At 38.9% G+C, this 131,413-nt stretch overlaps 3 protein-coding genes across 12 annotated transcripts; all 3 read right to left on the bottom strand.

Moving 5' to 3' along the window:
* Window positions 1–12,915: 12,915 nt before the first annotated feature.
* Window positions 12,916–70,409, bottom strand: TMEM267 (transmembrane protein 267). 5 transcript variants are annotated; one of them, XM_073014773.1, is made up of 6 exons: window positions 70,308–70,409; window positions 67,367–67,407; window positions 63,286–64,519; window positions 30,507–30,892; window positions 22,588–22,924; window positions 12,916–13,306 (listed from the first exon to the last, which is right to left on the bottom strand). In XM_073014773.1, exons 4-5 carry the CDS (start codon window positions 30,816–30,818, stop codon window positions 22,589–22,591), a joined length of 648 nt encoding a protein of 215 aa, XP_072870874.1. In that variant the 5' UTR covers window positions 30,819–30,892; window positions 63,286–64,519; window positions 67,367–67,407; window positions 70,308–70,409; the 3' UTR covers window positions 12,916–13,306; window position 22,588. The 5 variants fall into 5 exon arrangements, with proteins under 5 accessions (XP_072870874.1, XP_007959709.1, XP_037846728.1 ...); XM_007961518.3 differs by lacking the exon at window positions 12,916–13,306 and adding an exon at window positions 20,567–21,536 and having other exon boundaries at window positions 70,308–70,408; XM_037990800.2 differs by lacking the exon at window positions 12,916–13,306 and adding an exon at window positions 49,629–49,799 and having other exon boundaries at window positions 20,567–22,924; window positions 70,308–70,405.
* C4H5orf34 (chromosome 4 C5orf34 homolog) lies at window positions 66,109–91,547 on the bottom strand. Of its 3 annotated transcripts, none has more exons than XM_007961510.3 (13): window positions 91,196–91,547; window positions 86,879–87,110; window positions 86,315–86,404; window positions 83,777–84,423; window positions 81,674–81,769; window positions 80,373–80,496; window positions 74,316–74,407; window positions 73,354–73,423; window positions 72,537–72,707; window positions 72,040–72,134; window positions 70,446–70,544; window positions 67,367–67,407; window positions 66,109–66,574 (listed from the first exon to the last, which is right to left on the bottom strand). In XM_007961510.3, exons 2-13 carry the CDS (start codon window positions 87,071–87,073, stop codon window positions 66,381–66,383), a joined length of 1,914 nt encoding a protein of 637 aa, XP_007959701.3. In that variant the 5' UTR covers window positions 87,074–87,110; window positions 91,196–91,547; the 3' UTR covers window positions 66,109–66,380. The 3 variants fall into 3 exon arrangements, with proteins under 3 accessions (XP_007959701.3, XP_072870871.1, XP_007959702.3); XM_073014770.1 differs by having other exon boundaries at window positions 86,879–87,075; XM_007961511.3 differs by lacking the exon at window positions 91,196–91,547 and adding an exon at window positions 91,059–91,189.
* An 8,330-nt stretch (window positions 91,548–99,877) lies between these two features.
* Window positions 99,878–130,433, bottom strand: PAIP1 (poly(A) binding protein interacting protein 1). Of its 4 annotated transcripts, none has more exons than XM_007961522.3 (11): window positions 130,236–130,433; window positions 128,718–128,887; window positions 120,314–120,499; window positions 115,899–116,011; window positions 111,533–111,644; window positions 109,440–109,565; window positions 108,159–108,265; window positions 107,482–107,599; window positions 106,566–106,620; window positions 102,587–102,680; window positions 99,878–100,238 (listed from the first exon to the last, which is right to left on the bottom strand). In XM_007961522.3, the coding sequence occupies exons 2-11, from the start codon at window positions 128,814–128,816 to the stop codon at window positions 100,145–100,147; spliced, it is 1,104 nt and encodes a 367-aa protein (XP_007959713.1). In that variant the 5' UTR covers window positions 128,817–128,887; window positions 130,236–130,433; the 3' UTR covers window positions 99,878–100,144. The 4 variants fall into 4 exon arrangements, with proteins under 4 accessions (XP_007959713.1, XP_007959712.1, XP_007959711.1 ...); XM_007961521.3 differs by lacking the exon at window positions 130,236–130,433 and adding an exon at window positions 129,704–130,027; XM_007961520.3 differs by lacking the exon at window positions 130,236–130,433 and adding an exon at window positions 129,464–129,981.
* Window positions 130,434–131,413: the final 980 nt, after the last annotated feature.

The following is a 131,413-nucleotide window of genomic DNA, read 5'->3' as shown; positions in this document are numbered from 1 at the left end:
ACCGGGAGGCGGAGGTTGCAGTGAGCCAAGATGGCGACATTGCATTACAGCTTGGGCAACAGGAGTGAAACTCTGTCTCAAAAAAAAAAAAAAAAAAAAATAGATCTCTGGTCTTTAAGTGAAGAAAACAAGGTGCAAAACAGTGGAAAATATCTATCTATCTCTTTGCTATGTGTGTACATATAGGAAATTCATATGGACAACACATAGATGGATATAAATGCTTACACATGCATTTGTGGAATGATAGAACACACGTTCTTTTTTTTAGATGGAGTCTCACTGTATCTTCCAGGCTGGAGTGCAGTGGTGCAATCTTGGCTCACTGCAACCTCCACCTCCCAGGTTCAAGTGATTCTTGTGCCTCAGCCTCTTGAGTAGCTGGGATTACAGGTGTGCACCACCATGCCCAGCTAATTTTTGTATTTTTAATAGAGACGGGGTTTCATCATGTTAGCCAGGCTGACCTTGGGTGATCCGCCCACCCTGGCCTCCCAAACTGCTGGGATTACAGGCGTGAGCCACTGTGCCTGGCCAAAAGCACAAGTTCTTATTAGTAGTTGTTTCTGAGGAGGGTGAAGGTCTGGAATGGTAGAAAAATATCTCCTTTTCATTGTATATACTTTATTATGGTTTGAATTTTTACTACTTGCATTAGTTGCGTATTGTTGCATAACCAATTAGCAGAAACTCAGTGGCTTAAAACAACATCCATTTATTATATCATAGTTTGCATGGACCAGGAGTCAGGTATGGCACAATGGGTCCTCTGCCCAGGGTCTCATGAGGCTACAATTAAAGTGTTGGCCTGGACTGCAGTTTCATCTGAGGTTTGGGATCCCTTCCAAGCTCATGTGGTAGTTGGCCTCGCTCACTTCTTCATAGATGTTGAGCTTACAGCAGCTTGCTTCTTCAGCACCAGCAGGTCAGAGTCTCTGATCTCTAGATCCTCTTTTAAAGAGCTCACTTCATTAGGTTAGCTCCACTCAGAATAACATCCTTTTGAGTTCACTTAAAATCAACTTTAGGGACTTTATATCTGCAAAATGCCCTCACTTTTGCCATATTCTATCAACTAGAAGCAAGTCGCTGCTTCCGTCTGGATTCAAAGCGAGGGAATAATACAATGGCGTGGACACCAGGGAGCAGGAGTCACAAGGGCCTTCTTAGAATTCTGCCTACCACATTAATATTACCCATAATAACCATCACCCAAACCACCACAACATATGGAATACTTACATAGAGTTTATTTTGTAATGGGCACTGTTTCAAACATTTTGCATGTATTAAGTCACTTAATGATCAGAACAATCCTATGAAGTAGGTATTCTTATTACCTTCACTCCAGGGATGAGTTTAACTTGCCCAGGGTCATAGAGCTTATAAGTGCTGAAGCTAGCACTAGAACCCAGGCAGTTTATGTCCAGAGTTCTGTGTTCCTCATTATATTATGTATACATTTTTCAAATACAATGGTTTAAAAAAAATTTCTTTCTAGCCTGGGCAACAAAGTGAGACCCGGTCTTTACAAAAAAAATCGAAAAAATTAGCAGGGTGTGGTGATACACACCTGTAGTCCCAGCTACATGGGAGGCTGAGGTGGGAAGATCACTTGATCCCAGGAGGTTGAGGCTGCAGTGAGCCTTGTTTGTGCCACTACACTCCAACCTGGGTGACAGAGCCACACTCTGTCTCAAAAAAAATTTTTTTTTAAGTTTTTCAGTTACTAAACTTTTTTTTTTTTTTTTTTTTTGAGACGGAGTCTCGCTCTGTCACCCAGACTGGAGTGCAGTGACTGGATCTCAGCTCATTGCAAGCTCCACCTTCCGGGTTTACGCCATTCTCCTTCCTCAGCCTCCCGAGTAGCTGGGACTACAGGCGCCTGCCACCTCGCCCGGCTAGTTTTTTGTATTTTTAGGAGAGACGGGGTTTCACCGTGTTAGCCAGGATGATCTCGATCTCCTGACCTCGTGATCTGCCCATCTCGGCCTCCCAAAGTGCTGGGATTACAGGCTTGAGCCACCGCGCCCGGCCCAGTTACTAAACTTCTATAACAAATATGTCAAACTTGTGGCTTAAACAACCACAGCATTTATTTTGCTCATGAATCTGTTATTTAAACAGGGTAAGGCTTGGCAGGGATGACTCATGTCTGCCCCAGTCAGCATCAGTTTGGGGATTTGAAGGCTGGGAGCTGGAATCATCTGGAGGACTCACCTCATTCCCATGTCTGGCAGTTGATGCTGGCTGTCGACCGGGAACCTTAATTCCTGTCCACATGTGGCTAGTTTGACTCCCTCACAGCATGGTGACTGGGTTCCAAAGGTAAGTATCCCATGAGTGAGAGAGTGAGCCAGATGGAAGCCACGTTGCCTTTTATATCCTGTCTTGGAAATTAAGTTCACTTCTGTTGCAGTTGATTAGTCAGAGCAGTCACAGAATCCTATCCAAGTTTAAGGAGAGGGAAAATAGACTTCACCTCTTGACGTAGAGTGTCAAGGTTTTGTAAGAGCATGAGGGCCTGAAATATTGCTATCAACCTTCCACAAAAAGGTTGATTGATTTATTCCCCTCTCTCACAGCTAGCCTGTAACCAAACCATCCCTGTAATTTATCTATCCTTTTCTTTAAAAGCATCAAGAAAAAGATGCCACAACCTGAAGTAATAAAACAGGAAAGTATTGTCCGTTTTTCTTTTTCCTGTTTTAGTATTCCTAAAGCACTTTTCTCCTTCTGCTTCCTTTAGGGCAGTGGTCCTCAACCTTTTTGGCACTGAGGACTGGCTTCGTGGAAGACAATTTTTTCCATGGATGGGGGAGGGGAAGGGGAATGGTTCTGGGATGAAACTGTTCCACCTCAGATCATCAGGCATTAGATTCTCATAAGGAGGGTGCAGCCCAGATCCCTAGAATGTGCAGTTCACAATAGAGTTCAAGATCCTGTGAGAATCTAATGCTGCTGCTGATCTGACAGGAGGCAGAGCTCAGGCTATAATACTTGCTTGTCTGCCACTCACCTCCTGCTGTGCAACCAGGTTCCTAACAGGCCATGGAAATGGTACGGGTCCATGGCCTTGGAGCTGGGGACTCCTGCTTTAGAGTGAAGGACAAATGAAATATTAAGCTCAGGTATTGGTCACTGACTTTGATGATTGTTTTCCTTCTTTGGGCTGACACTCTAAGGTTCTTCAGGGAAGAATTCTGAGTTAGAAATGTCTAGGACACCTCAGCTCGTCTTCTTGAAAAAAAAAAAAAAAAAAAAAAACGGGAGGAAGAGTGAAATAGATACAGCCATTCAGTCATTCATTCATTTAACAAAAATGTGTTGAGTCCCCACCTTGTGCTGAGCACAACCCTAGGGAATGCGTCCATCCTGGAGATGGAGACAATGTCTGTATCCTAGAGATGGAGACAATGTTTCTGCTCTCAAGGTGATTTTCTTTCATGGGGAAAGTCAAACACAACCACTCTTATAGGCCTTCAGCTGGGTCTTCGTCTTGTCTAGGATTGACTAGACAAGCCTTGTAATTAGAACACGTGTGGACATGCACCACTTATTATCAGTTAGTGTAATATGCTTAGTCAAGGCAAACACCATCTTAGTATAGTCGCCCCAGGATATTAGTTAATACAAAACCAGTTCAAAGATATGTTAGTGAAAGGGACTAACTAGTCCATCTCAGCAGTCCAGTTGACTGCTGGAGTTCTCAAAACTAATGTAAGCATTCAATATTAATTATTACAATTAATAATGCGGTTCTTAAACTATGTGCTGAGGCAACTCAGGATGCTAAAACAAACTCAGTGGTGCTGCGAGATATTTTAAAATTTTCAGAGAAACCGAGACATCTGTTGGACACGGCACAACTAATACCATTAGGTTGTTCAAATCTAACTAAATAACAGAAACTGGCCAGGCACGGTGACTCAAACCTGTAATCCCAGCACTGTGGGAGGCCGAGGCGGGCAGATCACCTGAGGTTAGGAGTTCGAGACCAGCCTGACCAACATGGCGAAACCCCGTCTCTACTAAAAATACAAAAATTAGCCAAGCATAGCGGCAGGCACCTGTAATCCCAGCTACTCGGGAGGCTGAGGCAGAAGAATCACTTGAATCCGGGAGGCGGAAGTTGCAGTGAGCCGAGATTGTGCCATTGCATTCCAGCCTGGTGACGAGCGAGCCTCTGTCTCGAAAAACAAACAAACAAAAACAGAAACTGGTATTTCTTTTGAACTAGTGGTGCAGTTAAAAAAAATTACTGAGACATTAAGGACATCAACTGTAAGCCAAGAAAGTGTGGGAACCTCTAGTATGCCTCATCCACCAATTTTCCTGATATTTCCTTGTTTTGTTTTTTTTTTTCCTAAGTGAACACATACTGTTTGAATCATTCTTTCTTTAAGAGAATGCCTTCACCTGCCAGGGCCTGCTGCCTGGGTCATCAGAGGGCCTGTTCATGTGGACATCATTTCCAGTCTCTCCCCACTGCTACTCCCTCCCTGCAGCCTCCTCCCCATAGCTGACCTGGCTTCAGTGTTCCTTCACCCCAGGCTCTGGCACCCCTCTGTGGAAGTAATCAAGTGTTAATCCTTGTCAGTGCCATCTGGGGACCTGTAGAATTTGCATCCTGGTCCCCTCCTCTTCTGCCAAGTTATTGCTACTCAGCAAAAGGTAAGGGTGAGGGAAATACTGTGAAGTTCTTCCCTTCTGGGCTATGGTTGGTTCAGCATCCCCAGATTAATTTTATTTTGAACCCCCAGTGAGGTGAGAAAGTCCTATCCCTTTCACGAACATATCTTTGAACTGATTTCTTATTAACTAATATCCTGGGGCTACTATACTAAGATGGCGTTTGCCTTGACTGAGCATACTACACTAACTGATAATAAGTGGTGCATGTCCACACATGTTCTAATTACAAGGCTTCTTTCCTGGCCTTTGTGGGGTGGTGTGGGGCGGGGGTCGGGGGATGAAGTAGCTGAATAAGAAAAGGACAGGAAAAGTGTTTAGCTCTTGCCACCACATTAGTGTGATAACCACACAACAGAAGGATGCAGAAGAATGTACTCAAGTGGGAATAGTAGCTCCATCTTGGAGTCAGATTGAGAAGGTCTAAGATATTTTACAGAACAGGACACACTTGAGGAACTCTCTCTTAAGTAATGGCTACCCAGATATTTAAGTGGTGGAGGAAAAGCTTCTCGAAGAACAGCATGCGCATAGGCCAAAGGGGAGCCAGACCATGTTCAGTTCTAGGCACTGTAAACAGTCCAGCACTCCACACAGAAGCTGGACTTGATCCCAAAAGGCTGCAATCCAGGGGACAGGGAATGTGTCCCTGGTTTGCTTAAGGAAGGGTGACTTTTGTTTAGATATTATTTTTAGTGGGTTTTTGTTGTTGTTGTTGTTGCTGTTTTTTGTTTGTTTGTTTGTTTGAGACAGAGTCTCTCTCTGTCACCCAGGCTGGAGTGCAGTGGCCCGATCTTGGCTCACTGCAACCTCTGCCTTCCAGGTTCAGGCGATTTTCCTTCCTCAGCTTCCCTAGTAGCTGGGACTACAGGGGCCCACCACCTGTATTTTTGTATTTTTATTCCCACTCTAATTTTTGTATTCTTAGTAGAGATGGGGTTTTACCACATTGGCCAGGCTGGTCTTGAACTTCTGACCTCAAGTGATCAGCCCACCTTGGCCTTCCAAAGTGCTGGGATTACAGGCGTGAACCACTGCACCCAGCCTTTAGTGCTTTATTTTTAGATCGTAAATAGCCCATATTAAAGGCAGCCCACGTTATACTGAGTCTGTATAGAGGCTTCTTAGCTGCTATGCCTCTAACCTCTGAAGTTCTTGATGGGAAGTGTACATAGCTACAAGTCACCAATTAAAATCTGGGAGCTTTTGGATTCAGCTCCCAATTATCACCTCTAGAAAGAAAGGCAAACCTGATCATGCCATCCTTGGGCTTAAACCTTTCATTGTTTCTGCATTGCCTCAAGATAAGTTCCTAAGTCCTCAAAAGGTATACAGGGTTCTCCAGGACCCAGTTCTGGTTAGCTTACTGACTTCAACTATTGTTACTCTCCCAAATCAAACACTCTGCTCCTGTGTTTCCTACAACCCCACTGACCAGCTGCCACTCAAGGCTTTTGTAAATGCTGTTCCCTCTGCCTTCAGGGAGCTTCTGGGCAGTTCTCCATCAGCTTATTCACTTTCACCTGAAGACCTCTTGCTCAGCTGCTGGTTCTCAGGGAGCTTCCCTGTCTGCCCTAGGGGGACCTCCAAGCCCCTGTGCTTGACCTGACTGCAGCACCTACCACCCTATACTGAAATGTCCTGTCTCTCTGTCCATCTCCCAACTAGCCTAGGAGATCTTTTAAGATGGGGCCTGGTTTTTTCCACCATTAGAATATTAGTTTTTAATACAAGGCCTGCTACATAATAGGAACACATTAAACATTTGGTCAATGACTAACTGAACCAGTATTCTGTGAGAGCAAATATTATATTCATTTTCATCAAAAGGGCTATGAACATTTAACTGATAAGACTTTTTTTTTTTTTTTTTTTTTTTTTTGGTGACGGAGTCTCACTGTCACCCAGGCTGGAGTACAGGTTCAAGTGATTCTCCTGCCTCAGCCTCCTGAGTAGCTGGGATTAGAGGCATGTGCCACCACACAGGCTAATTTTTTTATTTTTAGTAAAGATGGAGTTTCACTATATTGGCCAGTCTGGTCTTGAGCTCCTGACCTAAGGTAATCCGCCCACCTCGGTCTCTCAAAGTGCTGGGATTATAGGTGTGAGCCACCACGTCTGGCCCTGATAAGACTTATGAATTTAAACATTTTTTTCATGGAGCATAGAGAAAGCGTTTTTCTAAAGATGCAGTAGTTCTATATGGAGAAAATAAAGGAAAAATACAACCAAAAGTGTTGATATCGAGGGAGAAAAAACACATCCCAAGAATGAACTTAACTGACAAGGCAAATTGCAGGCCATTTCCCCAGAATTTGAGGAGCCCCAGCATTACTTGGACAAAGAGCTGGAGACTATAAAAAAAAAAAAATAGAGTACGAAGGAATCTTGGGAAGCATCTGGCCTATCCCTCGTTGGCTCAGAATGGATGAGTGACTTCTCCAAAGACATCAGGAACACACCGATGTCCAGGGCATAGTGACTTTAGAAAGTGGTTTCAGTAGTATGGGAGGTGGCCCACCAGCTTGTATTAAACAAACAAAACCATGAATGAACTACAACTGAAAATACTGAAGCAATCATAGCAGGTAGAATATAGTAATGGCCTCCAAAGATTCATCCCAGTCCCTGGAACCTGGCAAGAGAGGCTTTGTAGACATAATTAGAACCTTCAGCTGAGGAGATTATCATGGATTATCCAGGTGGGCCCAGTCTAATCACATGGGTTCTTAAATCAGAGAACCTTTCCTGGCTGTGGTCAGAGGAGGGTGGTGACTATGGAAGGAGGATCAGGGAGACTTGATATGAAAAGGGATTGACCTGCCATTGCTGGCTTTGAAGACAGAATAAAGGGCCACAAGCCAAGGCCTGCAGGTTGTCTTAGTCAGTTTGGGCTGCCATAACAAAGTACCATAGACTAGCCAGGCGCAGTGGCTCACGCCTGTAATCTTAACACTTTGGGAGGCTGAGGCGGGTGGATAACCTGAAGTCAGGAGTTCGAGACCAGCCTTACCCACATGGTGAAACTCTGTCTCTACTAAATACAAAAAATTAGTCGGGCATGGCGGTGTATGCCTGTAATTCCAGCTACTTGGGAGGCTGAGGCAGGAGAATCACTTGAACCCAGGAGGCGGAGGTTGCAGTGAGCCGAGATTGCACCATTGCACTCCAGCCTGGGCAACAAGAGCGAAACTCCGTCTCAAACAAACAAACAAACAAACAAAAAAACCAAAACCATAGACTAAGTGACTTATAAACAACAAATTCTTAGAGTTCTCAAGGTCGAGTTTCTGGTGAATGTGCTTTTCTGAGTTGCACATACTGAATTCTCACTATACCCTCCCAGAGTAAAAGAGGCAAGAAAGCTCTCTGGAGGCTCTTTTATAAGGGTACCTGTCCCAATCCTGAGGGCTCTGCCCTACAAATGGCCCCACCAACAAATGCCATCATGGGGGGATTATATGCATTTTGAGGGGATACATTGAGTCTATAGCACAGGTGGTATCTAGAAGCTGAAAAAGGCAAGGGAGCAGATGCTTCCCTAGAGGCTCCAGATGGACACCTTCCTGCTGATGCCTTCATTTTAGTCCAGTGAGACCTGTGTTGGATTTCTGACTTACAGAACTATAAGATAATAAATGTGTCTTGTTTTAAAGCACTAAGTTTGTGGTCATTTATTACAGCAGCAAAAGAAAAGTAATACTGGATACACAGACACAAACTCATACCCTATAGCCCCTAAGCAGTCCAAGTAGGCAGAGTTGCCTACTTGCATACTTCTTTTCCACTCTTTTGTAGTTTTCGAAGATCGCTTGAAGTTGATTTTCATCTGATCTCACCTGGATTGGTATGTGGAGAAGGAAGCAGAGGGCTTGCAGAATGGTTTGTCTTAGATGTCACACCCTAGGAATGGGAGAGCCCTTTCCAGGATTGGCCTGGGGCCCAAGCCATCTTCTCTGGAGGCCAGATTGCACAAGAGCAGCCTATGCCAATCATTTTAGAATCTAGAGAAACACCAGAGTCTCTGCTGGCTAGGGAACCAGGCCTAACACTGAGAGACTATTGTCAGACATTGAGCAATCAGCTGTGGACCTCCAGGAAGAGGGAACTGTGGTATTTACACATGGCTTTCCAAGAGAAACGGACTCTGCAGCATACAATGTGTTCCTAATAGTACTCTCAGGAATACTTTACTACTGTCATTAAGATATGTTACATGTGCCTGTTACATAACCACTGTCCCACATTTTAGACTTTATTTAGTATCAGCTAGATATTTAGAGAAAATTTTCTCTCTGCCTTCCACTTTATGTGCATGCTGTCAATATCACTGACCTGGAAACTTGGGCAGTGCTCAATATAAGACCAATTAATACGAAATGAGTAAGGTGGTGTAAATTCAGATGACCACCTTCTTTGAAGGCTCACACAGAGGTCTTAGGAAGATCACGATATGTGCTAGACCTCTAAACTGACATTCCCCTGCTGTTCGGGCAATTGTGGGGTTGATGGAATTGGAATGTTGCCCAGACCTTGAAGCAGCAACATTAATTGCAATACTGCATATGTAAGTCAAACTAACTCCTTGCAAAGTCAGAAGAAATGGTAAAACGCTTCATATACCCTTTCATTATTATTGTTATTTCTGGCAAGTAAAGAAATGCCAAGGAGATGCAGGTGGTAGAACCTTCGATTTATGCAAACTGCAAAGTAATTGTGGAGACTGATTATTAACATGAGTTTCTCAGATCAATGAAATGGCTGTGAACCTTCTGGCTTGGAATAGATCTTGGTATGTAGCTGGAGTCTGATGAAATAACAAATTAAATAATAAGGACAGCTATGTGAGCTTAACTGAGGTGATGAATCCAATGTGGAAACAGAGTAGCTTATCAGTAGCTCAGCTCACTGACCCACCAGAACAATCAGCACCAGTCTGAGGTGTGTTGCAGGGAGAGTCAGGCACTGGTGTCAGGCCACACCTGCTCTGCAGACTGAGAATTGCATTTGTGATAGGAAATGGAGATACCTCTATGTCATATAAAAGTATACATGCTTATTGTAAAACATGATACAATATATAAAGTAAAAGCAGAAGTTCCTCATGACCCACTCCCCCAACTCCTGAGATGACCATTGTAAGTTGCCTGGTAGCTAGGTTTCAGAATTGTTTTCTACACTATACACATGTACATGCCTATTTTACAAAAATGGAATCATCTTGTTCTATTACTGGCTTGTATTTTTAAAATATTTCATACAGACATTTTTGCATATCATTACATATATCTACTTCATCCATTGAAATGATTTAGCCATTAGTATTCCATTGTTTGCACAATAGCTTAGGCTACTAATCCTCTAGTCAGACTTTCAGGTGACTTTCAGTTTTGTCTCATTTTATTTTTGCCATCTGAAGCAACCAATAGAAATCCCTCTCCTTTGTATACTTACTTGTTTGTTTCTTAGAATAAATTCCTAAAATATAATTTCTGAGTGAAATGGCTTGTACTTTTAAAACATGTTACCAAATTTATCTCTAGCAAGAAAATGTGACTGTATTGTTTCACCAACAGTGCCCATTTCCTTACACCTCTTGCCAATACTATTATCAATCTTTTTAAAATGTACCAAACTGGGAATTTCAAAAAAACCCTTGTTGATGTTTTATTTTGCATTTTAGTTACATTAAATGTTTTGGGATTTACATTTTAATAGATTGTTTCTATTACAATACAATTACATTATACAGTATAATTACAAATATTGTATAACAATTACAATACTTGTAATAATTTGTAATAATCAGAAATAAGCCTTTTCTTTCTTTCTCTTTCTCTCTCTCTCTCTCTCTCTCTCTCTCTCTCTTTCTTTCTCTCTTTTTCTTTCTTTCTTCTTTTTTTTTGTTTTTGAGATGGAGTTTTGATCTTTTTGCCCAGGCTGTAGTGCGATGGTGCAATCCTGGCTCACTGCAATGTGTGCCTCCCGGGTTGAGGCAATTTTCCTGCCTCAGCCTCCCAAGTAGCTGGGATTACAGGCACCCGCCACCACACCTGGCTAGTTTTTTTTTTTTTTTTTTTTTTGGTATTTTTAGTAGAGATGGGGTTTCACCATGTTGGTCAGGCTGGTCTCGAACTCCTGACCTCAGGTGATCCACCTGCCTCGGCCTCCCAAAGTGCTGGGATTACAGGCATGAGCCACTGCGCCCGGCCATAAATAAGCATTTCTTGATGTAACTGAGAAGTTAAAAGTACTCCAATCACAAAATATCTATAAATTCATAACAAAACTAGATGAAAATCAACCTCTTACCACATCTGCAGATTCCATTAGAATTCAGTTCAGTATGTCTTTTTATCACATGAAACAGACATAATGAGTCACATAGAAGAAATTACTAATTAAGGTATTCCTTAAGGGCTCTAGCTTTAGAACTTTGCAGTGTTTTCTTTTTTTAAGGTCATGATTGGGCCCAAAGGAAAAACCATAGGAAAACAAATAGAAAACGTTTGACAGACACGTTATTATTATTATTATTATCATTTTGAGATGGAGTCTGGCTCTTGTTGCCCAGGCTGGAGTGCAATGGCATGATCTTAGCTCACTGCAACCTTTGCCTCTGGATTCAAGTGATTCTCAGCCTCCCAAGTAGCTGGGATTCTTAGGCACCTGCCACCATGCCTAGCTAAGTTTTGTATTTTCAGTAGAGACGGGTTTCACCATATTGGCCAGGCTGGTCTCGAACTCCTGACCTCAAGTGATCTGCCCACCTCGGCTTCCCGAAGTGCTGGGATTACAGGCACGAGCCACCACACCTGGCCAAACACATTATTGTTTGGCCGTGTATGTATTATATTTTGTAGTTAGTACATCACAGACCATCTAACATGACAGACATTTGGCAGGATGCTGTGGCACACTAGTAAAATCCCATTAAATTCCTCTTTGTCTCCCCTACATGCATGTTTGATGACATCAGAAGAGGGCACAAAATATATAAAATAGTGAACACCGCATGCCAAATGATGCATAATTGCTTTCAGTCCCGTACATTTCCGCTGAGATCCAGCCATATATGGCGAGGAAGAAAACAGCACAATTGTCAAAAGTACTTGCTCATGGTAGCTCAACTCCTCATCATGGCACCCACACCAGCCATCCAGGAGTGAGAATCACTTCTATGTCCCATAAATCAGAAGACTTTACTGGTTTCTAATTTGTGGGGTAGACATTTAAGACTCATCATATTTGCATTTTACTGCTTCATAATCTGGTATATGAAATAGATTGCTAGGTGGCTAAGTTTTCTTTTCAGGGAGAATTTAAAATGCAACACAATATACATCATTATCCATACTCAGGAGGCCATGGCACTTAAAATATGGTACAGTTATATCTGAAAGATTCTACAGAATTTCACACTCAGAGGTTTGAGTATGTCACCTACTCCATCATCCTGATGTTTGTGTTGTTGCCATAAGATTGTGCAAGGTGCCAATGAGTCTTATAGCTCTGTTATACCACAAATCAGGCTGTATGTGCAGACTATGCATACAGATAATGTGGGAAAAAAAACCCTTGTGTTTTCTTTGGAGCAGGATATAAAAAGCAGAAAGAATTTGAAATTCTCTTGAAAGCTGTAAAAGTAGGCTTGACAGTCACTGGGCTCATCCAATTTGAAGGTAGAGTACAGGACTAAATGACCTCACTCATCATTCTGTAGCTCTGGGAAACAGAGTCCATCAACCGAAACTCTTAGTAGAAAAGTGTATCCTTCAATAAAGTCCATAGGATGGATTGAAAAATCCCCCCGGCTTTCAAATAAGTTGAAAACATAAGCCAGGTGCAATGGCTCACACCAACACTTTGGGAGGCCAAGGCAAAAGGATCACTTGAGGCCAGAAATTTGAGACAAGCCTGGGCAACATAGTGAGACCCTGCATCTACAAACAAACAAACAAACAAACAAACAAACAAACAAAAAACCATTAAAATTTAGCCGGGCATGATATTGCACCTGTAGTCCCAGTCACTCAAGAGGCTGAGGTGGAAGGAGTGCTTGAATCCAGGAGGTCAAGGTTGCAGTGAGCTGCAGTCATGCCACTGCACTCCAGCCTGGGTGACAGAGCAAGACCTACTCTTAGAAAAAAAAAAAAAAAAAAAAGGCCTGTCGTGGTGGCTCAAGCCTGTAATCCCTGCACTTTGGGAGGCTGAGGTGGGCGGATCACGAGGTCAGGAGATCGAGACCATCCTGGCTAACACGGTGAAACCTCGTCTCTACCAAAAATACAAAAAAATTAGCCGGGTGTGGTGGTGGGCGCCTGTAGTCCCAGCTACTTGGGATGCTGAGGCAGGAGAATGGTGCAAACCCAAGAGGCGGAACTTGGGCGACAGTGCGAGACTCTGCCTCAAAAAAAAAAAAAAAAGAAAAATGTAAACCTTTACCAGTTCTGCATACTTTGTGGCTTGTGCTCTCTGCTTTCTCTTCTCTAAGGTTCCAAGGTATTTTTCTCTTCTCTATGGAATTGGTCAAAACTTCTTTATCAGGCCATCTCCAAAGATTCTAACCTGCTGTCAGTTGGCAACACTTGGGTCAAGGGTCAAGGGCACGCTCCTGTGGTATGTCAGTGTGGGGGAGGGAAGAGAATAGAGTGGGGTCATGAGGTCAGTATGATCAGTTATGCTTAAGCGCCCACCCAAGTCTATCCCACTATCAGAAAGCTGTGATGTAGCAGACATTCCGTGTTACAATATTACACTACAATGTTCAGTAGTGAGCAACACATTATCAAGTACCTGGCTGAAGTTAGATTGCATGAGTTGTAGTAAACCAAGTCAGCATGCTTCCATAACTACTTCAAAGACATGTGGCCTAAAGTAGAACCAGGAGAAGCCGTCTTCATAGACTATTCTGGATTGACTAATTGTATGATACACGAGGAAGTGCACAGTAATTTACACTGCACTGTATTGCACTGATGGGTGCCTGAACTTATACCACTGTACAGGTAGGGCCTTGGCAGAGTTAAATGCACCCAGCACAGGGCTGATGAACTTGGTGATGAAGGACATTTAAGAAAAATTAAAGATATTGATAAGGCAGAGCAGCTGGCTCAATTAAACAAAGAGTGGGCCGGGCGCGGTGGCTCACGCCTGTAATCCCAACACTTTGGGAGGCTGAGGTGGGTGGATCACAAGTTCGGGAGATCGAGACCATCCTGGCTAACACGGTGAAACCCCGTCTCTACTAAAAATGCAAAAAATTAGCCGGGAGTGGTGGCGGGCACATGTAGTCCCAGCTACTCAGGAGGCTGAGGCAGGAGAATGGTGTGAACCCAGGAGGCGGAGCTTGCAGTGAGCCAAGATCGTGCCACTGCACTCCAGCCTGGGTGACAGAGTGAGACTCCATCTCAAAAACAAAACAAAACAAAACAAAACAAAACAAAATAAAAAAAAAGACAGAGAGATGAGGAAAATGAAGTTAAAGAAGCAGGATGGGCCTGGAGTAGTGGTCTTCAAAATATCATTCCTGAACAGCTGCACTGACATCAATTGGAAATGTGTTAGAAATGTAAGTGATTAGGACCTACCAAATCAGAACTCTGGGGATGGGTCCCAAGCAGTCCAAGTTTTAACAAGCCCTGAATGTGATTGTGATGTATGGTAGACTTTGAGAACTACTGGTCTAGAGAAAGGAAACAAAGCTTAAGATCTCAGAGGTGACCAGTATCATCTAAGATAGAGGTACAGGGGCCCACTCTACTGACAAATGGCTGATGTGATGTGGCAATGAGGGTCGTGGCATAGAATAGGGGAATGCACAAGTCCAGGTTTCAGGCAGGTCATCTATAACTGGGAAAGATAAAAGCAAGGGTTGGAATAAAAGGAAAAAGGGGATCCTTTTTGCTCATATCATCAAAGAAGGGGAAAGTGAGTCTTAGAAGGTGAGGAGAATTTGAAGTGAGCAACATAATGAGCTATCAAACGAAAAAGACTGAGAACTCTGACAGTGGTGAGCAAAGACCAGTTGGTTAAATGGGCCAAACTAAGTAATCACTCCACCAGCCAAAAGAAACAGGAGCCAAGGGTGTCTGCCTAAGGGACAGAGTGGGAAGGTTGCTGCCTCAGAGGAAAAAGGGCCAAGTTAAAGAGGTGAAAATAAAAAAGGGAATTTTGGCTGCATGGTGGCTCATGCCTATAATCCCAGCACTGTTGGGAGGCCGAGATGGGTGAATCACTTGAGGTCAGGAGTTCAAGACCACCCTGGCCAACATCATGAAGCTCTGTCTTTACTAAATATACAAAAATTAGCCAGGTGTGGTGGCAGGTGCCTGTAATCCCAGGCTGAGGCCAGAGAATCACTTGAATCTGGGAGGCAGAGGATGCAGTGAGGCGAGATCATGTCACTGCACTCCAGCCTGGAGTCTCGACACAGTGAGACTCCATCTCAAAATAAATAAATAAAATAAAATAAATAAAAAAGGGAGTTTTTACCCATTTACAACAGGGATTTTTATTATTATTATTATACTTTTAAGTTCTAGGGTACATGTGCACAATATGCAGGTTTGTTACATATGTGTACATGTGCCATGTTGGTGTGCTGCACCCATTAACTTGTCATTTACATTAGGTATATCTCCTAATGCTATCCCGCCCCCCAATCCATGACAGGCCCCAGTATGTGATGTTCCCCACCCTGTGTCCAAGTGTTCTCATTGTTCAATCCCCACCTATGAGTGAGAACATGCGGTGTTTGGTTTTCTGTTCTTGCAATAGTTTGCTCAGAATGATGGTTTCCCGCTTCATCCATGTCCCTACAGAGGACATGAACTCATCCTTTTTTACGGCTGCATAGTATCCCATGGTGCATATGTGCCACATTTTCTTAATCCAGTCTATCATTGATGGACATTTGGGTTGGTTCCAAGTCTCTGCTATTGTGAATAATGCTGCAATAAACATACGTGTGCATGTCTTTTTAGCAGCATGATTTATAAGCCTTTGAGTACATGCTCAGTAATGGGATGGCTGGGTCAAATGGTATTTCTAGTTCTAGATCCTTGAGGAATCACCACACTGTTTTCCACAATGGCTGAACTAGTTTATAGTCCCACCAACAGTATAAAAGTGTTCCTATTTCTCCACATCCTCACCAGCACCTGTTGTTTCCTGACTTTTTAATGATTGCCACTCTAACTGGTGTGAGATGGTACCTCATTGTGGTTTTCATTTGCATCTCTGATGGCCAGTGATGATGAGCATTTTTTCATGTGTCTGTTGGCTGCATAAATATCTTCTTTTAAAAAATGTCTGTTCATATCCTTTGTCCACTTTTTAATGGGGTTAATTTTTTCTTGTAAATTTGTTTAAGTTCTTTGTAGATTCTGGATATTAGTCCTTTGTCAGATGGGTAGATTGTAAAAATTTTTCTCCCATTCTGTAGGTTGCCTGCTCACTCTTACAGTAGTTTCTTTTGCTGGGCAGAATTTCTTTAGTTTAATTAGATCCCATTTGCCAATTTTGGCTTTTGTTATCATTGCTTTTGGTATTTTAGTAATGAAGTCCTTGACCATCCCTATGGCCTCAATGGTATTGTCTGTTTTCTTCTAGGGTTTTTATGGTATTAGGTCTAACATTTAAGTCTTTAATACATCTTGAATTAATTTTTGTATAAGGTGTAAGGAAGGGATCCAGTTTCAGCTTTCTACTTATGGCTAGCCAGTCTTCACAGCATCATTATTAAATAGGGAATCCTTCCCCATTTCTTGTTTTTGTCAGGTTTGTCAAAGATCAGATGGTTGTAGATGTGTGGTATTATTTTCGAGGGCTCTGTTCATTTCCATTGGTCTATATCTCTGTTTTGGTACCAGTACCATGCTGTTTTGGTTATTGTAGCCTTGTAGTATAGTTTGAAGTCAGGTAGCATGATGCCTCCAGCTTTGTTCTTTTTGCTTAGGATTGTCTTGGCAATGCAGGTTCTTTTTTGGTTCCATATGAACTTTAAAGTAGTTTTTTCCAATTCCGTGAAGAAACTCAATGGCAGCTTGATGGGGATGGCACTGAATCTATAAATTACCTTGGGCAGTATGGACATTTTCACGATATTGAGTCTTCCTATCCATGAGCATGGAATGTTCTTCCATTTGTTTGTGTCCTCTTTTATTTCACTGAGCAGTGGTTTGTAGTTCTCCTTGAAGAGGTTCTTCACATCCCTTGTAAGTTGGATTCCTAGGTATTTTGTTCTCTTGTAGTAATTGTGAATGGGAGTTCACTCATGATTTTGCTCTGTTTGTTGGTTATTGGTGTATAGGAATGCTTGTGATTTTTGCACATTGATTTTGTATCCTGAGACTTTGCTGAAGTTGCATCAGCTTAAGGAGATTTTGGGCTGCGATGATGGGGTTTTCTAAATATATAATCATGTCATCTGCAAACAGGGACAATTTGACTTCTTTTTTTCCTAACTGAATACCCTTTCTTTCTTTCTCTTGCCTGATTGCCCTGGCCAGAACTTCCAACACTATGTTGAATAGGAGTGGCGAGAGAGGGCATTCCTGTCTTGTGCCCGTTTTCAAAGGGAATGCTTCCAGTTTTTGCCCATTCTTTATGATATTGGCTGTGGGTTTGTCATAAATAGCTCTTACTGTTTTGAGATACGTTCCATCAATGCCTAGTTTATTGAGAGTTTTTAGCATGAAGGGCTGTTGAATTTTGTCAAAGGCCTTTTCTGCATCTATTGAGATAATCATGTGGTTTTTGTCTTTGGTTCTGTTTATATGATGGATTATGTTTATTGATTTGCATATGTTGAACCAGCCTTGCATCCCAGGAATGAAGCCAACTTGATCATGGAAGATAAGCTTTTCGATGTGCTGCTCGATTTGGTTTGCCCATATTTTATTGAGGATTTTTGCATCGATGTTCATCAGGGATACTGGTCTAAAATTCTCTTTTTTTTGTTGTGTCTCTGCCAGGCTTTGGTATCAGGATGATACTGGCCTCACAGAATGGATTAGGGAGGATTCCCTCTGTTTCTATTGATTGAAATAGTTTCAGAAGGAATGGTACCAGCTCCTCTTTGTACCTCTGGTAGAATTCAGCTGTGAATCCGTCTGGTCCTGGACTTTTTTGGTTGGTAGGCTATTAATTATTGCCTCAATTTCAGAGCCTGTTATTGGTCTGTTCAGGGATTCAACTTCTTCCTGGTTTAGTCTTGGGAGGGTGTATGTGTCCAGTAATTTAGCCATTTCTTCTAGATTTTCTAGTTTATTTTCACAGAGGTGTTTATAGTATTCTGATGGTAGTTTGTATTTCTGTGGGGTTGGTGGTAATATCCCCTTGATCATTTTTTATTGTGTCTATTTGATTCTTCTCTCTTCTCTTATTTATTAGTCTTGCTAGCAGTCTATCAATTTTGTTGATCTTTTCAAAAAACCAGCTCCTGGATTCATTTATTTTTTGAAGGGTTTGTTGTGTCTCTATCTCCTTCAGTTCTGCTCTGATCTTAGTTATTTCTTGCCTTCTACTAGCTTTTGAATGTGTTTGCTCTTGCTTCTCTAGTTCTTTTAATTGTGATGTTAGGGTGTCAATTTTAGATCTTTCCTGCTTTCTCTTGTGGGCATTTAGTGCTATAAATTTCCCTCTACACATTGCTTTAAATGTGTCCCAGAGATTCTAGTATGTTGTGTATTTGTTCTCACTGGTTTCAAAGAACATTTTTATTTCTGCTTTCATTTTATTATGTACCCAGTAGTCATTCAGGAGCAGGTTGTTCAGTTTCTACATAGTTGAGTGGTTCTGAGTGAGTTTCTTAATCCTGAGTTCTAGTTTGATTGCACTGTGGTCTGAGAGAGAGTTCATTGTAATTTGTGTTCTTTTACATTTGCTGAGGAGTGCTTTATTTCCAACTATGTGGTCAGTTTTGGAATAAATGTGATGTGTTGCTGAGAAAAATGTATATTCTGTTGATTTGCGGTGGAGAGTTCTGTAGATGTCTATTAGGCCTGCTTGGTGCAGAGCTGAGTTCAATTCCTGGACATCCTTGTTAACTTTCTGTCTTGTTGCTCTGTCTAATGTTGACAGTGGGGTGTTAAAATCTCCCATTACTATTGTTTGGGAATCTAAGTCTCTTTGTAAGTCTCTAAGGACTTGCTTTATGAATCTGGGTGCTCCTATATTGGGTGCGTATATATTTAGGACAGTTAGCTCTTCTTCTTGAATTGATTCCTTTACCATTATGTAATGGCCTTCTTTGTTTCTTTTGATCTTTGTTGGTTTAAAGTCTGTTTTATCAGAGACTAAGATTGCAACCCCTGCTTTTTTTTGTTTTCCATTTGCTTGGTAGATCTTCCTCCATCCCTTTATTTTGAGCCTATGTGTGTCTCTGCATGTGAGATGGGTCTCCTGAATACAGGAAACTGATGGGTCTTGACTCTTTATTCAATTTGCCAGTCTGTGTCTTTTAATTGGAACATTTAGCCCATTTGCATTTAAGGTTAATATTGTTATGTATGAATTTGATCCTGACATTAGGATGTTAGCTGGTTATTTTGCTCGTTAGTTGATGCAGTTTCTTCCTAGCATAGAGGGTCTTTACAATTTGCCATGTTTTTGCAGTGGCTGGTACCGGTTGTTCCTTTCCATATTTAATGCTTCCTTCAGGAGCTCTTGTAAGGCATGCCTGGTGGTGATAGAATCTCTCAGCATGTGTTTGTCTGTAAAGGATTTTATTTCTCCTCTACTTATGAAGCTTAATTTGGCTGAATATGAAATTCTGGGTTGAAAATTCTTTTCTTTAAGAATGTTGAATATTGGCCCCCACTCTCCTCTGGCTTAGAGAGTTTCTGCTGAGAGATCCGCTGTTAGTCTGATGGGTTTCCCTTTGTGGATAACCTGAACTTTCTCTCTGGCTGCCCTTAACATTTTTTCCTTCATTTCAACTTTGGTGAATCTGGCAATTATGTGTCTTGGAGTTGCTCTTGTTGAGGAGTATCTTTGTTGCATTCTCCACAACAGGGATTCTTAAGCCTACCATGAAAGAAAGCTGGGCTTGGGGGATGAGTAGAACATAGTTCAGTGGTAGAAGTTGTCCAGAAGCCAGCATGAATAACACAACTCAAGATAAGAGAATAGTAGACTGGGAGGTTGGATGAGTAAAACAGGAAAGAGACAAACACTAGGTGATGGAAGTTATTCTAGAAGATGGAGAAAAATGCACACGTGCAAATAAAGTACAATCTATCTTTCAAACACAATGTTGTATTGACACAAATTCTTTCACTAGAAGCAAAAAGAAAGTGCAGGCATGGGGAGGTGGGTGCTGGTTTTCCAGACATTGCAATCACAAATTTTGGGGTCCATTTGGAGCAGGGGTCCCCTACTCCTGGGCTGTGGACAGGTACTGGTCCATAGCCTGTTAGAAACTGGGCCACAGAGCAGGAAGTGAGTGGTGGGTGAGCGAGCATTATCACCGGAGCTACACCTCCTGTTAGATCAGCTGCAGCATCAGAGACCCATAGGAGCAGGAATCCTATCGTGAACTGCGCACGTGAGGGATCTAGGTTGAAAGCTCCTTATGAGAATCTAATGCCTGATGATCTGAAATGGAACTGTTTCATCCCAAAACCATCCGTACCCCCACCCCTCCCCTACCATCTGTGGAAAAATTGTCTTCCACCAAACTAGTCCCTCGAGGCTCTGGTGCCAAAAGGCTGGGGACTGCTGATTTAGAGGACAAGGAAGATTTCTGATGGTAGAGGTAGGAACCAAGATGAACCCACACATAAAATGTGCAGTATTGTTTAAGCAAGGAGTTATGTTCAAAAGTGCATTCCCATTCTAATAAAGGAAAGTTAGGACAACCCAAAAAATGCCTATGTAGCATTATTTATTTTTATTTTTATTTTTTAAGACAGTCTCCCTCTGTCACCCAGGCTGCAGTGCAGTGGCACCATCTCAGCTCACTGCAACCTCTGCCTCCCACGTTCAAGCCATTCTCTGCCTCAGCCTCCCGAGTAGCTGAAACTACAGGTGCACACCAACACGCCCAGTTAATTTCTGTATTTTTAGTAGGGACAGGGTTTCACCATGTTGGCCAGGTTGGTCTCAAACTCCTGATCTCAAGTGACCTGCCTGCCTCAGCCTCCCGAAGCGTTGGCCTCGGCCTCCCAAAATGTTGGGATTATAGACGTGAGTCACTGCGTCCTGTCACCATGTAGCATTCTTAAATAAGCCCCTATATTTTTAATAATATTTATTTGTTTAATATGAAGAAAGAAAAAGTAGAAAAGGTTTTGCAATTTAGTCTGGAATTGTTACACAAGATACAGACTTTATTTCCACGGATTTCTAAAGTCAGATGCTTTAAAAAAACTCTAATCAAATTTACCCCCACTATATAATATTTACCATTATACCAACCAAACTTATACAATAATTACTCTTGAAAAATAAGTAGACTGTAATATCTAGTCAATTGCAAAATATAATAGATTGCAACCAAATTGTTAACAACAAGAAAAAAAAAAACTCCCCTAAGAGCTTGAACCTTCATAATAATTTATACAGAATTCTGTTTAACTTAATATACAAGAAAATCTGCTGTGGATCAGGCATTGCTTTATGAACCCTCCATCCTCCCTCAGAGAATAAGGCACACCAATCATTAGCATTATAAATCACAAAACTGTAAGAAAATCTGAAGACAGCAGATGCCTCATATGCCACAAAGAAAAGCAGGTCACTTTAGGGCACTAACTTTAAGAAACTGTGCAAATATAAGATGTATAGTAACTAAATTTTCCTTCTCTAATAAACAGGAATCATTTTAATAGAAGATCAACCTGAAAGAAAAAGGAAAAAGCAAATTTCCTAAAACTTTATTTTGAAAAAAATATACGCTGTCTTTCAGTATCAGGCAGATTAAAAAATTATTTAACTAGTAAAATATTTTAGAATAGTATATAAACAAACTGATAGCAACTAAAACAATTTTAGTGGTACATTCAGGAATTTACATTTGAAATGACATTACTGGTCATTATTTTTTGTATGAATTCAAATGTTATGGTTATGATCCAAATATCAGTATTTTGTTAATGTTATTTATTAACAAATATTAAATTTAGCTATGTTTTTCAAAACAGTTAAAACAACACATGAGATTTTAGGTTAGAGATACTAAAAAAATACTAATTCAGTAAAGTGTTACTATAGTCAACATGTTTTAATAATTTCCTAAATTAATTTCTGAAATAATAAGCTAGATCTAATGTTAGCTACCAGATATTATAATGATGTGTCACAAGTGCTCTGAAGATTTTGCCAGCAATCATAACTCATAAAGCATTGTGCAAATTAAATTTCAGTCAGGATCAACATATATGAAAATAAATACATGTTAGCATTAACTATACATTTGTATAGTTAAATGATTGATATCATTTATTTGGCGATTTCACTATTTCAATATCTCAAGAAAATGTGGATCCAAATATAATGTTAACTCTTTACAAATTAGTTACCCTAAATTTGAACTGTTTTTCACTAGGAAATGGACTAAATTCCAGGTATATTTCCAGAAAATGAACAGGATGTTAATCTAACAGAACTACTAGTTAAACCAGATAAACAGAAAAAAACAATAAAAACATATTGTGGAATAAATGAAACTCTAATATTGCACTAGAGTTGTCATAGAAGAGAGAAGTAGAATAATAACAAGTATAATTTTTTAAAAAGTTGTACATGCTTCCTGAGAAAGAGGATTCCAGAATTATAATAATTAAATAATATAAACACCTAACTGTGTTTTTAAAAATTAACTTTAATGTTGGCTACTCTTAATTATCATCATCTGAGCCATTTGCTTCTCTAAGACTGCTATGTGGTTACCTCAGACGTCAATACGAACTCCATGTTTTGAAGACATCATTTGTCTGGTTCCTGTTAAATACATAACGAATGAACAGATGTGAGGTAAAGATGATGTCATTATTACATAAAGCCAGAATGGCAAAGGAGAAGTTTTTCCAAATGGGCATATCCACAAACCATGACGAATCCCATCGCGGATATGGTGTGAAGTCCAGGATATAAATAACATCCAAGGAAGAAAGCACCATGAGTCTTTGAGCTTGAAAAGGTGCATAGTAAATTTCAGGGTCAGAACCACAACAGGTATCACAGTAGAACAGTGAAGGAAAGGTCTTCGCGGAAGAGTCAAAGCAGCCTGAGGGAGCAAAGTAATAGCGAGTATCATTTCCCTTCTAGCAAAACAAAATTTTATACACACTTCTTAATATTTTAAAATATTTTCCAGAGTCTATTGGACATGCAAAAGAAACATGTTCTATGCCACTTCAGAATACATATACCAAAATTATATATATATACACACACAAACATATATATATAAAAAAAGACTATAAAAGTGTGAGCAGGATATCCTTTACATTAAAAATAAAATCAAGTTCTCAGGAATATGGTGATTAATTTTTTAAGTGTCCCATTATTTGCTTTGAAGATTCACAATATGAATATAATTTATATCCTAAGTGTATGGTTTGTGTAATTTGAAGTTTTATATAATTATCCACAGTCTTTAAGAGCACTGAAAAAATATCTCACAACCAAATAAAATATTAGTTAATGAAGGCAAAAGAGGGAAATATTTTTGTTATATCCATTTTATATTAGCTATAAACACTTTTGGAATTTATTTACAATATTTAGAAAAACTATATTATTTTAAATACATAGTCTAAAATTGAGTTAAATAAACTTCAGTAAATTTCTTTTTTTTTTTTTTTAGATGGAGTCTTGCTCAGTTGCCCAGGCTGGAGTGCAGTGGCGCAGTGTTAAAATTCTTTAGCCTCAGCCTCCTGAGTAGCTGGGATCATAGGCACCTGCCACCATGCCCGGCTAATTTTTGTATTTTTAGTAGAGATGGGGTTTTACCATGTTGGCCAGGCTGGTCTCGAACCCCTGAACTCAGGTGATCCACCCACCTTGGCCTCCCAAAGTGCTGGGATTACAGATGTGAGCCATGATGTCCGGCAAACTTCAGTAAATTTCTAAACCACTACCAAAAAATATACTCAATATCTGAACCAATAAAAATTTCAGGCTTAATCCCTGAATGATTCATGAGTAGGGTTTTGTTCCCACCTGCTTTGCAGCGAGATAATCCCTAAACAAAAATAAAGCTGAGAATAGTGATGATTGTCTAAATCTGAATCTCTGCACATATCCTCTAAAAATATTTTAAAACATGAAGGACAAATAAAACTACACAAAATCTTAAACCCTCAGCATAAATAGAAGCCAGAGAATGCCCATATTTGAAATTACCCATAAGTATTAAAATAAACACCAGATCAGTGGGTTCTCTCTCAAACACTTCCATCCAAGTCAGGAAAAACTATATTGAAGAGAGAAGAGGGGAAACCTAAGATTGATCTAAAATTATTACTAGGAAGTTCAGTTTAAGTGTGAAAATACTGAAGAGTGTCCTAGTAGGTCAGAGCACTAACTGCAGGGAAAGGACTTAAAAGTGGACCTTCAAGACTCTGAAAGGTATTGATTCTGGGGGAGATGATGGTAAGAAAGGGAGAGACACCCTTTGGAGACTAGATGGTGAAAAGGAAAAGTAGTAGTAAAAGGAAGAAATGTAGTTTCCTGTCCAAAAAACAAACAAACAAAAATCAGACAGTGTTCCCACCACATGAAAAAAAGTTACTCATTAAAGAACCGTACCTTGTCCCACTGTCAAATCAGACCACTCTTGAACAAGGAATTCTATAGACCCTCTCCTCAAACTAGTATTCTTTACCTCTCACCTATGGTCTGAACATCAAAGAGTCTATTTTACACTCCTCTTTCCTTGCCTCCTCCACCACATTTTGTTTTACTTCTACTTCATCAGAACATGTACCATTTCTGTATTATTATTCTAGTTTTGTCTTCACCTTTGTTTTTAAATTCTATATCCACAATATGTTAAGTTCATCATCGGTCCTTTTGTCAACACTGCCTTAACCAAGAATATGTTAGAATAAAGAATCATGTAATATCATGAAATAAAGTGATAAAATAGAACAAATCTGTAAAAAGCTAGTATAGGAGGAAAATAGAAAACAGAATAAAAATATCAGGCTGGGTGGGATGGCTCACGCCTGTAATCGAAGCACTTTGGGAGGCTGAGGCAGGCTGATCACCTGAGGTCAGGAGTTCGAGACCAGCCTGACCAACATGGAGAAACCCTGTCTCTACTAAAAATACAAAATTAGCTGGGCATGGTGGCATATGCCTGTAATCCCAGCTAATCGGGAGGCTGAGGTAGGAGAATTGCTTGAACCTGGGAGGGGGAGGTTGCAATGAGCTGAGATCACACCATTGCACTCCAGCCTGGGCAACAAGAGTGAAACTCCGTCTAAAAAACAACCACCCCCCCCCACATAAAAAAATCTCTTGAACCCTGTTCCTAGTAACAAATACAAAAAAAAAAAATTTTTTTTAAAAACTACACAAAACATAAGAAAATTGTACCACAAGACTCCAAACTAAATTAAATCTCAAACAACCATATGGGGACATAAAAAAAATCTTGAATCAGAAGTTCAAAAATGGAAAAAAAAAAAGATTTAAAAAAAGATAATAATTGATTAAACTCAGTATGGAAAAAAACAAAAACAATCTAATAAATGACTATATTGTAATGTGTCCAAGGGAGAATAGGTCAAATGAAAGTTTAATAAGGTGCATTGAAAAAATTAATACAAAAATTAGCTGGGTATGGTGATGCATGCCACCATATCCCAGCTACTCAGGAGGCTGAGGCATGAGAATCCCTTGAACATAGGAGGCAGAGGTTGCAGTGAGCTGAGATTGCACCACTGCACTCCAAACTGGGCAACAGAGCAAGACTCTGTCTCAAGAAAGAAAAGAAAAGAAAAAAAATGCAGGAAACTAACCAAGAAAATAAAAATAGTATGAGAAAAAGAGTAAAAACAGTCAGGTAGAAAATGGCTGAAATAGAATACAGGCAAAAAGAAACAACATATGTATAATTGAAGTCCCTAAAGAAAAACAAAGGAATAGAATGGAACCAGTATTTAAAGCTATGATCTAAGAAAACTAAAAATAAAAATGGGAATCTATTACAAGAGCCCAGCTTAAAAAACTGACTCGATAAGCTTCAAGACAATTTAGTAGAGCTGTTACTGTAATAATGATAAAAGAACAGTTTTTTAAGGCCTCTACGCAAAAGGTAAAATAACTTGCAAAGGCAATAGTATTACACTGGCATCAGATTTCTCCCCCCAACAAAAGTACTTTTATGTACTATAGTAATAAAGGTTTAGTTTATAATCCTTTATAATCCTATAAACTAAAAAGGTTTAGTTTATAGTAATAAAGGTTTAGTTTATATTAGTAAAATATAAATCATAGAACTGATTGGAAAGACTGGTGACACTTTTAATAGGAAGTATAACATTTTCAATATGATGGGATTAAGGAGCCTATGGTAATCACTACTTGCAAGAAAGCAATAACCTGATGTTGAGTTATGTTCTGGATATATTCACAGCCATACTGATTCTTTACATTATTATTTGTGAATTAACATCTATTTATATTAATAGCTGCTAAAAAAGAAACTGGAAATTCTTGTTGTTTGCTGATTTCTAAAATATCAATGTAGCTTTTTTTTTTTTTTTTTAGACAGAGACCTGTGCTGTCTCAAAGCCCAGGCTGGCGTATAGTGGCACAATCTTAGCTCACTGTAATCTCAAACTCCTGGGCTCAGGTGCTCCTCTTGCCTCAGCCTCCTGATTAGGTGGAACTATAGGCATACACCACCATGCCTGGCTAGTTTTTTTATTTTTTGTAGAGATGGAGTCTTACTCTGTTGCCCAAGTTGCTCTTCAACTCCTGACCTCAAGTGATCCTCCCATCTTAGCCTCCCAGTGTTGGGGTTATAGGCATGAGCCACTGTGCCTGGCCTTTGATTTTTTTATTAATAGAAAAATGATGAATAACGAAAGAAAATGGAATTATCATAGAATCACAGAAGTAAAAATAGATTACTGCCATGAATACTTATTCAGGTTTGATATTTATTACTGATAATCACATACCACCTTATGGTGAATGTAAAATATTTTAATACTTAATTCAAAAATAATGATTAATACTAGCACTATGCTGTACTTTATGTGCACTATCTCATTTGATCCTTATAACAACTCTATATGGTAGGTAGCATTTTACAGCAGAGGAGACTGAGGTAGTGAGGCTAGTCACTTCCCCCATACTGTGCAGTTAATGAGTGACATAGCTGGGATTTGATCCTGGTTCTGTCTAACTCTATAGCTCATATTCTTAACAATAGTGCTTCTAAGTGAATGCAGCCCAAATGCCTTTAAAAATTATAAAAGAATAAATTCTAGATGAATACATTTATGAATCACATATTTTATAATGCTTCATAACTTATCCCAATCTCTAACATTTATTGTTTTTTCCTTTTTTTTTTTTTTTTGGAGACAGAGTTTCGCTCTTTTTGCCCAGGCTGGAGTGCAATGGCATGATCTCAGCTCATTGCAACCTACGCCTCCCAGGTTCAAGCAATTCTCTGGCCTCAACCTCCCAAGTAGCTGGGATTACAGGCACCTGCCACTACGCCTGGCTAATATTTTTTGTATTTTTAGTAGAGACAGGATTTCACCTTGTTGGCCAGGATGGTCTTGATCTCTTGACCTCGTGATCCGCCCACCTCAGCCTCCCAAAGTGTTGGGATTACAGGCGTGAGCCACCGCGCCTGGACCATTTACTGTTAATATTTACCAGGCCATGTCACTTATCATGCTTACTTAAGCCTCACAACAACCCCACAAGGTAAGTAATGTTATAATACACATATTACAGATGAAGAAGTTAAAACTTAAAGAAGAAAAGGTAACTTAATTAAACTGAAGAGCTTCTGTACAGCAAAGGAAATAATCAACAGAGTAAACAGACAACCTACAGGATGGGAGAAAATAGGGTTCTTTTGCCAAAGGGCTCATATCCAGAATCTACAAGGAACTCAAACAACTCAACAAGAAAAAACAACCCCATCAAAAAGTGGGCAAAGGACATGAACAGACATTTTTCAAAAGACGACAAATAAGCAGCCAACAAACATGAAAAAATGTTCCATATCACTAATAATCAGAGAAATGCAAATTAAAACCACAATGAGATGCCATCATATACCATCAGAATGGCTATTAACAAGAAGTCAAAAACCAACAGATGTTGGCAAGGATGCAGAGAAAAGGGAACACTTATACATTGTTGGTGGGAATATAAATTACTGAAAACAGTATGAGATTTCTCAAAGAACTAAAAGTAGAACTACCTTTTGATCCAGCAATCCCACTACTGAATATCTTCCAAAAGGAAAATAAGTTATTATATAAAATAAATCATTGCCAGGCACACTGGCTCATGCCTGTAATCCCAGCACTTTGGGAGGTTGAGGCAGGAGGATCACTTGAGCCCAAGAGTTTGAGACCAGACTGGGCAACATAGGGAGACCCTGCCTCTACAAATAATTTTTAAAAAATTAGCCTGGCACGGTGGCATGTGAACTATGGTCCCAGATACTCAGGAGGCTGAGGTGGGAGAATCGCCTGAGCCCAAGAGGTTGATGCTGCAGTGAGCCGTGATCACACCACTGCACTCCAGCCTGGGCATCACAGCAAGACCCTATCTCAAAAAAAAAAAAAAAGAAATCATTATATAAAAAATGTGTGCACTTGTATGATTATCACAGCACTATATACAATAGCAAAGTCATGGAATTAACCTAAGTGTTCATCAGTGGATGATTGGATTAAAATGTGATATATAATCACACCATGGAACACTACTTGCCCATACAAAAATCATAAAATCGTGTCTGATTTTATGGATGGAACTGGAGGCCATTATCCTTAGTGAAATGACGCAGAAACAGCAAGTAAAAAACCACGTGTTCTCACTTGTAAGCGAGAGCTGAACAATGGGTACACATGGACATATAGAGTAGAATAATAGACATTGGAGGGAATACTACTTGGCCATACAAAATAATAAAATCATGTCTTTTACAGCAACATGGATGGAACTGGAGGACATTATCCTTAGTGAAATGATGCACAAATAGTAAGTTAAAAAACCACATGTTCTCACTTGTAAGCGAGAGCTAAACAACGGGTACACATGGACATACAGAGTGGAATAACAGACACTGAAGACTCCAAGAGGTGGGAGGGTGAGAAGAGGTGAGAGATAAAATACTGTTTGTATAGCATTAGAGTGATGGGTACACTAAAAGCTCAGACTTTGCCACTATGCAATACATACATGTTATACAACTGTGCTTGTGGCCCTAAATCCATAAAAATTTAAAATAAAACTAAAAAAAAGGAAAGTACTCTGCTAACACCAAAAAACCAGAATTCAAACTCAAGTCTTCTTATTTCAATATTAAACAAAATGATATGTTAACTCTACCTATAGCACAAAAGTTTGTCTTTAATTAGCAATTACTGATTCTTTACTGATTAAATTTCTAAATAAGTGAAACAATTTCTGAGAAATACCTGGTACCCGACATATAATAGGAAAAAGTGAATATTTCTCATTCACTTTTCTCGTATTTCCTGAATATCTACTAGGTAAGCCAGGCATTGTTCTAGGCCAGGGGTGAATGAAACAGAAAGTCCTTGCTCTATGAGTTTAGATTTCTTTCCTGAAATGTTTATAGACCATAAACACATAAAATGTAGGCAAATCTTCTGACATTTAGAAAATATTATCTGAACCAACATTTTAAGTTTAGTTCATTTGTGAGCTGTATAACTAAACTTCTGAATGCCTCAATGAAATTCCTCAATTTCTCCACAAGGGACTGAGTTCTAGCCAGTCCAATCGAAATACATGCCTTTGGCCTCAAAAGGGACTGGGGGAATTAATCTGTTCAAGTCATTCCTCAGGACTGGGAATCATCTTAAAGTTATTCAACTTTTATGGAGTACTTAGGAGCTGCATACTAACTGTAAAACATAAAGAATAAGGGGGAAATACTAAGTGTGCTCCTGAAGAAAGTACACTGATACAAAAAGAACTAGGAGCCGGGCGCGGTGGCTCACGCCTGTAATCCCTGCACTTTGGGAGGCTGAGGCGGGCGGATCACGAGGTCAGGAGATCGAGACCATCCTGGCTAACACGGTGAAACCCCGTCTCTACTAAAATACAAAAAATTAGCCGGGCGCAGTGGCGGGTGCCTGTAGTCCCAGCTACTCGGGAGGCTGAGGCAGGAGAATGGCGCTAACCCGGGAGGCGGAGCTTGCAGTGAGCCGAGATCCAGCCACTGCACTTCAGCCTGGGTGACAGAGTGAAGACTCCGCCTCAAAAAAAAAAAAAAAAAAAGAACTAGGACAGCCTTGAGAATGACCCCTGTTAATTTAAGCCGGTTTGCTAATACTTTCTTCAAGACCTGGCTAAACACATCCTCTGTAAGCCAGCACTGAACTCTTTAGGTACATACAGTTCATGGGTCTTTGCTCTATGTGAATCCATAGCAGTTTGTGATGGCAAATAATTTGATTAGCAACGTATGTGTGTGCATCTTTAGGGAAGTACTAAGTGATCAAAAAGGTTAAATGAATGTGTTTCCTATTTTAAGACAAATCCTCTCTAGTTCTAAATGATGCTGTAAAGATTAGCAAAATAGTGCTAAGGAAATTAAAGACCAGGAAAATTAAGCCTATGCTTTTTACCTTTAAAGACATGGATCCAGCTAGAAAAAAGTGGTCTACATCAATAACAGAGGCTAAAAATCCAGCTAAAATGATTTCTCCGAAGTCAGTCTTCTTCTTGATTCCAATGACTACTGCCCATGACCACATGCCAATTACACAATGTACGGCATTATCTGAGAGAGCACGAAGCCAGTCATTTTGCTGAATTGTAGAAAACTGAAGAAGTCTGTCAGCTACGAGGCAAAATACCCCCAGACCAAGGCTGGAAATAAGAGATTCAGTGCTACAAGTCTGCAGTAAAGCATGGGTCTTTTCAGTCTCGGATGCCATGACAAACAATATGTTAGTATAGACTAAAAGCCATCAGGAATGAACAGTCTATTCTTGTTTACATTTCCAGCACCCTAAAGGAGAAAGTAGAGAAAAATATGAATGAAGATTATGGACTGCCATATAATATTTAAACAAAACAGTATCAGCAATAATTTCTCACATATAAGACCAAGATGTAAATACTGGCAACTTTTACATGTTATATATAATATGCCGCATAGCCTAAGGAGAATAGATTAGTTTTTTTTTTCTTTTTTTAATAGGAAAAACAGGGTACATGGTATGTATCAAGGAGAATTTCAGAAAGCCCACCAACTGCTATCTATTGCTTTAAGTCATCAAATAGTTCTCTCTCTCAGCTGTGTGTAGTACATGGTAGTGAATATCCATTGGGTTTGTGTACCCAACAACTACTTTCCGTACTTCTGACAACAGTAATCCCTTCCTTTGGGAAAACTTTCTCACATTAAACTCCAGAGCTCACCAATTAAAGTTTTCCATTTCCCTAATAATGGTGACTAATTTAGTAATGAAAGTGGCCCAGGCTGAGCTAATCAGATTCCTTTCCAAAATTTTTCTTAGTGGAGCTGGTAGAGAAAGTTCCTCTTCTTGGAGACCATGGACTCCACTACATGAAATAGCCTAGGAAAATAAAATCCCAGAGAGACACAAAGGAGAAAGACTAATAGAATCACGAAGACAGTGAGTACTTACGTTGAATGTATAAAGGTTCTCAGAGCTACCCTGTATCTTGCAGCTCACCCTCCACTTTGATGAGCTACCCCAGCATTTTCCCAATAAATCCCCATTTCATTTCTGCTGCCTTGAACCAAATAACCTTAACTTATATAAAAATGCAATCATAATTCTATGCTGAGTCCTCATGTGGCACAGAATATTGACATTATTTACCTAGCTAGAAAATATCTGTCTACCTAAAATGTGACACATGAAGTTTTTTCTTTTACATTGTTTTGTTTTAATCCTGAGACTAAAGAATAACTGATTTATTCATAATGAATCAACTTCTATTCTGCAATAAAAACTATGCATAGCTCATTATATATATTCTAAAACTGTAGAGGACCTAGAAGAATCAAACAAGTTTGAAAAACAGAAACTAAGTTGGAGGACTACTAATACCATCTTATTTTAAGTTTTATTATAAAGCTACAGTAGGCTGGGCACAGAGGCTTACACCTGTAATCCCAACACTTTAGGAGGCTGAGGTACGAGGATCGCTTGAGGACAGGAGCTCGAGACCACCCTGGGCAACATAGGGAGACACTGTTTCTACAAATAATAAAAAATTAGCCAGGCGTGGTGGCACATGGCTGTAGTCCCAGCTACTTGAGAGGCTGAGGTGGGAGGATCACTTAAGCCCTGGAGGTTGAGGCTGCAGTGGGCTGTAATCGTGCTACTGCATGCCAGCCTGGGCAATACAGAGACCCTGTCTCCAAAAAAAAAAAAAAGCACAGTAATCAAAACAGTGTAGTACTGGTATAGTGACAAACATACAGACTAACAAAACAGAATACAGAGTGGGATCAGAAATAGAACCAAACATACCTAGTCAGTTTTATTTTATTTTTTTTTTGAGATGGAGTCTCGCTTTGTCACCCAGGCTGGAGTGCAGTGGTGTGATCTTGGCTCGCTGCAACCTCCGCCTCCTGGGTTCAAGCAATTCTCCTGCCTCAGCCTCCCAAGTAGCTGGGATTACAGGTGCCCGCCACCATGCCTGGCTAATTTTTTTTTTTTTTTTTTTTTTTTTAGTAGAGATGGGTTTTACCATGTTGGCCAGGCTGGTTTCGAACTTCTGACCTCAAGTGATCCACCCACCTCAGCCTCTCAAAGAGCTGGGATTACAGGCATGAGCCACTGTGCCTGGCCAATTTTTTAAATTTGAGACAGAGCCTCACTGGAGTGTAGTGGCACAGTCATGGCTCACTGTACCCTTTACCTCCCAGGTTTAAAAGGTCCTCCTACCTCAGTCTCTTGAGTAGCTGCAGCCACAGATGTGTGTCACCATGACTTTTTTTTTTTTTTTTTTCAAAGAGACAAGGTCTCCCTATCTCTAGAGAGGCCTCAAACTCCTAGCTGGTCTGGAACTCCTGGCCTCAAGTGATCCTTGGCTTCCCAAAGTGCTGGGATTACAGGCATGAGCCACCAAGCCCAGCCTGGTCAAATAATTTTTGATAAAGGTACAAAGATAAATCAGTGGAGGAAGAATATTCTTTTCAACAAATGGTGCAAGAACAAATGGATATCCATATGCAAAAATCATAAAGCTGAATCCATATCTTACTCCACATACAAAAATTATCTCAAAATGAATCACAAACCTAAATGTAAATAAAACATAAAAAGATACAATTTCTGGAAAAAAACCATAAAGTATTTTTGTCTCCTTGGGTCACGCGAAGAGTTATCAGATACAATACCAAAATCTTGATCCACTAAAAAATTGGTAAGTTGAACTTCATCAAAATTAAAAGCTTCTGGTCTTTGAAAGACGATGTTAAGAGAAAGAGAAAACAATTTTTAAATCTTATATCTGATAAAGGACTTATATCCAGAATATATAAAGAGCTCTCAAAACAGAGTAATAAAAAAAAGACAATACAAAAATGGACAAAAGATGTGAAAATGGGTACTTTACCATGTGTGATATACAGATAGACAATAAGAATAAGAAATATGTTCATCACCATTAATTATTAGAGAAATACAAATTTAAAAACTGAGATATCAAACACACCTGTTAAGATGACTAAAATTAAAGACTGACAATCCCAGATATTGACAAAGATGTCGAACAACCAGAACTCATACACTGCTGGTCGGAATGAAAAATAGTATGACTATTTTGGAAAAACAGTTTTCCAATTTCTCAGAAAGTTAAACGTACTCTGACCATATAACCCAGTCATTCCACTTCTAGATATTTTCCCAAAGCATATGTGTACACAAAGGCTTACACATGAATGTTCACAGCAGCTTTATCTGAATTTGTTCCAAGTTGGAAACACTCAAATGTCCCTAAACATGTGAATATACAAAAGGTAGAACAAAAAGGAACAAACACATGATACACATAAAAACATGAATGAATCCTGAAATAATTATAGTAAGTGAAAGTCATCAAACAAACAAAAAGTACACAGTTAAAACCCAGAGAACTGTGCAACACAAAGGATGTACCCTAATGTAAAGTATGGACTTTAGTCAATAATAACATATCAATATTGGTTCACTACTTGTATCAAATATACCACACTATTGCAAATGTTAATAATGGGGAAAATGTATGCAGGGCAAAGGGCATCTATAAGAATTCATTATAATATTGGCTCTATTTTTCTGTAAACCTAAAACTGCTGTTCAGGTTTATGTATTAGTTTGTTCTTGCATAGAACTACCTGAGACTGGGTAATTTACAAAGAAAAGAGGCTTAATTCGCATAGGGTTCTGCAGGCTGTACAGGAAGCATGGCTGAGGACGCCTCAGGAAACTTATAATCATGGCGGAAGGTAGAGGAAGGAGTCACGTCTTACATGGCCAGAGTAGAAGAGTGAAGTGGAAGGTGCTACACACTTTAAACAGCCAGATCTCGTGAGAACTCACTCACTATCATGATAACAGCTAGGGGGAAATCTGCCCCCATGAACCAGTCACCTCCCACCAGGCCCCTCCTCCAACACTGGGGATTACAACTTGACATAGGATTTGGGTGAGGACACAAATCCAAACCATATCAGTTTATAAAGTCTATTAATTAGAAAAACTTACAAAAACTTAAAAATAAAGCCAATTTACTTTTAAAAATTAGATACATGAACCACCAAAACAATATTATAAATGTAGGTAATAGATGTACTGTAGTTCATTATATTGTTCTCTATTTTTCTGTATGTTTGAAATTTTCATTTAGAAATTTTAAAATTAAATTTATTTATTTTGAGGACAGAGTCTCACTGTGTTGCCCAGACTGGAGTGCAGTGGCTTGATCTTGGCTCACTGCAACCTCGACCTCCTAGGCTCAGGTGATCCTCCTGCCTCACCTCCTGAGTAGCTGGGACTACAGGCATGAGCCATCATGCCAGGCTATATGTTTCCATTTGTATTTATTTAATTTAAAAAATTCTTTCTTTATTTATTTTTTGAGACAGGGTCTTGCTCTGTTGTCCAGGCTGGAGTACAGTGGTGTGAATATGGCTCACTGGAGCCTCTATGCCCTGGGCTCATGAGATCCCCCTGCCTTAGCCTCCTGAGTAGCTGGAACCACAGCCACAGGCCACTATGCCTGGCTAATTATTAGATTTTTTTGTAGAGATGGGATTTCACCATGTTGCCCAGGCTGGTCTGGAACTCCTGGCCTCAAGCAATCTTTCCACCTTAGCCTCCCAAAGTGCTGGGATTACAGGCGTGAGTCACTGAACCTGGCCTAGAAATATGTTTTTAAAAAGAGTACATAATATAATTCTACTTACTTAAAATTCTACAAAATACAAACTAATTTATAGTGACAGAAAGCAGATCCATGGTTTCCTAAAGACAGTAGAGGCAGGAATGATTAAAAAAGAGCATCAGGAAACTTTGGTAAGGGACACATATGTTCATTATCTTGACTGTGGTGATAGTTTCATGGTTCACAGTTTCATACATATGTCAAAACATATCAAACTATATATTTTAAACATATACAGTTCATTACATGTCAATTATACTCCAACAAAAATGTTAAAAAGTTAAAAACGTACATTGATTATAAAATAGCAGGCTTTTATTTAAAAAGGTGAAATATGAAAACAAGAAACTATGGAAATGAAAAAGTTGATTATCCAAATAAAAACTCAGTGCAAAGTCTACTATACACTGAAGCAATGCATAGTGGCATGAATCTTTCAAACATCAAAATTAGTAAATGAGAACATTTGCAAATAATTTTTCCAAAGCTTAAGGGGAAAATATAAGACAAAGAGTTGGGCATTGAAAAAAAATTTCCAAAAATAAAGAGAAAAGCTTTAGAATTTCTATGTCAAAAAAAAAAAAAAATGTTATCTTCAAAAGAAAGAGAATGTGATTATCGTCAACCCTAAATGTCAGAATATTGTGAGGTAACACTTACAGAACTCTGAGAGAAAAAGATCATAGACTGCAGCATTCTATGCATAGCTAAATTATGGCACCTATGTGGCAACTGTGATTTTTAAAGTTTTGCCTTAGAAATTATATACTCATGTATTATTTTGGGGGTAGGGGAAACTGAGTAGTAGAACTTCTCAATCTCTAGCAGGAAGGGAGACAAATAAAGAAAATTTGATCAATACAGCAAGACAGAAAAGAAAAAAAGAAAACCTTACTTCCCGCCAGTTCACCCTCTACTCTGCAAAAAGCAATAGGGACCAAATAAAATACAAATACCACAACAAATGTGAATGTATTAAATTTCTCTATAAAGAGACAAACATAATCAGATTGGGGTAAAAGAAAACATCACTAAGTTATTGTTCAAAACAAAACACGTCAAACAAAAAGTCTTAACAATATAGAAAATAAAGAGATGAGAAAATATATGTCTAAGAAATACAAACAAAATTAAGTAGCAATGGTAATGTTAACTGCAAACACAGAATTCAAGGTAAAAATGATGAATTAGAACTGAAAGGGATAAAATATTCACATCGCAGTAAAGTTCTATGGGGTAAGAGGATGCTTACATGTCAAACAACATAGCAGTAAAAAAATTAAGTGGTCAGAAAAAGGTATAATCTGAATAATATAATTTATAAATTTTATTTCATACTCAGGTGTACAACTTCATATGCTATGAAGCAGTGGTCCCAATCCTTTTTGGCACCAGGGACTGGTTTTATGGAAGACAATTTTTCCATAGACTGGGGAGGGGGATGGTTTTGGGACGACTCAAGTGCATTACATTTATTGTGTACTTTATTTCTATCATTATTACATTGTTATATATAAATAATTACACAACTCACCATAATGTAGAATCAGTGGGAGCCCTTAGCTTGTTTTCCTGCATCTAGACAGTTCCATCTTAGGATGGTGGGAGATAGTGACAGATCATCAGGCATTAGATTCTCATAAGAAGCACGCAACCTAGATCCCTTGCATGTGCAGTTCACAATAGAGTTCGCTCTCCAATGAGAAGCTAGTGCTGCCACTGATCTGAAAGGAGGTGGAACTCAGGCAGTAATGTGAGTGATGGAGAGTGGCTGTAAACACAGATGAAGCTTCACTTGCCAGCCTGCCGCTCACCTCCTGCTGTGCGGCCTGGATCCTAATGGGCCATGAACCCGTACTGGTCCATGGCCTGGGGGTGGGGACTCCTGCTATAAACAACATATATTCTTTTCAAATGTTCATGGAACCCCTATAAAAGTTAACCACATATTTGAATTAGAGAGGCACAGCAAAATAGCAGAATAGAAGGCTCCATCGATCATCCCCAAACACAAGTTAACAACTATCTACATAGAAAAAAAACACCTTCATAAGAACCCAAAATCAGGTGAGACTCATAGTACCTGGTTTTAACTTCACACCACTGAAAGAAGCACAGAAGAGGTAAAAAACAAACAAACAAACACAAAAAAGCAAAAACAGTCCTGAGTCACTAACGCCACCCCTCCCCTACACCCCAGAAGTGGCAGAGTGGGGCAGAGAGCATCTCTGGGCACTGAGAGAGGGAGAACACAGCAGTTTTGAGGCACTGAACTCAGTGCTGTCCTGTTAGAGCAGAAAGGAAAACCAGACTAAACTCAGTTGATGTCCAGCCACAGAGGGAACATTTAAATTAGCCCAAGCCAGAGGGGAAATGCCCATTCCATTGGTCTGAATTGAGTTTCTGCAAACCTCGCCACTGAGGGCTACAGTGCCCTCTGTCTCCAAGTAAACTTGAAAGGCAGTGTAGGCCATAAGGACTGAAACCCTTAGGTGAGTCCTAGAGCTGAACTAGGCCCAGAGACAGTGAACTGGGTGGGCACATGACATACTGAGACACCAGTTGGGGCAGCCAAAGGCGTGCTGGCATCACCCTCACCTAACCCCATGCTGCACATCTTGAGGCTCCAAAAGATATCCCTTCTTTTTGCTTGAGGAGAATAACAGCTCAACCACAGCAGGACAGGGCACAGGTCAGAGTCATGAGGCCCCCATTCCAGGTCCTAGTTCCTTTAGATGTCATTTCTAGACATATTCAGAGCCAGAAGGGAACCCCCGACTTGAAGGACAGGACCCAAAACTGCCAGCATTCATAACCTGCTAACTGAAGAGCCCTTGGGACCTGAACAACCAGCAGTGATACCCAGGTACTACATCAAGGGCCTTGCATGAGTCTCTGAGACTTGCTGGCTTCAGGTGAGACTCAGCACATTATCAGTTGTGGTGGCTATCGGAAAAAACTCCCTGTTTGAGAAAAGCAGAGGGAAAACTAAAGGGGACTTTGTCTTTCACCTTAGGTACCAGCACAGGCATAGGAGGATAGAGCACTAAGGGGTCTCTTGGGGTCCCTGATTCCAGGATTTGACTCTTGGATGGCATTTCTGGACCTGCCCTGGGCCAGAGAGGAGCCCAGCCCTAAAGGGTGGGTCTCAGGCCAGGCAGCATCCACCACAAACTGACTTAAGAAACCTTGTGCCTTAAGGGGCATCAGCAGTATTCTGGCAGTACTCTGTGACCTGGGGTGGTGGTGGCTATGGAGTCAGGCTCCTCTGTCTTTAGAAAGGGGAGGGAAAAGTGGGAAGGACTGCATCTTGTGGTTTGAGTGCCGGCTCATCTGCAGTGCAAGAGAACATCAGATAGACGTCTAAGGTTTTTGACTCTAGTCCCTGACTCCCATATGGCACCTCTAGACCCAACCAGGGCCTGGGGGACCTCACTGCCCTGAAAGGAAGGACACAGGCCTGACTGGCTTTGCTACTGGCTGATTGTAGAGTCCCAGGGAGTAGAGCAAACACAGGCAGTAGCCAGGAAGTGAATATAGCAGGCATTGGGTGAGTCCAAGTGCCATGCTGGGTTCAGGTCTGACCCAGCACAGTCATAGTAGTTGTGGCCACAGGGGTGCTTGGGTTACTCCACCCTAGCTTTAGGTGGCTCAGAACACAGAGAGAGACTCTTTGTTTGAGAGAAAGTAAAGGAAGAGAACAAGAGTCCTTGCCTGGTAATCCAGAGAATTCTCCCATATCTTGTCCATGACCATCAAGGCAGTACCTCTATGAGTCTGCAAGAACCACAGTATTACTGGGTTTGGAGTGCGCCCTAAGCAGATATAGCTTAGATTATAATACCCAAGTCCTTCAAATATCTGGAAAACCTTTCCAAGAAGGCCAGGTACAAATAAGCCCTGACAATGAAGACTACAATAAATGCCTAAGTCATCAATGCCCAGACACTGAAGAACATCTACTAGCATCAACACCGTCCAGGAAAACATGACCTCACCAAATGAACTGAGGGAAGAGAGAGACCCTCTCACATTGTTTTATACTCAGAAAAGGAAAGAGAATCAAAACTAAAGGCAGGTAGCCTGGCACCTAGGAACCAGACCCGAAACCGAAGAACCAGACCTGAAACCAGGCCTAGGCCTGCCTGACCTAAGCCTGGTAGTTAAAATTCGACCCCTGACCTGGCAAGTGTTGTTATCTATAGATTCCAGACATTGTATGGAAGGACATTATGAAACCTCCCATTCTGTTCTGTTTTACTCTGACCACTGGTGCTCGCAGCCCCTGTCACGTACCCCCCGGTTTGCTCAATCGATCACAACCCTCTCATGCAGACCCCCTTAGAGTTGTGAGCCCTTAAAAGGGGATAGAAGTTGAGCACCTGATGAGCTCAGATTTTAAGACGCTAGCCTGTCGATGCTCCCAGCTGATTAAAGCCACTCCCTTCACTATCTTGGTGTCTGAGGGGTTTGGTCCGCTGCTCGTCCTGCTACATTTCTTGGTTCCCTGACTGGGAAGCGAGGTGATTGGCAGATGGTCCAGGCAGCTCCTTAGGTGGCTTTAGCTTGGCCTGTGGGACATCCCTGCAGGGCACTCCGACCAGTCTGAGCAACGCGGATCCTGAGAGTGCTCCTGGGTAGGCATTTGCCCTGGTGGGACACCTCGCCAGAGCAGTGTGTGGCATGTCCCCATGGAGGATCAATGCAGTGGCTGAACACAGGGAAGGAACTGGCGCTTGGAGTTCAGACATCTAAAACTTGGTAAGACTAGTCTTTGGAACTTGCCCACTCCATTTGAGTGGAAGCGGGGCCTGATCAACCATGGCATGCCTTTATTGGCACTTTGGTTTCGGTTTTGACTTGGTTTGAATTGCTTGACAGGACTGGTCTTGGGAACTTGCCTACTCCATTTGAGTGGAAGCGTGGCCTGATCACCCACGATGTGCCTGTACCTGCACTTTGGTTTTTGTTTTTGACTTGACTTGTATTGCCTGATACTTTGGTTTTGGTTTTGACCTGGCTTGGATTTCTTTATATTCTGATTTTGGTTTCGATTCTGGTTTGGAATAAACTGTAAAAGTATGTGTGTGCCCTTTTTACCCGTTCTTTGTTTTGTAGTGTGCATGTGGTGTAAGCATGGTGTTTTGTCTAGAGGAGACATGGGTCAGGCACAAAGTAAGCCTGCCCAACTAGGAACTATGTTGAAAAACTTCAAGAAAGGATTTAAGGGAGATTACGGTGTTACTATGACACCAGGAAAACTTAGAACTTTGTGTGAAATAGACTGGCCAGCATTAGAGGTGGATTGGCCATCAGAAGGAAGGCTGGACAGATCCCTTGTTTCAAAGGTATGGCACAAGGTAACCTGTAAGCCAGGGTACCCAGACCAGTTTCCATACACAGACAGTTACAACTGGTTTTAGACACACTTCCCCCCCACAGTAGTTAAGAGAACAGCAGCATAAGTGGTTGGCAGAGGCAAGGAAAGACCAGCAGAGAGAAAGAGAGGAAAGTGACAGAGAGAAAAAGAGGCAAAGAGAGAGAGGAAAAGACAGAGAGACCAAAGAAGGAGTCAAGAAAAGAGAGAGAGAAAGAGAGAGGCAGAAAGAGAGGAAGAGACAGAGGCAAAAGGAAAGTCAGAGAGAAAGAGAGACAGAAGTCAAAGAGAGAAAGAAAAAGAGAAAGAGAAAGAGAGAAAGAAAAAGAGAAAGAGAAATAGACAAGTAGTTAAGAAAAAACCAGTATACCCTATTCCTTTAAAAGCCAAGGTAAATTTAAAACCTATAATTGATAATTATTTTCTGTAACTCTGTAATACTCTAATGCCAATTTGTTGTCAGTGTAAACAAGGGCATATCCTGAAAGCACTGAGGCCTTCCTATCAAAAATCCTTAACGCAGTAACCCGCGGATGGCCCAGATGCATTCCATCTGTAGTGGCAGCTGTTTTGCTAACAGGAAAAAATAAAAAATAAACAAAAAGGCCATCTATACCAATTCTAAGTTAATTTAGACTAAACAAGGTCTTATTAATAGCAAAGGATAAATGAAATCCCAAACTTACAAGGTTTTCAACAAAAGTTAACAGTGTAACATGTATTATAGTAACTTCTAATCTTGTGGCCTTAGACAGTCTAGTCCACAGACATAAAGAAAGTTTGCTTTAAAAAACCAAGAATGGCTATCTTCAAAAAAAAAAAAAAAAAAACAAAACAAAACAAAAGGAAAAAAAGGGGGAGACAGAATTTATGTAAAAAGAGTGTTATATGGTAAATTCTTGTCCTGAAATAAATTAACTGGTTGTTTAAAGAAAAAAAGTTTGTAATAAGTCAGAAAGTTGAGACATGTTGAAGAATTGTCTGCAAAAGTTGTGAAAGAAAAAATGTTATAAAAAATTTTATTCAAAAAATGTTGTGTAAAAGTAATAAGGCCTCCTGAGTACTACTGAAGAAACAGTTTATGTGCAAGGTGTATAAGGAAAGTAAAATATACCTTTGGTAAAAGGATTATAAGGAGGTGTAAGATTTTTACCTACATTAAAAGGTTAAGAAAATATTGTTTTGAAAGTTTAAGAAGTTTTAAAACATTAATTATAAAGAAAATTGTGTGTGTAAACATATTAGCTAAAGTTAAAAAGGTATCATCCAGTTTTTCTGTGAACTAGACATTAAGGTAAAAATGCAACAGGTTTTTCTTAAAGCACCAAACTACTCTTTAACAAAAATTATAAAAGGTTAAAAAGAGTCTATAAAATCTTACCTTATGGTCAAACATTAAAAATTAGATAAATATGTCTACAAGGTTTTATTAAAATTAAGTTCAACATTAACAACAGACTAATACAAAGGTAAAATTTAGCTTATTTAGTATAAAAATCATACAAAAAGCATTGTTAAATGTAAAATGGTATTTGGCTTTCTTTGGTTTAAAAACTAATAAAAATAGGTGCTAAAGGAAACATTTATTTTACTAGAAGATCATAAAAGTTAAAAACTTAAAACAAACTTTGGCAATTAAGACAGCATAGCAAGATGCAAATGCCTGGCTGAAACGGATCAAATATTCCATCTGCACTTTAAACAAAAACAATTGTTATGCTTGTGCACATGGCAGGCCAGAGGCCCTGATTGTCCCCCTTCCACTAAGGTGGTCCTGCAGTCGACCAGGCATGGGCTGCATGGTAGCTCTTTTCCAGGATTCTACAACCTGGAGTAATAAGTCATGCCAAGCTCTCTCTGCTATATCCCAAAGTCTGGCACCCTGTGGGTCAGCCCCCGAGGGCCATCCAGTCTCTGTCTCCCAGCACTAAGTTCACTTCGTGTCTCTCATGACAGGAAGGAAACTTAGCATTCCTTGGAGACCTGAAGGGATGCGATGAGCTTAAGAATTTTCAAGAGCTTATCAATCAGTCAGCCGTTGTTCATCCCCAAGTGGATGTGTGGTGGTATTGTGGTGGACCTTTACTGGGCACTCTGCTGAACAACTAGAGCGGCACTCATACTTTAGTCCAATAGGCTATCCCTTTTACCCTGGCGTTTCATCAACCAGAGGGAGGAAAAATAAGACATCATAAAGTGAGAGAAGCCCCTTATAGGTCTTTCAACTCTCACATCCATTTAGACGCAATTGGAGTCCCATGAGGAATACCAGATCAATTTAAAGCTTGAAATCAAATAGCTACGGGATTTAAGTCAATATTTTAGTGGGTGACAGTTAATAAAAATGTAGGTGGCTCACGCCTGTAATCCCAGCACTTTGGGAGGCCGAGGCGGGCGGATCACAAGGTCAGGAGATCGAGACCATGGTGAAACCCCGTCTCTACTAAAAATAGAAAAAATTAGCCGGGCGCAGTGGCGGGCGCCTGTAGTCCCAGCTACTCGGGAGGCTGAGGCAGGAGAATGGCGTGAACCCGGGAGGCGGAGCTTGCAGTGAGCCGAGATTGCGCCACTGCACTCCAGCACTCCAGCGTGGGCGACAGAGCGAGACTCCGTCTCAAAAAAAAAAAAAAAAAAAAAAAAAAAAAAAAATGTAAATTAGATAAACTACATCTATTACAACCAACAGCAACAAGCTTTTCATGAGTTAAAAGAAAAACTCAGGTCTGCCCCAGTCCTGGGGCTACCTGACCTGACAAAACTTTTTACACTCCATGTGTCAAAAAAAAAAAAATGGCAGTTGGAGTTTTAACCCAGACAGTAGGGCCCTGGCCAAGGCCAGTGGCCTATCTCTCAAAACAACTAGAGGAGGTTTCCAAAGGCTGACCCCCATGTCTAAGGGCCCTGGCAGTAACAGCCTTGTTAGCACAAGAAGCAGATAAGCTAACTCTTAGGCAAAACCTAAACAAAAAGTCCCCCCATGCTGTGGTGATTTTAATAAATACCAAAGGACATCATTAGCTAATGAATGCTAGACTAACTAGATACCAAAGCTTGCTCTGTGAAAATCCCTGCATAACCATTGAAGTTTGCAACACCCTAAACCCTGTGACCTTACTCTTGGTATCAGAGAGCCCAGTTAAACATAACTGTGTAGAGGTATTGGACTCAGTTTATTCTAGCGGGCCCAACATCCGAGACCATCCTTAAACATCAATAGACTGGGAGCTGTATGTGGATGGGAGCAGTTTCGCCAACCCCCGTAAAGTGACTCTGAAGACAACAAGCCCTGCTTCAGTCACACCCGGAAGCTGACTGGTCCATGCATGGCCAAAGCATGAAGAAATTCATCGCAGGACTCATTCTCCTTAAAATTTGGACTTATACAGTAAGGACTTCAACTGACCTTCCTCAGACTGAGGACTGTTCCCAGTATATACATCAAGTCACCGAGGCAGGACAAAAGATTGCTACAGTCCTATTATTTTATGGTTATTATAAGTGTACCAGGACTCTAAAAGAAACTTGTTTGCATAATGCTATTCTATCCAAGGAATGTAGCCCAGTCTCTAAATGTTATGTTCATGGAGGAACTGTAATAGAAGATCAATGGCCATAAGAAGCCTGAGAATCAGTGCCTACAGACCCAGTTCCTGGTGAATTCCTGGCCCTAAAGAATCACCCCGATCATTTCTAGGTTCTAAAAGTATCAATTACTAGACAACACTGCATAGCTAGAAAACGGAAAGAATTCACTCATTTTGTAAGATGACTTAGTTGCCTAGGACAAAAACTGTATAATGGTACCACAAAAACAGTTACATGGTGGAGTTCAAACCACACAGATAAAAATCCATTCAGTAAATTTCCAAAGTTGCAGACTGTTTAAGCCCACCCAGAATCCCACTGGAACTAGATGGCCTCCACTAGGCTATACTGGATATATGGACATAGAACCTAGGCTAAGCTGCCTGAACAGTGGACAGTTAGTTGTGTTATTAGCACTATTAAACCATCTTTCTTCCTACTGCCCATAAAAACAGGTGAACTCTTGGACTTCCCTGTCTATGCTTCCCACAAAAAGAAAAGCATAGCTATAAAAAAACTGAAAAATAATGAATAGCCCCCTAAGATAATCATACAATATTATAGGCCTGCTACTTAGGCACAAGACAGCTCACAGGGATACCGGACCCCCATTTACATGCTCAACCGAATCATACGGTTGTAAGCTGTTTTAGAAATCATCACTAATAAAACTGGTCAAGCCTTGACTGTTCTAGCCCGGCAAGAAACTCAGATGAAGAATGCTATCTATCAAAATAGACTAGCTCTCGACTACCTGCTAGCAGCTGAAGGAAGGGTTTGTGGAAAATTTAACCTTACTAATTGCTGTCTATACATAGAAGATCAGGGGTAAGTAGTTGAAGACATAGTTAAAGATATAACAAAACTGACACATGTGCCCATGCAAGTATGGCATGGATTTGATCCTAGGGCCATGTTTAGAAATTAGCTCCCAGCACTAGGAGGATTTAAAACTCTTATAATAGAAGTTATAATAGCAATAAGAACCTGCTTACTGCTCCCTTGGTTGCCACCTGTACTTCTTCAAATGATAAAAAGCTTCATCGCTACTTAGTTCACCAAAATGCTTCAGCACAACTATACTATATGAATCACTATCAATGTATTGCACAAGAAGACATAAGTAGCAAAAATAAGAGTGAGAACTCCCACTAATAAAAGGTGAGAGTCTCAAAGGGGGGAAATGAGGGAAGACAGAGAGCCTCTCATATTGTTTTATATTATTTTATACTCAGAAAATGAAAGAGAAGCAAAACTAAAGGCAGGTAGCCCAGCACCTAGGAACCAGACCCAAAACCAGGCCTAGGCCTGCCTGACATAAGCCTGGTAGTTAAAATTCGACCCCTGACCTAGCAAGTGTTGTTATCTATAGATTCCAGACATTGTATGGAAGGACATTATGAAACCTCCCATTCTGTTCTGTTTTACTCTGACCACTGGTGCTCGCAGCCCCTGTCATGTACTCCCCTGGCTTGCTCAATCGATCACGGCCATCTCATGCGGACCCCCTTAGAGTTGTGAGCCCTTAAAAGGGGCAGAAGTTGAGCACCTGATGAGATCAGATTTTAAGACACTAGCCTGCTGATGCTCCCAGCTGATTAAAGCCACTCCCTTCACTATCTCAGTGTTTGAGGGGTTTTGTCCGCAGCTCATCCTGCTACAGAACTAAATAAGGCACTAGAGACCAATCTTGGAAAACAGAGCTATGTGACTTTTCAGACAGAGAATTTAAAATAGCTGTGTTGAGGAAATTCAAAGAAATTCAAGATAATACAGAAAAGGAATCCAGAATTCTATCAGATAAATTTAACAAAGAGATTGAAATAATCAAACAGAATCAAGCCAAAATTCTGGACTTGAAAAATGCAGTTGGCATACTGAAGAATGCACCCAAGTCACTTAATAGCAAAACTGATCAATCAGAAGAATTAGTGAGCTTGAAGACAGGCTATTTGAAAACACAGTCAGAGGAGACAAAAGAAAAAAGGATAAAAAACAATGAAGCATACACACAGGATCTAGAAAATCACCTCAAAAAAGCAAATTTAATAGTTATTGGCTGTAAAGATGAGACAGAGGAAGACATAAGGGTAGAAGTTTATTGAAAGTGATAACAGAGAACTTCTCAAACTTAGATATCACTATCCAAGTACAAGAAGCTTGTAGATCACCATGCAGATTTAACCCAAAGAGACTACCTTAAGGCATTTAATAATAAAACTCCCAAAGGTCAAGGATAAAGAAACAATCCTAAGAGCAGCAAAAGAAAAGAAACAAATAGCATACAATACAGCTCCAATACATCTGGCAGAGGACTTTTCAGTGGAAACCTTTTCAGGTTAGGAGTGAGTGGTATGACATCTTAAAAGTGTTAAAGGAAAAAAACTTTTATCTTAGAAAAATATATCTTGCAAAAATATCCTTCAAACATGAAGGAGAAATAAAAACTTTCCCAGACAAACAAACACTGAGGGATTTCATCAACACCAGACTTGTCCTATTAGAAAAGCTAAAGGGAGAACTTCAGTCAGAAAGAAAAGGATAATGAGCAATAAGAAATAATCAGAAGGTACAAAATTCACTGGTAATAGTAAGTACACAAAAAACATAGAATATGATAACACTGTAAATGTGGAATGCAAACTACTCTTATTCTAAGTAGAAGGAATAAATGATGAACCAATCAAAAATAATGCCTACAACTTTTCAAGACATAGTCAGTATAATAGGACATAAATAGAAACAACAAAAAGTGAAACAGTAGGCGGGGGGGATGAAGTTAAAACATAGAGTTTTTATTAGTTTTCTTTTTGCTTGTTTATGCAGTGTTAAGTTGTTATCAGGTAAAATAAGGGGTTGTAAGAGTATCTATAAACTGCATAATAACCTCAAACCAAAAAACATACAATGAATACACAAAAAATAGAAAGAAACTAAATCACATCCCCAGAGAAAATCATTTTAACTAAAGGAAGACAGGAAGGAAAGAAAGAAGGAAGAGGCCAGACGCAGTGGCTCATGCCTATAATTTCAGCACTTTGGGAAGCCAAGGCGGGTGGATCACTTGAGGTCAGGAGTTTGAGACCAGCCTAGCCAACATGGTGAAATCCCGTCTCTACTAAAAATACAAAAATTAGCTGGGTGTGGTGGCACACATCTGTAGTCTCAGCTACTTGGGAGGCTGAGGCAGGAGAATTGCTTGAACCTGGGAGGTGGAGGTTGCAGTGAGCTGAGATTACGCTGTTGCACTCCAGCATGGGCAACAGAGACAGACTCTGTCTCAAAAAAAAAAAAAAAAAAAAAAAAAAAAAAAAAACCAAACAAAAAAAAGGAAGGAAGAAAAGACTATAAAACAACCAACAAATAACAAAATGGCAAGAGTTAAGTTGTTACTTATCAAAGCTAACATTAAACATAAATAGACTAAACTCTCTAATCAAAAGCCATAGACTAGCTGAATGCATGAAAAACCAAGATCTATTGATCTGTTACCTACAAGAAACACACTTTACCTATAAAGACACACATAGACTGAAAGTGCATGGATGGGAAAAGATATTCCATGCTAATGGAAGCCAAAAAAGAGCAGGAATAGCTATACTTATACTAAACAAAATAGAGTTCAAGACAAAAAGTGTAAGAGACAAGGTCACTGCATAATGACAAAGATGTAATTTCAACAAGAGGATATAACAATTTTAAACATATGTGCACCCAACTGCAGCACCCAGATATATAAAGGAAATATTATTAGAGCTAAAGAGAGAGATAGGCCCCAATATAATAATAGTTGGATACTTCAATACCCCACTTTTGGCATTGGACAGATCTTCCAGACAGAAAATCAACAAAGAAACATCAGACTGTGAAAGGAAAATATCTTGGGTCCTTTCAAGTTGGGAATCACTCAGGGCAAACCTGCTTCTCATTCTTTTCAAGTCATCCCTTTGTTCACAGAGACAGATACATATTCTGATTGCCTTCTTGGGAAAGACTTATCAGAAACTCAAAAGAATGCAACCATCTGTCTCTCACCTACCTGTGACCTGGAAGCCCTCCATGGGGGTCCTTACTTTGAGCTATATCTGCCTTTCTGGATGGAACTAATGTACTTCTTACATATTGATTGATGTCTCATGTCTCCCTAAAATGTAGAAAACCAACCTGTGCCCTGACCACCTTGGGCACATGTCATCAGGACTTCCTGAGGCTGTGTCATGGGTGCATCATCAACCTTGGCAAAATAAACTTTACCTAAATTAACTAAAACCTGTCTCAAATTTTCGGGGTTCACAAGACTAAATCTGTAATATAGACCAAATCTATCTAAGAAATATTTACAGAACATGTCATCTAAGAGCTGCAGAATACACATTCTTTTCCTCAGCACACAGATATTCTCAGGGATAGACTATTCAAAACAAGTCTTAAAACATGAAAAAAATTGAATTAGTATCAAGCATCTTCCCTGACCACAGTGGAATAAAACTAGAAATTAATAACGTGAGGAATTTTGGAAACTATACAAATACATGGAAATAAAACAATATTCTCCTGAATGACCAGTGGGTCAATGAAGAAATTAAGAAGGAAATTTAAAAATTTCTTGAAACAAATAATAACGGAAACATAATATACCAAAACCTATGGGATATGGCAAAAGAAGTACTCAGGTAAGTCTACAGCTATAAATGCCAACATCAAAAAAGAGGAACTTCTTACGAACAATTTAACAGTGCATCTTAACTAGAAAAGCAAGAGCAAAGCAAGCCTAAAATTAGTAGAACAAAATAAATAATAAAGATCAGAGAAGAAATAAATGAAATTGAAATTAAAAAATACAAAAGATTAATGAAACACAAGGTTGTTTTTTGGAAAAGTTAAACAAAGACACATCAAAAAAAGAAAACTACAGGCCAATATCTCTGATGAATATTGATGCAAAAATTCTCAATAAAATACTAGCAAACTGAATTCACCAATACATTAGAAAGATCATTCATCATGACTAAGTGGGCTTTATCCCTGGGATGCAATAACATATGCAAATCAATCAGTGTGATACATCATATCAACAGAATGAAGGACAAAAACCATATATCATTTCAATTGATGCTGAAAAAGGGCTAGGTAAAATTCAACATTTACTTGTTTTAAAAACCCTAAAAATAGCTGGGTATGGAAGGAACATACCTCAAAATAATAAAAGCTGTACATGACAGATCCATAGCTAGTATCATACTGTGAAAGGAAAATAAATCTCGGGACCCCAAAATCACTAAGTCAAGAGAAAAGTAAACTTGGGAACTATGTCAGGTAAACCTGCCTCCCATTTTATTCCCAAATGAGATAGCTACAAAGATAAAAAGCTACATACCTCCCTCACAATTTGCTCAGAAGGAAATTCCTTGTGGATCTCAAGATCTTTACCCCGAAACAGTTCCACTGAATTTCACCCTTGCAATGTAAACTGATGGTTTATCTTCACAGGTGCAGGGCAGTAAATCATCCCCCTGAGACAAATGGATATCTGATTGCTTCCTTTGCCCTGTTTATGTAAAAATGCAGATTCAGCGAGTCAGACAAAATTGTGTATTCAGTAAAAGGCTGGGCCAGGACTCAAAATAATGCAACATTTTGTCTCTTATCTACCTACAACCTGGAAGTCTTCCCTTTGAGTTGTCCCGCCTTTCCAGAAGGAATCAACATATGTCTTTTTTGTTTTATTTTTTTTCAGATGGCGTCTCGCTCTGCCCTGCCAAGGGCAGTGGTGCAATCTCGGCTCACTGCAACCTCCGCCTCCCAGCCTCAAGCGATTCTTGAGCCTCAGCCTCCCAAGTAGCTGTGATTACAGGCGCACGCCACCATACCCAGCTAATTTTTGTATTTTTAGAAGAGATGAGGTTTCACCATGTTGGCTAGGCTGGCCTTGAACTCCTGATCTCAAGTGATCCACCGCTTCAGCCTCCCAAAGTGCTGGGACTACAGGTGTAAGCCACTGCGCCTGGCGTCAACATACATCTTAAACATAACTGATTGATGTCTCATGACTCCCAAAATGTATAAAAGCAAGCTGTACCCTGACCACTTTGGGCACATGCTATCACAGCCTGTTGAGGTTGTGTCACGGGCACATCCTTAACCTTGACAAAATAAACTTTCTAAACTGATTGAGACCTGTCTCAGATATTTTGCGCTCACAACACCGAATGGGGGAAAATTGAAAGCTTTTCCTCTAAGATCTGGAACAAGATAAGGATGATGCCCATTGTCATCACTGTTATTCAGCAGTAACAGACATCCTAGCTAGAGCAATCGGATAAGAGGAAGATATAAAAGGCATCCAAATTGGAAAGGATGAAGTCAAATTAGCCTTGTTTGCAGATGATATGATCCTATATTTGGAAAAACCTAAAGACATGACAAGAAAACTATTAAAACTATTAAACTAGAAAAGCATAAGCAAACCAAGCCCAAAATTAGTAGAAGAAAAGAAATAATAAAGATCAGAGAATAAAAAAATTGAAATAAAAAAACACGAAAGATCAATGAAACACAAGGTTGGTTTTTTGAAAAGTTAAACAAAATTGGCAAAACTTTAGCCAGACTAAGAAAAAAAGAGGGAAGATAAATGAGAGAAGATAAACAACTTCAGTAAAGTTGCAGGATACAAAAGCAACATACAAAAATCACTAGCATTTCAATATGACAATATTGAACAATGTGAAACAGAAATTTTTAAAGTAATTCCATTTATAATAGCCACACATAAAATTCAATATCTAGGAAGTAACCAAAGAAGTGAAAGATCTCTATAATGAAAAGTATAAAACAGTGAAGAAAGAAATTGAAGAAGACACCAAAAAATGGAAAAACAATCCATGTTCATGGACTGCAGGAATCAATATTGTTAAAATGTCCACACTACCCAAAGCAATCTATAGATTCAATGCAATCACTATCAAAATATTAATGGTATTCTTCACAGAAACAGAGAAAAAAATCATAAAATTTATATGGACCTACAAAAGGCCCAGAATAGCCAAAGCTATCCTAAGCAAAAAAGAACAAAACAGGAAGAATCACATTACCTGATTTCAAATTATACTACAGAGCTATAGTAACTAAAACAGCATGGTTCTGACATAAAAACAGACACATCAGCCTATGAGACAGAATACAGAACCCAGAAAAAAGTCTGCACACCTACAGTGAAGGAATTTTTGACAAAGGTGCCAAAAACATACACTGGGCAAAAGACAGTCTATTCAACAAATGGTACTGGGAAAACTAGATATCTATATGCAGAAGAATGAAAGCAGACCCCTATCTCACACCATATACAAAAATCAAATCAAAATGGATTAAAAACTTAAATCTATACTTCAAACTATTAAACTACTACAAGAAAACATTGGGGAAAATCTCCAGGACATTGGTGTGGGCAAAAATTTCTTTAGTAACATCCCTCAAACACAGGTAACTAAAACAAAAATGGACAAATGGGAGCTCATCAGGTTAAAATGCTTCTGCACAGCAAAGGTTACAATCAGTAAAGCAAAGAAAAAAAAACACAGAGAATGGGAAAAAATATTTGCAAATTATCCATCTGACAAAGGAATAATAACCAGAATACATAAGGAGCTCAAACTGTTCTATAGGAAAAAAATACAATGATCTAATCAAAAATGTGCAAAAAATTTGAATAGACATTTCTCAAATGAAGACACAGAAATGGCAAACAGGCATATGTAAAGGTGCTCAATATTTTTGATCATCAGAGAAATGCAAATCAAAACTATAATGAGCTATCATCTCCCCCATTTAAAATGGCTTATATCCAAAAGACAGGCAATAACAAATGATGATGAGGATGTGCAGAAAAGGGAACCCTTGTACTCTGCTGGTGGGAATGTAAATTAGTACAGCCACTATGGAGAACAATTTGAAGGTTCCTCAAAAAACTAAAAATTGAACTACCACATGATTCAGAAATCCCACTGCTGGGTATATACCCAGAAGAAAGGAAATCAGTATATTAAAGAGATATATACACTCCTGGGTTTGTTGCAGCATTGTTTACAATAGCTAAGATCTGGAAGCAACCTAAGTGTCTATCAACATATGAATGGATAAAGAAAATGTGGTGAATATACACAATGGACTACTATTCAACCATAAGACAGAATGAGATCCAGTTATTTGCAACAACATGGATGGAACTGGAGAACATTTTGCTAAGTGAAATAAGCCAGGCACAGAAACACAAACATCACATGTTCTCACTTATTTGTGGGATCTAAATATCAAAACAATTGAACTCATGGACCTAGAGAGTAGAAGGATCATTACCAGAGGCTGTGAAGGGTGGTGGTGGGGGCAATAGGGAGAGGTGGGGATGGTTAATGGGTACAAAAAAAAAAAAGAAGGCCAGGCACAGTTTCTCACACCTGTAATCCCAGCACTTTGGGAGGATGAAGTGGGCGGACACAAGGTCAGGAGTTCAAGAGCAGCCTGACCACAACAGTGAAACCCCGTCTCTACAAAAAATACAAAAATTAGCCGGGTGTGGTGGCACATGCCTGTAATCCCAGCTACTCGGGAGGCTGAGGCAGGAGAATCACTCAAACCAAGGAGACGGAGGTTGTAGTGAGCTGAGATCACGCCACTGCACTCCAGCCTGGGCGACAGACCAAGATTCCATCTCAAAAAAAAAAAAAAAGAAAGAATGAGTAAGACCTACTACTTGATAGCACAACAGGGTAACTACAGTCATACAGTCAATAATAACTTAATTGTACATTCAACATAGTTCTGGCCAGGGCAATCAGGCAAGAGAAAGAAATAAAGGGTATTCAGTTAGGAAAAGAGGAAGTCAAATTGTCTCTGTTTGCAGATGACATGATTGTATAATTAGAAAACCCCATCATCTCAGCCCAAAATCTCCTTAAGCTGATAAGCAACTTCAGCAAAAGTCTCAGGATATAAAATCAATGTGCAAAAATCACAAGCATTCCTATACACCAATAACAGACAAACAGAGAGCCAAATCATGAGTGAACTCCCATTCGCAATTGCTACAAGGAGAATAAAATACCTAGGAATACAACTTACAAGGGATATGAAGGACCTCTTCAAGGAGAGCTACAAACCACTCACTGATCAAGGAAATAAGAGAGGACACAAACAAATGGAAAAACATTCCATGCTCATGGATAGGAACAATCATTCATGAAAATGGCCATACTGCCCAAAGTAATTTACAGATTCAATGCTATCCTTATCAAGCTACCACTGACTTCACAGAATTGGAAAAAACTACTTTAAAGTTAATATGGAACCAAAAAGAGCCCACATAGATAGCCAAGACAATCCTAAGCAAAAGGAACAAAGGTGGAGGCATCACACGACCTGACTTCAATCTATACTACAAGGCTACAGTAACAAAAACAGCATGGTACTGGTACCAAAACGGATATACAGACCAATGGAACAGAACAGAGCCCTCAGAAATAACACCACACATCTACAACCATCTGATCTTTGACAAACCTGACAAAAACAAGCAATGGGGAAAGGGAAAGGATTTCCTAGTTAATAAATGGTGTTGGGAAAACTGACTAGCCATATGCAGAAAGCTGAAACTGGATCCCTTCCTTACACCTTATACAAAAATTAATTCAAGATGGATTAAAGACTTAAATGTAAGACATAAAACCATAAAAACCCTAGAAGAAAACCTAGGCAATTCAAGACATAGGCATGGGCAAAGACTTCATGAGTAACACATCAAAAGCAATGGCAACAAAAGCCAAAATACACAAATGAGATCTAATTAAACTAAAGAGCTTCTATACAGCAAAAGAAACTATCATCAGACTGAACAGGCAACCTACAGAATGGGAGAAAGTTTTTGCAATCTATCCATCTGAAAAAGGGCTAATATCTAGAATCTACAGAGAAACAAATATACAAGAAAAAAGCAAACAACCCCATCAAAAAGTGGGCAAAGGATATGAACAGACATTTCTCAAAAGAAGACATTTGCTGGGTGTGGTGGCTCACATCTATAATCCCAGCACTTTGGGAGGCTGAGGCAGGCAGATCACCTGAGGTCGGGAGTTCGAGACCAGCCTGACCAACATGGAGAAACCCCATCTCTACTAAAAATACAAAATTAGCCAAGTGTGGGGGTGCATGCTTGTAATCCCAGATACTCGGGAGGATGAGGCAGGAGAATTGCTTGAACCCAGCAAGCAGAGGTTGCGGTGAGCCAAGATCGCGCCACTGCACTCCAGCCTGGGGAACAAGAGCAAAACTATGTCTCAAAAAAAAAAAAAAAAAAAAAAAAAAAAAAAAAAAAAGACATTTATGCAGCCAATAAACACATGAAAAAAGGCTCATCATCACTGGTCATTAGAGATATACAAATCAAAACCACATCTCATGCCAGTTAACATGGCGATCATTAAAAAGTCAAGAAACAGATGCTGGAGAGGATGTGGAGGAATAGGAACACTTTTACACTGTTGGTGGGAATGTAAATTAGTTCAACCATTGTGGAAGACAGTGTGGCGATTCCTCAAGGATCTAGAACTAGAAATACCATTTGACCCAGCGATCCCATTACTGGGTATATACCCAAAGGATTATAAATCATTCTACTATAAAGACTTATGCACAAGTATGTTTATTGCAGCACTGTTTACAATAGCAAAGGCTTGGAACAAAATGCCCATCAACGATAGACTGGATAAAGAAAACGTGGCACATATACACCACAGAATACTATGCAACCATAAAAAAGAATGAGCTCATGTCCTTTGCAGGGACATGGATGAAGCTGGAAACCATTCTCAACAAACTAACACAAGAACAGAAAACCAAACACTGCATGTTCTCAGTCATAAGTGGGAGTTGAACAATGAGAACACACGGACACAGGGAGGGTACACAGAGAGGGGAACACCAGAGCCTGTCGGTGGATGGGGGGCTAGGGGAGGGATAGCATTAGGAGAAATAACTAATGTAAATGACAGGTTGATGGGTGCAGCAAACTACCATGGCACTTGTATACCTATGTAACAAACCTGCACGTCCTGCACATGTACTCCAGAACTTAAAGTATATATTTTTTAAAACAGTCAGAAACAGTACAGCTACTATAAGATTGTTCTAGCAGTTTTAATCAATGTAATGAGGAAAAAGAATAAAGGCGAGAGATGGAGGGAAGAAAATGTATCATTACATTATCAGGAAGAAAAAGATAATTACATTAGTTTGCAGGTGAAATGACTGCCTACCCAAGAGAACCAACAGAAAACTGTTGGAATTTAAATTGAAAAATTGTTTTAGTTCATAGAAGTAACCACATTTTTCAACATAATAGCAATAATCTTAAGAAAGATGGGAAAATGAACATTCACAGCAGCAACTCAAAATGCCAAGAATTAAAATAGCAAGAATGAAATGACAAAACGTTATTAAAAGATGAAAAAGATCATTTAACTAGAGCTCTAATGGCTTTGTACTGTATCAACTCAGCTAACTTGGACTTAAAAACATTTCCCAGAATTCCTTTCCTTATATAGTTCTGGGTACTGTTGGCTATAGGAGACATTATACAGAAGTCACAAATGAAGCAACAGTCACATTTTTTACACTGTGAATGTCAATGCAGAACACGCTGTGAAGCCTGCATGTGCTGCTAATCTGTTAGCTCACCTTGCTGGCATGCAGAAGAAGCTGGACCTGCAGCTCCTTCAACTCCCATCGGGCCTTCTGTGCACTTCTCCAATCCTGGGCCCACAAGTGTAGCTCTGACATCTAAAGTGTCATCCTCTCCTGCAGGTTACTCAAGCATCAAAACTAGGGTTTGTGAGAGGCTGATGCAGGTTCCACTTTGTCCCCAAGGGTTTCAGTTTGTCCTTTCTCTCATCCACATCCAGTATCCCTGCCTCACTGCCAGTCTAGTTGATCTGCAGCAATCTCTGGCAGAACAAGAGACTCAGAGGCAAGTCTGCAGCCTGCTCTACCACCTCCCACAATTCCATAGGTCTTTAGCTCACAAAGTAGTTCTGCTTCTTTGATGGATCCTAACTCATACACAAGCCAGACCTTTTTTTCTTTTTTTTTGGTATAAGAAGACAACACTGATGGTGTTATTCTCTCCAAATTAATCTATAAATTTGGATTTTCTTCTAGGAACTTCACAAAATTTAAATTTCATTTGAAAGAGCACATGCTAATAAACTTTTGAAAAAAAAGTAGCATGATGTGAGTACAGAAAGGTGAATATGAAATCAAGAACCAGACCCAGTATGTATATGGTGGGGAGAAATGTGTACATAATTCCAAATTGGTAGAGGAATGATGTAATATTTGACCCAGATCTCGTTATCAGCTATGGTTCTAAGTGCAAGGAAGGGCAAAAACAGTTTTGCATAAATAAAAAAAAAATGTATTAAAATTTTTGGGGCCAAGTGTGGTAGCTCCCACCTGTAATCCCAGCACTTTGGGAGGCCAAGGCAAGAGGATTGCTTGAGGCCAGGAGTTTGAAACCAGCCTGGACAACACAGACTGTCTGTACTAGAAATAAAAAAAAATAGTCAGGTGTGGTGGTGTACACCGTAGTCCTAGTTCCTCGGGAGGCTAAGGTAGAAGGATCCCATGCGTCCAGGAGTTTGAAGCTGCAGTAAAGAACTACGATCGCCCTAGTGCACTCCAGTCTAAGTGACAGGGTGAGACCCTGTCTGAAAAACAACAACAACAAAAAATAAGGAAATTGAGAAATCACAGACTTGTCAGGTTTTGAAAACCAGGCTTCAAAACTATACCTCAAGACCTTCAGTTAAAATGACACCAGACAACTGGTCTGATGAAGATCTCCCTGCCACGAAGCCCAGCTTACACTGCCCAAACTCCTGTCACCAGATATTACCAATGGCATTGCTGCCAGTGCTGCCCTGTCTACTGCTGCTATAAAAGATTCTTGGCAGTATTTGTTTCCTTGCTCTCAATACAAAATTCGGAGCGGGGTAAGGTATGTGTCTGATTGGCTAAGTCTAGGTCATATGACCACACTCAAGCTGCAAGACTGGAGAAGACTGTACAGTATGTGGCCTTTTCAGTATATACAGATGGTTTCAACCTACGATGGTTCAATTTATTATTTTTTGACTCTACAGTGGGTTTGTGGGCATTAATGTGTTTTCAACTTATGAAATTTTTGACTTACGATGAGTTTATCAGGACATGGACACCATCATAAGTAAAAGAACATCTGTATAGAAGAACATGGGTTCTATCTTCCTTCACAATGGATCGGAAGAGGAACCTCCCAAATATATTATATTGAACAGGAAACGACCTGTCCATACTGGTAATCAGTAGGTAGAAAAGCTTATAATTACTAAATACCACTGAAGAAAATCAATCATCAGACAAAACCTAGACTGGATAATCAAGTTTCAGTCTGTATAATGTAATTTTATATAAACAACTTTAGATTTTAAAACGTCACACCCACATGTTTTACAATATAGACCATTTCTCTGATTAAATTAAGAAAGGGAATCAGTTTGGTTGACTAGCTGCCTGGAAAACTTTCATGGTTAGATAGCTTTTGTAATAACTGAGTTATCAAATTTAGGATATTTATATGAATTTATAAACAGAATTCTACATAGTCCAGCTAGCTAGAGGAGCACAAAATTATTTTTAAAAATCTGATAGGCATGACTACACAATAATGTAAAGCTTTTAGCTAGAAGAGCTCAAAATTATTTTTAAAAATCTGATAGGCATGACTACACAATAAAGTTTCTGCATGGCAAAGTTTCTGCATGGCAAAGTTAAAGACAAATAAGTGGAGAAAATTTAGAACATTTATGACAGAGAAAGATTAGTAGCCCTAAAGTATTAAGGGCTCTTAAAATTAATACAGATATAAGCATCCCAATAATAATGTGGGCAATGTACATGAAAAGACAATTTGGAAAAGAAATACAAATGGTCAAAAAATATGAAAAGATTTCAATTTTATTAGTAATCAGTTGAATTCAAATTATAACAATGAGAATTCAATGTAAGACTGGCAAAAGATTAGTAATACTCTGTGATAGGAGTAGGGAAATAATGATCACTCTCAAAGATTATTGGCAAGAGTGTAAATCGATATAACCTTTCTAGTGGTCAATTTGACTATGTATCAAAAACCACAAAAAATAAGCAAACACTTTTGATGCTACATTTCCAATTCTAGGAAAATAAGAAAATAATTAGATAAATACAAACAACTATATATGAATGTTCAGCATAGCACTGTTTACAAGAAAAAATTTAAAACAATATATATGTCTGAAATATGGCTCTAGTGAAATAAATTCCACAAATATGCAGCCATTAAAAATACTTATTCTCATATTTACTGACACAGAAACATGTTCAGTAAGTATTAACTTTTAAAAGATAGTCTATAAAATAATATGTAAAAAATTACATTTTTGTTAAAAAATATATGTGTGGGTCTATTAAAAAATCTGGAAGGCTGTTCATTTGGTTTGTTTCTCAGTGATGGGCTTACAAATGTAATCACTACTTTTTTTCCTTTTTTGAATTTTTGAAAAATTTCAATGTCTTATGACCATAAAACCAATAAAGCTACTTTGAAAAGTTAAAGCCAGAAGTAATTAAACAACTCATATTTGATCGTTAAAGTCAGCCTCTTAAAAGCATAATTTTAAAAAGGTAATAAAAAATTTATAACATATATATTAATACATTAAATATATAACACTTATTGGTATTAATAAAATTATATCCAATCTCATAAATCAAATTTATTGTATAATATAAAAACAATTTGTTCACTTATGTAATAATGGACACAAGAAATAACTTACGCAGATTCCTTATGTGAAGCATACTTACTTTGCACATAACTATTTTTTAAATGACAATGGAGTCTACAACGATGCTCATTCTTGATTATTTGGAATAATGAAAACTGTTCTCTAAAGCATTAAGATGGATTATTTTCTATAGATTCTTCCAGGATCTGGAAATACTGATTTCCAGGTACTCTCAACCAAGAGATGTGACCAAAATACAAAAAATGCAAAAGACACCTCCATTACAAAGTCATGAATCCTTTCTATAAACCTCAGGATTTATAGTGTCACAAATTATGAATCATTGTCTCCTTTAGAAAACAAACATTCAACACCTGAATGGAGAAAGAAGTCAACATATTTAAATATTTAATGCATATAACTTTAAAGTTGATAAAATGTCCCTTTCAACTAAAAATAAATGCCCTTATCCACTTAGCTGGACTGAAAGTGGGATACTGAAAACTTGAATTAATGGCCAACCCAGAGCAGCAGCAGCAGCAGCAGCAATATTCCCCTCCTTCAGTAAAGTATGGCCTGTAAGTTAGCCCTAAGGAGAAAGAAGACCATTCAGGTATGAGAAAAACCTAGGCTGGACACAGAGTACACAGATGCCTAACACAAAAGTTCTGCTGCCACTCAACCTTTGTTTATATATAATCACAAATTTTCTTTTCTTTTCTTTTTTTTTTTTTGAGACGGAGTCTCGCTCTGTCGCCCAGGCTGGAGTGCAGTGGCGCAATCTCGGCTCACTGCAAGCTCCGCCTCCCGGGTTCACGCCATTCTCCTGCCTCAGCCTCCCCAGTAGCTGGGACTACAGGCACCCGCCACTGCGCCCGGCTAATTTTTTCTATTTTTAGTAGAGACGGGGTTTCACCATGGTCTCGATCTCCTGACCTTGTGATCCGCCCGCCTCAGCCTCCCAAAGTGCTGGGATTACAGATGTGAGCCACCGCGCCCGGCCTTTCTTTTCTTTTTTTTAGAGACAAAGTCTTGCTCTGTCGCCCAGGCTGGAGTGAGTGAGGTCGTACCTCACTTTAGCCTCTAACTCCTAGGCTCAAGCAATTCTCCTGACTCAGCCTCCTGAGTAGCTGGGACTACATGGCAAGTGCCACCAAGCTTGGGTAATTTTTTCTTTTTTCCTTTTTTGAAGAGACAGGGTCCCTCTATGTTGTCCAGGCTGGTCTCAAGTGTTCCTCCTGTCTCAGCATCCCAAAGCACTGGGATTACAGGAGTGAGCCACTGAGCCTGACCTAATTACCAATTTATTTTCAACCCTCATTCCAGAAGGAAGACAAAAATAAAAAGCCAATATCCACTTAACTGCAAATTTCATGACGTCCTTATAAAGCCAGCGCATTATATTTTCTTTCCCTCACGAAGCAATTTTCAATAATCACAATATATATTTAAATGTTAATAATCTTACTTTTTTTTTTTTTTTTGACAAGATATCTCTGTCGCCCAAGCTGAAGCATAGTGACATGATCATAGCTCACTGTAACCTTGAATTCATGGGCTCCTGCTTCAGCCTCCTGTGTAGCTAGGACTATAGAAATGCACAACTATACTTGGCTAAATTTTTGTTTTTAAAGTGTTTTGTAGCGATGGGGTCTCACCGTGTTGCCCGGGCTGGTCTTCAACTCCTGGCCTCAAGTGATCCTTCCACCTTGGCCTCCCAAAGTGCTGGGGACTATAGGCATAAACTACCACACTGAACCTACTAACCCTACATTTTACATGATGAGTTCAGATTTTAAAAGGATTAGTTTGCTAATAAAGTGTCAAAAGCAAAGCGAAAAATCAAAAGATTACTTGAAGTATTTACATGATGATCCAAATTTAAAGCGACCTCAACAAGCAAAATTTACTGTTTATAAATAACTGTATCATGATTTACAAATAGGAACACATATATTATACATAATGGGTATAATGTGAATGAATTTTATCAATGGAAAGTACAAAACAGCTTGCTGATGAAAGAGGAAGGAAAAAGCTCACAGTGAACTTGCAAGCAGATCCTTCAGCCCCAGTCAACCCTTCAGATGTCTGCAGCCACTGCCGACATCCTGACTGCAACTTCATGAGACCCTGGGCCAGAACTGCCAGCTAAGTCTTGACCTCGCAGAAAGAATAAAATTATTGTCTACTTTTTTGTGTGTGTGCATGTGAGATGGAGTCTGGCTCTGTCACGCAGGCTGGAGTGCAGTGGCATGATCTCGGCTCACTGCAAGCTCTGCCTCCCCTGTTCACGCCGTTCTCCTGCCTCAGCCTCCCGAGTAGCTGGGACTACAGGCGCCCGCCACCACGCCTGGCTAATTTTTTGTATTTTTAGTAGAGATGGGTTTTCACCGTGTTAGCCAGGATAGTCGCGATCTCCTGACCTCGTGATCTGCCCGCCTCGGCCTCCCAAAGTGCTGGGATTACAGGCGTGAGCCGGCCCCTATTGTCTACTGTTTTAAGCCTCTAAGTTTTGGTGTAATTTATTACAGAATAGATATGTAGAAGAGTACTATTTCTATTTTTAAGGAAGGTATAATTGCAGCTCCAGAACCCCACATTTCTGGCATCTATTCTAGTACAACTTTTGGTGCAGATATTTAGCATCTGGCTTAGATTCTGAGTATTAGAAAAAGAGAAATTTACTAAGTGTTCTTCCTGTATTACTTATTGTCTCTGAAAAATACACCTAAGCGTACCCATTTTTCTTCTTAAACTTATTTCCTTTTCCATTTCCTATTCCTCCCCCTACAAATAAAACGGACTCCCGAACCTCCTAAATTCATAAGCTTTAAGTTTATTTTACATATTCATTTTTGTTGAGAATGTTCCTTAAGAGTAGTGATCTCTTTTAAACTTGTCATGCTTAAAATCCAGTGTGCTCAAGGTATTTAATAAATATTCCATTTTACTAATACAAGGGGTAATCACACAATAAATCCTCAGCCTATGAACTAAATATACTGTTTGGGATGACTTCTCTGACGTTAACTGACATATTATAAATTCCTCCTTATGACTCGCAGAAGCCACTTTCTGCAATGGCCAAACTTTGTCACACCCCATCCCACATACAGCAAATACCACTAACTTTGGGGCCTTCAGAGTATACATAGCAGTACTTTTCTCCTTCCTGAATTCCACAAACATATGATTAGCTGGTCACTTTAATTATACGATATCATGTATTGTTTGCTAATAATCTCTTAGACATTATTTCTGTCAAAACAAATAAGAGCTGATACATTCTCTAAGTAAATGTCATCTGTTTTAACTTTCCCTCCTCCCCACCAACCTGACACGTTATATGCAAAAACCTAAGGTCAAAACACGGTCCAAATTCCAGAAACCGCCTTTATTATGCTTTACCAGGAAGACCTCATCACTTAACTGTAGTTGTTGTAAACTTAATATATTTAATTTCTTTAATGGAAAAATATCAAAAGCAGATGCCAAATCTGATGCAACTGACAAAGAAAGGAAACACAAATCTTGCTTACTTTCACTGAAACTTTTTATAGCCATTAGATGTCTGCACTTAAAATGTTTAGTTCCTATGCCCACTACGAATAAAACGAAATTCCGTATTTCAACATGTTTCAAGCCTCAGAAGTTCCCAGACATCCTTTTCTGAGTCTGGTGTGATGCAATAATGTTTTAAATGTCATTTTAAAAAAATGGGCCAGGCTGCAGGGAAAGGACCATGTCACACTTTCAGCATTCAAGCCTCAAGGGCTCCGGGGCGCGAAAGGCTCTTACAACCGGTTAAGGACTGAAATGGGCTCCTCCTGCAAGACTCGCGGAACCCTACCCTGGGCCAGAAAAAGGCCAGGGGCGCGAAGCCAAGGCGGCGGGTTGGGGTTCTAGGTATCTAAAAAAGAGCGAAGCCGGAAGGCGGCGCCAGGGCTCCTCGCAGACCCCAGGGCCGCGGGACACTGCCAGCTCGTGGGTCACACGCACCCAGCCGACTCCTGGCTCCCACGTGCCGGCTGTTCCAGCACGCCCTCCGACCCGCAACCGGACCCTCCAGACATCAGACTCTGTGGTCTCCACCTCGGGTCTCCCACCTCAGGACGCAGTTCCGCGGCTTCCACCCCACCCCCTCCCCTCAGTCCCTCGCAGCGGCTCAGCCGTACCCACCCCAGGTTCTCTGAGTTCAAACAAGCAGCAGCTCGAACAGCGGCCCCGCCCCTCTCCTCCTCCCCTCGGTCGGAACCATAGAGACGTCGGCTGCAGGCCAGAGTGGCTTCAGACCTCAGCGTCCGCCGAGAGGACGCCGGGATACTGGCCCGCTCCAAGTCAGGAGGTGACATACGAGTACTGTTTGGTGCAGTGGGTAGATACCTCGTTTCTCCTCGCCCACCGTAGGCCCTGACCCCTAAAAAGGAAACTTTTGGGACGTCAGGCTGAGAGGAGGAAGGTGCCTTCTTAGTTTACTTTTGTCAAACTTGAGGATTCGTTTTTCAGTTTAGTCGGAGGCGTGCGGCAAACGTAGCTGCCGACATCCCTACGACGCACCCAAGTGGTGGCCAGAAAGCTGGTGACTGAGAAGTGGCCTCCCCGAATGCAAGGCATACACGCCTTACTGTCAGAAGCTTGAGCTAGGAGCCTCGGCCGTCGCCTCTCGAAGGTGTAGCGATACTGCCAACTTCCTTCCGCGAACCCCTCAGGGTGGGCAACGGAGCTTTTCACCAGACTGGGACCTCGCGACCTGGCTGACCGGCCGCTCCTCGGTAGCGCCTCACCGCCCCCTTGGGGATTTCTTGATAATTCTTTGCCACGATGCGGGCGGATGTTGTGGAGCTACTGTTTGTAGACCGCAGTAGCGTGACTAGAACACTTAATCATGACTACTAAATCCTTAGAAGTCGAAAAAGCAAGTCCATACAGAGTAGTCTGACCCTAATTAAATCGCGCTTACAAGATACAGTTTGTTTACTGGGACTTTGGCTAGGTCCCATCCCGTCTCTGCCTCAGAGTAGTGGTTGCTCTCTTAGCACCAAGGAGATACCAGCTTGACGTTTGACTCTAGGAAGCACGGGTCCAAAAGAAGAGGCCCAAGGAGGGACATTCTTCTTTCCCTTTCCTACTTACAGTTTCTCAAACCAAGTGTCAGATGGAAAGCAAGGGGTGGTATCATCGTAATTATATAGTTGACCATAGAAAATAAACTTCAATCTCAAAGCAAACTCCTAGGCCACCCCCAGAATCTCAGTTTCTCAATCATAGAACTCATTTCTTGTCACACTCTTGGTTCTTGGCCAATGTAAAAGACCCAACTGACAGGGAAAATTAAACACATTTTAACCCCCACATACCTTAAATGAGAATTTAAAGTATCTCTCAGCAAATGTATTTACAATTTTGAGTGCTTCTAGCCATGTTAAGGACAAATTTTCTCTTTCTGAATGCAGTAATTTGGCATTACCCTTTTGGCAGTGTGGTACAAGTCTTATAATCTAGGCCTTACGGAGCTATTGAGGAACAACGTAGATGGCTTCATGCAAACCCAGACAATGTAATAATAGTTCTTTTCTCTGTAGTCAGTCTACTGCCTGTAGATGCTTATTCATTTCTTTCTTTTTTTTTTTTTTTTTTTTGAGATAGGGTCTCCCTCTGTCACCCAGGCTGGAGTGCAGTGGTACAATCATAGCTCACTGCAGCCCTGACCTCCTGGGCTCAAAGGATTCTCCAGCCTCAGCCTTTGGAGTAGGTGGGACCACAGGCACATGCCATCGTGAAGGTAATTAAGTTTTTTGTAGAGATGGGCATCTCGCTTATGTTGCCCAGGCTGGTGTTGAAGTCCTGGGCTCAAGTGATACCCCCTCCCTGGCTTCTCAAAGTGTTGGGATTACAGGCGTGAGCCACTGTGCCCAGCTTACTGATTCATTTATACAGTGTTCTCAGTGTGCCACAGAATGACTATGGAACTCAAGTTCTAGTGGAGGGTGTGAGCCACAACGAAACAAGGTATATTGTAATAAGTACTGTAAAGGAAGTAAGTGGGGTGATATAATAGACTTGGGAGACGCTAACTTTAGTCAGGTAGTATGGGAGGCCCTTATGAGGAAATGGTACTTCAGAATTGAAATGTGAAGGAATCCAGTGTCAGAGGAACTAAAAAAAAGGCATTGTGCCCCTTTAACTTAGTGAGATTATCATTCCTGATCTACACTCTTCTCCCCATTTTTCTCGTTTTCTCTGTTACTGCTTCCCTTTCATTTGAAAAGCCAGGTCTTTTATACAAATCAGAAAATTAGAACATTTCTGGTTGTGTTTGGTGTAATCTTGACGTCTTTACAGATATGTGGTTTTGTTCTTTCCTAATAGACAAGCTTATAATAGCACTTTTGGTGAGCTCATTTCTGTTAAACACTTTACAGCATAAATCTTTTCCTGTGTTCAAAAGAAAGTATCTGGTTCATGAGACAGTTTAGATACAGTCTTTCCCAAAGTGCCTGATTTTTAGTTTACAATGTTGCTTGTCTCCGTTTTTTTCAGATCTGGTTCTTGTCTCATAGCTCTATTGAAAAATACTTGGAGTAAAGGGACCAAATAGCAAGTGAAAAAATGCACAATTCTGCATATTTAAAAAAAAAGAGGCCGGGTGCAGTGGCTCACACCTGTAATCCTGTCATTCTGGGAAATGGAGGTAGGAGGATAGTTTGAAGCCATGAGTTCAAGACCAGCCTGGGCAAGATAGGGAGATTCCCGTCTCTACAAAGAATATTTTTAAAAATTAGCCAGGTGTGGTGGTGCATGTCTGTGGTTCCAGCTACTCGAGAGGCTGAGGTGGGAAGATCCCATGAGCCCACAAGTTCAAGGCTGCAGTGAGCTATGATTGCACCACTGCATTGCAGCCTGGGTGACAGAGCAAGACCATATGTCAACAATAAAAACAAACAAAATGAACAAACCGGAAGATTAATAGTGAACGCTCCACAAGATAAAAACAGCAACAACTTTATAACATTACAAATTTTTTTCTCATAAATCTGAAATAAGAATTAAATGGGAAACAGTTCAAAACTTCAAGATAGTTATTAATAAAATACAAATACATTTTAAAAATGTACAAGTTAAATAAAAATACCTTCAAAGTTAAATGTCAGTTCTTTCACAATCATTGTGTAGGGGTAATATGTACAATATCTTGGCTTACTAGTAATTTTATACCAGTCACTTGAAACAACATCCTTAAAACTTTTAATAATATGTTGTAATAATTCCATTTTTCACTTTTTAGAGTTTGATAGAAGACAGTCAATATCATGAAGGATTTCAGAGGTTTTTTTCAATGCTATTGATACTCTGTTTTCATTAACTTCTCCTAGCAAGGTTTCTGAAGATCCTGGTTTATAATGATCAGAAGACTGTTCATTTTTCTTGTTAGAAATCTGGTTTAGGATACCACTATTCTCTAGTAGCACTAAGTTGCTTAGTTAAGGGGGTTTTCCCCACATGTTTCATTATATAAATATCTTTATATTCAGAAAGCATAGCCTTCATATTAAATATTTCTCAGCTGGAAGACCTCTTGGATTCATAATAGAGTTAGAACTGCAAGGCTTATCAAGTCTGCTCCTTGTAAATGAAGAAACTAGTTAGAGTCTAAAGGAGGGGGAAAGAGAACAGAGAGTGTATGTGTGTGTTTGGGTGGAAGTTTGGTGGTAAGGAGGAAATAATGAAAATCTCAGTAACATTTCTTTAAATGAAGAAATGATATGGGAATTAAAGAGTAGGATGATAGGATTATAAGGAATCTGTGTAGTGTCTATTTTTAATTTTAAAAGATTTAGAGTGAACAACCTGTTCACTACAGAACTTATTTGAATAAGATTAGAGCAAAATCACAAGAGAAAACAAATTTAGATGAATTGGGTGAGAATGAACAGAACGAAATATTTCATTAAAAAAAAAAGAGGTCTTATACAGCTATAATTTTATAATTATGTAAGTGAAAAAGTTTCCAAAGGAGACCTTAACCCTAATTAACTGTTCTTTATCCAATTTAAACTCAAAGAAAAGTATAAATGTTAACATGCTATACCTTTTATGGACAAGAACCATCTTAAATTACAATCTTAAGTATTTGCTTACTCAATAAAGGTTAGCAATATATTAAGTATAGATTAATATTCACAAAGTACTGAAGTCATGAATTAAGCCTAGAACGAAAGAGAGTAATTATGTAGGACAGTGCATTCTGTTTAAAGGATACAGTTAAACTTCTGTATCTTTTCAAGTTCAGAAGCAACAGACCTGTACAAGGAAAAAAAAAATTCATTCAGTTGTCTGATTCCTTTGTATTCATGATATTTCAAATAAGCATACCTTTTTTTTTTTTTCCATAAAGGTTAGAATTTTAAACGGAAGAACACAGACGAATTCTCTTTATGTTACCTTTATTTAGCAACAAATCAACTTGACTCAACTGATACTGAGTGCCTTTAAAGCTAGGTGAATAAAAGTCTACCCCTTGTAAATCCACTTCAAGGAATTTATAATCAAATATTGACATTTGAAGATAATGGGCCTTCCTGCTACTTCTTAGTACTAACCTACCATATACTCTACTTTCCTCCCTAAAGTTTACTCAAACTTTAAAAACCTATTAAAATCCCATTCCTTCTGTGAAAGAAGTGCTTTCTCCTTCCTTGAATTCCTATAGCATATTAATTAATCACATACTTATTTGTAATCTCTTCTCTTGAACTATTTAACTTCCTGCTTTTCCTACCTAGATTGTTTCTCTCAGAAGAAAGGATTTTTTATTTTTCTGTACTTGTGCATATATTAATACCTCGTTTATATGGAACTCTTTGGGAATGGATCGTATGGGAGATCCAAGTTTTTAAATAGTTGAATTATGTGTCAAAACAACCATTTTTAATTAAATTCTTTCTGGAGTAGACTACCTACTTATTTCATTGTTTTTTTTAAGCACCGAGGGTTAACATGATGAACATTAGTTCTTACCATGTTCTATGGAATGATAGTTGGGCAACTGGTATGGAGTAGAGGGCAAATATATACATCTCCAGCGGAACTCCTCAGTGTGTGTTCCTTATCCTTTTTCTTTTTCTTTTTTCTTTTTTTTTTGAGATGGAGTCTCACTCTGTCACCCAGGCTGGAGTGCAGTGGTGAGATCTCAGCTCACTGCAAGCTCCGCCTCCCGGGTTCATGCCATTCTCCTGCCTCAGCCTCCTGAGTAGCTGGGACTACAGGCGCCTGCCACCATGCCCGGCTAATGCAAGCTCCGCCTTCTGGGTTCATGCCATTCTCCTGCCTCAGCCTCCTGAGTAGCTGGGACTACAGGCACCTGCCACCATGCCCGGCTAATTTTTTTGTATTTTTAGTAGAGACGGGGTTTCACTGTGTTAGCCAGGATGGTCTCGATCTCCTAACCTCATGATCTGCCCGCCTCGGCCTCCCAAAGTGCTGGGATTACAGGCGTGAGCCACCGCACCTGGCCTCTTTATCCTTTTTCTTATCGAGTTAGAATGAAATATGAGCAACGGCATACAACTACAAACTGTAACTTGACTAGCTCTCTGCAAAATTAATGAAGACATTAGTCTAAAATATTCAAGTCACTAGAAAAATCTTCACAGTTCATAGTAGGGTGTGTGACTTGTCTGCTTTATTGGTTTTACTACAACAGATCACATGCACCTCCTTGTCAGCTTATACTCTCTTCCCTTGTACTCCAGCGTATGGATGGAGAATGAAAAGAAGTATTTCATAATTTTAAACATCTGTGGCAAAGAACTTGGACACAACTTACTCCAACAGTCAGCTGATTGTTCATTATTGCAAAATATCTTTTTTTTTTAAACCCAAGACACATTTTTCTGGGTGTAAGAAACAATAAAACCTTTAATGTTGTTGCTCACATAATGAACTTTTTATGAAACATGTACTATTTGTTGACTAAAAAGTTGAATAAGCTAATAATGGAGGGTGTGGTGGAAAAAAATACTAGAATACAACTTAGGTAGCTTTTTATTGTACAATCTTGTTTCTTCCTTCAAGCTATCCTCTTTGATAAGAAAAACCAAAGTGGAGATACCTAAGGCTTTATAAGGGGAATGGAGCTACTCCTCAGTTTCTTTATCTTACCTCTGCTGTTCCTAGTTGCTTTCACCTTTAGCTGCTATCACCAATCTCTACTTGCAGTTTTTAGCCTCTTCTCAGCTTTCATATAAAAAGGCTGATGATATTTTACAAACTGCGAGCTAAGCAATGGTGAAGGGACCAGTTTTATAGACAAGTACAATTTTCCTTCCATCACAACTGTTTTTTGCTAGTTGCTTTAGCACCTTTTCTGCTTCCAAACAGGCTACAGCTAAAGGATTAGGGATCTGCAAAGCTGGATCCTTAGATACCTGAGATATTCAAATAACACTTACTGATATGATTTGATTTGTTCTAAGAAATGACTTAGGAAAAGGTAACAAAAATAGGCTTAATGTTTACGTTTTGTTTCACTACACTATGTTAGGTCACCTCACAAAACTTACTTAAAAAGCTTCCTAAATTGTTCCTGATATCCCTGTCTTCCAATATATTCAGGTTAGACTCTCAGTGACACTAATCTTCTAATGACCTTTCTTCCTATATTTTCTATCTTATATTTTCACAAAAAGTTCCTATGAAGCCCAGTTCTAGTACCCTGCACACTGAAAAGCACACAGGAGGGACTAAAATACTTGCTTTATTTGATCGGCCAGTTAATTTGGGGGAAGTAACTAATATGACAGAAATTATTTAAAAATCAATTTTTTCTGAAAGCTTATGTTATTAAACCTTTTATTTCCTTTAACATTACTAAAAATTTAAGAATCCCCTTTAAATTTTTCCATGAAGTTTTCAGGATGAATTTGTCACATAAAAAGAGCCACTCATTTTCATGTTAAGTTTTCAAAGAAAGGTTTTCTTACCTTTAGGTAAAATAGAATATGATGAAATGTAATAAATTAGAAGTCTGATTAGAAATAAATTATTTTCATGCTTAGGCTATCAAAAATACTTTAGGAGTTAAACATATTCAAAACTAAGAAAAATTTTTTGGGGAAAAAACTCTCAGTTTACCATTTGACAATTTTAATTTTTTAAAAGTATTAGGTCTTCTAAACAGATTCAGCTTAAAAGAAAAATACCAATTTTCTTGGAGAACAGACGATGACAAATGAGTGGGTATCTCTCTGGGACTAGTCTGAAAAAAGTCTCAGTTTACCATTTGACACTTTAATTTTTTTAAAGTATTGGCTCTTCTAAACAGATTAAAATAAAAATACCAATTTTCTTGGAGAACAGAAGATGACGAATGAGTGGGCATCTCCCTGGGACTAGTCTGGAACAGTCTCCTGCACCATGATGTTACTGTTGTCACATATCTAAAGTGAATACATTAAAAGGAATACTTGAAAAATGAACTTGAATACATTATAAAGTTATAAACAAATGTAAAATCATTAAGACAATTTGGGAAAAAAGGATAAAGAAAAAATGTTACAGTGAAGCATTTACTGGGCAATTCACAAAATACTTTTCACTGGTCATAGAAAAGCCAAGTTTTTTCCATTATTCATCGAGAAGAAAATGATTTACTTATATTTTTGATTAATAAAAATGACATTTAAGAATCAAAATAAAGGTGATATGATATTTGGATTTCATTTAAAGTTCAATTTTAAATGTTCTAATTCTTTTAGTTTTTCAAAGTAAAATGTGTTTAAGTTTTATCAAAAAATGTCGACACATGATATGACTAAGTGAGCATTTGCTTACTAAAATTTAAACCAAAAAATGCCCGCTAATGCGTACACACATATGCTTGTATGCATATGTATAATTATATATAACTTACTAGGTATCTAAAACAAGTATCAAGTTTAATAAAATGATCTGAAATGATTGGCTGAATTAACAGAAAGGTTTGCTAAAGAAACTATCTTTTTTGAGGCAAATCATTAATAGCAATGAATAAGCACTTAGACTGAAACACAATAAAAACCAACAGAAAAATACATTCAAGAGGTAATAAAAAACAATTCTTTTGTGAATAGTCTCAAGTAGAATCACTAAAATGTCAAGACTATCACAAGTAGAATTACACTGTAACTAACAGATAAACCAAAAGAAAAAAAAATTCATAAAAAGCTGAAGAATCTTCCCCATTTTAAGAGTAATCATTGGGTAATTTTATCCACTTTATAGAAATATACACAATTTTAGTTATTTGTGGTTGCAAACCTTATTTCAAATTGGTTAGAGGATTAGTTAATTATTAACACAGCTGACCATATCTAACCTCCACAGCAAATCAGTATGTCTAAAACACATTTCATTTGGAAAAGTTACTTGAATACAAATGAAATGATTAAAGCTGACTCGAAAGCTGGCCATGGTGGCTCATGCCTGTAATCCCAGCACTTTGGGAGGCCAAGGCGGGCAGATCACCTGAGGTCGGGAGTTCAAGACAAGCCTGACCAACATGGAGAAACCCCATTTCTACTAAAAATACAAAAATTAGCCAGGCATGGTGGCACATAGCTGTGATCCCAGCTACTCAGGAGGCGGAGGCAGAAGAATCGCTTGAACCCAGGAGGCGGAGGTTGCGGTGAGCCAAGATCATGCCATTGTACTCTAGCCCGGGCCACAAGAGCAAAACTCTTGTCTCAAAAAAAAAAAAAAAAAAAAGCTGACTTGATCTATTTAGTTACACTAAACACAAGTACAACTCTCAACTCTGAAATGACTGAAATGCCTTCATTATTATCCACATGGAAAAACTAAAAATATATATAACATTTAAATAATGTTTATTGCTTCTTCTCTATTAGTTAAAAGTAAAACGTAAAAATAATTTTAAAAATTGCTTTTCAGTACCTTTCATATGGTTCAGGGTGTTCAATTTGAATTAACTGATCTTGTCCATCACGAAAAGTTAACTTACACCAACCCAAGTTAAGACCTTGATTTACCTTAAGAAGTGGAAAGATAAGTTTTATCATTTTAGAACTGAAAACAAAAACACAAACAACCTATTCTAACTTCATTAACTTAAATAAGTAGAGGAATCATTAAAGATGCAACAATTTAAATGTTGTTTACATGAGATATGGGTGTTATTTAACCACCACTCATATAGGTAATTATCAAAACAAATGAAAATATTAATCCCTTTCTCTATAATCAGTTATCTTTAGAAAACTATTTGTCAAGTCATTCTGATATTTGCTAGGAAATCCAAAGAGATCAGTAAAGCTTCTTGACAGATTTTATACTTCAAAAAATGAACTGAAATAGTGTGGTACTTTATTTTCTTTGTTCTCTTTTCCACAGATAACCAGTGAAAAATAGATTTCAGTCTGAAGTATACCCACCTGTCTCTTCTCAATAGGAGAGCTGAAATTCCAATTTAGGGTTAGAGTAATGCCATCTAAAAAGATAGCATGTACTTTGTCATCAGAGTAGGCAAGAAATCTTCCCACGCTGGGTATGAGTGACTCTTTCAAAACCGAAGGCAGTATATTGCTATCATTTATCCCAGTTACCTAAAACCAAGTAAATAAAAATAGCAGGAAATAGAGTTATCTAAGAACAAGATTTAAATGAATATTAATGACTCTGAGGCAATTTCGGGTACTTATTCAGAAGTCGAATATTGTAAAATCCTTATATTTTAACTTTTCCAGAAGTGAATACCAAAAACAGTATTTTTTTCAAGCAGATTCAGTTCTAATATCTTTGTAAAGTCACTGTTCTGCTCTGAACTTTACATCCAATATAGACAAAAATTAGGAGCTTATAGATTTGTAATTAAATATATATACAGAAATCAAAGTCTGAGAATCACTTCCTCCAAATCAGCATTAAGGAATTTATTTTTACAGTTATGAAAATATAGAATACTATAATATCATGGTTTATAATGATTTTTACATACTTCAAATCCAGTCAGTTCCCCTATCCTTTCCTCTTCACGAAAAACAAAAACAAACCATATACAATAAAACTGTAACATTAAAGCCTGAACTTTCAGTGTTTGTCTACTAGGTAGGTATTTTTCTGAATAAACCAACATTAATGTTACAAAGAATTTCTCACATAACTTAGAGGAAAGCTGTTTGAACTCAGAAGTATGGATACAAACAATAAAACAATTTAAAAAATCTTGCTTTTAAAATAATTTTAACATACCATTTTCCAGCAGCATATACGATAGTTATGGCTTAAAGAAAGTCTCATCTTCACACAATGTTGAAGAATTCTGTGAACACGAAAACTACTACTTAAACATTTGCAAATGACATTTTCCAATTCTAGCAACCCATTTTCACTGCCATACAACATTTTAGATGATCTGTAAATCATTTCCACTGAAATGTGTTGGGAACTCTTTTTTCTCAAGAAATCCTTAAGACCCTAGAAGGGAACTACTGTTGCTTCCCTTTGTGATAATCTTACCTACTTAAAGCTATTCCTCTAATTTTTAGCAATGAAATGATTCCATGGACAGAATTTTCAGGAACTCCTTTTTAAGAGGTGATAGATTCACACCACCTGGAAAGTTTCACATAGCCTAAAAATGGCAGGGATGTGAATCAACTATCCCTAGGAAATCAAATTATAGAATATGCTTCTTCAAATCTATTTTGGAAATTGCTCGTACATAAGTTTATAAAAAGAAACAATACAACAGTCCACTTGCATTCTGCTGGGTGTCTCAGATTGAGAGAATTTTAAAAACATGAACCAAAGAACCAATCTATGCTTTATCATACTCTCAGAAATCTATTACTCTGAAGATAATAAAGAAGTATAAACATATTAAATATATCATCAAATCTCCAACTTGATTTCAAGGAACAATAATGATGCCACACTTACGCAGAGAAAGAGCACTTACTTCCTCTCAGCACTTGCTCACTATATATGGATATTTCTCCATATTTAAATTACAAAGCCGGAAGTACTCTTAATAAATGACATAAAAATTACCTTATTTTATAAGTTATGACACCAAAAAAGTTGACAAATTTTACTGAAGGCATATATTTCCATTGTACCTGCCAATTCTTAATCTCATCCTTAATCACAAGAAAATGTGCCAAGATATTTACACACATAACATTTGATTCAATTGAATGGGAAGAACTTACCTTGTTGCCTGTTTAATTAGAGAACCGACAGAGAATGGACTTCCTGGTCTATCTGGAGGAAGGTTATTTACTGAGTAAGTTTTCTCTTCTCTCTGAAAATTAGTTAAAATGAAAAATTTCATTAATAATAAATTTTTGCCTTTATTACTTAGCTGTTTTTCCTTGAAATATGTTTTTACAATAGTGACGAGTAGTTACTTTAACAAACTGAAGCCCATAAAACCATGGTATTTTATGATGCTTTTTCATTTTCCCATTTTTTTAAAATATAGAATTACTCCTATTCATTTGAAAGTTATTATTTTATTTTATTTATTTATTTTTGAGACAGGGTCTTACTCTGTTGCCCAGGCTGGAGTACCATGGTGCGATTACAGCTCACTGTAGCCTCTGTGGCTCAAGCAGCCTTCCCACCTCAGCCTCCCGAGTAGCTGGGACCACAGGCATATGCCACCATGCTGGGCTAATTTTTTAAGTTTTTTGTAGACGCGAGGTCTTTCTATATTATCCAGATGAGTCTCAAGCTCTTGAGCTCAAGGGATCCCAAAGTGCTGAGATTACAGGCATGAGCCACTATGCCTAGCCCAAAAATTAAATTCTAACAACTTATAACTTATTATGCAATTTAAATATTAGCTATATTTACATTAATATGGTAACCAAACTAATTTTCCTACACATTAGCAGGAAATTTATCATGAACCACTCCTTTCCCTTAAGACAAAAAGAAATGGCTATATAGATTAAAAAAAACTATTTTAATTGAATGAATATACCATTTTGCTACATTAATGGAAGAACTATTGCTATAGTTTATGGAAGAAAAAATTATTTACAGGCTGAGGTTACTGAAATTAGAAAAAAATTGTTATTTTAAAATTCTTTCTGAATTTCCTCTTCCTCAGACTTGCTAGTGTTTTCCAGGACTCCATCTCCAGCCTTCTCTTCCAACTTGTTGATTTCTTTTTAGATAATCCTAAAAGGGTCCAAAGCTGTGTTCACATAAAACATCATAATAGCAACAGCTAACATTTGTGGAGCAGATGCTATGTGCTAGGCACTATCCTACTCACTTTACATGGATTATCTCCTTTGTTTCTTAAAATAATTCTGAGATAACTATTAATGCTTGTTTTTCAGATGAGAAAACTGAGACTGAGGGCTAAGAAACAGTAGAGATCTGATTTAAACCACCAAAAGAGTACAGCTCATACTCTTTACCATTAGGGGAAGAAGATGGGCTTCAAAGTCAGACAAATGTGGATTTAAATCACAGGTTTGCCTCTTACCAACTATAATGATGGGCAGGCTATACAACCTTTTGTAGGCCTCAGTGCCTGCAGCCTGTGAAATGGGGATACTGCCTACCATCCAGATTTATCTGAGGATTAATGATATAATATACATATAAAGTTCCTGGGACAGAATTTAGCATATAATATGTTCCAAACAAAAGTCTCTGTCCTTTTATCTGACTATCTAAATCTCTATTGGGCTTCTCTTTTGGCTATCAAAACAGACATCTCAACATCACTATGTTAAAACTGGAATTAGTGTTATTTCAAAATTTGCACTTTCACTTTCTCTACGCTGTATTTACCTTTGGTATGCCATTTATCATGTTGTTCCCTCTACCTAGAACTCAGTTCCCTCCTCCCTCACCTCCGTTTGCCTGGCTAACACCTGTTTTTCCTTCTGTCTCAGGGAAGCCATTGCAGAGGTCCCATAGACTAGAAGGAATTCCCTAGTTATGTCCACAAGCACAGGTCCCTCTAATCCTGCCTCTTGGTCTTAATTACAACTTCAGTTTAATAGTTTTTTACTTAATGTCTGTTTTCCCTGTTAGAATACAGCTCCATGAAGGAAGGGGCTGTGTCTGTTTTGCTCATGTCATTTATTAGCAGAGTGCTTAGCACATGGGAGGCACTCAGAATACCACATTTTAATTATTTATGTCTTTTTCTACTGGATATTGAGTTCCCTCTGGGTTCTAATTTCCATGACCCTATTTCATCAACTCTAAAATGTTTATTTTTCACAATTTAACCTCTCTGAAATCTGGATCCATCTTACAATTAAGAGTGTCTTATAATCTATTAGGCAGGTAGGGTTGAGACATAGTTGAATTTTAATAATCTCAAATCCTTCTTTACCTGACATCTCATGGTAGGCTCAAAAGAAAAAAAAGCCATCATCAAAAAAATTTAGATTTGATAAAAATTTTGGTTTCACACCAAAAATTGCACCACCATTCACTGGTTTATTAATAATTTGGCATCGCTTTCAACTCCTTCCTCATCCTCAGTGTCCAGTCAGCAATCAGTTCTGTCTCCTTAATATTTCTTTCCATTTTCCCTACCACTGCCTGGCTTTCACTTGAACTATTATACATGTCTTCTGACTGGTTCTACAGCTTCAAGTTTTACCTCTTTCCCACTCCGTTCATCTTCCTCTGAAATAATCTAACAAAAATCTGATGTCACTTCCCTACTTGAAATCCTTCAGTGGTTCCCCAAATGCAGTGAGGTTTCTCATGCTCTAGTTATGAGCTGGCTATCTTAGTAATCTGGCTTCTTCTGTGGACATTTCCCCTAGCATCCCATCTATGTTTTGGCCTACCAAACTACAACATTTTCACTTCCTTCAACACTCCACACTTGCCCCAGGCTCTTTTGTCCAGTTCGGTGCCATTTATAAACTGTTCTAAGAACCAGCAATAATAATGTGTTGAATAAGACAGGGCTTAACTCTAGTGTGGCTGACAATGAACATACATCATTAAGAAAATGTCACCCAATATTCAGTGCTTTGAATAAAAAAGATGAGGATGTCATGATAGAGAGTGTCTTGGGTAGCTTCTTTAATTTGAATAGTCAGGAAAAGCCTCTGTGAGGAGATGACATTTAGATAGAAATCTGAGTAACAAGAAGCCAGCCATGCAAAGGGTTGAGAAAGTAAATTGTTCCCTTAGCTATATGCTCCTCCTACCTCCATCTGTCTTTTGTACAACTCCTCCTTTGGAATTATAGATCCTAGCTTAGCTAAGTCTTCCTTCAGGAGTTGTTTCTGGAGCCTCAAACACTGGGTCAGGTGCCCTTTCTTATGTAGTCCCAAAGCACCAAGTTCTTGTCTCTATGGAAGTACTTACACTGTGAGTACTTGTCAATCTTTCCTATTTCAATTTTTAATTACACAATAAATAATAAATTACGTTTTTGTTAAAAAAAAAGTTCAAAAAGTATGAAAATTTCCTCTCAGACTTCTCCTCCCTCACAAAATCCCACACTCCTTCCCAAAGGTAGCTACTTCAGTGTGTATTTGCCCAGGATCCTTTCTTGTCCTTGTGCATGTGTATTACAGAAAGTACTATACAGGTATGGGGTTTATTTTTTGTTCTTTACACAAAAGATATCATTGTACGTGTTCTAACGCAAGTTTCTTTATTCACTCAACAATATCTTTGAGATCTTCCAGAATCTATTACTCTATGCATCAACATCTACCTCATTCTTTTCAACTACTGCACACCATTCCCATAATTTGATAATAACACTTCACCATTTCCCTATTAATGAACATTTATTTAGGTTGCTTCTGATTTTTTGTTGCTACAAATAATGCCACAATACACACCCTTTGCCATGCTTCTTTGAACACATGTGCAAATATTTTTCTAGGCTAGATACTGAGAAGCAGAATTTCTCATCAGTTTCATTTGATGTTATCAAATTGTCCTTTAAGAAAGCCGAACCAATTAACACTCCAACCAACACTATGAAAGCACGCCTTTTCCCACACCCTTCCCAGCAGAAGATGCCATCAGTCTTTTTAGTTATTGACAATTTGGTAAGGGAAAAATGCATGTGATTGATTTTTTGCATTTCCCTGATGCAAGTAGTAAAGTTGAATATGTTTTCAAATATTATGACTTTTTAATTTACATTATCTTTTCTACGGCTAAATCCATTTTTACCCTTTGCCCATTTTTCTATTAGGATATTTTGGGTTTTTTGGTCTATTACTGATTTACAGTGTGGAATATCTTCCAGGCCTTTGCTTATCTTTTTAACAGAAATTCTAAATTTTTTTTTTAATTAAAAAAATTTTTTTGAGACAGAGTCTTGCTCTGTCTCCTAGGCTGGAGTGCGGTAGTGTGATCTTGGCTCACTGCAACCTCCGCTTCCCAGGTTCAAGCGATTCTCATGCCTCACTTTCACAAGTAGCTGGGATTACACACATGCACCACCATGCCCAGCTAATTTTTGTATTCTTAGTAGAGACAAAGTTTTGCCATGTTGGCTGGGCTTGTCTCGAACTTCTGGCCTCATGTGATCCACCAGCCTTGTTCTCTCAAAATGCTGTGATTACAGGCATAAGCCATTGTGTCCGGCCTAAATATTTATAATTTAACATAAGTTTGAAGATTTCAAGCTTGTCAAACTTTTCTTTTATGCCTTCTGGTTTTCTGTATTCTACTTAAGAAGAATCTCCTTTACCCAGAGATTTTAAACATTGTTCTATATTTTCTTCTAACACTTACAAAGTTTGGTTTCTTACATTTAGCTCTTTAATTCATCTGAAATTTATTTTGGAGTCTGGGTTAAAGTAAGGAGCAAACAACTTTATCCCCAAAAGAGGGTCAATTGTTTCTAAATCTTTGCACTAAAGCAGACAGAGAAGGGTGAATGTGTTGCACACAGAGGTTGGAGAGTGAAGCCCAAGGCAGTCCACCACAAACGCATTTTAATCCAAAAGCTCACGCTTCTACTCGATATATTTGCCTTAGTATAAAAATTATCACCCCCTCCCGCAACAGCTTTGAGTAGAATTGAAGCTCCAGGAAGATACACTCCTCTTATCTTGCAATTTTGCAAACCCCCTGATACACAGCAGTCAGCAATGTGACTATGCATACCTACTCTGTTTGCTTGCTCACTTGATTGATGTACTATATACACACACATATACACATATATACATATACATGTTACTGGGCACACTTGTATCTCATTTGCTTGTTTGCTTCTCTAACTGAACACAAGACTGTGAACTCTTGAGGGCAGGAACTCTTCTTCATCTTCATCTTTGTCAGTGCTTACTGGAGTGCCTGCCAAAGAGTTACTGTTCAAATAATATTTATTTACTAAATACTTTCCTAGAGATAGGCCCCAGTTAGGAATCTGTTCCAATATATACTAAAGTATTTATGAATAAAACAATATTTGTTTGGGATTTACTTAAAAATAAACAGGGAGTGGAGGGAGCAGCAGGAAGTATAAATGAACAAGATGGGTGATGGGTACATAGAGGTCCATTATATTTGTCTACTTTTATATATGTTTGAAATTTCCATAGTTTAAAAAAATCTCAATTTTTAACTCTACTCCCTAGGGATTCTAATAATCTGATTAGTATTTAAATACTCCACTCTGTAATGAAGACAGAAAACATACTTATTTTGTTCTAGCATGCAAAGTAGTGTGATACCATAGTGATTGCTATGCAAGGGTGGATGTCAAATATCCGAGTGGCAATAAGCAAATTAAAACTCATTAACAAAATATTGACATTATTAAGACTATGATCTGGTAATTATATCATATTATGTTTCACTGTTTTCAGCAACAGAGAACAATCTTGTTCAACTGTCTAGTTGTACATAAAGATTTAGAAGTTAAGAGGTGCTTAAAATACACAATTACATGGTGGGGAAAAAAGAATGTGCTTTTGCTTTTTAATGTACAAATATTAATTCAAAGTAGTGTATTAACTCAAAGTAATGCTCCTGGTTTCAGCATTTTCCATCGATAAAGTCTACGACAAAAGAAAGTTTCTGATTTAAACGCGAACTGCTTAGGCAAATGGAGATAGCAGGTGAAAATACAGTAAAAATAAGGTGGTTAATAATTACTGTACCAATGCTGGCAGTAAGATTATATTGACTGGGGAGTAGGAAGCAATGTTATATAATGACCAAATTTCCCATACATATTTGGAATTATTTAGAAAGAGCTATACAGCAAAACTCTTCTTGAGTTGAGTTCATTGTTGGCTTACCTCTTCTGATCCTTCTGGAATGGAATAATATGTAAAATATTTCCCAAAATAAGCCCCTTCTGATTTGAAAACAGATCCATCTCCAGGATAAATCTCTATTGAGTTCATATTTTGATGGGTAAGTCTAAGAAAGAGAAATAACCATTAAAATTTTTTTCCACTTGAGATTAAAACATGCATGAAGATAGCCATCAAAAAACAGAAACAACAAAATCTAAGCAAAGAAGTACAGTCTTTTTCCCTGTCCAATGAAGCAGATAATTTCATATTCTGAACCCAACCAGCTAAGTTAACTTTTTCACAAAAAGATAAATAGAATTGGTTTATGCATTTATTTCAATAACTAAACTAAGAGCTTCTGGAATTCAGGCATTTTGTCTTATCATCTTCTTGATATCCCCACTGCTAATCACAAGGCTGGCATATAAGGGTCACCAAAGCAAAGTCTATTGCATAGGAGTTAAATACAACATTTCCAGAGCCTGAAAATAAATAGATTAATGAAACTAGTGGAATCAATACTTTATGGATAAGATTAGCCATCTGTACAAGGGGCTATCCCTAAGAAAAGGTGGCTGTACCTGGAGCACCCAGGTAAAATCAAGGTACTGGGTATATAACACATAGAAACTTAATCCAAGTTAATTTTATTAACATATATGTTAGAATATGTTGTTGGAAGGAATAGGTCTAGGTCTTCACATAGAAAAGGAGAGCCCCCTCTCTCTCCAAAAATTTAGCAGTGCTCTTCTAGCATTATTCATGGAAGTGAAACTCTCAATCTGGCTAACACTAGTATTCTAGTCACTAGAAGGGTGTCCTTTGTTGTGGGGTAGGGATAATTCAGTGGAACAGTGCTGGCACAGAGCGGCCACTCAATGAGCATTTGCTTTGTCAATGAAGGCTAAAAATCTCCCTTAGGTGATCTACCTTCTCTAATTCCATGCTCAAGCAATTCTGTTTTGACTATTTCAAACAACTTGATCCTCCAGTGCTTAGAGGGGTATCCTAAATAACTGATATGAATGTTACATTCACTAGCAAACCGATCCCTCATTGGCTTTGGAGGTACCACATAAGTCTTATAAAAATGGTTAATATGAGTGAGTCACAAGACCCTCATGTGCACTAATAACATTAGTTTTGAGACCTGTAAAACTCAGGATCAAACACAGGAGCACAGCTGGCCCAGCAGAACTGTGTCCTCTTCTGAGAGTCTATCTACAAGGCTAGTCCAATCTTCTCTGTGACATCAATAAACAGCTCTAACTCCAACACAGGAGCCAACATCGATGCCTTACCTATATGTAACACCTTTGTACCAAACCATTCTTACTTGTTCAGGATAGGAATATTCATCAGATTGTCTCTGTAAAAGTGAATCCCAAAAATTCCACCTGTGAAGGATAAAATACAAGCTATTACTTCTGGTTGCTCAATATAATTGCCTTTAGAAGTCAACAAAATGGTGCTACTGTAACAGGATTAATTTCTTGTTTAACTCGCTATATCAAAGAATAAAAATTAATATGAAGGTATATTAATGAAATGTAAAAGCAAGTCTTCTTTTTCCACGTTTTTTCAGTATTTTCAATAATCTTATTATTGAATCTCAGCACAATTACATAAATTAACAGTTTAACTAACATTTACAATTTAGCCTGGATTCCCTAGGCACGGTGGCTCATGCCTGTAACCCCAGCACTTTGGGAGGCCGAGGTGGGCAGATCACGAGGTTAGGAGTTCGAGATCAGCCTGACTAACATGGTGAAACCCCGTCTCCACTAAAAAATACAAAAATTAGTTAGGCATGGTAGCATGCGCCTGTAATCCCAGATACTCAAGAGGCTGAGGCAGAAGAATCGCTTGAACCTGGGAGGCGGAGGTTGCAGTGAGCCAATATCGTGCCAGCCTAGGCGACAGAGTGAGACTCCATCTCAAAAAATAAAAAAAAACAATTACTAAAATATCTATGGTGGGCCAAGCACTATGCTATACACACTGTGGATATAACAACCAAAAAAAGGAGACATGGTCCCTGCCCTCAGCAGGGACGTTAAATAATAAAACATTGAGTATAAAGAAAAGGCAAGTACTGTATGCTATGGAATTATATAAGACTTAACTTGTTTAGGGTCTTCAGGAAAACCACTCTAAAGAAGTTAGGTTTTAGCTGAAACCTGGAAATAAGCACAAGTTTATTTGTGCTTATTTCCAGTAGACAGTTGAGAGAGAGAAAGGGAGAGTGCTCCTGCAGAGTAAAGAGTAGGTGCAGTGGTCAGAGAGTGCTTGAGCAAGCATTTTAGGGATTGCTGAAGTCCAGCTTAGCAAGAATAGAGAAAGCAAGGGCAAGAGTAGTGAAAGAGTTGAGGATTACAGATATAGGAAGGGATCAGATCACAAAATACCTGGTAAGCTATGTGAAGGATCATAGATTTCAACCTAAACATAGTGATAAGTTATTGAAAAATCATTACTTTTGAAGCATAATTCCCTTTTGATGTGTACTCATAATACTTTTCTCATTTTAACCAGATAATCGTGACAAGCCTAACAGTCATTCCCATATTTTTGTTTTAAATAACAAATGTATACTCAGAGATTGCCTGGGATCAAATCTCAATTTTACAAGTACTAGCTATGTACCTTTCCTCAAGTTATTTAACATTTCTGTGTCTCAAGTTCCTCTACATATAGGGATGATACGTCTTTTAACTTCACGGGGTTGCTTTGAGAATCAAACGGGTAAAGTCCAAAAGTACCTGGCACGTAAGTGTTTTGGAAGTGTTAGTTATTATTATTACTACACTATTTATGCAAAGTTGATGTTACAAATCTACAATCCTTAGTGGAGGTAAAAGTTTTATACTTAGCCTTACAGAAGCTGCTCCATGTGTACCCATTTTGAAAATAACATATTTATAGTCAGTGAACCAAAGAGAGGGGTAGCCTCTGAAGCTAGGTATGGACAAACGAACTGTGTCGGATCCACACTCCAGCAAGCAAGGTCACGGGCTCCAGTGAGCAGCAGCAGGTGCTCCCCTGGGCCCACAGAGCCCTGTGCGGACTCCTGTCCCATCATTTAGCATACTTTAATAATCTTTTTAGGTACAGTGACCTCCACTAGATTCTAAGTTGCTATAAAGCAGGGACTGTGTCTTAGTCATCTCTGCAGTCACTGGACTTAGCACAGTATCTAATGTAGAGTCAGCCTTCTACATTCAATGCATGGACACAGAGTAAGAAACATAAGCAACACATTTGCTAAGCAAATTATTTACTATCAGTTAAAAGCAAAATTTTGGATGAGATAAACTTTCCTTATGAATGGTATCAGATAAAATTATCCAGGTAAAGACTGGTTCTGATAAAAGCTTCATGACTAATAGCCATTATTGCATTACCTGTGCAGGTGTGGAACTGGACAGCTGAGTGGCAGGGCCCTGGGAAGAACAGAAACCACTTTTCCTCTTTCCTCTGAAATATCAGAGGTTAAACATCTACTCTGAGTTATATGTGCATCAATTTTAGACATATTGTTGATTTTCTTATGAAAATGAAGTGCTAAAGACAAAGGATATTTCCATTCCTCTGGACAGGCAGCCACAGACCAGCACTGCTTGACCCACGTGTATACACATGTGTGCTTTGTACCAGGCAAAGGCAGCTCTTCCCTCCCTTCAGTTCCATTTACACAACTCATCTTCTTTAAAGTTTCTTTGGATTTCATGATCTGGCAATGAAGCTCATTTTCTTTATTCTTCAGTCTCCGTCCTGATAAATTTCCATGTATACAGATTTTGCCAGCTTTTTCAACTAGTTTATCTTTTGGGGCTTTATTATTTGTTTCTGACAATGCTGCAGATGAGTCTGACTTCTGGCTAACTTTACACAAAAAATGTACTGTAAATTCATGCTGAGATCTGGGCAGGCAGAGGTATGCATGACCATCTAAAGATGTTATCTTCACAATGCCACTCTCCATACATATCATGGTACCATCTGTATCAAGACTGGGCCATCTCACTTCTGTGATGTCATTGAAGATATGCTGAAATGAGGGGGGAAAAAGAGATGGTGAGTATTTTCTGTTAACAGTCCAATTTTTCCATACATTTGATATTTAAGAATTGTGTAAGAAAGCTCTTAAATATTTGTCTTTTACTATCTAGAGAGAATGAAAAAATGGAGGGCCAGATCTCAGCCTATATATGATTTTCCAGAGAATATGAGATATTGTTAAGATTATCTCCCTTAAAAAAAAGAGATGTAAAACACACAGACACAAAATGAGAGAAATGATCATATTTAGTGTTAAATGTATTTTGGTTTTAAATGTACAATGAACTAGAGATAAACAGATTTGTACCCCTCCCCTCACCCTGCAAAAGTTTACTCTGAAAAAAACTAGAAATAAGGGAAGACCAGCACTATGATATATTATATTAAAAGCAATGTTAGCTAAAAATGTTTAAGTTTTAAATAAAAGAAATAAAAAAAAGCAACCATAGCTTAAATGGTATGAGACTAGCATAAAAATTATTGACAGAACAACTCAGAAAATTCAAAAACAAACTCAATCATATCTTAAAATGTTATATGCAATAACATAAGTTTTTCAGAGCAAGAGGGAAAAGAGAAAATTATTTCAACTAGTACTGGAATTACTGAACAGCATTTGGGGAATTCTGTCTTGCAGGGTTATCGCATGGACTAAATAAGGCAACATGTATAAAGTACCCATCCCAGGTAGTACCTGGCACACCATACACTAAAATAAATTTCAGAAGGCTTAGAGGAAACTTTAAAAAAGTTTAATTACTCAAAGAAAAATTGATTCTGACTAATAACAGACTCATAACAAGTAACAGTGTTGGTTGTGTCTTTTCATACAAGATATAAACAGTAGATACTGCATGAGAGTTTTTTACTGAATTAATTTTGCCAAGCATTTAGCATTTCAATTCCATTTATGTAAAACCTTACATTTACACAAACTATTGTCAAGAAAGTTTCCTAAATTTACCATGCTATCTATGTGTACAATGTTAGGACACTAAAATTGCTGTATTTATTGGCAGCAAAGCTGGTTTGTAAGGATCCAGTCATCAAAGTCCTCTTTTAGAATTAGACTATCTAATAATCCTGCTGCAGCATCAACAACAAGCTAGGCAGTTTCAGTGAATAAAGTGACTCAAAAGACACAATGGAAAATTATCCTTCTAGACTAAGTGACAACTTATAATTTTTTATGGCTCCTTTGCCACAAGACAATATAAAATTACTCAGTCGGCAGGCCAGCATCTTGACAGCATAGAAAGACAGCAGAAAGTAGTTGAGAAACAGAGTTTACAGAGTCAGATAGACTAGGTTCAAATCCTGACTTTGCCACTTAGAAAACTGCCATAGACAAATTAGGTAAACTCTCTGAGACATAATTTCCTTGTCTATAAAAAAAGCTGCCATCTAGCCAATATACCTGTTCTGATTGGATGGACATCCATTTTGATCAGTATGGTGTTATTAAATATTTCCAGTATTATTCATAGTTGATGGACATAGTAAACCCTCAGTAAATTACAGTTGTTATTATTATTCCTAAAAATCCAAATAAAATGCTATATAAGCAAAATAATAAAGGTCATACCCATAGTTACAGATCTCTACTATACATTAACAAATACCACACTGTTACTGAAAATGGTCACATAATTTCTTAATTTTGAGACCTCTGAGAATGAAAAAGTCACCAATCTAAAAGATTCTGATTATAATCTTGGATACAAAGAAAATGGCAAGGGGATAAACTATGTAACTTCAATGTTTTATAAAAATGTATCCCCAAGTGTCCTGAAAAAGAAAAAAAGGCTAAACATTAAATTACCTGCTTCTAGTTACTTGTCCTCAAATAATACTAACAAAAATGAAGTTAAAAAAATCACCTTTTTTCTTTCAGAAGGTATGATGGTTTCAGATAAAAAAGGGTAAGTAGCTGAAGAGTTTCGAAAATCTAGGGCTCGCTGTAGTTGCTCCTATGAAAAGAAATATAAAATGTAACCTTAATGTAAAATGATTTGAAAATCAATTAAAAATGACAGTACAGTATAATCTATGATACTAATTACTTTTCATATTCTAGCCACGTCAACAGTAATTTGGTATTCAAAGAGTAGTTTTGGCCAGGCATGGTGGTTCACACCTGTAATCCTGGCACATTGGGAGGCCGAGATGGGAGGATTACTTGAGGCCGGGAGTGTGAGACCAGCTTGTGCAACATAGCTAGACAATGCTCTACAAAAAATTTAAAAATTAGCCAGGTGTGATAGTGCACGCCTGTAGTCCTAGAGTAACTTGCTTGTAAAAGGAGGTTGAGGCAGGAGAATCACTTGAGCCTAGGTGTTTGAGGCTGCAGTGAGCTATGGTAGTGCCACTGCACTCTAGCCTGGTGACAGAGCAAAAATCTGCCTGTAAAAACAAAAAAGTTTTTATGCGATATCTTTACTTACTCTGTAAGTGCTAATGACAAAATGTGTCCTTTGACGAATTCTTTCTGGTTGTTCTAAAGGATGTGCTGAAACAGGAGGTGACTTTTCAAATAAAAATTCAGAGCCACAGGGAGAAAGTTGCAACGTGGAACCATCAACATATTGTACTTGTACTGAATCATCTTCATAAAGTACCATTCGCAGTTCGGCTGCCATTACTGTGGCAGAATAAGATGTCCTTCTAAGTCAAAGACTGAATGAAATAGGAAACACAATAGCACAAATAGTTCTCTTAATGTACAAAAGTTTTATCAAAATAAATCGGTGCATTTTCCAAGATGATATTGCCACTGCATTTACTTTCGTTAGAAAAATACTAACTACACTTGATAGATCTGAAATGAACATCCTTAACAAAATGCCTTAATTAACCCCTAGAAGTTTACTCCATATGGAGGAACATAACCAAGAAGAGATAAAGCGATAACTGTCTTTATAATTTTAATAGCTTCACTTCTACTGAAATTTAAATTTTGTAAATTATATGCTTACCATTTAGAAGCTTATAATTTCTAGAAGTTTACTCCAATGCAGGTACATAACCAAGAACAAATTTAATTTTTTTTTTTTTTTTTTTTTGAGATGGAGTCTCGCTCTGTCGCTCAGGCTAGAGTGCAGTGGCGTGATCTTGGCTCACTGCAACCTCCACCTCTCGGGTTCAAGCGATTCTCCTGCCTCAGCCTCCTGAGTAGCTGGGATTACAGGTATATGACACCATGCCTGGCTAATTTTTGTAATTTAGTAGAGACGGGGTTTCACCATATTGGTCAGGCTGGTCTGGAACTCCTGACCTTGTGATCTGCCTGCCTCAGCCTCCCAAAGTGCTGGGATTACAGACATGAGCCACTGCGCCCGGCCTAAAGAAATTTAATTTCCATAAGTTATATGCTCATTATCTCATTTCAAATTTCAAATAATAAGCAAATTCCACGTTTGCTGTAAGAATGCAGCAATTGTTTGTAATACAAATTCAAAAGACGGGCAGAAGGTAACTATTAGGCCTATGGGAAAAGGACCCTGAAGAAGAAATCCAAATACCTGGAAACCTGTCTCTACCCTAGCATTAAAGAAATAGCTCTTTATTACTAACAAGCAACTTAATCTCCTATTGTCTTGGATTTGTCCTTATTTAGCTGCATTCAATTTCCTCTTCTCTACCTCTAAAATACTGTCTTCACCTATGCTCTCCATATAGCAGTGACAGAAGGGGAATGAAAGAGTTGGGTTTCATTCACATCTTACCATTTACTAGCTAGCTATAAGTCTCAGGTTGTTCCTCATTTGTAAAATGGGAGTAGTAACAGGACTGTTGTGTGGATTAAATGAGAAAACAAACATGACAGTAACTAGCACTGTGGATGCTGCCTTGCAGGCACTCAATCAATCTTATGAAATGTTTTTATTCCTTTCTAACACTAACCCCATCCCCTTCTACATTACCCCTTCTACTACCCAGGTAATCCCAAGTTTTACCTGCCAGAAAAAAAATAACTTTCTATAGAAAACACTTCCACCACTTTATTCGTATTTCCTACTTATAAACAGCTCAAGTGCAGTATTCACTCACTACCAACCTTCTCTCCTATCTATCTTCAATCCACTGCAATCCAGCTTTCACCTCTATCTCTTTACTGACATTGTTTTGCAATGGTCACCAACGTCTTCTTACACCCAATGACTTTAGTCTTCATCCTACTAAACCTCATCAGCGTGTAACAGCACTGTCTACATTTCCTTGCGCCAAACTCTTTTCCCCCCAACATTGGGCTGCCAGTTTTCTTCTTCACTTCTACCTGTTTTTAATCATTCTTCTTCACTATTCCCTTAAATCAAGGATTCTTCAAGACCTGACCTTAGTCCACATTTCATCTCTTCTTAACACTCCTGTCATTTTTATGCCCCACCGTGTCTTTTTTTTTTTTTTTTTTTTGAGACGGAGCCTCACTCTGTTGCCAGGCTGGAGTACATGGGTGCGATCTGGGCTCACTGCAACCTTCGCCTTCCGGGTTCAAGTGATTCTCCTGCCTCAGCCTCCTGAGTAGCTGGGACTATAGGTGCATGCCACCACGCTTGGCTCATTTTTTGTACTTTTAGTAGAGACAGGTTTTCAACATGTTAGCCAGAATGGTCTCGAACTCCAGACCTCGTGATCCGCCCGTCTTGGCCTCCCAAAGTGCTGGGATTACAGACGTGAGTCACTGCACCCGGCCCACCTTGTCTTTTTTTAACCTTACCCCTTTAATGTATGTAATCAGCTGTAGGTGATATCATCTGTAATCTTCTGAGGATATGACAGGATATAAGTAATTATTTAACCACATGGTCTCTCCTGAGGAGATTCACACAACTTTTAATTATTTTCTTTCTCTAGAGAACTTCTAAATGTACCCGACTTCTCACAGAGCTTTCAGGTGGCTGCCTGCTAGACTGCTCTCTATGTCCCTGTCCCATAGATAAATCAAACTCAACGTAACTAAAATGGAACTTAATCACTCCTACCAAAAGCAGGCTTCTGTAATATCCCCTAATTGCACTTTCACTCTCATCTCTTCCCTCAAATCCAGTCTGCACACAGTAGTACCCAGAGGGATCTTTTAAAATGAAAATCACATCTATCACTTTGTGGCTTAAAGCCCACCAATACCTTCCATTTCCACTTAGAATAAAATGCAAACTCCTAAAACTATGGCCTACAAAGGTCACACAATCTGGTCCTATCTACCTCTCCAAATGTCATTTCTCAACTCTCTCCTACTTCTACAGGGCACTTTAGATACATTGGCATTTTTAATGTTCTTTAAACAATCTCCCATCTTAGAATCTTTGCACTGTTCTTTCTGCCTGCCTTGTCGTTTCCTTGGCTCATCACAAGACTGGTTCTTTATCATCATGAAGGTTTCAGCACATATGTAACTCCTACAAGCGCCTAACAACCAACTAAGTTAAAGTTACTCCCAAACATCTCCCAATCATTTGTCATCCCTCTTCAAGTTTTTTCTTCACAGAATCTATCATCAAAATTGATTATTTATTTACTTGCTTTTTGTTTTCTCTCACTAGGATATAAACTCAACGGAAGCAGGCACCTTATCTGTCTTATATGCAACGGTATCTCTGGCATCTAAAATAGTTGCAAAGGGCCGAGCGCAGTGGCTCACGCCTGTAATCCCAGCACTTTGGGAGGTCAAGGCGGGTGGATCACGAGGTCAGGAGATCCAGACCATCTGGGTTAACATGGTGAAACCCCGTCTCTACTAAGTATACAAAAATTAGCCGGGCATGGTGGCGGGCGCCTGTAGTCCCAGCTACTCGGGAGGCTGAGGCAGGAGAAGGGCACGAACCCGGGAGGCGGAGCTTGCAGTGAGTCAAGATGGCGCCATTGCACTCCAGCCTGGGCGACAGAGCGAGACTCCGTTTCAAAAAAAAAAAAAAAAAAGTATTAGGCAAATAGTAACGGCACAATAAATATTTGAACGACGAAAAGTAAGTAAATTGCTCCTCCTGAATTTGCAATTTGAATTAATGCTGTCTCATTGCTAGTAGCCAATATTCTAAAACTTGACTTTCCACTCCATGCCCCTGTAAACAAGTCCTGTTGATTTTCTGTCTTTGGAACCTGGCTTTCTCTACCTCTTTTTCTTTTTCAGGCCATAGACTCTCCCTTCAACTCCTGCAACTGTCTGAAATTTCTTCTCTCTCCAATCCATCTCCAGCATTGATGTCAAAGGTAACTTTCCACAAGTCAGACCATACCAACTGCTTTACATCACTTGTTTACGTACTTATCAAATGGCAATATAGATTACAGATATATAAAAACACACACGTATATATCGGATATGTCTACTTGGTATTTTAGGGGAAAAAACGGGTGTTGATACATAGGTGGAAGACATTTTCTGATTCCAATTTGGGAAAAAGAAAGTCTATTTTTGGCCAAATCTTTTTTTCGTTTCTTTTGTTTTTTTAACAGCTTTATTGAGGCGGTTTTCTAAGTTGAATCAAGCATACACAAGAAAAAAGTGTAATGACTAAGCATCTTGGCATACCTTAAGAAAGTATAACCCAGCTCCTACCCACACTGCCATTCTCATCTGTACTGTCTCGTTCCCGCTTGCGTTCTCACCACCCACAACATTACCTCAGGGTATGTTTAACACTCAAAAATCCACAAGTCTGTTCTTGACATGAATGAGAATCTCATTTCTTTCAAAATGTTATAGTCTCTAGTTACAGAAGGAATCTTATCAAAACAACCACCCAAAGTCTTCCACTCACAGCAGTTCGGAGCCGAAAAGTTGCGGAAATGAGGCCCAGCAACGGTCCCTGGCTTTGATTTGCCAAAATGCTCTGGAAGCCGCAGCCTCCGCGCCTGCCAACCACTGCTTCTCCAGGGGTTTCTTGAGTTTGACAAATTACCAACAAGTGATGTATCTTGATGAAAGAAAAAAATCACAACCCTAGAGGAATAAGGTCGCAGGGAGTGTTTTGACCAAGACCCCCGCCAGGTAAAACGAAAGCGGAGACAGCAGCAACTGTAACTATTAAGAGAAAACGCAAACAGCACAGCAGCCTTTCAAAACCAGCACCCGCAGGACCCGCTTCACCACTCCACTGCAGGGAAGACCGGAAGTCCCGCCCCTCCACTCCGGGGGCTGCCCTCTCTGCGCTTCCTGCGAAGGGCGGAGCACGAAGACGTGTAGGAACGCCGCGGGTGGTTCCTTGTCGGGAATCCCTTGGGCTTGTCTTTGATTTTTATTTCCGGTGTCCCACGCAAAAGCGGTCGGAGGGTTGTATGTCTCTCACTTTAAATCAAAAGCTGGAAATGCATGATTAAGCCTGTAAGGAAGGCATGTTGAAAGCCAAGATAGGCTGAAAGCTAAGCCTCTTTTGTCAAACAGCCAAGTTGTGAATACAAAGAAAAAATTCTTAAAGGAAATTAAAAGTACTACTCCAGTGAACACGTGAATAATAAGAAAAACCAAAACAGCCTTACTACTGATAGGGAGGAAGTTTGAATGGTCTGGATAGAAGATCAAACCAGCTGCAACATTCCCTTAAACCAAAGCCTAATCCAGAACAAAGCCCTAACTCTCTTTGAAGGCTGAGAAAGGTGAGGAAGCTGAAGAAAAGTTTAAAGCTATCAGTAGTTGGTTCATGAAGTTTAAGGAAAGAAGCCATATCTGTAACATAAAAGGGCAAGGTGAAGCCACAAGTGCTGATGTAGAAGCTGCAGCAAGTTATCCAGAAGATCTAATGAAGATCGGTGATGAAGGTGGCCAAACTAAACAGCAGATTTTTAATGTAGATGCAACAGCCTTCTAGTGGGAGATGTCATCCAGGACTTTCATAGCCAGAGAGAAATTAATGCCTGGTTTCAAAGCTTCAAAGGACAGGTAGATTGTCTTGTGAAGGTCTAATGCAGCTGGTGACTTGAAGTTGAAACCAATGCTCATTTCCCATTTCAAAATCTTAAGGCCCTTAAGAATTATGTTAAATCTACTCTGCCTGTGCTCAAGAAACAACAGAGCCTGGATGACAGCACATCTGTTTACAGTATGATTTACCGAATATTTTAAGCCCACTGTTGAAAACGACGTTCAGAATAATAGATTTCTTTTAAAATATTGCTTCTTATTGACAATGCACCTGGTCATCTAAGAGCTCTGATGAGAATGTACAAGATTTATGTTGTTTTCATGCCTGCTAACACAGCATCCATTCTGCAGCCTATGAGTCAAGAAGTAATTTTGATTTTCAAGTCTTATTATTTAAAAAATACATTTCGTGCAACTATAGCTGCCATACAGAGTGATTTCTCTAATGGATCTGGGCAAAATCAATTGAAAACCTTTGGGAAAAAAATTCACCATTCTAGATGCCATTAAGAACATTTGTGCTTCATGGGAGGAGGTCAAAATATCAACATTAAGAGGAGTTTGGAAGAAGTTTATTCCAATCCTCATGGTTGAGTTAGAGGGGTTCAGGTCTTTAGTGAAGGAAGTGACTGCAGACGTGATGGAAACAGCAAGAGAACTAGAATGAGGAGCCTGAAGATGTGACTGAATTGCTGCAATCTCCTGATAAACCTTGAATGGATGAGTTGCTTTTTTGTTTGAGATGGAGTCTTGCTCTGTTATCCAGGCTGGAGTGCAGTGGCACAATCTCAGCTCACTGCAACCTCTGCCTGCTGGGTTCAAGCAATTCTCCTGTCTTAACCTTCCAAGTAGCTGGAACTGCAGGCATGCACCACCATGCCCGGCTAATTTTTTGTATTTTTGGTAGAGACAGGGTTTCACCATGCTGTCCAGGCTGGTCTCGAACTCCTGACCTTGTGACCCACCTGCCTCAGCCTCCCAAAGTACTGGGATTACAGGCGTGAGCCACAGCACCCTGCCTGAGTTGCTTCTTATGGGTTAGCAAAGAAAGTAATTTCTTGAAATGGAAACTACTCCTAGTGAAGATGCTGAGTATTGTTGACAACAAAGGATTTTGAATATTACATAAACTTTGGTGATAAAACAGCAGCAGGGTTTAAGATGATTGACTCAAATTTTTAAAGAAGTTCTACTGTGATTAAAATGCTATCACACAGCATTGCATGCTAGATAAATCTTTCTTTAAAGGAAGAGGCAAACCTCATTGTTGGCTTATTTTAAGAAATTGCCACAGCTGTCCCAACCTTCAGCAACCACCACCCGAATCAGTCAACAGCCATCAACATTAGGGCAAGACCCTCCACCAGCAAGAAGATTACAATTCACTGAAGACTCATATGATCATTTGTATTTTCTAGCAATAAAGAATTTTTAAATTAAGGTATGTACATTTAAAAAATATGCTTTTGCACACTTAATAGGCTACAGTATTGTATAAACATAACTTTTATATGTACTGGGAAACCAAAGAATTCCCAACTTACTTTGTTGCAATATTTGCTTTATTGTGGTAGTCTGGAACGGAACTAGCAATATCTCCATGGTATACCTCTAATGAGCAGATTTAACCTAAGCTGAGAAAATAGATCCACTGAAGTTTGAAATTTAGGTACGTGTTAGTCAGGTAAAGTAGGGGGAAAAGTATTTCAAGCAGAGGTTAAAGTCCCTATGTTAAGGCTGTGAGGCCCAAGGGAAAAGAGCTTTCCCTTTAAAAGGACTGAAAGAAAGCAAGTGTGGTTTAAGCATAGTTAGGGAGGAAACAGGCCTGAATGGGAGAGATTCCTGGAGTGGGATATAGAGGTAGGCAGGCAGACTACGGAACATTAGGGATTTATGGACTCAAAATTTATATTCTCTGATACCAAATTAGGAAAAAAAGAGGTCTCTATTTTTGGCCAAGTTGTGTTTTGTGTTTGTTTTTAAACAGCTTTATTGAGGTATAATTGTTTATTACAAGGTGTTTAAGTAGGCCGGGCCTGGTGGCTCACACCTGTAGTCCCAGCACTTTGGAAGCCAAGGCAGGCGGACCACCTGAGGTCAGTAGTTTGAGACCAACCTGGCCAACATGGTGAAAACCCATCTCTACTAAAAATACAAAAATTAGCTGGGCATGGTGGCAGGCACCTGTAATCCCAGCGACTCAGGAGGCTGAGGCAGGAGAATTGCTTGAATCTGGAAGGGGGAGGTTGCAGTGAGCCAAGATCATGCCACTGCATTCCAGCCTGGGCGACAGAGCAAGACTCTATCTCAAAACAAAACAAAGTGAAACAAAAAAACAAGGTGTTTAAGTAAACGTGGCAGCACCACAGGATGGGGGCAACCTAAACCCCTAATTTACCTCCATTTTAAAAAGGCTGATATGCAAATTGATATCTTACATGAAGTGTAAATAAAGGCCTCCTTAAATGATCACATTTTCATTGACCTGTAACATCAGTTTGTATTATATAATGCTAACTTAGGTCCTTTCCCACCCCCACCTTTTACCTTCCAATGTCTAAGAACCTCCTATATAGAAATCCTGTCTACTACAGAGTTTTGTGATGCTATTTGTACATTAGAAAGATTCTTGGAACTGCGAAGTGGAGAAAGGATTATAGGATGCAAGGGTTGATATGGATAGCCCAGTAGAAGGCTTTTGAAAAAGCAACAGTAGAGATCATGGCAGCTTGGATGCAGGACCTGGGCAGTGAAGATGACGAGCACAGCTCCAAGAAATATGTAGGAGACTGACTCTATATTTGGCGATGGTTGAACTTTGGGGGTAAGGGAGGGTTAGGAGTCATAGGCAATGCCAGGGTTTCTGGTTGGGACAAGTGGATAGGTGGCAGTGGTACTGATGAGGGGGATGTTAAAAGGAAGAGCAAATTTAGTGATAGCATGATTTAAATTTTGTTAGTTCACGTGGTGGAAATGGTAAATTAGTAAAGATCTGCAATCAGGAGATAGAAACAAATCTGGAGGTCACTGGCTGATAGCTGCTAACTGAAGCTACAGGAGAGGATGACATAGTCCAAGACTATTGTGACATGAGAAAATAATGTTTAGGACTGAACTTTGAAGAACACTAGTATGTACAGATTAAGTAAAGGAAGAGAAGCCCACAAAAGCATTGATGAGGAAAAGCATAAAGATAGAAAGCAAGTTAACTGTGTCCTAAATGCCTAGAGGTTTTTTCTTTTTCTTTTTTGAGACAGTCTCACTCTGTCACCCAGGCTAGAGTGCAGTAGTGCAATCTGGGCTCACTGCAAGCTCCGCCTCCCAGGTTCGCGCCATTCTCCTGCCTCAGCTTCCTGAGTAGCTGGGACTACAGGTGCCCCCCACCACTCCCGGCTAATTTTTTGCATTTTTAGTAGAGACGGGGTTTCACCGTGTTAGCCAGGATGGTCTCGATCTCCTGACCTCATGATCCGCCTGCCTCGGCCTTCAGCCCCCACAAAGTGCTGGGATTACAGGTGTGAGCCACCATGCCCGGCCTGAGGTTTTCAATTTTAGTGTCACTTTACAATGTCACATGTTGCCATAGGATAAGCTAAGAATGAAGTCTCTCCAGAACTTGGTGACATAGAGGTCATTGGTGACTCTAGTGAGGGCCACTGTATATACTGGGGGCAGGAGCCATAGTGGGTTTTAAGCGCAAATAGGAGGCAAGGACATAGAAAACATGGGAAGACACTTGAGAAGTCCGACTGTGAAGCAGAGATAGGACTGTGGTTGGAGAGAAATATGAGCAGCAGATTTCTTCTGATGAGAATGGCGTGTTCAACAATCCATGCAAAGAGCGAATGGAGAAAGAGAGGAAAAATACAGACCAAGTAACAACAGACTCCATGAGAGAACGAGAGGAGATAGGATTCCAGCACATGTTGAATAACTGGCCTTTAATAAGAGGAGGGATTCTTCCTGTACAGGAAGAGGGGGGATGAAGTGAATACAGATGCATTTGTGTACATGGGTATCAGGTTTTTTTGTTTTTTCCCTGTGAAGTTATTAGTTATGGGGTGAAAGGGCCTTTAGAGTGAAAGGGGTTTGAAATAGTTACAGAAGGATTGAAGAGAAGCACATTAAGATTGTTGGCAGTACTGACAGCCTAACTCAATGTGCTGAACATGAATTTACAGTGATAAAAACCTACCAGAAACATGACCTCCAGCTGCAAGGATGCAGAAGCAGTGTTGGGTTCATCCAGGGCTGGTATTTTGCCAGGCTGACACAATACAGCAGCAGCATACGTGAGCTTAAATTATTTACATCTGCTGAAGTCTAGTCCGCCAAACATCACCAGGCTCAAGCCTGTCTTCTGACAAAACCATTTATTGATTTGCAAGCAAGGGAACCAGAAGCAGCAAAGATGGTGCATTCCACAAAAGGGCAGGGGGTGCCATCTTTGGTAAGGTTTGGGTTCCCAATGTAGGGTTCTGAGCAAGCTATAAGGGAAAGGAGACCAGTTCTGGGTTGGATGCTATTTTTGTAGCAAGATTAGATGTGAGAATTAACTAGGGTGCTGCAATGAGGTGAGGGCAAGTTTAGCAACTGGATATCCCCAGTAGTAGATGGGTTATAGCAAAGTAAGTCTAAGGGTGTCATAGCCAACAAAGCAGTGGTCACATAAGGAGGGAGTCATGATGGTATTTTATAGCTGCTGCAGGACCCAATAATTTCATGTTAACTTTGCAGCTGCCTTTATCTGCCTGTCCCCCTGACAGTCAGTGGTGGAGCTTTTTTTTTTCAGTTTAAGCCACTTTGAGTCCTAGAGTTTACTTTCATACCAAACATCCTCCTCTCATTAAATGTGAATGATTTTTCCCCCTAAAGTACAACTTAATCCATATGCATCTGTCCTCCCTAAAGATTTAATAAAGTACCTAATTATAGAATTAAGCTTGCTTTCTGGCAAGACCCAGCCTAGAGTGAACCTCAAGTTTCTTAGACCATCCCCCAATCACCAAACCAAAGCCCAAATCCTATCACAGGTTCTTTCTAACACACTCTTACTGATGCACCCCACAACTCCCACAAGGTGTATGTTCTTCACTGCAACAATAAGCTCAGGCTGGGCGAGGTGGCTCACACCTGTAATCCCAGCACTTTGGGAGGTCCAGGTGGGCAAATCATCTGAGGCTGGCAGCTCGAGGCCAACCTGGCCAACCTAGAGAAACCCAGTCTCTACTAAAAATACAAAATTAGCTGGGCATGGTAGTGCATGCCTGTAATCCCAGCTACTTGAGAGGCTGAGGCAGGAGAATTGCTTGAACCCGGTAGGTGGAGGTTGAGGTGAGCTGAGATCACGCCACTGCACTCCAGCCTGGGCAACAAGAACAATACTCTGCCTCAAAAAACAAACAAAAAAAAGCAAACAAAAACAAAACCCAATAAGCTCAACATGTTCAGGTACAGGTGTGTTCCTAGTAGTCTACGGCTGGAGAGCATTAACAACATAAAGACAGAGGGTCAGAGTTGATGACATGACTTCTAGGTTAAAACCAATATTTGCGTTTTGTTGCCAGACACAAGATTATATTTACTAGCAGCTCTGTGTCCTTGCTCATTGGAAAATGATCTTTCCTCAAGACTTACTGACATGTTTCTGTGTAAGGCATGACAATTCTAAAGGCCAACAATTGTGGACAGGGGCAACTCTTCCTTTCATTACGTACTGTTGTAGTCAATTATGCAAAGTCTGGTCAACCAAATACCACCAGGCTCAAGCCATCAGTTTTAAAATATGGCCACATGCTCCTTGATGGCCTCCTATCTGATATGGTTTTAGTGAGTCCCTTAGGACCAAGAGAATATAATGGAACTAATGCCGTGTAACTTCCAAATGCAGCTGCTTTCTGGGTCTTTTGAAATGGCCCTTCAGAATCCAGGCAACATGCTGTTAGAAGTCCAAGCTACATGGACAAGTGTATACAATTCTGGTGAACCATTCCAATCTAGTCTTGGCTTTAAGTCATCTCAGTACCATGAATCCAGATGATTACAGCTCTCAGATGTTCAAATTACCCTCAGCCCTTAGTTTTCCTTGCCTAGGCCTCAGACATCATAGAATAGAGAAAAGCCATCCCCATTGTACTCTCTCCAAGTTCCTGAACCATTTAAGTCCACGAGCATAATAAAATGATTGTTTTAAGACGCTAGGTTTCTGTGCTGTTTAAAAAATTAAGCGTGAGTAATACTGGGAACAGATACTGATTTTGTTGGTAGCTACTGTGAGTAGAGCAAATATTGGATGGTTACTCACAGAGCAGCTGCTAGAAGTTTCAAGTATATGCAGTTAGCATTCCTTGTCCCTGGTCTAAGGTACCACCCCTTCTCTACATGTCCTCTCCCTCCAATATTATAGTCAGTGCTATCTTTAGAGAACTGCAGATTATGTTAATAGCTGCCATGTTACAGGAGCCATTTTGAAAAAAATATTTATTACTACAACTTCTGAAAACCACAATTACATACATATTTCCTTTACAGAAGGAATTTTAAAGTTTTAATGTCTTATATTTGCTAGTTTTCCAAGGTAGACTTGTTAATGAATTCTTATTCAGAGAATGAATAAAATATCTTCTGATTTGATTTCAAACCATTAAGTAAATTATGTCATATAAACAAGTTCAACAGCAAATTATTTAAAATACCAGATACTACTTCAAAAATTTAGAGGAAACAGAACTATTTAAGCTTTATTTTCAAAGTCTAATTTTAATTCAGACTGAACAAACAAGCAGAAAAGTGAGAAAGCTAACTGTATTAGCAGACACAGATGTACCAAATGTAAAACAGTGGGTTATTAACAGAACTATTTACATGCATATTTACAAGCAATCCTTTTGTACATAGTTTTATTTTTAGTTAGCTGGAAAAAGATCTGACACTAGGTAAAAATATTATTTATTAGGGCTGAGGTGGTACCACATTATAGTAAAAGTATTAGAAAAGTGACCCTCAAGGTGTATCAATTATAAAGCAGATGAAAACTTGAATGACAAATATCTAGTAAAATTCTCTAGTAAAAAAGTCGATGCAACCCATGCTACAAAATAAAAGTGAGAAAGCCATATAAATAAAGCATATAAATAAATAATGTTCTAGGCTTTAAAGTAATGAATTTGGTTAGTTGAGAAAACAAAACAAAACAAAACAAAACAATTCTAGAATTGGAATAAATCTTCAGTGAAGTCTTGGTTGTTTAGTTGGGAGTTCACCAAGTTAGGGTTTTTTCCCCCCCGCCGCCCCATGACATTTAAAAAGCCCCTGGTATCAAATAGCATCTGCATATGTAAGTCAGTTGTTGATACATTCCAAGACTTTAGTGCTAAAGATTTTCAAGATTATGATTCATATTGGAAATTCAATTCATTGGGACACTAAACGTAAAAACTAAAATGAAAGCCATAATACTCCTACCTAAAAAAGGATGCTACATTTTTGCAGTAATATGTTATTTCCAGACGAAGACTTTTTCTCCTCAAGAAAAGTAGAATTTAAAGGATAAGCATCTAACCAACTAGCAAAATTTTCAACATTTATTTCAAAATCGATTTTATTGCAGCCAAAACAGTAGAATTAACTGTACATAATAAACTATTTTATATATATACACATTTTAAGTTATAGGGAATAAAGTTTATTTTGGCAGATAGTGTTAAACAAAATTAAAGTTGCATACATTAGTAACATAACTCAACATCCTTAATTTGGTATAGGTGTTACACATTTTCTTGCTCTCCTGTGTTCTGCTAAATCACCATACCTAAACTGCTTTATAAAACTGATATGCTGAAATTTAACTTTACTGTTTTCGCTTACGCTCTGATTCCAAACAAAACTTTTCATAAGCTTCTTCTATCTCTGGGTCCATCTCATCATCAATATCATCCAAGTATCTGTAAAAGCAAAGATGATTCATAAGAGTGTAAGGTTTTTCAATTCAGAAAATAAGATGCTAAATCATGAAAAAAAGAATGTAATACAATTTTCCTAGACTGAGTTATAATAGAACACAAGCCTAACTTTAGAATTACATTAATGGCAGTCTTTGGACAACCAAATGCTTAATTTGATAGGTAAAAATTTACAGATTCTGAGTCCCTTGTATCTGAAATTACAGTAAAGCTATATATATATACTTTTAGACATAAGTTAAATTCTGTAACTTGAAAGTTAATCAAAGGCTTGACATATAAACTTGGGGCTCAAGATTGATATTAATAAATTTACCTTACCAATAAACAATTAGAATATAACTATTAATAGAACATAATTTCAAATATGCCATTCACCTCTAGTGATGCACTAATATTTTATGTCTACTTAATAACAGAAAGTGCTATTCCTGCTATGATTTCTGCTGGGTTATTCCCATGACAATTTAGTCACATTCCCGTTTATTTGGAATCAGATTTTCATAGGAAGCTACTTTTGAGATCATCTATTCCAGATTTTTTTCCAACTATTAGGTAGTTTAAAATGGTGGAAAGCAAGGTTTCCCATAGTTAATTACGGGGGAAAGATTTAAAGTGTACAATTAAGGATTTAATCTTCACATTCTTACTGAATGTCCATAGCCATCTTAAAAAGATATGCATTATGATCATCTTCATTTTGGAGATGGAAAATAGAGAGACTCTGGAAGGTTAACTGAACAATGTAAAATTTTAAGTGTGTGGCGGGGCTAGAATTTGACTCCAGGTCTTACCCCCTTTTCTACGCTTTTCCTCCACAACATGATTCTATCTACACCTTCCCTACCCCTCCAATAATCCAATCCCTTCCACCTACAAGCATGAAAAAACAATCTTGCCAATCCTACCACCTGCTGATGAGCTCTTTTCTGTTTCTTCCCCATTTCTAATACAGGGCAATGTGTTTAAATAACCATGAGCTCATTAGGGCAAGAGAATATGATGCTTACCAAACAAACTTAAGAGGATAACCTGAAGTTCAATGCCAAGAGCAACTTTATCTTCCAGCGGTATACCCAGGTAGACGGAACTTTCCTAGTTATGCCTGGGTCCTTAAACCCCTGTATTTTTTTGTTTTCTATTAAACTAGGATATAGAAGTATGGCAACAATTGTATTTCTAGATCTCAAACTGACCCATAATTAAAATATCACTAGAATAAAAGCGGTTCACTTTTTAAAAAAATCTACAACACAGGGGATGAGATATAAAAAAATAAATAAATAAGTTCAAGATATAATTTATTCCCTCCCATCTCCTACTTAGGAAGAAAAGAAACTAAGTAGCTTGTCCAAATATACACAAGTTGTTAACGGAATTGGGACTAAACCTCACAAGTTCCTGGTCCTTCTATAAGAAAATGTAGTGCAATCTGATGGTAATGGAGTAATATGTTAAAGGGATCTTTAATTACAAAGAGTGGCAGGTGAAGAAACATATAAAAACAGTCTTATAATTACCATCTTATCAGTTCAAACATTTTTACATAGTAATCTGTTTTCTGTACTCTTATCCTTTAATAGCTAAGATTTGAGCCATCTACTGTGTGCCAGAAGGCTAAGTATTTATGTATTCTCATGTAGTTTTCCAAAAAAAAAAAAAAAAAAAAAAAGACTCAAGGACAGGTACTACTATTCTTATTTTATAGATGGAGAAGCAGACACAGAGGTTGCCCACGATCTTACAGTACGTTTTAGAGCTTCTTGAAGTCTAGATACAATAGAATCTATTTTTAAAAAATAATTATGCTTAGGCATACTATATTTTAATGGTTATTTTCCTCAACTATGCATTTTTCAGAACTAGTCTGTGAGTTAATACAATTTTCTGAAAATTTTTAACACATAACCACTACCACATAGCACTATCAAATCAAAATATCAAAATGCCTTTTTTTTTTTTTTTTTGAGACAGAGTCTAGCTCTGTCTCCCAAGCTGGAGTGTGCAGTGGCAAGATCTCAGCTCACTGCAACCTCTGCCTCCCAAGTTCGAGCAATTCTCGTGCCTCAGCCTCCCGAGTAGCTGTGATTCTGTGATCCTGGCTAATTTTTGTATTTTTAGTAGAGACAGGGTTTCGCCATGTTGGCCAGGCTGGTCTTGAACTGGCCTCAAGTGATCTGCCCTCCTCAGCCTCCCAAAGTGTAGCGATTACAGGCGTGAGCGACTGCGCCTGGCCCCAGACACCATTCTTTCATGAGCTACTTTGTCTATTCTCCACCTACAAATCAGACATGGAAATTTCACGAAGTTAGTAAGTAAAGAAAACTTACGGATCACCAGCCCCGGATAAATCTGTTCCATTTTCTTCATAATCTGGAAAAAAGTCCTCTCTTTCAAGTAATTCTTGATATTTCTCTTGGTAATCTGTAAGACAACATAGGAGAAAAACTAAATGCTGAAAAAATATCACATGAAATGACCAATCACCCCTAAATGTTTTTAAATATTATGACTTTTGCCCCCCTGCATGCTCAGAAATCTTAAAGTAATTACATAAAGTACTATAAATATAAGTTGGAAATCAAAGCCATTGTAGGTGATGTACATTCATGGCCAATGTGTACTGTTTACATTCTCTACTGCTGCTTTCCATCAGACAGAATAACGGTTATTTAACTGTTGGGGAAGAACACTTCTTCCATACTCCTGTTTTTCCTTTCATTGGAAAGATATTAATCAAATATTACTGGTTTCCAGCTCCCCCTGAACTCCTCCACAAGGAAGTAAAGAAAGCTATCTGGTAAAGTAAGCAGCTAACAGCAAATGGTCTCTGTTGCCCAGATGAGGTTAACCTACCAAAAGTTTTGACAATGGGGGATTTTCCTTCCCTTTCTTCCCAGAGAGATGGGGAAGGCAGCTACCTGGTAAATGTTTCAGCTCTGCCAACTTTCCCTTCATTGGATCCTCCAAAGTAATACCGGTGATATCACAGCTATCTGCCAATTGTCTTAGGAAGAGTTACTGGGTACCTTTTAAGGAAAGTATTTCTTTATGAAGTCCTAACCTCTGAATAAAAAAAAATGAATCCGTATATATTAAGACTAGTTATCTTATAATTAGTTTCTTATGAACAGAAGCCAATGGAAATTTTGCAATTATATTAGACTGTGTAAAAGCCATGTTTTTCCAAGACTGTGTCAGTCTGTATAAAACTCTAACTCCAGCTTCAAGGGCTAGGGACATGCTGATACTCAATTTTGACAATTTAAAGATAGTTTTAACAATAAAACCTTCCTGCTACAAATGCTTCAGGTACTAGCTAAGACATTCTTTTAAATGTATAGATGAGTTCACAGAAAATAAAAACCAAGTCATCAGGTCACAAATGAAGAGGGAACTGAAAGCCATACATAAACTGCAGCTGCTGCAGCTGGGAGGCTGACAGGTGATGTTGGTCTCAGTAACTAAGGGGCTTGGATTTTAAAACCCACAGAAAGTCAGAAAGCAAGGTCTTGGGCCCCATGTGAAACAGGAAGATGAAATCCATGTTCCATGCCCACCTCACCTGCACAAACTTGGGGCCCTCAAAAGGCTAGTATCTTAAACAAAAGGAGAATCAGGAAAAAACCCCAAAAATATCTCAGTGGTGTTTTATCTAAGTGAGACAGCAGGAAAGCTTGGTCGTCTCTGCCTGGGTTTGGAGTAGGGACAGAGCACTTTGTAGAAAATGGTTCCCCAGATAATTTTTAACAACGGGCCTGCACCTCAAATTCCTACTACCTACATAAAGAACCCCTATGACAAGAAAATAAAAAATTTGTCCAAGTCAGTGATACCTACTCTGTGGCTCCTGGCAGAAGCAAATGTAAAACCATTTTGGATAGAGGTTCCTATAATCCAAGTCATAGTGTTTTTCATGAGGAAAAAAAAAAAAAAAAAAAAAAAGACAAAGCACTGAAGCATTCAATCAGGGTCATATTAATATGAAACTTCAAATGGTTTAAGAAAAAAAAAATGTGTGGACAAGGTCAGGAATTCAAGACCAGCCTGACCAACATGGTGAAACCCTGTCTCTACTAAAAAAAAAAATACAAAATTAGCCGGGTGTGGTGGTGCACACCTGGAATCCCAGCTACTTGGGAGGCTGAGGCAGGAGAATCGCTTGAACCCAGGAGGTGGAGGTTGCAGTGAGCCGAGGTCGTGTCACTGCACCCCAGCCTGGGTAACAGAGTGAGACTCCGTCTCTAAAAAACAAAAGAAAAAAAGAAAAAAAAAGTGTGTGGAAAGAGCACAAATGATAAAGCAAATAACCGTTAACAAAAAGTACACCTGGGTAAAAGGTATTCCTTGTACAATTTTACTTTTGTAACTTTTCTGTAAGTTTGAAATCATTTCCAACTAAAAGTTTAAGAAAGACAGTTAAGGCAAAAATTTTATGTGTGATGATCAGAAATAACAAGGGTTATAATTAAGATGATAAAACAAAAATATAAAACAGAAGTAAGCATGTTTAGAATGAGAAAAATTAACTTGAAACTGAGAAAAGGTCAAGATTATTTGAACAAAATGCAGAAACAAAATTCAGCTTGATTTTTATGTAAAACTAAGATTTCATTTACTTTCATGAAGTACAGGAGATTTAAAAACCCTTAAGAAAAAGAAACAGATCTACTGGCTGTCTATATTACTTCTTTTCCTTGAAAAGAAACTGAAAAACCAAACTGAATTTCTGTAAATCAAACAGTACTAGAAACAAACAGGTTAGACAAAAACAATCAAAATAAATCAAGGTAATTTTTAAGAATAAGAGGAAAGATTTGTCTTACTAGACATAGCAAGATTCACAGTAAGGTGAAAATAATTAAGTGTAGTATTGGCATAGAAAGAGATTAACAGAAAAAAAGATTCACACAAACACAGGAATAAGACACACAATTTTATAGAAGAGTTACATGGTATACAACAAAGGGGGCTTATTATAACTAGGAAAGAAAGGATGGCTTAATACCTATTGTTGAGACAACAGGCAATGGAAAAGATACTTAATTCCTATGATATCCTCCTATATAAAAATTGCACTGGTAGATTAAAGACCTAAATATAAAAAGCAACAATGATTTTTAGAAGCAAATAGAAGTGGGAAGGAAACTTTCTTAAACCACAGAAAGTAGAAACAAGACTGAAATTTTGTTTACCTTAAAACTCAAAGGTTCTACATGACAAGACATTACAAACAAAATGCAAAGACAGCCAAATACTAAGAGAAAGAAGGTAACCAAAACCCTTAGCTAAGAATCACTTTTTTCTAGACTACACAAGTAATTACAAAGCAGTAAGACAAATGATCCAACAGAAATATGAGCAAAGAGTATAAGCAGGCAATTCTCAAAGAAAGAAATCAAAAAGGTCAACAGGAACAAGAAAACTTCAGTATAACTTGTCAGGAAAATAAAGTGTCAGCAAGATAGAATTTCATACAATCTGATGGATAAAAATTAAGTTTAATAAAAAGTATTGCCAAAGATGAGGAGCAGGAACCCTCATGTGCTGCTGATGGGAATGTTAAGTGGCATAATCATGCTGGAAAACAATTTAGTAACATTTAATGAAGTTTAAGATGCCCATAACATATAACTTAATTCTACTCCCTTGCCCTAAAGAAACTTCTTTGTGCTAGAGACACAGAACAGTCAATGCTTGGAAACCAGAGGAAACAAATGAAAAAATTCCAACCATAAGCTGGTTGCAGTTTGTACCAAATGGGAAAAATTTCTCTTCCTCACTCTACAGTCCCATCTATTACAATTAAGGCAATCTTTCTATAAATGATCCTCTTCTGGAAGAGGAAATGTGCAGAGATTTCGATTTTAATTAATTCTCACACACCAAGTATTAATGAAATGTGTAATTCTTCGTGTCGACAAGTATTAACCCATATTAATATATGTTGCTGACTATGTGGTGAACTAGAACCGTCTTTGCCCTCCATCTAATCACCTGAAAATTTAAGATTATAAAAAAATGTTAGAGGAAATATAAAATTAAAATAGTTGCATTTAATTGAGAATCCTTCCCATCCTCTGTTGTTAGGTGACAAGACATTATATGTGGAATCAGACTTTCATTTGAAATGGTTCAAGTGGTCACTATGAAGAGCATTCTATATTAGACAAACCATTACACTGGTATTTTAGAATGATGTGAAGACATCAAAAAGTTATAATTTTGTGCTGGTGAGGATGTGGTTTTCTGTAAATTTACTACTTTACCACACAACTGGGAGGAGGGAATGACTGTGAGACAACATACCTGGATCAGCTGCGGTGAAAGGAACACCATCAGATGTATAAAATGTTGGTTCATTCTAGGATGAATCAAAGTGATAAAAATATGTAATCATTTCAGAATAGATTTTTATAAGTACAATAATGAAGCATGGCTGATGTCACTCATCTGCACCTGATAATGCAAGAACAAGCAAAAGAACCTAACTTCCTAGTAGCCATTTTCATTTCACTGAGAAAGTCTATGGTTTTCAGATTTCCATTCTATTATCTCAATTTCTTGTGGTTCTAACGGTGCTGTCTATTGTCTTTCAGTGAACTGTTCTGTTGCCTGGGCTGGAGTGCAATGGCATGATTTCAGCTCACCACCACCTCTGCCTCCTGGCTTCAAGCAATTCTCCTGCCTCAGCCTCCCGAGTAGCTGGGATTACAGGCGTGTGCGCCACCACGCCCAGCTAATTTTGTATTTTTAGTAGAGACGGGGTTTCTCCATGTTGGTCAGGCTGGTCTTGAACTCCTGACCTCAGGTGATCTGCCTGCCTCGGCCTCCCAAAGTGCTGGGATTATAGGTGTGAGCCACCACACCTGGCCAACCATTTTTATTTTATTTTTCTTTACTACGACATGCAAAGTAAAAGTCTGAGATTCAGGTCCTTGGTTATGAATTCTCTGGAAAAGCTGCTTCCTGGCATCCCTGTGCTCAAGTCCAAGCCTTGTCAATCTCTCTTGCCACTGGATGGATCTTTCTCTAGTCCACCCTTTCACTGGAGAATTCTAGGTCTCTTCTCTTTTTTACCCAGTCTGATGGTTGCCATGTCACTCAAAGCCAGTGAAGACAGTTATTAGGCACTGAATTCTGAGAACAGCTTTATGTACATCTTCTAATTTCCAAAACTGAATTCAAGCAATAAGCAAAACTTAAAATACAAACAGTGGCATACCATAAAGTAGTTAGGATCATTTTCTGGTGTTGCTTCTCTATACGTTGAAGTTGCATGGACTCTACCCCAGTTACTTGACCGGAGTTCTACAAGCTTCAAGAGCATCTGTTTCACATCTCTGTAGAAAAAAGTTGAAAATGAGTTAGTGTATCCACCATAAGGGCTGTGAGACCCTAAAATATCTCAAATTCCTAAAACTTTATTTTCTTAATTTAACATGTACATCTGAGGCCTTGACTTTCTAGACATTTCCTATATGACATAAATTCATTTAAAAAAACAGCCTTGAATTATGTTCCATGTAACTATAATTATATGGACCTTAAAGGCAGTGGCTATCCTTCAAACAACATTTTTATGTGTCCTACTCTACTTACAGTAGTACTTTTATTTGTTGGACAGTTAATATCTGGATTTTGTTTTTCATTTAATTCGTATTTTAACATAAGAAAATTAGCTTTTTCAATTTCTGAGCAAAAATGTCTGACACATGTCTATCACAAAAATGTCTAGTGAGCAGAAGCTATAGGTAAAATATTATTCCTTTAAAGAAAGTATTTTTGCATATCCATTAGCCATCAACTACCCTGCTGAAGTACAGCAAATTAAAAAACAATCTCCAGAGAAAAAGCAAGACATTGAGATGTACTGGCTATTTACATTACTTCTTTTCCTACCTACTGCAGTTTGCATCTAGGACAACATTTTCAATTCTCTGAATAATTTCTTCCATATCCATCTTTCCTTTTTCCTTCCAAGCATCTTCCAAAACTGATCCTGTCAACTAAAAAAGCAGGTGTCAGTAAAATAAGAAATTCCATAGCGTATTACAGAAATTCTAAAAAGATATCAGTAACAGTTCAAGCATTCCCTAAACAAGATGAATTTAGCGACTTTAATATTCCTAATTCTTCTCTATCATCTAATATTCAGTGATCTCTATGCCCTCTATATTTCTCTTCACTGAGAGAAACTAAAAAAATAAACGATAGCAGAACTTTAATCATGGGTTTTATGTCAATGACTTTTATATTCCCTGTATGACTGAGATAGGCTATTAGATTTTAATGAACATATCACTTTTTTGAAATATACAACATGCAACAAACATAGAAGCTTTGAATTAAAAAAAACACACACAAACACGCATTTCATCAGGAAATAAATGAGTTAAGAATTTAAACAGGTAATCTATAGAAAGTAATAAGCAAATGGCTAATAAACATGAAGAAATGCTTGGAATCATCTATGACAAAACAAAAACCAAGATTGACTATATCCATCACTATAAGGATGTAGAAAGAGATGTACTTGTTCTGCTGATGGGGCTATACTCTGGATCAGCATTTGGAAGGCAAATTAGCCATTACTTGTCGTAAACTACATATGCTCATCGACTCACCAAATCTGTGTTTAAGAATTTAACCTACAAAAGTATCTGCACATATAAAGACAAGAGGAAATATTACAAGCAATGTTGTAGTGGCTAAACTGAAGATAATCCAAATATTCATCAATAAACATTGATAAATGTTATGGAATGAATAAACAATGCACATGCATGTGACAGAATACTAGGAAGTTATTCAATAAAAGATACCTCTTTTATTGTGTGTGCCATGGAAAAATTTAAGATGTTTCATTAGGTGGCAAAAACAACAAAAAAGCCAAAACAGAGTAAGATCTTATTTAATAAGAGCACATATACAGAGATAAGAAGGGAAGAAGACAGAATTTGCCAATGGAAATGGTGTAAAGGACTTCCATTTTTCACTTCTGAACTTGCTTCATATATTACATAGTAAGTATATCTTGCCTTTCCAAAATAATTGGAAAAAAGTAAAATGTTAGTATTTACCTTAAAGTAATAATCTTAAATTCATTTGAATACTATACAGACTTCCCTTCCTCTAAATCATAATAGGTAAATTAGTTAAATAATAATAAAAAAAACCTACCTTCAATAATTTTACTGCACAAATTAAATTGTCATCCATAGGATTAGAAAAGAGGGCATTCAGCAATTCTCGAAGACCAACCTGAAGAATATCTGCTCTTGTAACCTGTCCATTTGTTCCCTTGATCTTTTGGGACCAAAAAAAAAAAAAAAAAGAGAGAAAAAAACAAAAGGAATGATGCCAAAATATAATACAGATACATAAATGAACAAGGCATTGGCAAAATAAGTGTTTTAGCTAAATGACAAAAATCATCGGAATACACTCTGATATCTTCACAGACTTAGAATTACTTTATATGTAACTAAGACCTCTAATAAAACTGGTAAGCTATGGGTAAAATTTAATATCCATTTATCACAGAGTCAGCATAATTTAAGCCCACTTTGATGTTACTGCTTCATAAGGCTTTCTCTAGTTTGTTCAACTACCACTTTTTTTGAACACACAGCATTTTATTCTGCTTTTAAAATATTTTAAAATATTCTATTTTGCATCAGAGTGGTATATGTATCTTGTATCACTGGGTAGAAGAATTTTAGGTGCAGGAACTAAACCTTATCTTTACATCCCCCATAGACCTAGCATCATTATCTCCATATAGAAAATGCTCAACAGTATTCTTATTTTAGACCACTGTTCATATTTTGGCTTAAACAAAAATTAGACTGAAAAAGAACATGGCATAAGATTTTCAAAAAACTAAGTCCACCTGTGATAAAAAGGCATGGTAAGGCTCTGGACTGGACATAGACCTTTTGGATACAATGAGATGCACATTTGATAGATTCACATTGTCTTATGATGTTTCTGATATTATGGTATTTATGAACTTAGGTTCTCAAATCAGAGTATAAGAAGATATAAGCTTATATCTGAGATTCACTAATTTAAAAAATCAAGCAGAGGCTGGGCGTGGTGGCTCATGCCTGTAATCCCACCCAGCACTCCGGGAGGCTGAGGCGGGCAGCACCTGAGGTCAGGAGTTTGAGACCAGCCTGGCCAACATGGTGAAACCCCAACTCTACTAAAAATATAAACATCAGCCAGGCGTGGTGTTACGTGCCTGTAATCTCAGCTGCTGAGAAGGCTGAAGCAGGAGAACCACTTGAACCTGGGAGGTGGAGGTTGTAGTGAGCCGAGATCACGTCATTGCACTCCAGCCTGGGCAACAGAGCGAGACTCTGTCCCCGCCAAAAAAAAAAAAAAAAAAAAAAAAAAATTCAAGCAAATCCATTACACAGTAATAATGCTGTGCTGAATGCAGCACTTCTATTGCCTACTAACAAGCATATACTGAAGTATACCACCCAAATTTATAAATACGTTTAGCTGTAGACTTTGTACAAATGCATTTTTATGTGGAAGATTAATATATAAAATAGGACAAAAAATAACTATTCTTAGGGGTTGGGGGATTGGGGAGATGTTGGTCTAAGGACACAAAATTTCAGTTGGGGGAATAAGTTCAAGAGATCTCTTGTACATCATGATGACTATAGTTAACAATATATTGTATACATGAAAACTGCTAAAAATTTTAAGTGTTCTTAACACACAAAAAAATGTAAAGTAATGCATAGCTTGATTTAGCCATTCCACGATGTATACATATATCAAAGTGTTGTGTACCATAATTTGTCAATTAAAAAAATAAATATTTTTTAAAAAACTATTTGGGTGAATTAGAGTGAAAAGCCTAGAGACTCTAGTCTCTCTTTTCACTCAGAGTTCTGCAGAGTAAATTGCTTTAAACCACCATCTGAAAGTCAACATACTAAACGTATTAACATATAAGATGCAAGAAATCAAAAAGGTATTACTGTTGATATCTCAAGAACTTAAATTTGCATGTAAACCACAGCTTCCTAAAGCATGCAGACTTTTACCTCAGTAATTATTTCCCAACATCCTGCCCATGAGCAAATGTTATGGACAGACGGTCCAGTAAACGTAGGTGCTGAAACATGTTTTCTTTCCTCCTTCATTTCACTCTTCAGGTTGTAAAAATACAGTATGAACACAAATTCCTCATTGAGATCAACTTATGTTCTCAGGCCTTGTTAGTACTTAACAAAAGAAAAACTTCTCACCTCCAGGTTAAGATAAAGTTCTCCCAGAAAGAGTACAAATGCATGAAATCGTTTTCGAGTAACTTCATCCCCTTTTGCAGCTTGATCTTTAACTTCATATTCAGTGCGACATCTAATTAAAGACATATCTTTTATAATCTCACATTGCTTTGCTTTTTAAATAGTCAAACAAGATAACCATTTGTCAGTTTGGTTGTCCTCAGCAAGAGGCAAGGACAATGTCCCAATGCTCTTTCTACAATAAAGTAACTGCTTATTGAAGAGGCTAGATTATACACCATGTTTTTGTACTAAGACTCCCAGTTTGAGAAAACTGACAGTTTTATTTTCAACTATTTTTATCAATTTGTAATATGTTTAAGCAACACATGTATAATCAGATTCACAGCATACTGGCAGCACCAAAGAAGGGAAAGGGAGCCTCACCTTATTTGTCTTACAGGTTTTTTACTAAGAAAGCACTGATTTTACATGTCTCTGTAAATTTTTTTTTTATACTACAACTTTGAAAAGGATCTTTAAATACAGACAGACACACACACACACACACACAGCCTCCAATTGAAAATAAAATGAATTAAGTCCGTTATTCTTGTAATTTCCATTATACGTATCAGAGAAGTATTCATGTGAGGGAAAAATTGCCCTATTAAAACCACAATTAGAAAGCACCAGACTTGTTCTCTATTTCCAACGAGACTGACAGCTTCAAATAACTGATTTTTCCTTGCTCTGTTTGCCCCTGACTTGACCCATTTGCTTCACACAGATGACAAAAAGAAGAAATCCTCTTCTTGGAGCTTATTGTCAGTCATAGTTCCTACAAGGTAACTAAACTAGGCACAATAACCCTGTCACTGCCTTCATAAGTGAATTACGGTGTCAGATATTGTTACTAAAATAGATTTTAAAACTGGACTGTAAAAGTTTATCATTTTGGGCCGGGCGCGGTGGCTCAAGCCTGTAATCCCAGCACTTTGGGAGGCCGAGACGGGCGGATCACGAGGTCAGGAGATCGAGACCATCCTGGCTAACACGGTGAAACCCCGTCTCTACTAAAAAAATACAAAAAAATAGCCGGGCGAGGTGGCGGGCGCCTGTAGTCCCAGCTACTTAGGAGGCTGAGGCAGGAGAATGGCGTGAACCCGGGAGGCGGAGCTTGCAGTGAGCTGAGATCTGGCCACTGCACTCCAGCCCGGGCGACAGAGCCAGACTCCGTCTCAAAAAAAAAAAAAAAAAAAGTTTATCATTTTGTTATTAAGTATTTTTAATCTTTATTGATAAGGTGAGAAAACTCTGGGAAAGTAACTTGTTTTATAAAACTGGTTTTGACAGTTTTCCTTTTAAAGACAAAGGGAAAAGCTGTGGGTACTGAATGGTTTCCATGCAGCCAGTTTAGGTTGACTTTGTAAAAAGTTTTTAATAAAGAAAAAATAAACTACCTCTTGTTCACTAATTGACTCTGGGTCAGTTTGTCAACCACGAAACCCCAGCACAGTTTACTGTGCTTAGGTGGCCAATTCCAATGTTTACAAGGTATATTAACTGAGCAACATCTTCTGTTTGAGTCAAATGTGGTAAGATATTTGTTATCTTGTACATATTAAATTCCTCATCAGAAAAAAGTTGGGATATTTATAGATAGTACATTCTGGTTAATAATGGAAGAGATCTGTTAATTAATGCCAAATCAGTTATGTAAAAACACCTGTTGGCTGCTTTTCTTTCTGTTACAACTTTGTTGGCAAGAGTTGATGAAATAACTTTTTTCATAAAATGCTATGACAGATTGTACGTTAGGAAACGATTACGTACATGCAAACATAAATACCTACATAATTGACTAGGTGAAAAGTCAAACGTTTTAAGCTAAGGATTTTCAATTATAAAAGAAATGTACATTTATTTTGGAAAGGTTAAAACAGAAAAAGTATAAAGAACAAAGTCACCTGTAATACCACTAAAAACAAGAGATAACTGCTGTGAACGTAATTTCCATTCCATCTTTTTCAAAGTATGTATATATTTTTTAAAGAGGTAGCAGAATTATGCTCTGCTTTACATTATTATCTTTGACAGAATTACAGTACTATAGAAGCACATATGGTGGGTAACAGTCAATGAGAATAGAAGAGTGGGTCTCAATCATAGCTATACAGTAGAATCACTTGGGAAGCTTTAAAAAATCATGCCCTAGCTCCACGTCATCTAATTACACCAGAATTTCAAATGGTTCAGACAGGATCTCGGCTTTAAGTATTCAGGTAACTCTAAGGCACAGTGGCGGGTGAGAAGCACTGAAAAACATGAGTGAGCATTCCTGGCGTCCCACCACCTACAAGTACCCACTTTGAATCTTTACAGAAGCTACAATTTGTGTTTCTTTAATTATAAGTATGGCTAGATATCTTTTTATAACTTTGTCATCTGTATTTTTCGAAACTGTTTTGGGCCATTCCAAGTATTTTTATTATTATTATTATTATTATTTTTGAGACGGAGTCTGGCTCTGTCACCCAGGCTGGAGTGCAGTGGCGCAATCTCGGCTCACTGCAACCTCCGCCTCCCAGGTTCACGCCTTTCTCCTCCTCAGCCTCCCGTGTAGCTGGGCCACAGGTGCCCGCCACCACGCCCAGCTAATATATATATATTTATATAGTATTTTTAGTGTTTTTTTTTTTTTTTTTTTTGTATTTTTAGTAGAGACGGGGTTTCACCATATTAGCCAGGATAGCCTCAATCTCCTGATCTCGTGATCCACCCGCCTCAGCCTCCCAAAGTGCTGGGATTACAGGTGTGAGCCACTGCGCCCGGCCTATCATTTCACTTTTAAGTCTCTGACATATTTGGGATTTTAGCACAGAGAGTGACACAGGAACTCATCTTTTTTTCCCAAATGACTATCCAGTTACGCTACCAGCACAATTTATCTTTTTATCAACAGCTTGAATTTTCAAAGGTCTCTGGGGTCTACTTCTAGAATCTTTATTCTGTTCCACTGCAGTTTAACCACACAATGGAATGCTTTGCAACCATTAAAAGTAACTTAAAAAAACCAATGGACAAACTATAATAAACTTGAAGATAACCTTGTTATTGAAGACATCAAATTATAAGAAAACTAGTTTTCCCTAAGTTAGCTTATAAATTGAGTATTATCTCCAAAATATCTAACATATACTAACAAGACTTGTGTAATTTCAAATACTGATTCTAAAGTTCATTGGACGAAACAAGCATAGCAAAGAATATTCGACAGGCTGAGCATGGTGGCTCATGCCTGTAATCCTAGCACTTGAGGTGGATGAATACTTGAGGTCAGGAGTTCGAGACCAGCCTGGCCAACACGGTGAACCCCATCTCTACTAAAAATACAAAAATTAGCTGGGCATGGTTGTACGCACTTATCATCCTAGCTACTCGGGAGGCCAAGGCACGAGAATCGCTTGAGTCTCGGAGGTAGAGGTTGCAGTGAGCCAAGACTGAGCCACTGCACTCCAGCCTGGGTAACAGAGCATGACTCGGTCTCGGGTTGGGCGGGGGGGGGGGAAATTCCAGAAAATGAACGAAACACTAATTAACCCTAAGATGTTTTTAAAAATTATAGCTTTTGGCAGGGGGGGTGGCTCACATCTATAATCCCAGTACTTGGGGAGGACAAGGCGGGTGGATCACCTGAGGTCAGGAGTTTGAGACCAGCCTGACCAACATGGTAAAACCCCATCTCTACTAAAAATACAAAAATTAGCTGGGCATGGTGGTGGGTGCCTGTAGCCCCAGCTACTGGGTAGGCTGAGGCAGAATAATCACTTGAACCTGGGAGGCAGAGGTTGCAGTGAGCTGAGATCGTGCCACTGCACTCCAGGCTGGGAGACAAAGTGAGACTCTGTGTCCAAAAAAAAAAAAAAAAAAAAAAAAAAAAAAAAAAGCTTTTTAATAGCGATTGTATGGTAATAAAAAGGAACAGAATAAGTGATAAATGGAATGAAAATCCAGAATCAAAACCAAAATAATGCAGTGTGATAAAAGTGGCAGTTCAAATCAAAAAGGAAAAATGGATTATTCACTTTTATTCTAATCTAAATAAAATTAAATCCTTATTCAAACCAAAGCTACCACAGTAATAAGAATTACATAGGTGTTTATTTTTAACATCTTGGAAAAGGAAGGCCTTTCTAAACACAAATCAAATTCACAGACCATTACGGAAAAAAGACTGGTATATTGAACTATAAACTTCAAATATAATGCACATAAGAATGGGCTGCCCTATTCTTTCCTGCAGCTTTCTATAATATATGGTCCGAGGAATGGTTAAATTCTAGTATATTTAGTAGTTTTCCTTTAATTTCACATTTACACTCACCTTTGAAGTAGCAATTGGCGGAAGTTGCCACTCTGTGGGCTAATTGTCAGATGATGGGAGAGGTAATTACACAGGCGAGCTCCCATATAAGAGAAATTTGGGATAGACGTGGCCTTTTAAAAAGAAGAAAAGTGTCATATGACATAGGTACATCATTATTAATGCAAATCCTTAACAGCAACATTCTAAAGAGAAAAAAATTGACTCACCAAGTTGACCATATATACAAGCCTTTTGTCATTGTTAAGCTTAAGGAAATTAAGTTCACTTTCCCTCCCAACCTTACAGCAAGAACCACAATAACTCCAAAAAAAAAAAAAGAAAAAGAAAAAAACCCATCAGTTACCTGAGGCTACCAGAAAGCAAAGAGACAATGTCTCCTGTGCTAACCCATTTTTTTTGGCAGAAAATCTGTACATGGCTGCAACTGCACAGTGACAATTATGAATGAGAATATTGCCCAACTGTTGAGCAGTGGGGCTTCTTGAGGCAGGAAAGCACAGACTTTAGTGTTTGGCAGTCCAGGACAAGATTCCCTGGCATTCTTCTTCATGACTTTCGATATCAATAAACCTTTCTGAGCTTCAGTCAGACTTTAAAGAGGTGATTAATGGTACCTGGCACAAGCAACTGACACTTAAAGAACACTCCAAGAATGACTGGGTAAAGAGGAAATGAAAACAGCTAAGCTACTTAAAAAAAGAAAAAAAAAAGACAGTAAGAAAACACTACACATCAAAGATTGTGTGATATAACTGAAGCAGTGTTCAGCAAGTTTAATAGCAATTTCTAAATAATAGTAGAGAATATAGTTTACAATCTAATATAAAGTAAGAAAACACACATTAAAAGGTTAAGAAGCCAGGGACAGTGGCTCATGCCTGTAATCCTAGTACTCTAGAAGGCCAAGGTCAGAGGATCGCTTGAGGCCATGAGTTTAAGACCAGTCTAGTCAACACAGTGTGACTACCATCTCTATAAAAAATTTTAAAAATTAGCTGGGTACGGTAGCATGCACTGTAGTCCCAGTTACACTGGAGGCTGAGGTGGAATGATCACTTGAGTGCAGGAGTTCAAGGCTGCAGTGAGCTGTGGTCACGCCACTGCACTCTAGTGTGCGTGACAAAACAAAGCCCCATCTTTAAAAAAAAAAAAAAAAAAGAAGAAAGAAAAAAAGGAAAAGTTACGGGATTTGGCCACAAAGGTAATCGAACATAGAATCGAGATCTAACAAATGTCCTGCTGCCCCTATGACCCTATGTTGGGTCTACTTAGTAATTTTTATTTCTAATTATTTCCTTGTTCACATGGGGCCAGTACATGTCACATTAAGGGAGAAAGAGTGATTTCTCCTGACATCATGTATGTTTAGCTGGTACCCAAGACTTAAAAAGTTCATACTTACACTTTTCCCATTATTGGCACTGCATGTTTTCCTTTAGCTTCTTTTTAATGTTATAACACATGATTTAAAGACAAGTTCCACAAGGCTTGTCATTCAACAGTTTCCTGCTTCCCTACTTACACACCAGTTTTACTCCCAAAGACAACCACTTTTGACTCCTTCAGCTAAAAATATTTTAACCTGCGTTATCTCCACACTACATACTTTTTCAGTTTAGATGTTTTAGCTTTTTTATTTCTTACTGCAACTGGAGCATCCCTAGTTCAAAAATCCAAAATCCTCCAGAATCAGAAAATGTGAGTGCCCACATAATGCCAAAAAAAAGTGGAAAATTCCACACCTGACCTCATGTGACAGGTCAGTCAAAACACAGGTGTACAACACATAATTTATTCAGCATCCCCAAAGGAAAAAAGACCCTGTCAACCCCCTTCAGCTGTAATATACTTAGGTATCCTCCCTGATGTGTCTCATTATATACTGTATATGCTATAACATCTGAAACACTTGAAATCCCAAGCATTTCAGATAAGGGATACTCGACTTATAATTTCCCATCATGGAAGATGAGCTTTTAGCTTTCACTCTGCTTAATTTCACCCCACTCTACTGTTTCCTACTATCACAGTATGGTTATGATTTTATTCATTTGCTGTGTTTTCATTTATAGCTGAATCTTGCATTACACTGCTTTTACCTTTTTTTTGCACAACTTTGTTTTCCTTAAACTCAGTTTTTCCTACATTTTTATATTCTTCTCATTGATTTATCCCTAAACTCACTAGTCTGTAAATTTCTTCTCATATCTTACAGCAGATGTGCTCATGTTATTACAGAAGTCTTTCCTGGAGTCTTCTGACCTGGTCCAGTGAAGCCTGGCTGCTTCAGACCTACTATGCATGCCATTATTGTTTTGAGATCTCCTTTGAACCATCATCTGGACAGCCCACTTAGTATCTCCTGTAAAGTTCCTTTTCCTAGTTCCCATGTCTTCATCCGTGGCATAATTCCTCTTTTTGACAGAGTACCTCCTTTGTTAATTTCATAAGAAGGGTTATAACAAAATTTCAAACTGGCTGGTCAGTGTAAAAAGATCTAGATGGTCTAACTTTTTAGATTCTCAAGCAATCCTTTTAGTCTCATTCCATCCTTATTCTAGAACCTTTTAGGTTTTGCACTGCAAATCAGGGTGATTCTCAGCTTTACCACCACTGGCTTGGATCTGCCAAGTCAGGTACCACTCACCCACCTGCTTTCTAGTCTTCAAAACTAGTGCTTTTTTTTTCCCTCTTCTCTGTCCTTATGTGCCTTTTAAAAATCCCCATAGTGTCATTTTAGTGGTGTTTGGGAGATATCAAAGCTGAATGTGTGTTTAATCTGTCATCTTTTATAATACGTCCTTGTTGTTAGTTGCTATGAGTACATTTCCATAAATTACCTCAATGAAACTTAGCTGCTATTGATAAACCTATGCATCATTGATGATAGAATATTAAAATATTAAGTATATTGACTACATATTTGACAATCAGAGAAATAGTTGAAGCTTATCAGGTTACCGACCCTTTGTCCAGCCCTGAATAAGTATAATGCAGACTACTGAGTAACTGAAACTGAATAGTGGAGGAAGCCAGAAAGGCAACAAGAAATAAATATATTTGTTTCATTTTCTTATCTCATATTCCTTTTCAATCCATTTATCGGCAAAAAGCAGAAATGAGAACAAACCGTGCAGTTCTGTCTTCCTAACATCTTAGGTACTTCCTCAAACCTGACAGTTGGCTAGGTAGTCTTGGGGTCCAGTAACCATCCAGAATAACTTGGAAAAGCAGCCAAATCAAACATTAGGCTAGAAAATAATCATTAATTTGCATTATAATCTCTCTTCCATATATTCCAAATTTGAGTTGCTCTTGTAGCAATGAATTAAAGAACCTAAAGTTTACATTTCTGATCATGGCCCATTTTTTTTTGACCAGTCTCACACTAAGTTTGTGTTAAGCCAGTGTTGTCTACTATATTTTTCACTTTTAAAATAGCATTAATGAGGCCAGGTGTGGCTCATGTCTATAATCCCAGCATTTTGGGAGACCAAGGCAAGCTGATCACTTGAGGTCATGAGTTCGAGACCAGCCTGGTCAACATGGTGGAACCCTGTCTATCAAAAATACAAAAATTAGCTGGGCATGGTGGTGCACACCTGTAATCTCTGTTACCTGGGAGGCTGAGGCAGGAGAATCGCTTGAACCCAGGAGGTGGAGGTTGCAGGGAGCTGAGATTGCACCACTGCACTCCAGCCTGGGAGACAGGGCAAGGCTCCATATCAAAAAAAAAAAAAAAAAAAAGTGTTAATATGTTAATGACCAATATACTGGGATCAAAACTAAATGTTGTATAATGAAACAATTTCAATTGACTAAATTAGATTTTCAAGGAATTAAGATGAAATCCTTAAATTTTAAAAGAAAGCAAAGACAAGTAGAAATGTTAAGACTCAAGACAGGACGTTTTATGGTCTGGCTTTCTTTTTTTAAAGACTTATTTATGAGGCAAGCAAATTCTCTTAATTTTTTTCCTCCCCTACTCTAATACTACTATTCAATTCAACACATAGCAGAAAAGAATTGCAGTCTTTTCTGGTACTGCTAATCTCAGAGCCTGCAAAACAAGGGGCAAGGTTTGCTTGGGTGGGGGGCACTTATGTAGCCTTCCTTTTCAGTGCCCCTATCACCTTCTATACTATACTGCCTGTATAGAGCTTTGGCCAAACAGGTGAATACTGCCTATAGAACCTTGACTACACAGGTGAACTTGCAATCCAGTCTGGCTCTGCCCTTCGATCCCTAACTACAGGAATTTTATATAAGACAGACTTAGAACTCCCAGAAACTATAAAGAGTTAAGTGTGGAGGCAGGTGATCATGAATCTGGTCTCCCTCAAGGAGTAGCCACTATCCTTGGGCTTCAAGGAAGCTATCTGAAGGTCATTTCATGCTATAAGCCAACATACCTGTTGATAGATGAGTTCCACAAGTTCTTGCAAAGCATCATCTGTTGTAACGCAACCATTCAGGGTCTCTGCAAACTGTTCAATTTCAGTTTCAAAACTGCCAGGCTGCTCTGTAAGATGATTCAAAAAATCCTGAACATATTCTGACAGAGTAGGATAATCTTCACAACCATCCTCATAGGATTCCTATGGATCAAAAATGAAAAAAAATATTTTAATCTATGCAACTGGCTGAAACACACAAAGTGGTATGTCTCTAGCACAAATACTTTTTTAAAGATCCTTCACATGATAAAAATTTACGTTCATCAATGAAATTGTCAATTGAGCTATTTTTCTTCCTTGCCTAAAAGCTGAAATGTTATAATATTAACAGCAGAAAGGTTCTGTTTAGCCGAATAGGGAATTGTCTTCTCATTCTGGGTCAAATTCTAAGACGGCTGAGAAATAAAGTTTAAACCAATATATCAGTACAGTGCCAATACAAAAATTAAGAATCTGATCTATTTACGAATGAAATAAGATCTAGGATTTGCTTCAAAATGGAAGGCAAAGTATGGACTAGGGATATAAAAACAAGAATGGCCACATGTAGCTTACTGTTGAGGCCATGAGGGTTCATTATACCAAATACTCTGTATTTCTGCAGATGTTTGACAACTTTTTTATTGGGGGGGAAAAAAACAAAAGCCTAGTAAGTTTTATCATCTGTTAATCCCCAAGGGCAAAGAAATGCACAAAGTTGCTCCAGTAACTAAAATTTCATTATGGTGTAAATGGAAGGAGACCTTTTGGCTGCTACATCCAGGTTTCTAACAAAACCTTGACAGCAGCAGTAGTTTCCAGCTAATGTGGTTTCCACCACTGTCACCTTTGGCAGTTCCCAACCTTTTCATTAATGGCAGGAGGCTAAGTGGGTGAGTTTTACAAAAGATAATAGACTTGGGCAGCAACTTTCACATCTCAATGTCTACAATACCACCCAAAGCGCTTTAAACTTTACCAAACAGTTAAAATCTAATAATAACTATATTGCTTGATGAAATTTAACCTTCTCCAAACAGAGTCAAATGAAAAGTCACATAGGCCGGACGCGGTGGCTCAAGCCTGTAATCCCAGCACTTTGGGAGGCCGAGACGGGCGGATCACGAGGTCAGGAGATTGCGACCATCCTGGCTAACACGGTGAAACCCTGTCTCTACTAAAAAATACAAAACTAGCCGGGCGAGGTGGCAGGCTCCTGTAGTCCCAGCTACTTGGGAGGCTGAGGCAGGAGAATGGCGTAAACCCAGGGGGCGGAGATTGCAGTGAGCTCAGATCCGGCCACTGCACTCCAGCCTGGGCGACAGAGTGAGACTCTGTCTCAAAAAAAAAAAAAAAACAAAAACAAAAAAACCCAGAAAAGTCACATAAAAAAGTTACGACTACAAAACAGAAGCATTTTGTGAAGGGGTTAAGTTCTAAAGTCAGTGAGTGCATAGAGGAAAAAAAAAAGTCTTATGTGGTCAAAACACCCTTAGAAACGCTCCACGTTGGAGAAAGTCTTTTGTTTTTTTGAGACAGAGTCTTGTTCTGTCGCCCAGGCTGGAGTGCAGTGGTGTGATCTTGGCTCACTGTAACCTCCACCTTCCGGGTTCAAGCTATTCTTGTACCTCAGCCTCCCAAGTAGCTGGGATTACAGGCATGTGCCACCATGCCCAGCTAATTTTTGTATTTTTAGTAGAGACAGGGTTTCACCATGTTGGCCAGGCTGGTCTCGAACTCCTGACTTCAGGTGTCGCCCACCTCGGCCTCCCAAAGTGCTGGGATTACAGGCGTGAGCCACCGCGCCTGGCCCAGGACACGGTCTTAGGAGAAAGACCAACACTGCCAATTGTCCAGTTGTTCCTCTACTGTTGGTGCTTGGTATGGTTTTGGCTGTGTCCCCGCCTGAATCTCAACTTGAATTGTATCTCCCAGAATTCCCATGTGTTGTGGGAGAAACCCAGGGGGAGGTGATTGAATCAGTGGGGCCAGTCTTTCCCGTGCTATTCTTGTCATAGTGAGTAAGTCTCAAGATATCTGATGGGTTTATCAGGGGTTTCTGCTTTTGCTTCTTCCTCATTTTTCTCTTGGTGCTGCATGTCAGATGTGCCTTTCACCTCCGCTATGATTCTGAGACTTCCCCCAGACTTGTGGAACTGTAAGTCCAAATAAATTTCTTTTTCTTCCCAGTCTCGGGTATGTCTCTGTCAGCAGCATGAAAACGGACCACTATAGTGCTACTACTTCAAATGATCACCATTTGGAGGTCATGTTGTACACTTTCTATGTATCTTTATTTTTTGTTTTATTTATTTTGAGATGGAGTCTCGCTCTGTCACCCAGGCTGGAGTACAGTGGCAAGATCTTGGCTCACTGCAACCTCTGCCTCCCAGGTTCAAGCGATTCTCCTGCCTCAGCCTCCCGGAGTAACTGGGACTACAGGAATGCACCACGAGGCCCAGCTAATTTTTTTTTCATTTTTAGTAGAGATGGGGTTTCACCAGTTGATCAGGATGGTCTCGAACTCCTGACCTCAAATGATCCACCCACCTTGGCCTCCCAAAGCACTGGGATTACAGGTAAGAGTCACTATGCCCGGCCTATGTATCTTTAGAGACTGAAGGGATACTTAGCAAAAGTTGCATGTACTATGAGAGGCACTCAGGAAGTAAAACCAGCTGTAAAAATAGCAGATTCATGTGCCTTTTTCATTCACGTATAGTGTTCATTGAATAGAAGGATAAACTCTAATACATTAAATTTTGGTCACACATTTGAACCCAAGTTAAACACTCTACTATAATAGGAGGTATTAATATTGATGAAATTATTTACTAATCATAGATATTATAGCTATGACTCTGAGGATTAAGTGAATTAATCAAATTTGCCTAGACTGGTGAAGATCACATAGTAAAGCACAAAGTGTTCAACAAATGAATTACATTATAAATTTCTAGGAGAATACTGAGTCATATTCCAAATGCAACAACTATATATTCATACATAAATGGACTAAGGTATAAAAAGCATCCAAAAAGAATGATACAAAGCTGTATTTCTTGGCACCTAGGATGGTACTCCAATTAATAAGCTAATAGCCACCAGCTGCATACAAGATATGTGATAGACACCATAAGGGCTTTGCCTGCCTCTTGTTTAACCTACAAAATTTTGAGGTAAGCATTATTATCCTCCCTTCACAGAAGAAACAGGCACAGAGTAGTTAAGTCACTTTGGTTATTCATTCAAAATGGTGTGGCTGCTGAGTGTCTACTAAGTGCCAAAGACTGTCTTGGGGATGGGATACTGCCATGACATGAATAAAGCAGACAAGGCTCAGGCTCTCCTCTCATGGAGCTCATCGCCCATGATGGAAGACGTATTTAGAAGTTGAAATACACTACAAAATAAAATAAAATAAAATAAAATAAAATAAAAATAAATGAATAAAAAGCAAAAAGCCAAGGAAAGATTCTTAGAGTTAATATATAAACTGAGAAAGAAAAAAAGATCCAGCCATACAAAATCTAAGGAAAGACATTCTCTGTCTTTCTAAGGGCACAAAAAGCACACAGGCCCCAAGGAGGCCTAATAGCTTTGAAAAACAAAGACAATAACTAGAATACAGAAGCTAAGGAAGGGTGGTAACTAATAAGGTCAATGAGGCAGATAAGGAAAGAGATCTTAGAGGGCTTTGGGGGCCAAATTAAGGAAACTGGCTCTTAAGGGAGTAGGAAAAACAGGATGGGGGAGAGGGTTTGAGCAAGGAAGGACCATGCACCAACTTAAGTGACTGTGCATGGTCACAAAACTAGTTAGAATTGGGGGCAGAACAAAGCCTATACTTTTAACTTCTGTGTGAAACTCAAATGACAAAAGCTTAAAACCCAATTTTGACTTTATGTACAAAGATGTTCATTGCCAAAAAATCCATGTAACAATCCATTAACAAGGAATTGGTTAAATACATTATCATGTATTTGTATAATGGAATATCATATAGCCATTTAAGAAAACAAGAGACAACAGTACTTACCTCTAGAGTGAGAAAATGTTCCCATTATAAATATTGACATTATAAAATTGTGAAAGCAGTTAGGCATAATTGTACACATTCATATACTTAATATTAACTACATACATGTGGGAATTTCATAAAACTAGTCATAAGTTTTTGATATACAGTTGTTAGTTTTATAGACTTGTAGTATCGTACCATTATTAATGACAAGGAATAGGAGAAAGGCAAAGGTAGGGGTCCCAGCTGAAGGTACTAATTTCCTGTTTCCATCAAATGTCATTCTTTGTGGCAAAAATGCTGCTTAGAACACTGATTTGCAATCTTTTTTTTTTTTTTTTTTTTTAAATCAACAGAACTCTCTTTTAAGAAAATGTAAAATCTGATAAGTAAAAGAAGAAAGTAGAACTGCTCTGAATATAGCAGAACAGAGGATCCAGAGCCTGCCATTTTAAGCAAAAAAGGAGGGATAGAGTATTTGGAACAGACAGGCACTCCAACGTGTTTGAATCAAAGCCTGCATTACTTCTCTAGCACCAGATTTTTTAAAGCCACAAATTTCTTCAGTCTTCAATGTGGAATCAAATGGCTTCCAAACAGGGATATTTTCAAGTTTTATTTTTCTTAGAATTCTATGGGAGATTGGGAGCAATATCAATTAGAAAATGTACTTTTTCATGGTAGGTACTCTATATACATTGTCAAGAGATGAGAACCTATTACAAAACAGTGGGAATAAAACAAAACTGATCAGACACTACAGAGAGTGAATACAGTCAAGACTACTTTAGCTAGCTGGATTGAACTAAGGCAAGGGTGTGCAGGAGAGGTGAGTCAATATGCTACCCAGTTCTTAGTGTAAGCAGCTAGTTAGAAAGAAGAGATTCGCATGAGATAATTTTTATACTGTATATAGATTTTATACTTGCATTTGAATGTGAGTTCCTCAGGAAGTAGTCAAACAAATGAAAATGTATGCCTAGAGTTCAAAGGAAGAATAAGATGTCAGGGTTATTAGCACATAAGTGATAGATTCTAGGGAATAGGTGGGATTAGCAAAGGAGGTAATAAAATGGAAGAAAGAACATCACCAACAGTCATCTGAGGGGAAAAGGAATGATCTGCAAATTGGGAGGATAAAGAAAGTACTGCCGCAGAAGCCAAAGAGGTAGGGGAGAAGAGGTGCTCACAACAACAAATGCTACAGAATAAATTCCTAGGTTGAAATCTGGAAGAGGATAATCATTGTGGAGTCTTGGGAATGAAGGAGATTATGCTCAGAGAGAAAAAAGAACAAAATTAATACCTTAAATACTTAGTTCTTATAAAAATGAGAGGGAACTTCTGATAGACTAAAAAGGTACCTTTGCACCTAGCACAGGACCTGGCACATGGGGACTTATAAACTGAATAGATCCTCTGTGCTTAAAGTCTTAAAATGAGATTTAGGAGGATAAATTTAAAAATCGGAAGAACATCAGTCACAAAAATAGCATCAATATAATTAGGGAGATCAGACTGCAGAGGTTTGAACAGTGAGAGACAGTGAATAATTTTACCTATTGGAGAATGATACTACTGCAAGGTAGAAGAAAAACTGGGAAGTAACTTGAAGAGGGATTCTCTTAGAAAAAAAGCTCGTTTTGCAGGGGAGGGAGGGAACTTCTGTCTCTTAATCAATGCTTTATGAATTCCTATGTTAAATTTTTGGCTCTGGTAAGTGAACTGTGATGAAATATTCAAGGCATAATGGTTTGTCTGAGAAGAAACAATGGCCAGGAATAAATGGATATAGCAACTCACTGGTAAGAAGGCATGAAAAGTAGGAAATTCTAGCAGCAGGATTAGAGGAAGAACTGAAGATAAAAGGGCTTGGTGCCTTGAAGGAGTTAAGAAAGCACAGCAGAAGACTACCATAAAGGCTGTTAGAAAAAGGATACCAGGAAACAGATTTTCATGTGTAGAACAAAAGCAGACTCAATAAATGTCTGGAAACTGAGACAGGAGACTACTAGAACAGAGACTCCATGAAGACAGGAATTTCTGTCCATTTTGTTTGTTGCTATATCACCAGTGCTTGACTATTTGTTGAACGAGTGAGTGAACGTAGCTAACTCTGGATTATGGCCACCACAAGAATACATTTACTTTGCAACAAGAGCTCATCCTAAGAGTCAGGGGGAAAAAAGGATTCTGCTGTTCTGTGGCTAATTGGATTGAGAAAAACTCTTTTAGCCTTAACTATGAGTGAAGATTAGGGTAAACTAGTAAGGCTAGAGAATATACCAGAATAGGGGTAGTAAGCCTGAATGCCTGTAGAATTCAGGTAGATTACAAATGAATGAAATAAGCCAGAAAGCAAATTAGAGCTCACAGACTCCATCTAAAGAGAATGCCTCTACTCAGCTACAACCAATTTTTGCTGTATCACAATGCCAATCCACCAAGGCCAGATTTTATGATTCAAGTTTCTAATATCTAATTTAGGTATTGGTAATTAATTAAAACAACTAAAAGAAAAAACAAACCCATTCAGGGCCAGAGAAGACACCTGCAGGCCACACAGGTTTCCAGGTGCCAGGCTGCAATCTGTTTTGGCAAATTGAGCAGAGGAGGTGCTCATCTATAAGAGGATGGCAAGGAATGCCTAAAAGATGCAGTGGTTCAAAGTAAGTGGACTAACATTACTTTATATTACTGCTCTGCAGCCCCAAAGTCACTTGAACCATGTAAAAATAGTTGATACACGATTGTTACAAACACACCCCTGTATCCCTCCATCATAAAATAGCCCAAGTCAATAGGGAAGAAAATAAATGGGAACCTGCTTGTGGCTGCTAGAACGAGCATCCTTAAGAGTTTATTCAACTACTTATAGCGCTCTAATGGTTCTTCTCCTCTGTGAGCTAAATACAATTTTCTGGCAAGTCTCAAGATGCTCTCATTCCTGCCTCACACGATAGATGGCCTTTTTCATCCTATATCAATTGCTTTTCCTGCTATATCTTTTGCTTTCCAATCCCAAAGCTTTTTCCTATACAGTGTAAGAATCATGGAGTATCTAAAACATGGAACATAGCTTTTCTATACTTATACTGTAAAATATGGAAGGAGAACCAAAAAGAGGTAATAAAAAAGGTGTGCCATTATCAGTTATAAGAGAAATACAAATTAAAACCACAAGTAGATACTATACGCCCACCAGAAAGGTTAAACTTAAATAGAAAATACAAAGTGTCGACCAGGAAGTAGAGCAACTGGAAATCATACACTACTCAGAATGTACAGTGGAACAATCTCTGGAAAACTACATGGCAGTCTCTACTAAAGCTGGCTACCCTAAGTCCCAGCAACTCCACTCCTTGGTATATACCAAACAGAAATAAAGGCATACAGCCAGCAAGACACAGAATGTGCCCTATTCATAATAACCCAAGAGTGAAAGCTACCAACGTTCATCAGACAAATGGGATATATTCATGCAATGGAATGTTATAAAAATAAGTCACCTCCAATATGCTACAATATGGAGTAATCTTGATACTGAGTGAAAGTGAGAAAGAAAATATTCTATATGACTTCATTTATATAAACTTTGAACACAGGCAAAACTATCCAATGAAGTTAAAACAGTGGTTATACTTGGACATCAGGAACAACTGGAAGGAGACAGAGGGGGTTTTTGGGATGTTGATAATGTTCTATTTCCTGACTGTGATGCTGGTTAGTTGAGTGTTCACTCTATGAAACTGAGCTAACACTTAAGTACAGTATTCTCTGCCATACTTCAATAAAACTAAGAAGATATGAAAGACAGGACTTTAAGTATCATCAATCATTTCTTCAATGATTCCCTCCCACTTCTCTACAATTAATCCCTATGCATTTACTCATCTGGGTTTATCCAGTACAACAAATTCCTTTCTACATATTCCAACTGTGCTTTGTACGACTATTTAAGAAAAGTGACTATGTTTTAAAGTTGTTATATAAGTTACAAAGAAAAACTGAAAGTTTAAACGTTCTTTATACCTATGTAAATACTTTATCACAACCCCGTAGGACATTTCTGCATACAATAATTAGGACCAAAACTATGTCTATTTTAACATAATGGAATAATCACTAGAAACAAGTACACAGATGTGTACTCTCAAGCTTACATTCTAATACCTTGAATATAACTACAAAATATATTCCTGAATCAGCTTTGCTTCATTCTGAGTTCAATAATTCAAAACATTCACAATAAAAAAATTTTTTAGGTGTAGTACAGAAAGCACAAACATACTCTGATTAACAAATAATCACATTATTCCAGTAAATTAACCCGAGTTGTAGGAAAAAGGGGGTACTTACTGTGTAATTGGAAGAATAACCTGAAGGGTAAAATTCAGGGGCATTCACAGACAGCTTAGACATTAATACAGGGGCTACAACCACCTGGGGCTTAGCCATTGCTGACTCCGAGTTCTGCTGTGGGATTTTATCCTGTGAACTAGGTGGAGCTCTCAGGGGCCTCGTTTGCTCTGAGAAAGAAAAAAACCGGGCGTTAGATGCTTTCTTTCCTTTGTACAACAACTTGCTATATACTGAAAAACCATCTGAAAAGCGTCTGTTTTTAAGAGTTAAATAGGAACCGTCATGAAATTTATGGTTATCGCCGAGATGTGTACAGACAGCCTACAAAAAGGAACAATAGACTTGCTGTGACTCATTTATGGGCATACCTGCCTCTAAATGAGTGCTTGCGAGCTTTTTTCCCCTCTGTCTTTTTAAAGGGATCGGTGGAAAAGAGGTGGTTGGTTGCTAGGGTCTCGCTTTAGAGGGCTGCTGAGGGGAGGCGATTTTTACTTCCTCCCGGGACGGCGAACTCCGAGACCGCGCACCCGTCCCCTCCCCCAGCCGGGCGCACAAAGGATTCCAGCAGACACCTTCCAAACCCGGTTCCGGGCCCGTCCCTACCCGGTCACGCGGCCCTCTCGGGGAATGCTTTCGGGGAACCGGGGGTGGGGACCGCAGACAACGTCGGGCCTCGGTACGCGTGGAAGGCCGTGGGGAAGCGTTCGCCAAGGAGGACTGGGGCCCTTAGAGCTGCTCCGTACCTGGGAGCGCCCCGGGCCGGGAAGGCCGCTGGGGGCTGACGGGGACCTCGCACTGGGCCCCTGGCGGCGGGGCCGTCCTGGGCTGGCGCAGCGGCGGTGGCTGCAGGAAGCCCGGGGCTTTGGGTTGCGGCGGCGGCTGGTGCCGCGCCCGCTCAGCAGGCCCCGCTCCGTTCGGGAAACCGCCGCCCTCAGGCCCGCCCCCTCCGCGGCCCAGGCCCCGGCTCCGGCCCCGACCAGCACCTGGGGCCCGATCGAAACCGTCCGACATGCTCCTCCTCCTCCGCCTCCTCCTCCAGGGGCCGCTGCCGCTGCGCTCGCGATAGGACGCGGAGGGGGGAAGGCGCCGCGGGTCGGCTGTAGCCGCCGCGCCTCACTCGGGCCTCATGGAGGAGGAGGGCGGCGGGCCCGGCTTGGCGGCTTGGCGGCCCGGCTGCTCGGTGCTTCTGGCTGAGCGGACAGCAGGCCGAGCACCCGCCACTCCAGAGCGCCCGCCCCCCGAGGCTACCCTCGGCTTTCCAATTCTCCCCCAAAACCCGGCTCCCCGCCTTCGGCGCGGCAGGGGCGCAGGCGGGTCACAGCGGCCCCCTGCGGCCCGGAGGCCCGGGACGCGCCCGCGCGGCTCCTCCCGTTCGCGGCTGGCGGGCCCCCAAGCCCTGCAGGCCGCCCGCCGAGTGGCGTCTCGGCCACCGGTCGGCCCGCAGCCAGGCTCGGGTGGGGGCATCTGGGTTCCCGGGGCCAGGCTGGGGGTATGAGGGGTGAGGGGGACGCTTACCACAGGCAGGCCCGACCTACTCGGTAGTTCTCAGGAGAGACGTGCGAGACTGACAGTTGACGCCGGGAAAATAAAAACACGGGGGGAGGGGGCGTGGACCCTGCGCCAGGGTTCGCTGGCGCACAGGTGTGTTCAGCGACTCGGCTCCGACCGAGACCCGCGGACTGCTGAGGACTGGTCCCTGGGAGACTGCCACCTGCTCCGTTAGCATCGGGGGAAGGGAGTAGAAACGGAATCAAAATATGTGTCCCCGCCTTTTTAATTCACACTAGGTGTTTACCGCAGTAGGTCACACCTACGTTTAACAAGCTTCGTTCTCTCTGCTTTAACCTTCCCCTCCAGAAATTTCAAGAAAATGTGCTACCTTTCAATGTAACTCTCCCCTCTTTTTCATCTTGTATCAGTGCTGTCCAATGAAAATATAATGCGAGCCACAAATGCAAACCACTTATGTAATTTTACATTTTCGAGAAGCCACATTAAATGAGTGAAAAGAAACAGGTGAGGCCAGGCGCGGTGGCTCACGCCTGTAATCCCATCACTTTCGCAGGCCGAGGCGGGCGGATCATCTGAGGCAGGGAGTTGGAGACGAGCCTGACCAACATGGAGAAACCCTGTCTCTACTAAAAATACAAAATTAGCCGGGCGTGGTGGCACATGCCTGCAAATCCTAGCTATTCGGGAGGCTGAGGCAGGAGAATCGCTTGAATGCTGGAGGCAGAGGTTGCAGTGAGTGGAGATCGTACCATTGTACTCCAGCCTGGGCAGTAAGAGCGAAACTCCGTCTCAAAAAAGCAAAAACAACAACAACAACAAAAAAACCCAGGTGAAATTAATTTAAATTTACTTAATCCATTATGTTCAAAATGGTTTTTTAATATGTGATTTAAAATATTAAATATTTTCTCTGTTTTTTAGATACTAGTTGGAATCCAGTGTATATTTTACACTTAACGGCACATCTTAGGATTGGCACATTTCAAGGGTTCAAGAGCCACATGTGGCTAGTGGCTACTGCGTTGCACAGCACAATTCTACACTTTATTAATATGTAAATTGTTGTTTTTGTAAGGCCTAACAGTGTTAATGCCAACGAAAGGATGGATGAACATGAGTAACGACAAGGAAGGAAAAATTGATCCATCTCCACAAATTCTGATTTTAGCCTTGTGTTTTAA

Source organism: Chlorocebus sabaeus, chromosome 4, assembly GCF_047675955.1.
Source record: "Chlorocebus sabaeus isolate Y175 chromosome 4, mChlSab1.0.hap1, whole genome shotgun sequence".
Lineage (NCBI taxonomy): Eukaryota > Metazoa > Chordata > Mammalia > Primates > Cercopithecidae > Chlorocebus > Chlorocebus sabaeus.
This window is presented reverse-complemented; position numbering and strand designations above follow the sequence as displayed.

Coding starts and splice junctions, on each gene's coding strand:
- TMEM267 (XM_073014773.1), bottom strand. CDS start 30,818: ATGGCATCCGAGACTGAAAAGACCCATGCTTTACTGCAGACTTGTAGC. Junction 22,925..30,506: donor CTGGATCCATGTCTTTAAAG/GTAAAAAGCATA, acceptor TTGCTCCCTCAG/GCTGCTTTGACTCTTCCGCG.
- C4H5orf34 (XM_007961510.3), bottom strand. CDS start 87,073: ATGGCAGCCGAACTGCGAATGGTACTTTATGAAGATGATTCAGTACAA. Junction 73,424..74,315: donor CTAATTAAACAGGCAACAAG/GTAAGTTCTTCC, acceptor TCGTGTTCACAG/AATTCTTCAACATTGTGTGA. Junction 67,408..70,445: donor TCTGTTCTCCAAGAAAATTG/GTATTTTTATTT, acceptor TTCCTTGTACAG/GTCTGTTGCTTCTGAACTTG.
- PAIP1 (XM_007961520.3), bottom strand. CDS start 129,731: ATGTCGGACGGTTTCGATCGGGCCCCAGGTGCTGGTCGGGGCCGGAGC. Junction 116,012..120,313: donor TGGAACTCATCTATCAACAG/GTATGTTGGCTT, acceptor TCTTTTTAAAAG/GCCACGTCTATCCCAAATTT. Junction 111,645..115,898: donor CGCCAATTGCTACTTCAAAG/GTGAGTGTAAAT, acceptor GTCTTTAATTAG/ATGTCGCACTGAATATGAAG.